The sequence below is a fragment of the Theropithecus gelada genome, chromosome 16, assembly GCF_003255815.1.
Source record: "Theropithecus gelada isolate Dixy chromosome 16, Tgel_1.0, whole genome shotgun sequence".
Lineage (NCBI taxonomy): Eukaryota > Metazoa > Chordata > Mammalia > Primates > Cercopithecidae > Theropithecus > Theropithecus gelada.
The window spans coordinates 23574663-23714137 of NC_037684.1; the positions used below are offsets into that span (position 1 = coordinate 23574663).

Here is a 139475-nt window from a genome sequence, read left to right on the forward strand (position 1 = left end):
CGTGTCTGAGCCACTCTTGTCTCTTTCTGGGCCTTCTTTTATCCTCCCAGAGCACAGAGGAGGATAAGTGACTTGTCCAAGGTCACACAGCCAGTAAGCAGTGGAACCAAGATTTGAACGCTGGCAGCCTGGCTCCTAGGTCAACCACGCTATGCCAAGGCAAACGTAAGGAAGGAACTTCCATCCAAAGACCACCAGGCAACTTGGCCATCAAAGTCTCTTCCATGAAGACAAAGGAAAGAGAAAGGATGGTGAAATTATCCTGGAGTGCTTCCTCACCGGAGGAAGCAGGTGAAGACGACAGCCCAGTAAATGAAAATTCGATTTAAAGCCTTCAGTTTGGATGGTAACTCTCTCAAACCCTCCTTGTTCCTATCAGGTGCCATTACTGCTCCAGACAGGCAGAGAAGGGATGGAGGGAATGATACCCCATTCTTCACCCATCTCACAGGCCAGCCAGCTTGGTGCCTGACACCAGAGAACAAGTGACGGTGAAGCACTTATTGCTCCATAAAAGCATCTTTGGGAATTCTCGCCGGGGTGTTGCTCTGCTAACCAGGAGCCCATGAAATAATAATCCCACTGATTAGCCTCAGTCCCCCAAGCTCTGGCTAGCTCCACCCTCTTGAAGCCAAACCCCCTAGAGGGATTTGTTAAAGGGGTTTGTCCAGAGACTCATAAACCTTTGGACAAGGGAGACCCAAGAGAATCCCCGTAATTCCAGTTTGCTCTAAGCTGCTACCGGAAATGCTGGAGGTCTGAGGGTCTCTGGGCCTAGCAGCTGGGCCTCAGCTCCTCCTCCCACCCTCAGAAACTGGGGGCTTCCCCACCTGGCCAGAAGCGTGGGCACAGACCCCTTGTGCTGGGACCAGTTAAGATGACTCACCACCAAGGGTGTGGGAGATTCTGGGCAGAACACAGGGGCCTGCGCCCTCCTCCAATCCACACAAGAGCTTCTGAGGACATTGTCCAAACTTCCAAACCCCAGCTGGGTGAGGTTTCTGTCTTCTCTGGACTTCTATATTGGGGTTGGGGGGCCTGTGGGGAGGGGTTTTCAAGACCCCATCTTGAGTTTGGAAATCCAAGTCCCAAAGCTTGCTCCTGACAAGGCCTTCTAAGAAGGGTTAGGAGAGAGGCTTCTTCACCCTGCCCATCCCAAAGTGCACAACTGCGGAGGGGGAATTTTCCTGGACAGCTGGGCAAAGATGCAGGTGGCATTTGGAAAGTCTGAGGTCTGGGTTCATTTCCAGCTCCAGCTCACAACCTAGCTCTTCCCTCCTCCTTAGCACCAGCCTCAGGATCAGTCCTGCCGTTCCTGGCCCCTCCCGATCCCAATATCCAGGGTTCCCAGGCGGCTTCCCCACACCCCATCCCCCACGCTGTACTCTAAGCTCTTTTGCACATGGTAACGCGTTAATATCCCACAAAACCCACATACACCCCTGCAGTGGAGTGGTAAGAGGGCTCCCTTTGCCAGCCCTTCCAGGCCAGGGGGGAGAGAGTGGGAGATTAGGAAAAGGAGGAAGAGGATGGAGGGGAAGAGGGCGGGGGAGGAGGCAGAGGCCGCAGAAAGGCCTGAGATGCAGGAAGCAGCTGGGAGTGGGGGGAGGCTTTGTGCCTGAGTTGTTCTCTGGGTCCTAGGGCCCATTGTGTTCACCAGTTTCTGGGATGTGTGGACTGAACCCGCTCACCTGGACCTGTCCAGAGGGTGGACCCTCACACCCAGGGCCCAGGAAGCACCAGCACCTTAGGTGTGTATGTGGGGGGTGCAGAGAGCATCAAACAGCTTTCTGGGTTGCCAGGACAGGGGATGTGTAGGTCACTGTCACCCTCCCCACCCCCCACCCCCACCGGAACACAGTCGCCAGGATCCTTTAAATCAGAGACCCAAGTTAGAGCTCTCACTGGGAAAACTTTGGCCCCAGGCCTCTAGAATTCCTGCTCCCAAACCCTTCCTTCCGGTTTGAGAGGCAGGAGTGCCAGGGTAGGGGCCTGAAGACGGGTGCACAGCAGACAGGCGACAGGACATCCTCTCCAGACGTCTAAAGGAGCAGTTTTGATGATCCCCTGCTACTTGGATGACGGGGTCCACCTCCTTTCTTCACGACCCCTCCCCCACCATCGAAAGGTCACCAGCACTGGGCCAAGGTTTCACACCTCCAAGGGTGCCAAAGAGTCCCTGTAGTGAAGTGTTAAAATGCAGATTCCTGGGTTCAGCCTCTGAGATTCTCCTACACAAGGTTCGAGGGAGAGCTCAGAAATCTGTATTTTTACCAAGCGCCCAGCGATTCTGATGCTAAAGCCTTGAAGCACACCGAAGAGCTAGCTCCGAGGACCCTGAAGAATGAACCTCTGCCCCTCCCCACAGACCCCCCCCCTCACATTGAGACCATCGTGGATGTACTGCCTCCGCCCAATATTTCATGGGGGTGCGGTTCTTTGGGTTGTGATAAGCCGCAGTCAGAGGTTGTGATGGAAGGGTTGAAGAGGGCTGGCCAATGTCCGGGGGCAGAGGAAGGCTCTCAGCGAAGGCTGGGGAGGGGAGGGGATCCGTTCGGGTGGAGGGGAAGGGGAGGGCTCACAGGCTCCGGCCCCGGAAATCCGATCCCTTTAGGACCCAGAGGTGCCAGTCCCCCAGCGGCGGCGGCGAGAAGGGCAGCCGCTCGGTCTCCGGCAGCCGCCGCTCGGGCAGAGCCAGAGAAAGACCGAGGCTCGGGGCACGGGGGGGAGGGAGGGAGGGAGGGAGGCGCGGCGGCGGAGCGGCCCGGGCCGGCAGAGCAGCCATGGGCGCTGGGGTGCCGGGCCCCCCGAGAGCCGAGGCCTCCGGCCGGACTGGGGGACGCCCGGGCTGCCAGCCCCACTGACACCGCCTCGGACGATGTGAGCCGGCGACGCCGCGGCTGCTTCGCGGGCAGGGCGCGCGCTCCCACCGGCCCCAGACGCCGCTTTGCTAATTTGGGTGGGGGCGACCGTACCAGGCCGCTTGGGCTTTTGAAGCGGGGCTGGCTGTCTTCGGCAGCTTGACTGGGGGAGGCGACCCACACACAGGGCGCTTGGAGATTTTTTTTTTCATTTTTTTAAAAAAGCGGGATTAACTGTTTTTGGCAGCGGTTTTGGGGGGACCCTAAAAAAGGCCTTCTGGGGTTTCTTTTATCGGGGGGAGGGGGCGGTGGTCCCGACTTGGCCAGCCGCCTGTTGAAGGGGGGGAGCGGGGAGCAAGGGGATGCGAACCCGGCTCCCCCCACCATGATGAAGACGGAGCCACGGGGGCCCGGGGGTCCCCTCCGGAGCGCCTCCCCGCACCGCAGCGCCTACGAGGCGGGCATCCAGGCGCTGAAGCCGCCCGACGCGCCCGGGCCCGACGAGGCACCCAAGGGGGCCCACCACAAGAAATATGGCTCCAACGTCCACCGCATCAAAAGTATGTTCCTGCAGATGGGCACGACGGCGGGGCCCTCGGGCGAGGCGGGCGGCGGCGCGGGCCTGGCCGAGGCCCCGCGGGCGTCCGATCGCGGCGTGCGCCTGTCGCTGCCGCGGGCCAGCAGCCTGAACGAGAACGTGGACCACAGCGCCCTGCTGAAGCTGGGCACCAGCGTGTCGGAGCGCGTGAGCCGCTTCGACTCCAAGCCCGCGCCCTCCGCGCAGCCTGCGCCGCCGCCGCACCCGCCGTCCCGGCTGCAGGAGACGCGGAAGCTGTTCGAACGGAGCGCCCCGGCGGCCGCAGGCGGCGACAAGGAGGCCGCGGCGCGGCGGCTGCTGAGGCAGGAGCGCGCCGGCCTGCAGGACCGGAAGCTGGACGTCGTGGTGCGCTTCAACGGCAGCACTGAGGCGCTGGACAAGCTGGACGCTGACGCCGTGTCCCCGACGGTCAGCCAGCTCAGCGCCGTCTTCGAGAAGGCTGACTCGAGGACCGGCCTCCACCGCGGGCCCGGGCTCCCCAGGGCCGCAGGGGCTCCCCAGGTCAACTCGAAGCTGGTCAGCAAGCGGTCCCGGGTGTTCCAGCCCCCGCCGCCGCCGCCGCCCGCCCCGTCGGGGGATGCTCCGGCGGAGAAAGAGCGCTGCCCCGGAGGGCAGCAGCCCCCGCAGCACCGAGTGGCCCCTGCCCGGCCGCCCCCCAAGCCCCGGGAGGTGCGCAAGATTAAGCCGGTGGAGGTGGAGGAGAGCGGGGAGTCGGAGGCCGAGTCGGCGCCCGGGGAGGTGATCCAGGCCGAGGTTACGGTCCACGCGGCCCTGGAGAATGGCAGCACCGCGGCAACCGCAGCCAGCCCCGCGCCCGAGCAGCCAAAGGCCCAAGCGGCCCCGGAGAAGGAGGCGGCGGCGGTAGCGCCGCCAGAGAGGGGGGTGGGCAATGGCCGGGCCCCGGACGTGGCCCCTGAGGAAGTAGATGAATCCAAGAAGGAGGACTTCTCGGAGGCGGACTTGGTGGACGTGAGCGCCTACAGTGGGCTCGGGGAGGACTCTGGGGGCAGTGCCCTAGAGGAGGACGACGAAGAAGACGAGGAGGATGGGGACCCCCCCTACGAGCCCGAGTCGGGGTGCGTGGAGATCCCGGGGCTGTCGGAGGAGGAGGACCCAGCCCCGAGCCGGAAGATCCATTTCAGCACGGCGCCCATCCAAGTAAGTGAGCCCCCCCTCCCCGCCCCCGCGCCGCCCCTGCCACGTGCACGCGGCCGCCCCCGGCTCGCCAGCCAGCCGGGTTTGGCAGGCTGAGTCAGCCCCTGCCACCCAGCCCCCTTCCCAGAAGTTCCCACCCTCAGGGGGGCGTGGGGGAGTTCCAGCTGTTTGTCAGAGAGGGATTTTCAGGTGTGCGAGGAGGGGGGCCTGCCCCGACCTGCCCTCAGGTTCCTCCGCCTGCTGCCCCGCCCCGCCACTTCGCGGAACCCGTCCTGCCCCACGCAGGTTCTGGGACACCTGCTTTGCCTTCCTTGCCCAGACATTCCTTACTCTAGAGGCTGCCAGAGGCTGGGGCTTGGGTAGCGTGAAAGGGGTGTGTGTGTCCTCAGGAGAGATATTTGCCCTTCACTGGGTAGAGGGGGGCTAGAGGTGCTCTCCTCCTGTATGGGAGCTGGATGGGGTGAGAAAGGGGAAAGCCAGGAACTTCTCAAAACGAAGCTGCAGGGGACGGCAGCCCTTCCTCCATTCTGTTTGCACCCCACCCCAAGTTTGCAGAAGTGAAAGAGGGAAGCAGATCGTGAGGGTGAGCTGGTCTGTGGCCATGTGACTGGCTGGCGCCGTGTTCCCTGGGGGTCCCTGCAGGCCAGCTGCCCCATCCTGGTTGCACAGGGAGGGGCACTTTGTGTGGTCCTTGATGGGGAGAGGCCTTCTGCAGGCATGGAGGGGAGGAGGTGGGGCTAGGATCCCCCTGGGTGCCTGGCAGTAATGGGCATGCCTTTGCTCTTGGCTGCTCAATAGGACAGACTCCCATGGCCTTGGCAGGCCCCAAGTGTTCTTGCCACATTCTCTAGGAGCCCTGAAAGAGGGATGGGAGCTGCCCCTTTGGGAGTCTCATCCCCACTGCCACTATTGGTGGTTGGTTTGTGGGTTATGCCAGAGCTTGGAGGTCCTCAGAACAGCGCCGATGGGGAGGGGACATCCCCTGGGGGGAATCAAAAACCCCAGGCCACCCCTCCCGCCACTTCCCACCACCCTCCACTCTTGGCTGGCACATTCAGCCTGCAGGGTTCTTTCTCACCACCCCAGGCTCAGCTGCACCCGGCCCCAGGTCCGCCCCGTGGAAGTGTCCAGGTCCCTGGACTCTCCTTGGCCTGGACCCTGCCCGGCCTTTACCCTTCCCTAGCCAAACCACCATCTGTTTGCTTGCTGTTTCCATAACTACTCCTGGACTCTGAAGCTGCCCAACTTTCCTCTCACTCGACCGGAATATTAGCCTCTCTCTGCCTGTCTCCCACCTCCCACCCCAGCAGGAGGCCTGAAAGGTTAAAAGTGAGTGGCTGCTCTTCCCCTCCCAGGCCAGTCCCTCCCCTAGGCTGGGTCCTGGGGGGTCCTCTCCCAACCGCTTTCCCCTCCGGAAGGCAGTGGGGTTCTGAAGGGAATGGGGGACTGTACTGTTTCTTGGGACTCTGAAGCAGAGTCTGGATCCCCCCACCCCACCCCCACTAATTCTGCGAGCAGCCGGATGCCCTCGGAGATGGAGTGTGGTCTGGGCCTCTGACTGTCTATATTTGACGCCTTACCCTGATTTTTTGGTAAAAAATAGCACATGATTTGGAGCAGTGCTTCCCGGCTCCCTGGTGACTCTGGAGCTGGCTCGCCCTGTGTGAGCGCCAGGGTGTGTGGCGGGCCCGGTGTGGCTGGCTTTCAGCCTCACTGGGGATTTCCTCCTCCCCACCCTGGCACAGGGGCCCCACTTTTTCTTCTTCCTGCCCCTGCCTTGATGCCAAGTCCAGGGTCCCGGGCCCCATGGATGACCCAGTTGTTCCCCTTCTGGAGGTGGAGGCCTCTGCTGAGGGCAGAGAACCTAATTCCAGATTGGCCTGGGGGAGGTGGGACTTCACATAGGGCCCTCTGTTAGACCGGCATATCATGGTGGGCAACCCGAGGAGGGGTAGGAGGTGGTCTGGGGCCTCTGAGCCCAGGCCTGGGATTCCTGCAGGGGGCAGAACCAGAAAGGGAACAGGATTTGATAGGCTGAGAGAAGTGGGCAGGGTGCAGCCCAGGACAGGCTGTGAGGGTGTGTTTTGGAGGTCACAGTGGGTATGTGTGACCCTGTTTGTCAGGGAGGGGTTGGTTGACCCAGGAGACTGTAGAGACTGAAGGATGAAGGGACCCTGTCTCCCAGAGCAGGAGGTGAGAGTCAGGGGACTGCAATGCAAAGTGGGCCAAATCCCACTGCTGAGTCCAAGCTCACACCAGCCCTGTCCCAGAGCCTGGGGCATGTGTGCAGTGGAAACAAAGTCACCGGTGACCCACTCACCTGGCCCAGCTGGGTGCAGTCTCATCCTGCCTGGCCACAGTTTAACCCATGTGACCTTGGGCAGTGGGCCTGGTGCCCTGTACTATGTGTAAGGTAGGCAGCCTGTTTGTTCAAAGGGTGCAATGGAAGATGAGTTTTAAGGGCTGGAGCCGGAGTTTCTCTGATGCTGTGAAATTGAGCTAAGGGACCAGAGGGGTCCCTCCCACCTAAGCCTTCTAGTCCTATGAGCACCCCCTCCCTCTCCCACTGTGGCAGTGAGCCTCTCTGGTAGGGGGTGGGGATGACACAGAGCAAGCCCAGACAAAGGCTGGGACACAAGAGTGCTGCTGCCTGCCAGGGTGCCCACAAGGTCTGCTCCTGGAGGAGACAGGGCCCTGCCAAGGGCCCTTGGGGGAGATGGGGTCCTAGTCTGACTCCTTGGGGCTGAGACTCAGCCATCTGATAGTACTGCTCCTCATCCCTCCCTGCCCCCGCCTGGCTCCAAGTGGTGCCAACCTGTCACTGCAGGCAATGAAGCTTGAGCATGTCATGGTACCCCAAATGGTGCTCATTAACCTCCCACTGGGGGCACCCCTGCCTGGGCCCAGAATTAGACATTCCCATAGAGCCCAGCCCCACCTTCTCTGTCCTTCCGAGAGGGTCAGAGCTGAGGAATTCCCTTTTTTGCTGAGAGACACGGGAGAGAGACAACAGAGGGGTACAGGAGATGCCAAGGCAGGGCTGCCCTTGGAGCCCCATGGCACCTGGGTTCACTGTGGGTAGTGTCAGAGGCCGTCCCCTCCTCAGTCTCCTGGGCCCCCTAGCACATGGGGGACAGGGGGTGTACTTCAGAGCTGCAGTTGTGGAGGGAGAACAGCCTGGGTGTGCAGGCCAGGCCGCAGGGCCCAGCTTTTTCCCCTGCTCCTGCCACCTGAGGGGCTCCTGGGGGTGGAGGGCCTGCCTTTTCTCCACAGGGATAGAGGTGGTCTTTCCTGCTTCCCTCCCCTGCTCCAACATCCACCTGAGTGGCAACTCAGAGCCAGTCCTGGGTACCTCTCCCCTTCCACCCCTCCTGCTCCCCTCCCCCTCTGCTGTCTCACACCCGCTCCCCCCTCTCTCCCCATCTGGCATCCTCCAGCATCTTCTCTATCCTCTCTCCCCTCCTCCTCTTCCCCTCTTCTGCTCAGCCTGTTCCTTCCTCTCTGTGTCTGTCTTTGTGTCCCCTCTCGCCTATCTGGCTCTCTAGGTCCTATCTCTCACTTTCTCTCTATCTGGGTGTCTGGGTTCCTGAGTTGGACGTTTCTCCAGGATTCCCCTTCTGTGCCTATGGCAGATCATGCTCATGCTGGTTGGAGCTGCAGAGAGAAGAGCAGTGCGGGTCAACCAAGGCTGGGTGCCTTTCTGTCTTGAACCTGGGCTCCAGAACTATAAGGGCCTTTGTTTTGCTCAGAGCTGGGGTCTCTTGGGGCTGGGCGAGGCCTTATCTCAGGGCTGTCATGGGGAGGCATGGGGTGGGTAACTCGGCCTGCCTCCTCAGCCTCCTCATGCCAGTTCTGCCCTTGTCCTCCTGCCGGCCTTTCTGACCAGCTGCCTCCCTCCCCAGGTGTTCAGCACCTACTCCAACGAGGACTACGATCGTCGCAACGAGGATGTGGATCCCATGGCGGCCTCTGCTGAGTACGAGCTGGAGAAGCGGGTGGAAAGGTTGGAGCTGTTCCCTGTGGAGCTGGAAAAGGGTGAGAGGCCAGGAGGCCAGGAGGCCAGGCCACTTGGGCACAGCTGGGGTTGACCCGGGTCTCATCTCTGGCGCCAGCTCCTGCCCTGTGCCCTCAGGGGCTCCCACAGACTTGCTGGGCCTCTCCCTCTGACTCGGGCCCTTGGTGACCTTCCCTGCTTCTCCCTTGTCGGCACCCAGAGCCAACAGGGACTCGGACCCAGGCCAAGCCACACCCCCACCACCCCAGTCATGGAACCACATTTGCACATTCAGTTAACAGGTCTCTGTAGGGTATTGTGTGCTAGGTCCTAGGCTCTGTGTTGGGGACACAGTGATGGGCTCTTGGGGAGATGGATAGGGAAGGCAGACATGGAAGGCACAGTCACATCTAATTGCACCCTTAGGTGCTGGAATAGGGGCTGGGGAAGGTAAGGAGGGGCTGCTGTAAAAGCATTTAACCAGGTGACCTAACCAGACTGTGCTTCGGAGCATTCCCCGGGGAAGTGAGGCTTGAGTTGCACTCTGGTGAGGAGGAATTAGGGGAGTAGGCAGGAAAGGGGCTTGGCTGCATTTTCACAGGGAGGGCAAGAAGGGCATGCAAATGAGGCCTTGCAGACCACGTGGTCTTGTTGCTAAGATGGACTGGGAGCCATTTCGAGGCACAGGAAAGGTCTAGAAAGACCACGCCAGGCTGTGGTGTAGGGAGGGGATCACAAGTGAATGGAGAAAGGCCACTGTGGCGTGGACAGGAAGATGGCAGAACGGGTGTGGGTGGACTGGAAAGATCTCCAGGGATAGAATCCACAGGATCTGGGGGTCATTTGGCTCAGGTGGAGGCTGTGAGTGGGAGGGAGGAATCCAGGTGCCTCCCAGGTCTGGCAGGTGGCAGGTGGTGGTGGCATCCGCCCTGAGGGAGTGTTTGTGGGGGAAGGTCATTAGTTTGGACGTCAGAGGCCCATGAGTCAGGCAGGGGCAGGTGTGGATAGGGGAATGGACCTCAGGGGAGAGAGAATCTGGAGGTCTTTGGTCCTTGAAGCTGTGAGTACAGATGAGACTGGTTAAGAGGGAGAAGACCAAAGGCTTAGGGCTGAGTCCCATCCTGGCCACCCCATCCCGGCCACACGCCCTGGTCTGCATATACAACAGTCTTACCTGCCTGTGCCACCTTTGGCACACTCTTCTACCCATTGGTTCTTTGGAAGGGACAAAGGGCAGGGAATGGCTCAGGAGCCCGCCTAGTTGCCTTGGCAAAGAAGGTGGACAGAGCCATACCCCTTCTTCAGTTGTGGGACATCCCCTAATGGGGACTGCTTCCTGATGGGGGTCTGTGCCCTGGAATTCGGGGTGGAGAGTCTTGTATGTCCCCTACAAGCCCTGTCATCTCACCACTCTCTGTTCCACAGACTCCGAGGGCCTGGGCATCAGCATCATTGGCATGGGTGCTGGGGCGGACATGGGCCTGGAGAAGCTGGGTATCTTCGTCAAGACCGTGACGGAGGGTGGTGCGGCCCATCGGGACGGCAGGTACCAATCCTCCCCAGTCTTGCCCAACCCTTTTTCACTCCCCGACTGGCCATCCTCGGTGGGGTGAGCCACTGAGCTGGGGGTGGGGTGGGCCTTCTCTGGGAGACTTCTGTGCTGTGTGTGCAGCTGAGATGTTCGGGGAGCACTGCCCTGCCAGGTGCCGTTCCAGGCCCCAGAAATACAACAGCGAGCACAGTCAGCCCCCATGCCCTCAGGGAGTGTGCGTTCTCCAGGAGGGACTGGTGACCATGGGGGCTGCAGGCGTATGTTGTGCATCCTGGTCTGGAGTATGGTTTGGGCCCTGGTAGGGAGAAGACAGGCATGGAACCTGTGTGCCTGGAGTATATTTGAGCTTTTTTTTTTTTTTTTTTTTTTTTCCGCTTAACAAACATTGACTCTCTGACAATGTTGGGCTGGTCCTGGGCCCTGGGGAGTCAGTGGTGAGGGCCTGGCCCTTGAGAAGTGTGCCATGTAGTGTGAGGTAGATATTGAACAAGTAGACACACAAAAAGTGGTGAAATGGAGGGAAATGCAGGGTGCTGTGAAGGCATACAATAGGGGAGCTTAACCTCTCTGGGTATCAGGGAAGGCTTCCTGGAGGAAGCAGTGCTGGAGCTGAGAGCTAAGGCTGAGCAGGAGTTAGCTGTGCTGAGGGAGTGAGTGCAGAGGTTCCAGGCCGTGGAGCCACGAGCAGGCAGGTGTGGCTGGGGCATAGAGAGCAGGGGCCAAGAGGCTGTGACTAGACACATTGGTGGCGGTGGCTCTGGAGACTGGCTGTCTTCGCGCTTGTGAGTGTGCATGCCTTTATCGAGCATCCGTGGTTGCAGGGGGTGAGTTCTGTGGGACAGAAGGTTCAGGGAGGGCATCCTGGAGCTGTGTGCCAGCCAGGGACCCCTGTGTTAGCTTTGTATTGCAGGGGTGTGGGGAGTGGCAGTAGGAAGGGCTGTAGAGCATCCCCCAGGTGGCTGTAAGTTAGAGGTTGACATTGGGGATCTCTTGTGGTGATACCTCAAACCCAGACCCCCTCCATGTGACAAAGGTGAGCAGGTATCCTTGTGCAGCTGGGTGACTTTGGGATCTTGTTGCTAGAGATGGGGCTGCCCTGTCAAGGGGCTTCTACCTGTTGTGGCCCGGGTGGCAGGGAGAGGGGCAGGGAACAGGATGCCCTTTCATTTACCCCTTCCCCCTCCCAGTGTGAACTTCCATAGCCTTTTCCCATTGCTGCCTGTGGGTTGTCTAAGGAGTGAGTGTGCATGGTGGCCGTGGCCACTCACTCATGCCCACCTGGGAGTGGCGTGTGTTGGGGTGAGCTCTTGACAATAGGCCATTTCCTCCATTTCCGTGTGGGAGTCTGAGAGAAGGCCTGGAGCTGCCAGGGAGGTGGAGTGGAGGAGGGAGGTGCCTGAGAGGCCCCCCACCCTCCATCTCCCTCGGCAGGCCGGACTGAACCTCCCCTTGTGTGGAGAACACGGGCTTCAGGGGACACAACTGGAGTGTGTCAGGAGGTGCACCTGTATCAGGTGTGTGTGGGACAGTGTGTGAACTTGAGAGAGTGCCATTCAGTCTTGGGGACTTGGGAGGACATCTGTGCACTCAATTCTGTGCAGAAATGTACACGTAAGAGGGTGGCTGTCACTTGTGTGCCGTGGGGCCCCTGGCCAGTGTGCATGGCAGAGATGAACTCTGAGAATGTCATACCGCTCAGTCAAGTATGATGGAGGAGGGGACAAGAGTGTGATTGTCACAGGAAGTGTGCCTGCCGCCTCTCCTGGTCCTGGACGCCTGTGTCTGCTTTGCTTGCCTGGCTCTCACTGCCCACACAGGTGGGCCTGGCTGACACTGAATCCTCTGGCCTCGTGAATGTTACGCAAGTAGACAAAGTACCAGGTCCCTGTGGGGACAAAGTCCCTGTGAGGTTTTTTGTTGTTGTTTTCTTTTCTTGTTTTTTTGTTTTGTTTTGTTTTGTTTTGTTTTTGAGGCAGGGTCTTACTCTGTTGCCCAGGCTGGAGTGCAGTGGCGTGAGCACAGCTCACTGCAGCCTTGACCTCCCTGGCTCAAGTGATCCTCCCCCGCATCCTCCCAAGTAACTGGGACTACAGGCACATGCCACTACACCCAGCTAATTTTTTTTTTTTTTATTGTTTGTAGAGATGAGTTCTCACTATGTACTCGGGCTGGGGAGCCTGGAGTTTCTGATGGGAGGAGGCTACCTCTACCCTCGCTCCATGGTTCCCCTGTGACCCCTTAACCAATGTCACTCCCCTAGGATCCAGGTGAATGATCTCCTGGTGGAGGTGGATGGAACAAGTCTGGTGGGAGTGACCCAGAGCTTCGCGGCGTCTGTGCTCCGGAACACCAAGGGCCGAGTGCGGTGAGAGCCCAGAGGGGTGGGGCGTGGGAGTGGGCAGGAGGTCCTCGTCCAGGCACTCTGCTCACCTGTCTACAGCCAGTTAAGGTTCTGGTGTTCCAGCTCACAGAGGTTCTGCTGACTCCTTGGCTGCAGGAGTTGCTGTGCCTGGAGTCCCTTGCCTCACACCTGCCTTCTCATCCCAGCTCCCTGGCCACTGCTGGCCACCAGTACTCAGCCTTCCTGGCCCACTGTCCACTACCCCTCGAAACTGTCCTCTAGGGCTTATTTTCCTTCCCCCTGCCTGTCCCCGACTCACTGATTGAAGAACTAGGACGTCCAGGGTGAATGCTAACCACACGGGGATCCCCTCATTAGGACCTCATCTTTCCCCCCGACCAGCCCCGTGTCATCCTGGGAAGACTCCTCCCCAGGCCTATAACCAAGGGGACTGGATCAGAAGCCCCCTGTGTCCACTCTACCTCTGGCTTAACATTCAGGGATCACTCCCTGCCCCCCTGCAAGAGGGGCACTACCCCCAGGAAAGGGTGGTGGAGAGAAACAGGATGTGGGTGGCCACCGGGAGGAGGGGCTGGTGCCTGGAAGTTCCACTATTTCCTCTCCATCCTAATCTCCAGTTGCCATCATCCCGCCCCTTCCTGAAGCTCAGGGGCTTGGAGCATACCCAAGAAACACCTCCGCAGCCCATCCCTGCTGGGAGGGTCATCTTCACCTTTCCCTGCCTCATTTTCTCCCCTGTGGCAGGGGAAGAGCCTCCTGAGTGCATGTACCCTGCAGCCCAGCCTAGAGGCTGGCTAACAGTCTCTCTCCTGCAGTACTGGCCAGAGGGGTGAATGGGCCTTCCTGCCTCCCTTGGGAAGGAAACCTGATAAGGGCCCCCATTCCCCCATTCATTATTAACACTGCAGCCTTCGGACTCAGCCCTCTCATCTCTCCTCCCCTGGGAGGGCCTGAGCTTGGAGAGGGGAGCATCAGCAGGGAGGATGGTGGCATTACCTGGCTGAGGACAGAGGCAGCGGGTGATGCTGGTGCCCCTTCAGGTTTATGATTGGCCGGGAGCGGCCGGGAGAGCAGAGCGAAGTGGCCCAGCTAATTCAGCAGACTTTGGAACAGGAGCGATGGCAGCGGGAGATGATGGAGCAGAGATACGCCCAGTATGGGGAGGATGACGAGGAGGTAGGGAGTCCCTGCCTGACTGGCCGCGTGGTCGCCCCCTGGTGGATAGATGAAGCGTTACAGTCATCTGCCTCTACTGCTTCCCCTGCCCTGGTAAAAAGCCCACAGTGCCATTCCCTGTCCTTCAGCCACACTCTGTCTTCAGAGGTCGGACAAGGAATACACAGTCCTCTCAAAGAGCCCCAAGTCTGAGAGGAGAGTATAGCCCCTGGCCTTGGGGGACCTAATCTGAAAGGGAGATAGATCCAGAAGGGGAAAGACAGTACAGGCTGTTTCTTCAGAGACCCAGGCTGATGGGGAACTGACTGCCTCTGTCATCAGGGGAATACTAGGCTGTTGGGGGAAGACATAAACTGTGTCTCTGGTCTAGCCTCAGGCTGAAGCGGGAGGCACGAACCACATTCCTGGGTAGCTGTCTGTCTGGCATGGGCAGACTGGTCCCAGCCCTGGTCATCAGGGCTGAGGGCAGCTGGGTGGGGAGGCCCCACAGTCTCCGGTCTCCCTTTGCAGACGGGAGAGTACGCCACTGACGAGGATGAGGAGCTGAGCCCCACGTTCCCGGGTGGTGAGATGGCCATCGAGGTGTTTGAGCTAGCAGAGAACGAGGATGCACTGTCCCCTGTGGACATGGAGCCCGAGAAGCTGGTGCACAAGTTCAAGGAGGTGGGAGGAGGGGCTCCCTGGAATGGTGGAGGGAAAGGCAGGCAGGTCTCCTGCCCTCAGCACTGCCTACCCCACCCCGCTGGAGCTGAGTGCCTACCCCTCTGCCCAACAGCTCCAGATCAAGCACGCGGTCACTGAGGCAGAGATACAGCAGCTGAAAAGAAAGGTGAGGGTGTGTATGCGTGTGCGTTTGTGTGCGTACATGCGTGTGTTGAGGAGCAGGGTCCCCCTACCCTCACACCTGCACATGCTGACACTTAGGCACAGGCACCCACAGAACAGGCTGCTCTAAAGCAAGAGGATATATTAAGAGCTGAAGCTCTGGATCCATCTGCTCCAGTATCACTTGCTTCTCTGTGCCTCAGCCTCCTCATCCATAAAATGGAGTCATAATAGCACCAACACCACCGGGTCGTTGTAGGATTAAATGAGATGTCAAGTTGGCCAGGTACGCTGGCTCACTCCTGTAATCCCAGCACTTTGGGAGGCCGAGGCGGGTGGATCACGAGGTCAGGAGATCGAGACCATCCTGGCTAACACAGTGAAACCCCGTCTCTACTAAAAATACAAAAAAATTAGCCGGGCGTTGTGGCGGGTGCCTGTAGTCCCAGCTACTAGGGAGGGTGAGGCAGGAGAATGGCGTGAACCTGGGAGGCGGTGCTTGCAGTGAGCCGAGATTGCGCCGCTGCACTCCAGCCTGGGCCACAGAGTGAGACTCCATGTCAAAAAAAAGAAAAAAAAAAAAATATATATATATATATATATATATGTCAAGTCTTTCGCACAATGTCTGACATAATAGGTGCTCAATAAAAAGTCAAAGTAGGCCGGCATGGTGGCTCAAGCCTGTAATCCCAGCACTTTGGGAGGCCGAGACGGGCGGATCACGAGGTCAGGAGATCAAGACCATCCTGGCTAACACGGTGAAACCCCGTCTCTACTAAAAAATACAAAAAACTAGCCAGGCGAGGTGGCAGGTGCCTGTAGTCCCAGCTACTCGGGAGGCTGGGGCAGGAGAATGGCGTAAACCCGGGAGGCGGAGCTTGCAGTGAGCTGAGATCCGGCCACTGCACTCCAGCCTGGGCGACAGAGTGAGACTCCGTCTCAAAAAAAGAAAGAAGTCAAAGTAGGCTGGGTGCAGTGGCTCATGCCTGTAATCTCAGCACTTTGGGAAGCCAAGGCAGACTGCTTGAGCCAGGAGTTAGAGACCAGCCTGGGCAACGTGGCAGAAACCTATCTCTACAAACAATACAAAAATTAGCCAGGTGTGGTAGCGCACACCAGTGATCCCAGCTACTTGGGTGGCTGAGGTGGGACGATCACTTGGGCCAGGGTAGGTGGAGGCTACTGTGAGCCGTGATTGTGCCACTGCACTCCACTCCAGCCTGGGTAACAGAATGAGACCCTATCTCAAAAGAAAAAAGTCAGTATATTAGCTGTGATACCGAAGCGTGCTAAGTTCCACTCTAGGTGTCTCTGTGTTTGTGCTGTCCCATGTATGTCTGCTATATATAAGCCCATTGATAAATACCACCCAGAAATACACACACTGACACATAGCAGCCTGGCCCCAGGCACATAGTACCCACAGACCCCCTCACCCAGACACCCAGACACATAGAGACACCCACTCTACACAGACATGGTCACAGAGACAGTGGACCTGTACTTCATGTGACATTACACTCGGGGCTATCAGCCTGGATACGCAAACCCACTCTGCACCCATCTGCTTTGAAACACACAGGCATGGCCATCTCTCAGACCACCTGGTCTAGGAAGAGTGTGACAGGACATGCACATTCTCACCTGGGCAAGCAACACACATGGTGACTGTGTGTGACGCTGACACCACATGGAGACACATGACACACACACACGTGTAGCTTGCACAGATGCTTACACAAGCATGTCAGGTGCCAGCACCCTCACAGGCATGTGGATATACAGATTTCATATTAAAAGTCTGTATGGGGTCCCTGCTGGGACCTAGACTATAGGAGTCCCAGTACCTATGGGGCTTCTGCCGTGGTGGGGAGAGACAGATCTATAGGGGTCTTGCAGACATGGGAGTGTGCAGGAGAGGAGGGCGGGGTTTGGATGGCTGGGGCAGAAGCAGGGGCATTCCTGGCAGGGAGAGGAGCTCTGTGGAGCATGGAGGCTGGCTTTGGGGGAGGCCAGCCAGGAGGTGGCAGCATGCCTGTCGGGGAGAGGTGGAGGCAGGGCTGGACTGCCAGGGTAGGCTCTGGCTTGCAGTGTCCTGCCTCCCCTTTAAGGACTCTGGCCTTGGTCCTATAGATAGCATGGAGTATGTGGCCATTGGGATTTTTTGGAAAGCCACTGCCTACAAAGTGGGAGGGCATGAAAGTGGGCAGTGCTGGGAGGCAGGCAAACTGGTTAGGGGCCCAGACAGTGTTCTGGTAGGGGTAGGCCAGGACTGCTCAGAGTATTGGCAGAGGGTCTGGAAAGGAAGGGTGGGTGAGCACTGCATTTCCGGGGTCAGAGTGACAGGCTGTGTTCCTGGGGTGTATGCAGAGTATGAAGGGGAGGGACACGCCAAAGGTCTGTTTGTGCATTCCACTTACAGACCTCCTCTGGGTACCTTATAGATGTCCGGTACTGTTCCCATCACCATGATGGGCAAAGCCAGAGCTGACCATTGTTCTTGTGCATCTGCAAACCAGTGACTGTGTTGTCACACACTGGCATGGGGCTCTGTAGGAGAGAACAGGCTTCCTGAGCTGCTAAAGCAGGAGGAACCTGATTTGGGTGGAGGTGGGGATAGGGCTATGCTGTTGCAGGGAGTTGTTGGGGCTTCTCTGGAGAAGTGACACACTGAGTAGAGAGCCAAAGGGTGAGATAGAGGGAAATAATTAGGCAAGCAGGAGGGTAGATGGGGGACATTCCAGGCAGAGGGGACAGCACATGCAGAGGCCCTGTGGCAAGTCTGTGAGGATCTGCAGGAAGGCCTGTGCGGCTGGGGGATAGAGAGCAAGGGATGCTTGCAGCAAATACTGGAAGGGGCCTGAGACTGAGTGCCAACATGTCTGTGAGGTTGTGGCGCCTTTTAAAAGAGCAAATCAGGAAAGAAGGCATAGGTTTGTGCAGCTGCGGGGGTCTGGTCTGGGGCATGGTACCTGGGAGGAGCTGGGAGCTAAAGCTGGGAGTTGGGAGCAAGGTTGGGCTGGGACTTGAGATTTGTGGCTCAGAGTGCACACAGGTGGTGTGGGAGAGGGGCCAGTGCCCCAGGACAGTGAGTATAGAGAGAACAGAGGATCCAGAACTGAGCTGTGGGGGACTGGAGGTCTGTGCTGGGGTCACCTGGAAGCTGGGAGAGGAACCAGGATTGTTCAGGAAGCCACAGGAGCAGAGACTGGCGAGCAGGGCTGGGGCTGCAGAGAGGGGACAGAGAGCGATGGAGGAGCAGAGACTGGCGAGCAGGGCTGGGGCTGCAGAGAGGGGACAGAGAGTGATGGTGACCCTCATCTGCCCTTTTACTTCACATGTACTGTCTCACTAGAGCTTTTGTGAGCTTGGGAGGCACATATCACTCCCATTTGACAGATGGGATTACTGAGGCTTGGAACATTAGTTGCACTGCCCCAGGTCAGAGTATCAGCGACAAACCGAAGCCTCCAGCCTCCCTGTGAGAGGGGTGCAGTGACAGGGAGTCTGGTGGGAGCTCTGAGGCCCAGCTCTACTTTCCTCTCTGGGTTTCAGTTCTCAGGCTCAGTCAAAGAGGGTTAGTAGTTGGGGTGCAATGGACTCCACAACTGTAGGAATCCCCTGGCGACTCTGGCACCAGTGCTAGGATGGGGGTACCCTTTGGCTCCTGCTGGCCCCCACCAACTCAGGGCCATGCCTTCCTCTCTCAGCTGCAAAGCCTGGAGCAGGAGAAGGGGCGCTGGCGGGTGGAGAAGGCGCAGTTGGAGCAGAGTGTGGAGGAGAACAAGGAGCGCATGGAGAAACTGGAAGGCTACTGGGGCGAGGCCCAGAGCCTGTGCCAGGCTGTGGACGAGCACCTGCGGGAGACTCAGGCGCAGTACCAGGCCCTGGAGCGCAAGTATAGCAAAGCCAAGCGCCTCATCAAGGACTACCAGCAGAAGTATGTGGCTGGGGGCTGGGCGGCCTGGGCCCAGGGAGCATTGAGAGGCTTTTGGGGGCAGTCCCTCCCCACCCCTCCAGCTGAGTAGGGAGGCAAGGAGCACAGAAGTTGGAGGGCCCCATGGTGGGACACCCGGCCTGGAATGACATGCATCAGAGCCAGCACAGAGCCAGACCCCCAGAGGCTTTGGGAAAACCTGGGGCCTCCCAACCTGAGAACAGGGGAGGACAGAGCTGCCCAGGTAGAGCTGAGGACCTGGGTCATCCTGGATGGAAGCCAGACCACACACCCTTACCTGCCATCTGTCCCTTGCCTATGCCCAGGGAGATAGAGTTCCTGAAAAAGGAGACTGCACAGCGTCGGGTTCTGGAGGAGTCAGAGTTGGCCAGAAAGGAGGAGATGGACAAGCTCCTGGACAAGGTGGGCCCGGGGTGCCCTGTGGGCAGGGCCCAATGGAGGGAGCAGCACTGAAGCCCCTACCCTATGGGTCCTGGAGGGAGGGGATGCCATGTCCTCACCAGGGGGATGGAAGGGGCTGGGATCATGCCTGGTGTCCAGACCTGACCCCCTACCCTCCTTTGTTTTCCAGATCTCAGAACTGGAAGGAAACTTGCAAACACTGAGGAATTCCAATTCTACTTAACAGGAATCATTCCTTGACAGGACAATAATTAATCCCCTCCCATTGTCCTCCCTCCCCTGTCCTCAACACCCCACCCCTCCCCCTACCAGCCTGGGGACAGGTGCCCCGACTCCCCCCCACCCCTCCACCCCACCTCCCCCAGCTTCAGGGACCAGAGGGCTCATATCACAGGCCCCCTTAAGATGGCCTGGGCAGACAGAGGTGGCTGGAAGGGCGGCCTCTTTCCTGCCCCATGGGGCTGAGGCACAGAGGCCGAGGGCTGCCAAGGGCTGGCCTGGTGGTCGATGGACACAAGCACCTGCACATCAAGCTGCCAGACTTTACACACTCCAGCTTTTGTCTCTGGACTGGAACGGGGCTGGGGCTCTCCCAGCATCTGCCAACTGGAGGCTGCTCCCTGCCCATGGGGCACCTGGGTGGCCCCTGGGCCTCTTGACTTGAGATTCTACCTTCTCGGCCCTTCCCTCTCCCCCATCATTGTGCTGTCTCTGTTGCATTCCGACCCTCCTGCTTGGGGGGTGGGGGCATTGCCTCAACACCTCCCCCATCCCTGTTCCCTGTCCTGGGAGGGATAGAGTCCACCCCAGAGCCCGGAGGCTGGGCCTGGCCCTGGCCCTGCACTGATTTCTCATGTGTCCTTCGGGAAAAGGGGAGTGAGAGTAGGAAAAAGGGAGAGTTCAGGACACCTGGTCCCCAGCTCCCCATTTCCTGGGGCAGCAGCCCTCAATTTCTCCTTGTGCCTCCCCTCTCCCAGGTGCCAAATAGCCATAACCTCCTCTTGGAACTGTTATGTGGCCTCTCTGGGGTCCAGGTTTCCTGGTCAAGGCTGGGAATGCCCAGGAGGAAAGGCTGTCAGCTTAGGGGGTCTGGCTACAGAGACCCTGGTCTTAGGCAAGGGAAACATTTCTCCCTGGAGAGCCAGGTCCTATCCTGTGCCGCCCTGCCTGCCCAGCCCAGGGCAATGCCTGGAAGCCTACTGACATTGCAGGGAGTCAGCCTCACCCTCACCCCCTACTGTTTTTCCAATGTTTTGACTGGAGGGCAAAATTTTACTACTACTCATGTTTTTGGAGACCAGGGCTGCCCTGCTGGCAGCCTGCCTTCTAAGTGAAATCGACTCTGTTTCCCCACTTTAACCCCAAATTGGGGCTTGGACCAAGGGAGGTGAGACCCCCCCCAGGTCCCCTCCCCTTTCAAAATCCATCTCATTTTGCCACTTCATGCCCTTGCCCTAACTGGGTTTTTGTTCATTTTTTAAAACCAGAGCACCTATCCCATCCATTTTGGCTTCTTGTCCCCTGTAAATAGACCATGACTTCGATCAGTATTTCTTGTCCCCACCCCCTCCTATCCCCAGATGTACCCCCATCCCCTGAAGGAGCTGGCCGTCTCAGTCCTGGGCCCACGCACTTCACCCCGGCAGATGGAGGGGGCGGAACTGGGTGGGCGGGGCCACTTCCAGCTGCTTGGGCCAGCGGCCACCCCTGCCCAGCCGTCCGGAGGACCGCGTCTCTGTATATAATATATATATGTATGTATTGTTCCCGGTTTTGTACGGACCATGCCCTCTGTCAGGTCGTCCCCATAAAAGCAGCCCCCAGAGCCTTGCTGCCTGGTTTCTTGATTCACAGGGGTGGGGAGTGGGCAGGGATCAAGGATGCCAGGCTGCCCCAGTGGTCCCCTCCCACCAGTGCTGCCTCTAACCCTGAGGAACTTCCTACAGTGTCCCCCGCCCCCGTTCCCGGTTCCAGCAAACTGCTTCTCTGCCCCCATTCCACCCAGCAGCACCTATGCTTTTTGTCCAGTCCTCCTGGGCAGGGCTGAGGGTTTCTAGCGAGTTTGTTCAATCTGTATTCCTTTTTCAGGGCCTCCATGAAGTTCCAAGGATGGGCTAAATACAGCAAGGTGAACCCCAAGTCCCTCCCCCAGAAGGCCTCTAAACTGTGGGGACACTTTCAAGAGGCACACCATGTGAGGCAGGTGAAGGATCAAAAGATAGCTGGGAGTGGGAGGTGACCGCCTGGCAGTTTTGTCCCCAGGGTCCTAGAAAATCTGTTTGCCTTTTCAGGCGGGCCAAGTGGCCTGAAATAGCCCCAGCCCCTGTGCTGGGCCAGCAAGCCTGTGTGCTGACTCACCAGCTCGAATGCTAATGGGTCTGGGAGTCTAGGTGCCAGGGTTCCAGGGACAAGCTTTGGTGAAGTCCCAGAGGGGTGAGAGCCAGCAGGGAATGGGGCAGGAGCTTCTGGCAGGCCCCAGGGCCAGTCTTTCCTTGCCGGGGTGCTGGTGTACAGATGTGAGAGACCTGAAGCATGGAGGCACTGGCACTCAGTGGCGTGGCACTAGGGGATTCTCACCTTTGCCATAAGGAGTGAAGTCCTAACTTCAGGGCCCTTCAAGGTCACCTTGGTGGGTCCTTGACAACATCCAGATGGGTGGCCAGCACCCTTAGGGACAGTCTGCTCCAGAAGCATCCCCTGTAGATGGCTGTGTCACACAGGTCCCATTCATGCTAAGCTGAATTCTGGCTTCCCACAGCTATCCCTCAAAAACCCTAGGTCTGCACCTCAGGCCAGTCCAAACCTGCCTCCCACCTGAGGGTTGTCTGGAAACCTGGGGATGGTGAATGCTCTTCCCAAGGCATCTTGGCTATGTGGACGATTGTTGGAACACTCTGGGAGCCCTGAGGATGCTAAAGACAGATCAAGGTGTCTGATCCCCAAGATCAGAGACCACCAAACCACAGGGTCACAGGTCATAGCTCCAGAGTTAGAAGTCACTGAACCCTGGGGCCACCAAGGCTCTGCTCAGGAAACCTAGCCAAGAAGTGAAGTGGCGTGACCTTCCTGGGTGGGGAGGCAGGCATGAATGTTTTGAGGGTTTCTGCTGGGCTGATTGGGGCTAAGCATCCAGGGTGGGGTCCCTCTGTCCCTCCCCCACTCCCCATCTGTCCTGTGTGTTAGGTGAGGGGCCTATACATTGTTTGTTTCAAATGGTGGGCCATGTAGCCCCTCACATTTAAGCCCAAGTGTGTTGTGTGGCTGGAGGCGTGTGTGGCTTTGCTGTGAGTTTCTCAAGCCTGAGCTATGACTTGCCTATGATACACAGTATGTCCATGTTTGGGACTTCATCAAGTGACTGTAAGTGGGCCTGTCACCTTAAACCTCCCTTATCCCCCCACTCGCCCAATTTTGGAAGCTTGAGTAGGTTTGCCAACACTTGCCAATAAGGGGTATTTTCCCAACTCCCAGAAGCTTAGGCCTCACTAGGAATAGGGGGAACAGGGGCTCCTCCTGGGTCCTATGGCCTAGCAAACATACCCCTCATCTCCCCACCCCCTTGGGATGTACAGGGGCTATATAATCAGTCCCACTCCAGCCCACCACCCAGAGCTCACCAGATGCCTACAAAGCACATCCCCCTTTAAGACCCCCAGATGCAGCCCCCACAGCTGTCAACAGAGACGTCACCCTTTCCCCAGATTTCTACAATCTAGCCTCCTGGCTGCCAGAAGATTCTGAAGACACCCAGAGACCCCCAAACTCCCATAAAATCCCTAGGATACCCTCAGACCCTAAAGGCTGTTAATTCCATCCTCACTCACAGTCACAAGATTGTCGGGGTTCAACAGGCCACTTCCCAGAGGCCTCAGACTGCAGAGTCCTCTGGGCCATCAGGGAACTCTGTCCTATAGACTCCACACCTCTCCCTTGACTCTAGACCCCTAATCCAGCTTCACCACTTACTTGCCTTTTTGGTTTTTGTTGTTGTTGTTGTTGTTGTTTTTGAGATTGAGTCTCACTCTGTTGGCCAGGCTGAAAGGCAGTGGCACAATCTCAGCTCACTGCAACCTCCACCTCCTGGGTTCAAGCAATTCTCATGCCTCAGCCTCCAGAGTAGCTGGGAATACAGGCATGCCACCATGCCTGACTAATTTTTGTATTTGTAGTAGAGACAGGGATTTCACCATGTTGGCCAGGCTGGTCTTGAACTTCTGACCTCAGGTGATCCACCCACCTTGGCCTCCCAAAGTGCTGGGATTACAGCCGTGAGCCACTGCACCTGGCCTTTCACCACTTGCTTTTGAGCAAAGCACCTTCCTTCTTCTAAGTCTCTGTCTTCTCTGAGGCAGTGGGTAATGGAAACACCCACCTTGTGGGTTTATTGTGAGGGTGACAATAGATGATCTGAGAGTGCCTGACACCTGCCAAGCTGTGACATGCGGTAGCTGGTTGTGGATCCCTACATTGCCTCCCATGGCTGGCCTGCCACTGCTGCCAGCTCACCGGGTCCAAGTCTGATCTCATCCGTACCCACCCCCACCTGCTCCAGGGCTCCCTGCCTCAAGCCAAGGTCCACAGTCATCCTAGACCCCTCCTCCCTCACCTCCTAGTCCAGCAGGTCCCCAAATCCTGTCAGCTTCTTCAGAGTCAGCTTCTTCAGGCCTGCATCCTGAAGGGCTTTCAGCTTAATCTGTAATCTTTATGCCCACTGCCACCGGCCCTCAATAGCCTCCAGAGCGTCTTCCTGCCTTCAGGGTGCCCTCTGCAACCCTGTCTCCAGAGGAGCCAAGGGTGCTTCCTAAATGCACACCTGAGCCCCTCCCTCCTCTGTTATTTGTGTGTGTGCATGTGTGTGTGTGGGGTGGGGCGGGGGGCGGCTGGTAGAATAAAGTGCAAGCCCCCTGCACCTCCCCAGATTCAAGTTATCTTCCCCTCTTGCCCTCCCACCCCCAACACCCGCTGGCACTTCCCTATCCCGACCCGCAGTTGTAGCCAACACATCACCTCCTCTGGGAATCCCCCCGCCCAGCCCCCGCCGCGGCCGCCGGGACCCAGGCTGGGCCAAGGGTGCGCTCTCCCTTCCGGTGAGAAGTGCCCTCTGTGAGCCGGGCCCATGGCGCCCGAGCTCGTGAGGGCCTCCCCACTCGTCTGCGCCCCCGACTGGCCCACTGGCCTTGAGCCAGGTTGCAGGGCGAGGGGTTCTCTTCACCTCTGTCCGCTCCAGCCTCGGCGCCCCGGCTGCTCGGCGGACGTTTGTTGAATGAATGAACGAATCAGGAGCCCTGACAGACCCAGCAGAGGAGGCGGAATGGGTCCCGTGGCGGGGCGGCCCCGCAGCCGCTCCCACCCGCGCAGACTCCGGTGCGCCGCGTCTCCCGCGGGCAGAGAAGTAGCGGCAACTCCGCTCCCCCGGCCCGGCCGCCTCCTCCCCGCCGCCCTCCCCCGCCCCCGCCCCCTCGCTCCCTCCCGCTCTTTGTCTCCTGGGCTCCCGGCTTCCCCGCCACACGTCCCCCCGTCCCCCGACGCCCCTTCCCCGGGGACCCCCGCGGACCCCGGCCGACGCGACGCGGCGCGAATCGGCCCTGCCAGGCGGGGGCCCCGCGTCCGGCCAGGCCTGGCGGGCGGCGGGGGCGGGGAGGGAGGTGGCGCTCGCTCTTCGCTCTTCTCTCTCTCTCTCTCTCTCTCTCTCTCTCTCTGTCACACACACACACACACACGCGCACACGCACGCACACACACACGGAGCATCCTCCCGTCAGGTCTCCTGGTCCGGCCCCGCCCGCGCCTCCTGCTTCCAGCGAAACTGCTCCCTCTCCCCACATCCCCCGCCCTCCATTCACCCCCGGCTCCGGGACCCTTCCTGCCGACCTCACCCCCACCCCCGGGATGGAGCGGCTCGAGCCCGCCCGGAGCCCCCCGCGGCCGGGGTGACGGTCCCCCCACCCCTCTCCTGCCCGGCCCCCGCCTCGAGCACCATGGGCCTGAGGGGTTCCAGGGGCGCCAGACGCTGAAGATGACCGATGCCGGAGGTGAGGGGCCGGGCGCCCTAGGGTGGACCGGGAACTGGGGCTGGGGCCACTTGGGCCCGCGGTGGGACCCTGAGTGGGGTTGGGCAGGGCCAAGGGACAAGGGCCTTTCTTCCCCTATCCCTAGGGGGACCGCACGGGGCTGGGGTGCCGGGCTGTCAGGGGAGGGGGCGGAGATAGGATTTATGGCCCTAATCCCCTCCCTCCCGCCCGACGCCCGGAGAAATTAATAAAAAGCTGGTGTGGGGGGAGGGGGAGAGGGTTTAACTCTTTCTTGCCCGGCGGGGAGTTGTGCTGATGGATTGGAGAGAAACTAGCCACCGGGCTCTGACGGGGGAGAAGGGCTCTGGGAGTGGAGTAGGTGCCCTATCCCCAACCTCACCCCATCTCCAACAGTGCTTTGAGGGGGTCCCCGACTCCTGAGGACTACCCCAAGCCTGAAGCCGGTGGACGGCCGGCGATATGGGAAGGCGGGACTACCTCTCTGGCTCCACAACTGCCTCCCCGACCACCAGTCTCCTTTCCCATCCACCTCTTCCCGGCCTCTCCCAGTTGCACTTCTCTCTGTGGCTTTCTCCTCTTCAGGGGCCCTCTCCTCTCGCCTGCCCGAAGGGCTTCTCCCTTCTCTCCCACCCTCGGGCGTCACTCAGGGCGGCGGAATCCCTTATCCCCAGTGCCGCTTCCCCTGGCCCCACTCTTGGTGTGATCTCTTTCTTCTCAGCAGCCCTGTGGACTCTCCGCCAGTCTGTGTGTCTGTCTCTGCTTCTTCCTACTCCTCACTTCCTTCCGCTCCCGCTCCCTCCCCAGGAATTGTGCGCCCTTTCTTTCTTTCTCCTTCCCCTGAGTCCCAAGAGGCTGTGAGCTCACCTGCCTCCCTTTCTCTCAGAAAAGGGTCAAAGGTCATTGGTGCTCCTTCTCCGGGATTGGAAGCCTTGGGGGGAAGGGTATCCAGAGGAACCGGTTCATTCCCACCCCTGTGCAGTTACCTGGTTGAATGTGTGTGTGAGTGTGCGGGGTGTGTGTGAGCATGAGAGTGGGGGCGGGGTTTGGTGTCTAATTTTTCTAGGCTCAGTTTTGGAAGGAGAAGGTTGGGTGGGAGGGGTCTGGTGACCCCCGGGAGACAATGTAGGGAGAGTCCCCGCACACACCCCAGGAAGTTAGTTGTTGAAGGGAAGAAAAGAGAGCAGTTGTGCTGAATCAGGATGGACCCAGAGTGACTTTGAGCAGGAAACCCCGATCCAGCCCAGAGGGTGCCTGAAAGAGGAGGCCTCCAGCCAGTAGAGGATCTCGACCCTGGACTGGGCTCTTGAATAAAGAACACAGGATCTTCATTCTCAGAGGCTGAGAGGAGACAACACTACTGCCCTCAGAGAGCCTCCATTCTGATGGGAGAGGCAGTTCCTGTCTTCAGAGTCCCTAGTCTGACGGGACTAGTCTGACCCTCTCTTCTCTGAGCACCCATCTGATTGGTGGGGGGGAGATAAGACCTATTTAAGGAATCAATGAAGTATGAAGAATTCCCCATTTCCCAGTAGTTGGAGAAGGGTGGATTTAGAAATTATGCAGACAAATGAGAGGGAAGGCTACCTAGGACAGCTTCCTGCAGGAGGTGGCAGCTGGGTCCTAGCCAGATAAGGCTTTGTGGGTTGAATGAGGAAATGTGGTTAATTCTTAGGGTCAGCCTCCCTTCCCATCTGGCCTGTCAGGACAGGAAGAAATGTTCTAGATCTTTGCTAGTAGCCCCCGGAGTTCAAGAATGGCAGGAGCGTTCTTGGAGGGTCTACTTCCCTGATGACCCCTTCCTACAGCTCATTTTCTGCTTTCAGCCCCAGGCATTTATGGAATCTGGAGGTGGTTTTGTTTTTTTTGAGATGGAGCTTCGCTCTTGTTGCCCAGGCTGGAGTGCAATGGCACCATCTCGGCTCACTGCAACCTCCGCCTCCTGGCTTCATGCCATTCTCCAGCCTCAGTCTCCCTAGTAGCTGGGATTACAGGCATGTGCCACCACACCCGGCTAATTTTGTATTTTTAGTAGAGACAGTTTTTTCCATGTTGGTCAGGCTGGTCTCGAACTCCTGACCTCAGGTGATCTGCCCGCCTCGGCCTCCCAGAGTGCTGGGATTACAGGCATGAGGCACTGCGCCCAGCCTGGAGGTGGTTTTGATGCTTCTCCCAGCCCTGGTCAGTGTGGAGCAGCTTCCCTCCCTCTGCGCTTATCCCTTCCTCCACCCCTAACTGAAGATCATCACCTAAGATAGTGCAGAGGGGCAGGAGCCCTGGCTAAAGGCTGAGTTCTGCCTCTTTTATTATTATTATTATTATTATTTTGCTTTTATTTATTTACTTACTTATTTACTTACTTTTTTTTTTTTTTTTTTAGACAGAGTTTTCCCCTTTTTCCCCCCAGCTGGACTGCAATGGCACGATGTCGGCTCACTGCAAACTCCACCTCCCAGATTCAAGTGATTCTTCTGCCTCAGCCTCCTGAGTAGTTGGGATTACAGTTGTGCACCACCACACCCAACTAATTTTTGTAATTTTAGTAGAGATGGGGTTTCACCATATTGGCCAGGTTGGTCTCCAACTCCTGACCTCAGGTGATCTGCCCGCCTTGGCCTCCCAACGTGCTGGGATTACAGGCATGAGCTATCACACCCAGCTACTTACTTATTTTTGGGATGAGGGTTTCACAATGTTGCCCAGGCTGGTCTAGAATTCCTGGGCTCAAGTGATCCTCCCACTTCAGCCTCCTGAGTAGCTAGGATTATAAGCATGCATCAACTTTGCCTGGCTTTAGTTCTTCCTCTCATCTCCTGTTTCTCAGTTTTCACATCTGTAAAGTGGGGATATGTATCTGTAAAGTGGGGATATGAAAATTCCTGGGCCTGGCGTGGTGGCTCACACCTGTAATCCCAGCACTTTGGGAGGCCAAGGCGGGCGGATCATGAGGTCAGGAGATCGAGACTATCCTGGCTAACATGGTGAAACCCTGTCTCTACTAAAATACAAAAAAATTAGCCAGGCATGGTGGTGGGCGCCTGTAGTCCCAGCTACTCGGGAGGCTGAGGCAGGAGAATGGCATGAACCCGGGAGGCAGAGCTTGCAGTGAGCCAAGATAGCACCACTACACCCCAGCCTGGGCGACAGAGCAAGACAACGTCTTAAAAAAAAAGAAAAAAAAAAATTCCCAAGGCTGGCCACAGTAAAGGTAGATGATGTCTATGTAATAATGGAAAAGAAGAGTTGGAAAAGACCCCAGCAGGCGTGTGGCCTAGCCTTCCTACATCTGACACATGTATGATCTAGCTCAGTGTCTTGCCATTCTCCTGGGGACCTGAGTGTTAGACGTAATTGGAGGTCAAGTCTCAGCCATGCAGCGTCCCCTTGCCTTAAACCATCAGTGGCCCCTGAGCTTCCTCACTCTCCCCCGATTCAGTATTTCCTGACCAGTGGGCTCCCTAGGGCTACTGGAATCCTACATCTGCTTGAAAGTCTATTCAAATGGTTTCAGCTACATATATCCTTCCCTATCTGCCCTCCCTTCTTGCTTCCCACCAAAAAACCTTGAACCAAAAAAAAAAAAGAAAAAGAAAACCCTACCCATTCACACTTCTTCCCAGAACATAGTTGCATCATAGAGGTTTGGCTGTCCATTGTGTGCTGTGTGTACTCCTCATACCCTCCTACATCTGTGAGTCTGTCAAGAACTGTGAGAACTATGTCTGGAACAGTGGCCCTGGTGATGGTGCCAGCTTCCTGAACAGCTCATGTTCAGAAAGGCAGGTGGTGAGGGCACCAGTGATGGGGGTGTAGGGAAGAGGGAGGCAGGATTGGAAAAGAGATGGAGAATTTATGGATGCAAAGATAGGTGGATGGACAGACGGCAGCAGATGTTGGGTGCATGGGAGCAGATGTTGGATGGTTGGATGGGTAGATAGATGGGTGAGTGAATGGATGATGAGTAAGCAAGTAGGTGGATGAGTGCATAGGTGGGTAGACGGATGGGAGAACCTGGGTCCTGGTCCTGATTTTGCCATTAACTTGCTATGTGATCTTGGGCCAGTCACTCCCCCTTCTGTTTCTTCATTTGTAACATGAGAGGATTGGATTTAATAATCTCCATGACTTCTCCCAGATTTGATTGGACAGTTGATGACTGAAAGCTTTTAGGGGATGCTAATGATGCGAAGGCCCAAGACAGTGAAGGGGAGAAGTTCAGTGACCTACGTGAAGGCACACAGCAAATCAGTGGACCAGGACACCAGGAACACAGGGCTCAGCTTGTGTCTGTGCCTTGGATTTACGTCTGCCCCCACCCTCCTACTATACCTCCTGCCCCAGCGCCCATGATCTGGGTTATGATTCCAATGACTTCTCTTCCAGGGGCTAAAAGAAGGGTTCTAAGGTAAGGGGAGGAGCCAACAGGCCTGGAGCAGGTAGCCTTCAACATCTCTCCTGCCTCGGCCAGCCTGAATCTCTTACCCAGGCTCTCTTTTTCTTTCTCTCCCCTCTTGTCCTCCCCAGCTGTCTTGAGTCATGGCTTCTTCAAAGCTCCGAGAACCCGTGGATGAGGTTTTTGGTAAGTTCTGTGTGGCTCTATCTCTAGTCAATAGACACAGCCATAGAGTACTTCCTTCCTGGGCCACCAGGCATTGAGGGGGATAGGGCGCTTCTTTTTTAACTTCAGTGTGTGTGTGTGTGTGTGTGTGTGTATTGTGGCCTGACCCTTTGTCACCGCTATCTTAGTGGACACACCAGTTATAATAAGTGTCCCCATTTATTAAGTGCTTATCTTATGCCAGATACTAGGTTAAGCACCCCCATCTCACATGCAATGTATTCGTTAACCCTTACAATAATGCTTAGAAGTAAGCCCAGTTTACAGACCAGGAGTGTAGGGTACAGAGGGCTGAAGTCACTTGCTTTCAAGATCACATATCTAGTTAGTGGCAGGGCTGGGAATAGAACCCCAAACTGCCAGACTTCCTGCTCTTAGTGACTATCTTATACACCTGTAAACTCCAGCCCAAATGACACACGTTTTCCAAGTCACATAAATAAGTGCAAGGAGGCCGGGTGCGGTGGCTCAAGCCTGTAATCCCAGCACTTTGGGAGGCCGAGACGGGCGGATCACGAGGTCAGGCGATCGAGACCATCCTGGCTAACACGATGAAACCCCGTCTCTACTAAAAGATACAAAAAACTAGCCGGGCGTCGTGGCGGGCGCCTGTAGTCCCAGCTACTCCGGAGGCTGAGGCAGGAGAATGGCGTGAACCCGGGAGGCGGAGCTTGCAGTGAGCCGAGATCGGGCCACTGCAATCCAGCCTGGGCCACAGAGCGAGACTCCGTCTCAAAAAAAAAAAAAAAAAAAAAAAAAAAAAATAAGTGCAAGGGACCTCACCCTGCTTGTATGTGTGCTGAAATCAAATGTATAACACACACAGCCTCAATACCCCCAGGCTGGCCCCCTCATGCTGGCCTGCACGCCCACGTCCTCAGTACACACTGGGGTGCATGCACACACCACGGTACCATCATTTACCCCCTGCAGTCTTCTCTTGTGTGGACTGGAGAAAGAGACCACCCCAGCTGGGCAGAGTTCCCAGCATGCACTGGGGCGGAAAGCCGGTTTCCCAGCGGGATTCGGGTGGAGGAGTCAGGAGGAGTCGTTGAGCAAAGGAACTTGGAGGAATAAGGGAGAGGGGGAGAGTGGCCTGCTCCTCGAGGGGCTCTTATGCCAGAGGGTCCCCAGCTCCTCCCCTGCTTTCCTTCTCCCCATCTCTTCCTTCTTCCCTCTCTCCCCTGGCCATGCCAGGAACTGCTGCTTCCCATCCCAGTCTCCTCCAGCTTCCCTAGCCTTGAACTGCCTTCCTACTCAGGCCAGACTTAAGCCCAGGCCTGACAGAAATGAGCTCTCCCTTCCCTGGGCTTTTCTGCCCCTATTCCCCCACCTCCCTACCCTCTAACATGCAACCCCTGCCTGTTTTCCTCACTGCTGAGGTAGCTGGGTCCTCACTGCTTCCTGACCTGAAAGGCCATTAAATATTTATGAATTCCCACTGCCCAGGGCTGGGAGGAGGAGGAAGAGGGAGAGAGATGGGAGAGGAGGATAGGGAAGGAGGGTAGGAGCAGAGAAGAGGGAAGAGATAGAAGCTGGAGGGAGAGCCTCGTAGAGCAGAGGACCCAGGACAGGCTGGCCCCACCTTGCCTCAAAACCACCAAGCCCCTTAGGAGTCCCCTGGCTCCCCAGCCCCTCCAAGGTAAGATGGCCATGGTGCTGATATGGCCCAGAGTCAGGAGCAAGGGGCCCCTCTCCCTGTTTTGAGTTGGTTAGGCACCAGCTAGGTGCCAGAAGGGTAGAGGATGCCAGACCACTGGCCTGGAAGCCACTCTCCTTAACACCCTCTGTCGCCTCGGCCAAACATGTCCTTCTATCCTACGTGAGCCTCAGTTTTCCCATCCATACAACGAGAGGTTAGACTCAAAATTCCTTCCCATCTCTGCTTCAGAGAGGGTGTTAATGCTTACTAACAGAGCTAGACCGCCTGTCTGTAACCCTGGTGGGCTCCTCACCAGCTTTCTGCCCTCGGGCAAATTAAGGTTGCCCTGGGAATTCCTGGAGTCCCTTCCTTGTAGGGCTGTGGGGAGGCTCCAATGAGCTAGTAATTGAGTAATTGTAAAGCACTTAGAACAGTGCCTAGCACAGTAAGAGCTCAATAAGGATTAGCTCTTATTTTTCTGTGGTTCAGCCTTCAATCCTTGCTGCTGCTTCCAGGCAGTGCCTGGAGATTCTGTCAGGGGCTGGGAACAGAGGGCTCCCTCCGCCAGTACAGCCCCAGGGACTGGAAACACCAGCAGGTTGCCCCCTGGACAACTGCAATCTCCTCTTGGAGGTGTCCACCCTCCCCCAGACCCTTCCTGTCCCCTTGCAGGCTGTGCTGGCCCCCTCGCTGCTCCCCAGATGCTCCAAGCCCAAGGCTGCACCATTCCCTCTCCTTAGAAAGCTCTTTTTATTCCTTCTACAACCTCAGCTCTTTATAGCAGACCTCAGTCTGGCTGCCACATTTAAGGTAGTAGCCTCCTAGTCTCCCCCTGTCTTTTCATTCGACAAATATTTATAGAGCTCCTAATATGCATCAGGCTCTGTCCTTGGCTCTGGGGAGACAGCAACAAACAAGCCAGACAAAATCACTGTCCTCATGGAGCTCAAATTTTCCTGCAGGGGCAAGTAGGGGGACAGATGATCAAAGCACACATAAATAAACAAGGAACATACTAGATGGTGGGGAGTGCTGGGCAGAGGATTGAAATGTGGACGTGATGGGATGTGGGCATGGGCGTGGAGGTGACCTTCATCAGCACCCGTGTGTGTCTGGAGTCCATCTTTGCCAAAGCATGCACTGGTCCATGGAAGTGTGACTTTGCTTCAACACTTCCTGAGCACCTGCTCCTTGTCAGGAGCCGCACCAGGCTCTCATGATACACAGTGGACAGGGAAGGGTTTCACCCTCTGCAGGTTGCAGGCCAGCATGAGGAGACAGTCATTGGCGACCATATCCCGACCATATCGTGACCATATGGTAGTGTGGTGCGGCTGCCAGACGGTGCTGTGTCAGAGTTGATTAGCCAGACAAAGAAGGGCTGGAGAGAGATGGAGCACAGGGATGGAGGTGGGAAGCGAAGCAGGGGCAGGTACACATATAGGTATCAGTATAAGCAATTCAGTTGATTCCACAGACGCCATCACCAGCGAGCGCCTGTTGAGCTCGTACTAAGTCATAGCATTATAGCGAAGCACTGTATGTGGATTATTTTATCTGATGCTCACAACCACCCTATAAGGAAGATAGTGCTAGTATAATCCCATTTTACACATGAGAAAGCTAACACCTAAAAGGAAGTAACTTGCCCAGTCACCCAACTGGCAAGTGATAGAACTGGCTTCAGCCTGGCCATCTGGCTCCAAGGCCAGTGCTCTTAGCCATAGTCATATAAGAGGAGGAATCTGTGGGGAACACAGAAAGGGTGAGCTGGGCCCCTCAGGCCTTGAATAGATGGCTGAGTAGCATGGACTTTATATAGTTAGCTTTGGGACCCCTTCTGCGAGAGTTTCAAAAGCAGGAGAGTATGGGACATGGTCAGAAATATGCTTCAGGCCTGGCATGGTGGCTCACACCTGTAATCTCAGCACTTTGGGAGGCCAAGGTGGGCAGATCACTTGAGGCCAGGAGTTCAAGACCAGCCTGGCCAATGTGGCGAAATCCCACCTCTACTAAAAATACAAAAGTTAGCCAGGCGTGGTGGCACACACCTGTAGTCCCAGCTACTCGGGAGGCTGAGTCAGGAAAATCGCTTGAGCCTGGGAGGTAGAGGTTGCAGTGAACTAAGATCATGACACTGCAGTCCAGCCTGGGTGACAGAGTGAGATTCTGTCAAAGGAAGAAGGGAAGGGGAGGGGAGGGGAGGGGAGGGGAGGGAAAAAGAAATGTGCTTCAGAAAGTTTCTTCTAGTCACATGGAAGGTACGAGGAGGAGCCAGACCGGAGGCAGGGAGCAAAGGAGGGAGAGTCGTATGTTTTGGGGTGGCAGGGGGTGGCAGGTGGGGGCAGTTTCCCCTCTACTCAGGTGAAGGCCTGAGCTAAGGCAGTTCAGTCCAGAGGGAGAGGAGAGCCCAGGTTCCATGGGTGTGAGGAGGCCAATCAACAGAACTTTTTTCTTTCATTAAAAGGGTGTGCTAAGCACCTACTGTGTGCCAGGCACTGTTCTCTGCCTGTGGTAGAGCAGTGAACAAAACAGAAACCTGTCCTCATGGAGCTGACATTCTAACGGGTGGAGAGAGACATTAAATGATACAAGCAAAATATATAGCATGCCAGAGAATGAGAAATGATATAGGAAAAAAAGGAGTGGGGTTTTGGAGTAGGGGGGCTATTATAAGTTGGGTGGTCAGGGAAGGCCTCAGTGAGAGAAAGCATTTAAGTAAAGACTTGAAGGAAGTGAGGGAGAGAACCGTGCACAAATCTGTGGAAAGAGCCTTGCAGAAAAAGGGCAGAGGAGGTGCAAAGGCCCTGCAGTGCAGGCTGGCTTGTGTGAGGACGAGCCAGGTGGCCAGGGTGGCTGGAGTGGAGGGACAGGAGTAGTGCTCAGAGAGGCAAGGGAGCATAGGCTGACTCTGGAAGGCCACTGGGAGAACTTTGGCTCTTAATCTGCATGAGATAGAAGTCACTGGAGGGTTCTGAGCAGGGGAGTGATATAAACTGACATGTTTGATCAGGATCACTCTGGCTGCTGTGTTGAAAATAGTCTGTAGATGGGAAAGGGAGGTGGAAGGAAGACCAGCTAGGAGGCTGTTTGTAATAATCCAGGCTAAAAGATGATGGCAGTTTAGACCCTCTGGTCTAAGAGACTGTGAGTTCTCCCTCTCACTTCCCTCCCTTTCCTCCTATCCTCTTCCCTCCTTTTTTTTCCTCTCCTCTCCTTTCCTCTGCTCTTCTCCCTTTCTCTTCATATATACACATATATAGGAGTATGTGTATACATTTGCACAAACAATAATTTATTATGGAAAATCTCAAACAGATTCAAAATTAGAGATTACAGCAGAGTGTACTCTATCAAGCACTCAAGAACTCACCACCCAGCCTCAACAATACCTAGTCACAGCCAGTCTCGTTTCATATCTATTCCATCCACACCCTCCCCCTATTGCCCTGGATTATATGGAACCTAGTCCAAAACATCATATCCCTTCACCATAAATATTTCAATATGTCTAGCTATCTTTTGAAAGTAGAGCTAACAGGAATTGTGGATGAATCAGTTTGTAGGATGGTAGGGAAAGCAGTGAAGAATGACTCCAGGGGTTCAGCTGAGCAACTAGAAGCATGGAGCTACTGTTCACCAAGACTGGGAGGAGCAGCTCTGGGGCGTAGAGATCAGGAGGTTGCAGCACATGTAGGCTGAAGACCCCTGGTGGACATCAAAGTGGAGGTGTCAACTAGACAGTTAGACACATGAATTACCAACTGGGTCTGGGGCTGAGAGAGAAGTAGCTTAGGGCTGTCTGACTTGGGCGACTTGGGTGGACAAGGGGGCTTTTTACTGAGTCAAGGAAGAGAGGAGAAGCTGGTTTGAGGTTACATGATCGGTTCATTTTGATGAGTTGAGCTTGAGATGCCTTGGGCCTTTTGACATGGTAACTTCCCTGGCAGGTGCCTGAGTGCCCATGCTTGGAATTCAGGGGAGGGGGTCAAGGCTGGAAATAGAAATAGGTGGTAGTTAAGTCAGGAGAGCAACTGGGGTGGCTTAGGGGTTGTCTACAGACAGGAAAGAGGATCAGACAAGGCCAGGTGGGTATGGGTGACGGAATAGAGCCCCTGAGATCATGGTGGGTGGAGTAGGGAGGAAAGGTCTTGACCCATCTTGAAGCCTGGGAAGACTCTTTCTGTTTGGAGACCCCAGTGCCAAGCTCAGGACTGGTACAGCATGAGGGCTTCATTCCGAGGTACAGCACATGACAAGCGGAGCTATGAGCAATAAGGACTTTTATGCTGGACCCATTGGGTCTGCCTACTCTTCCTCCGTGTCCTTGTGCAAGACCTAGCACTGGGTCACAGACCCAGGGCAGGAGAGAAATTTCAGGGGACGATGGGACTTTTTCCTTCCTGCCACTGCCACTGGATTCTGGGGGTGTCTCTTTGCTCCACTCCAACTGCAAGCCCTCTAGATGCTCAGCAGTGCTATCTCTGAGTGAGACCCTGTCATGGCACAGCAAGTCAGTGTCCCCAGTAGGGCCAGTCTCTAGAACCAGACTAGGCAGGCTCAAATCCTGGACCATTGCTAGCTGGTGGCTTTAGTCAAGTGACTTAAGTTTTAGTTTGTTCAGCTGTAAAGTGTGCACAGTAACTGTCCCAACCCCACCAGGTTGTTTGAGTGAGAGATGATGTATGTACACTGTCTGATGTGTAGTAAGTGCTTCTTAAATGGTAGCCATTATTTCCATCCTCTCCAGCCTCATCACCCAACCTTTCTCTCCACAAAGCTACCCTCCAGCTGTCCCTGGAGGTACCACCCTCATTTCCCTACTTCCTAGCATTGCATATACCTGTTTTTCCCAGGTATATGCAATGATCTCTTACAATACCTGATCTCTTACAAACTCCTACCCAGACCTTAAAACCCAGCTTTGGTGTTTCCTCCTCTGATGTATCCAAACAGGGCTGCCATTCCTCCGTGTCTACGTGAGAGTTCATCACACCGTGCTGTATTTTAGTGCTGGCATGTCTGCTTCCCCTGAACACTCACCCACTCCCACCTGAGATGGGGAGACACCCTGTTTTTCATCTGTCTGTACTCCCAGCACTCAAGAACACGGGTTGAATGCCTGGGGTGTGGGTGCAGGTGGCCCCTGAGGTGGGCCTCTGGGCTTGCCATCACCTCTCATGTGTCTGGTCTCTGCTCCCTTCCCCCGGTTCGCAGACCTGGACTTGGCTGTGCCAGAGACGGCCAGACTGGACAGCAGTTTACACAAGGCCCGGGCCCAACTATTGGCCAAGGGCCGGAGACACCGGCCGTCCCGCTCCAGGCTTCGAGACAGTGCCAGCTCCGCAGAGGATGGTGAAGGCTCCGACGGGCCCGGAGGCAAGGTTGGGGCAAGTTAGGAAAACACACATACACCCTCCCACCCCTCCCACTCCTCCCACCCCTGGATACTCTCCAAAGTGCTTTTCCAGGGAAACCACATCCCCAGACTTCTGACCTAGTAATGCTAACAAGTGTTAGCTGCAGTTCACTTCTGGCTCACTTAATCATTTGTAAAAAAGATATTATTAGCCCCATCTTACAGCTGAGGAAACTGAGGCCCTGAGAGGTCCAGTAGCAGTGTCACTGTAAGTGAAGGAGGGGAAATTCAGCCCCAGCCTATGTGACTCAAAGCTCCTGTTTCCCACCTCTCACTCTCCAGCCACCCCCCATGAGGAAACCCTCCCTCTAGGCCCCGGAAGGACCCTCAGGGCCCACAGTTTACAGGGTGAAAGTCTCCCAGCTCCTTCGGGAAGGGAGGCGGAGGGTTCTCGGTTAGCGCCTGCCTCCTCGACCAGGTGACCGACGGCTGCGGGAGCCCCCTGCACCGGCTGCGCTCGCCTTTGCACTCAGGCCCGGGGTCCCCGGCCGGGGGCTCTTTCTGCCTGGATCCTCCGGGGTTGCGGCGCAGCCTGGACGAGGACGAGCCGCCGCCTTCGCCGCTCACGCGCTACCGGCCCCTGCACAACGCTGCCTCGCACGAGGGCCTGGCCGCCGCCTCCTGCTCTCCGCCGCGCTCCGCGCCCTCCTCCGACAGCTCCCCCAGCTTCGTGCGCCGCCACCCGCGCGCAGAGCCGCACAGCGAAGGTGAGAGGCGGCCAGCGCTGCACCGCCTGCTGGTCGCTCCGGGGCGCAGCAGCCCTTCCGGTCCCGGCGCGCACCGCAGCCGCGGAAGGGGCAACTGGGCAGAGTGGCTGAGGGAGGTGGAGAGTGAACGCCGCGGCTCGCCCATTCTTTACCGAACGCATACTAAGTGCCAGACCCTGTGGGCTCTGGGACAGCCAGGTGAGCAAACACATGCAGCCTTTATCATCATAGTAGTTTAGTGGAGAAACAATCGAGTCAGGCCTGGCTGGTGGCTCACGCCTGTAATCCCAGCACCTTGGGAGGCTGAGATGGGAGGATCACTTGAGCCCAGGAGTTCGAGACCAGCCTGGGCAACACAGCGAGACCGTCTCCAGAAAAAAATTACAAAATTAGCCCCGCGTGGTGTGCACCTGTAGAACCAGCTACTTGGGAGGCTGAGGTGGGAGGATAGCTTGAACCCGGGAGTTCTGAGCTGCAGTGAGCTATGATCACTCCTTGCCTCAAAAACAAAACAAAACAAAAAACCAATCAAATCATCCCCTAACTAAATGTCTAGCTACAAACTATAACAAGTGCTATTTGGGAAATGTGTGTGGCAGCGTGGCAGGAGAGCATACACCAGGATGCCTGGCCTGTCCGGGAACATCCTGGAAATGACATTTGAGCCAAGATCGGAAGGCTGTTTAGATGGCCAGGACAGGCCGGGTGTGGTGGCTCACGCTTGTAATCCCAGCACTTTGGGAGGCCGAGGCTGGTGGATCACCTGAGGTCAGGAGTTTGAGATTGAGACCAGCCTGGACAACATGATGAAACCCTGTCTCAACTAAAAATACAAAAAATTAACTGGGCGTGGTGGCGAGCACCTGTAATCCCAGCTACTCAGGAGGCTGAGGCAGGAGAATTGCTTGATCCAGGAGGTGGAGATTACAGTGAGCCAAGATCACACCATTGCACTCCAGCCTGGGCAACAAGAGCAAAACTCCGTCTCAAAAAAAAAAAAAAGTTGGCCAGGATAAAATTGAGTAGTAGTGGTTCCTACCTTTTTGGAACATTTTATAGCTTGTAAAAGGCTGTCATAAGCATCCCGTTAGGTCCCATGAAGTAGGTGGATGTTATTATCCCCATATTTAAAATGGAGGAAGCTCAGAGAGATAAAGTGGCTTGTCCTAGGACACCCAGCTAGTGAAGGTCACCAGAGCCAGGCTGCCTAATTCCAAGTCAAGAGAATTTCTACCAGCGCACACTGGCAGCCGAAGGAGGCAGGCAGGGCAGCAGACAGGCAATTTCCTTCCTTCTCTCCCTGGAAAGATGACAGCCGTGACGCCAGTCCTCCCGAGCCCGCCAGCCCCACCATCGGCCTGGATAAGAAGACCCGCCGCAAGTTCCTGGACCTGGGGTAAGTGGAGGCAGGGCTAGATCACACAGTTTGGAGCTGCTGGGGTAAGGGGTAGCACAGTGGGCAGCGCTGCTCCACTTCCTGCTTCCTCCCCACAGGGTCACCCTGCGCCGAGCATCCACAGGCAAGAGCCGGAAGGAGAAAGGCAGCAACCGCCTGTCCATGGGCAGCAGGTGAGAAGTGCCCACGGCGGCCCACCCACAGCTCCCACCCCGGCTCCGTGTGCCCTGGTCCTCCCCTCTATACCCACACCCATGCTGGACACTCTCTCTGCAGGGAGTCAGTGGAGGGGTCCGGCAGGTCAGGGGTCTCCCCGTTCCTGCCTTTTTCCTGGTTCACAGACAGCGGCAAGGGCTCAGCATCCTCGGGTAGCACCACCTCCCCTGCCTGCTCCCCTAAACACGAGGGCTTCAGCCCTAAGAAGTCAGCTTCCCAGGTAAGTCCATAGCTTACTTGTCCCCAAACTGGCCCCCAGTCTCAGGTGACATGAGGGCATACTTCACCCTGGCTCAGGCTGGGATTCAGACATTCCTGGAATCGATGTGTCCATCCATGGAGCCATGCAGTGATCCGTTACTTCATGCATTCTCTGAATTCATTCATTCACTCATCCACTCTTTCATATCCTGAGGAGTTCATTCCTCGATTCAGTCACTGGTTCATGCATTCAGCAAATCACTGAACACTGATTCCCTACTGTTCCCCCAGCTGGAGACTTCCTTCATTCCTGCTAACTCTTCTGCCCGGCTCAGTTCTAACCCCACTCCTGTGTGAGGAGCTGGGCCACCTGCTTGGTAGGGTGAGGCCTGGGGGATATAGAGAAGAACAGGACCCCAGCCTAGTGGTCTGAAAGTTTACAACCTATGTGATGTGAGACCGAGTAAAAGAAGCAATGATGAGCATCTGCTTATGTTCAGAGTGCCCTCTACAGTTTACAAAGCCCCAAACGCGTTTCTGCTTTACTCTCACAAAGGCTCAGTGAAGTAGGGAGGGAAGGCACGCTCATCTCCATTGTACAGATGAGCAAAGGCAGGCCCAGAGAGAAGGGGCTTGCCCACAGACTGGCACAGATGTAGGTGCCAAGCTTTAAGACCCCCAGCCCAGTACTTGTTCTATGGTTCTGTTTCTTATGTTCAGCTGGGCAGAGGAGAAAATCAGAAGCTGGGAATTCGGGGGAGAAAGAATCCCTTCGGACCTGGAACTTCCTTCCTTCCTCCTTCTCTTTCTTTCTTCCCTTCTGCTGGGCACTGGGACACCATGATGAACAAGATAAAACCCAGGCCCTCCTAGAGCTCACAGTCCAGTGAGGATAAAGACCTCTAATCAGGCACTTATTAGCTGGGGTACTGGAGCCTCGGTGGGAGGCACAGAGCAGAGACGCCTGACCCAGCCTGGGGGAATCCCGGTGGGCTGCCTGTAGGAAGTGACACCTTGCCTGAGACCGCCTCCATTCCTACTAACCTGGCTTGGTTCTAACCTCATGTGCTCCAGATGGCTGCCTGCTCTCCTGGAAGCTTTAGGTCCTGATGCCCGACATGAGTTATCGTGTCCTGTGTGCGGGCCCAGCTCCTGGCTCACGCACAGGGGCACTGAGCAACTCCTGGTGCCTAGTCCAGGACTTCGGCTCCACCCAGATAGGGATGGTAGGTTGGGGGTGAACTCTCCTCAGTGGCATGCACCGTCTTCTGTCTAGGAATCCACCCTGAGTGATGACTCCACACCCCCCAGCAGCAGCCCCAAGATTCCCAGTGGGCCCCGGCAGGAGGTCAAATGTTCTTACCCCTACCACACGCTGTCTCAGTCTTCAGATGAGGTGAGCAAGGCTGGCCCAGGGTACCCACAGAGTCCTGACCTCTGACTCTGCAAGGTGCTCAGGTCACAAGCCAAGCCTCCCCCTCACTGTCCTTGGTCTCTGCCCAGTTCCTGGATGAACCCCTCCCCCCTGTCCACCATTGGACCAGCCAGCAGGTGGGCCAGTGGCTGCAGAGCCTCAACCTGGAACAGTATGCTGCCGAGTTTGCTGCACGGCAGGTAGACGGGCCACAGCTGCTGCAGTTGGATGGAAGCAAACTAAAGGTGGGTCAGAGCGGAAGGGCCATGACCCAGCCCAGTTACTTGAGGTGACTTTCAAGGATTGGAAGTCCTTGTCCTGACCTTTGACCCTCAGCCCAGTCTCCTGGGCTGACCTTTTCACTCCATCTGTGGCCACTACCCTGACCTCTGACCTCTAGGCAAGGTCCTTGGTCTAATCTTTTGTGTTGTAGCATGAATCCCTAGTTTGACTTGAAACTCTAGTCCATGACTTCAGTGTGACCTTCAAGCTCCAGTCCTGGTCTCCAGGCTGACCTTGCCCTCTAGGATGACCCTTGATGCATATGAGTTTCCTGGTGTCATGGGAAGCCACATGTCTCCCCCTGGTCAGCTTGGTCTGATTCTGTCTCAGAGGCTGGTGGTAATGGTGGGCAGAGGGAGGATGTAGGGAGGGGGTGGGTGGTCTCTGACCTCTAAGCTGGGAGGTTCCCAGCCTGTCTCCTGCTCTCTGCTGAATTGCTTGGGGGCAGGGATGGTGAAAAGAGCCCCCAGGAAGTCTCTGGAAGTGAGGAGGGTCCTTGGGCACTGACTAACTGTGTGACCTTTGGCAAGTGACTCCCCATCTCTGGGCCTCAGGAGGTTGGGCAGGGCCAGGCCAAGGCTGAAATCCTGAGTGGAGGTATGGTAGGGGAGGAGGAGGAAGCGCCTAATACCCTCAACCCTCATCTCTCCCAACCACACTCATTCCAAATTCTTGCTCTGGGGGTTCTGATCCTCGGGCAGGTCACGGTGTCGGAGGCGGAGGCTCCATTCCAGGGAGGATTCGGAGCTCCAGAGTACACCTGGGGCAAAAGGAGCCTGGGCGTGGGGGGCCAGGACTGGGAAGGTTCTGGGACTCTCTCCCTCACCCTGGACTCCTCCCCAGAGCCTGGGGCTCAGCAACTCGCATGACCGGGCACTGGTGAAGCGCAAGTTGAAGGAGCTGGCAGCGGCGGCCGAGAAGGAGCGCAAGGCCCAGGAGAAGGCTGCACGGCAGCGGGAGAAGCTCCGGCGCCGAGAGCAGGAGGCCAAGAAGAGCTAGGGGAGGGTGCACAGGCGCTGGCGGCCGCTGGCTCGGCGGGCACAGGCCTCACCAGGGAGGCTGGGCCTGGGCGCCGCGCTTGGGCTAGCCTGGTCCCACGATCAAGGGCGGACATGCCCTCTCTTACCCTGTCACTTGGTCTAGACCCAGAGCCCCCAGAAAGGGAGACCCCAGGGAGAGGGCCTAGTAATAAATCCTATTTTGAGGACTTGTTTGGCACAGAATTCCTGGGGGAGGAGCAGATGAAGGGGAGAGGGCAGAGAGGCCAGGGCCGAGGCAAGTCTGGGAGCCTGGGTCAGGCTGTCCCACTGCCCTCAGGCCACCGTGCTGCTGGGGTAGAGGGGAGCTAGGAGGCCTGCCTGCCTGCTTGCCTGCCAGAGGCCCTGAGGCTGGGCCCCAGGGCTCAGAGCTGGGCTGGGCATTTCAGCAGAAGTAGGTGTGGGAGCTGCTCCTCTCCACTCTCCCAGGGGGCTGTGTGGTGGGAGAGCTCTGTCCTGCTCCCCTGAGAGGCCAGTGGCCGCTGCAGCAAGTTGCACTCAGGGTAGACTCCCAGCCAAACTCCTCAACAGGAGAGCAGAGAAAGCAGCCTGGGGCGAGTGCAGTCTTTGCCAGGACTCAAGAGGGGAAGATGAACACCCCCTTCTCCCACTCCCCTCCTCTGTCCTGTGGGTTCCAGGGGGCGAGATGACATCCACACAGGTCTGCCTCTCAGGACCCATTCAAAACCTGGTCTTTGACCCATTCTCCAAGCCAGGACTCCCTTCACTTCCTGCTGCTTCCTCAGAGGGCACCTGAGCCCTCTTTGGGAGCTGAGCAAACAGGAGCTGATAGGGACAGAGGACACCACTTCCACCAGCCAAAGCCTAGGAGCTGCTGACCTGGTCAGCTGTCACCCCAGCCAGGCAGAGGGGCAAAACCTGGGGGTTCCTGGCAGCTGCGAGATTGGAAAGGTTCATCAGCACTCCATCTGCCCCAGGCATTGTCAGGGAATCAGTGGGCTCAGAACTGGCAGGCGGTGCAAGCTCTGCTTCGCTGGGCCACACTGAGGGCTGGGGCCAGCTCCCTGGATGGGGGTGGAGTCTACCAGCAGCCTCGGGACAGCATGTATCCTTTTTAGGAAATGTCCTTGGAGGAAGTGTCCATGTGTGGCGCTGGTCAGCAGCTAGCCCCACTTCCAGGACACTAGTCAGAGTTACCGATGGGGCCGGGGGGCTCCTGCTTGGAAACCCCTCCAGTTTCTCCCATCTGCCCAGAGTGACGGATGGCACCAATGCATGCTGGCTCCCTCATTCCTGCCCAGGGGCTGTGGCTTACAGCCAGCACCCTGTACCTGGGACTCAGTCCTTATCCCCCCTCTGCTATCTGTGCTAGGAGAGGGGCTTCGGAGGGAAACAGATATGAGGACACTGGCACCATCTGGGCCTGGTGGCAGGGCCATGGGAGGTTGGAATGCACCCACGTCCTTAAAGCCATCAGTAGCTACAGTGGGTGCCCACCTGCATGCGAAGGGGAGGCAGTTCTCAATTTATTTCAATAAACACTTATGATGTGCCAGTGACCAGAATTTCTGTCTGCTCCAGCTGTTGGGTTGGCCAGATTCTGCTGGGCCCTGAGTGTGGTGGGACAACAGGTCTGTCACCAGGTGCTGGGCCATCCGGCGTTCTGCACAGATGGCTTTGCCCAGTATTTTACTCACGGTCCTGAGCTGGGCCGGACGTCCCGAGTGCGTCATGTGGTGGTCACAGGGCGCTGCAGTGTGCGTGTGTACGCGCGCACGTGTGGATCCCCTCCCCCAGGGATGCAGCCAGGCCAGTCTCATTCAGTCTCCTCTTTACTGTGGGTGTGGGTGTCACTGTCACTGCCACAGCCACTGGGAGGGACACACAGCTTTAACCCCCGTGTGCTTAGGGGAAGGGTGGGGGCATTCAGGGTTATAAAACTAACTATATACACAGAGGGTCCTGGGAGAAAGCCACCCTGAGCACACGTGTCTGGGCACAGTGGGGGCTGGGGGCTGGAACTCAGGCAGGACGGACTGGGCTTGTGGAGGGGCAGATGGGCATGAGCACGTGAGGACATGCTGGGAGGGCTTGGGAGGTGGCACAGACATTGCCAAGGCTGCTGCAGGGCCTCGAGCAGCTTGGCTGGGTGGCAAGCTCTGGGTCTAACAAGGTTCCTCCACTTTAGGGTTGGGCCCTGTGAGAGCCACCCCCTCTGCCACCGACCTTAAAGTCCCGAGTGGAGAGAGAGGCTGCAGGACCAGCCTCATTCCCCACTCACGGGTGTAACCCCTTTCTTCACTCAGTCCCCAGGTCTGGAGGGCACCCAGCCTCTTCAACAGGCCAAAGCCCAGGGTGCCTCTGTGGGCTGGGAGAATAAGGCAAGCGGAGCATCCACTTGGAAGGCCTGGGCTGTGGAGGGTGCTGAGGGGGACCCAGTACCCCTGGCAGAAAAGTGACAGCCCTGGTCTCAGAGAGGAGGACTGCCATGGGGAAATGTCTCTGGGACACCCCATCAGGGTGGAGACATCCCCAACCCTCAGGCATCGCCCACAGAGATGGGGAAGCCACCGAGGGCTCTCCACGGAGATGGACTGGCACTTAGGGACCATCACAGACCTATCACCGCAGTGACTTCTATAGAGACAGAGCCTGGTCATCAGGGAGAACCCACCCCCTGCTCCCCCAGGAGGACGGTGAGGGGCACCGTGGTGGTGGGGCCCAGAGGCAGCAGTCCGTCCTCTCAGGTGCAGATGAGTGGCGGCCCTTAGCTGACGCGGTACGTGGACGTGTTCTTGGGCTCCGTGCTGGGCACACACCAGTCGCCGGCCTCCTGGATGGTCTGGTAGTGGCGCCAGGCTGACTTGTTGTAGACAGGCAGGCGCTCCACCGAGTCCGTGGACAGGGCCTGGGGAGTGCCAGGGTCAGCCCCTCCTACCTCCCTGTGCCTTGTCCACTCCTCAGCAGACCACCCCACCCCAGCTCAGCGGCAGCCCAGCTGCCAGACACGGGGGCCTGCAAAGACCCACGAAAGGGTGGTCTCTCCTGTGTCCCCCTCCTGCCCATTCAAGAAAGCAGCTCCCTCTAAGGGAGGGAGAAGGAGGGGGAGGAGGCTGGGCTGTGTGACCCTGAGCAAGTCACCGACTCCGGGCCTCAGTCTTCTCTCCTCTGAGCTGAATGGCAAGATCTAGGGTGTCCCCTTCCTTCTGGGTCTAACAAGTCAAGGGTTCCCAGCACAGGGGTCTTAATCATAGACCACGGACTCCCCTAAATTCCCTGACAAGCTGTGCATGTCTGGGGGTTGAGGGTTCTTCAGGTTGAGGAACTGTAGCGTTGCTTGGATTCTCAGAGTCTGGGGCCAGGGAAGGACTGGGGGGGTGGAAAGGAAGGCTCGCAGCTGGCCAAGCCTGCCCAGGTCCCATCAGCAAACCTCTTCGCCAGCCGGGCTCTGCAGGAAGGGCCCTCACCTTGAGATAGATGACAGCGTCGGTCCCAAAGCCTTCCATGGAGAAGAGCTGCAGGTCTCCCTGGAAGTACTTGGCGTAGAGGCGGGAAATGGGGAGCCCGTAACCAAAACCAGCCTGCAGCGGGGCAGGAAGGCAGTGAGGATGAGGAGGCTGGCAGGGGCCTCCTGGAGCTGCAGGGACTGGCGCAGGGAGGGAAGGGTATGGAGCTGGAGTCACACGGCGGGGGTCCCAGAGCTGGAGTGGGGAGGGGACCTGCGGGAGGGGACACTGAGGCAAGAAGTGGGTGTGGGGTGAATGAGGGAATCATGAATGTGGGAGGGAGGCTTGGGCAGGGAGAGGAGTTCCGCTTAAGGGCCAGGAGGTCAGAGCAGGCCCTGTGGCTCCTTTGAGTCTCAAGTTCTCTAACAGGGAGGTGCTGACAAGTTGGACAACACTTCAGAAAGGTAGAAATTGGGGGTTTGGGAGCCACAGAGAAGAGGGAAGATGGGGGAAAGGTGACAGAGATACATCTGACACAGGTGAGATGTGTGCAGACTGGGGAGATGCGGGAGGCGCGGGGCCCAGATTCAAGACAGGTGACTGTCATAGACGGCCACACAGGAGCTGAGTGAGCAGGGGAAGTGAGTGAGGAGGAGAGAAGCCTCCCTCAGGAGCGGGGAGGGGCTGGGGTGAAGCCATCTCACCAATGGCGTCCCCCCGGTGCCAGGCTGGGGGGTGGGTGCTGTAGAGTACATGTAGCTGAAGAGTCGCTCAATCTTCCTCAAGGGAACACCCCCACCTCGGTCACTCATCTGGGAGAGAAAGGATGTGTCAGGGATTCTCTACAGCTCAGTTTCCCCACCCTGCCCGGTACCCTGACCTTCTCATGGTCTTCCCCACCCCCAAGATCTGCCCACCATGTAGGAGAAAAGGAGAGCCCGTCTCCTGGCAGGAGAGAAGCCCCCACTACTGCTCCCTGGTCCCCAAGGTCAAAGGGTCACATACCTTGATGGACAGATCTTCCTCACCCAAGGCCACCATGACCTTGATGGGTGGGAGAATGAGGCTGGACTCATGGCTTTCCACAGTCGCCCGCATGGCATTCTGCGGAGGGGCAGAGGTAAGAGAAGCATGGGAGAAGCCAGCCCTACCCACGCTCCCCGCAAAGCACCAGCTCCCAGCCTCCTTACCTTGAAGAGCTCAAAGAGCATGTGGTAGAGGTGGGAGGGGACATAGACCATGTGAATCGGCTGTTTGGAGTTGGCTGCTGCAGGGCAAGTCAAGAACAAGGGTCAGGAAACTGTCAGGAGGTCACCGCTCAACCACCTTACCCAAAGGAGGCACCCCTCCCACAAGGTTCTAACTGAGTACATGGCTACCCAGCAAGAGACTAAATCCCCAGCCTCCCTTGAGCTGTGTAGCCGGTGATTCATGGAAGTGATGCATTCAATTCTTGGGCCCTGCATTCCACACCCTTGTTCTCTTCCTCCAGGCTAGAATTGAATCAGGGGTGGGGAGCCAGCCCTGACCTCCCCAGCTAGAGGCTGGCGAGAGGGAAACCTCCCTCGTAAGTAAGCCACTGGTATTGGGGTTCTAGGGAAGCAGCCAAGCTGATACACCATCTAACATGCCCCTCCTCCCCATCCCTGTTGAGTTACCCCATTTTATTTCCTTCCTGTCACTCATCATGATCTGAGATGGTCTTGTTTATTTACTTGTTAATTGGCTGAAGGCCCCATTTCCCAGTCTTCACAGCACCAAAAAATGTAAGCTGCATGAGAACAGTGACCATTTCTGTCTTGCTTACTGTTTCATTCATTCATTCACTCAATTTCTTATTTGCTTGAGATGAAGTCTCGCTCTGTCACCCAGGCTGGAGTGCATTGGTATGATCTCAGCTCACTGCAGTCTCAGCCTCCCGGGTTCAAGTAATTCTCCTGTCTCAGCCTCCCAAGTAGCTGGGATTATAAGCATGTGCCATCATGCCCGGCTAATTTTTGTATTTTCAGTAGAGACAGGGTTTCACCATATTGCCCAGGCTGGTCTCAAACTCCTGACCTCAAGTGATTGGCCTGCCTTGGCCTCCCAAAGTGCTGAGATTAGAGATGTGAGCCACTGTGCCCCGTCCAAATATTTATCAAATGAATTAATAATACAATAATAACTCTGCTTCTCCCCTGTCTAGAAAACAGTCCATCTCCTCACTCCCCATCTCACCTTGCCCTGCTGTGTCCCCAGCCCCAAGACAGACACACACATAGCCACGCTCACTCACCATTGATCTCCTGGATCTCCAGGTCAGGCGAGGCCATGTAATACTTGTCACACAGGAGCTTAGCCATGTCGTAGGCATCTGAGAGAAGATGGGGTCATTCAGGGCATGGGTGGCCCACCCAGCAGGCAGTCCTCTTGACATTGACACTGGGGACCACCAGCATTAAACCCATAGCACCCCTCACTGAGGAACGAGTCACCCTCTGGCCAGGTAAGCTTGGAGGGGTCCCTGGGACTCCTCTGCGGGCCAGGCACTGTGGGAATGGCTCACCTTTGACCACCTCAGAGACGTTGCAGTTGGGGTCAATGCTGCCAATGTGTTTGGGATGGGCTGGGTTGGTGCTGCCGTCAAAGATGAGGGCTGCAGGCAGGAAGGGAGGGTGCTGTTGGCTGGGCTGCAGTCTGTCCCAGCGCTCCCTCTTCCCCTGGGCTCTCCCCCTCTCTCTACTTTCACCTCCAATGCCTTTGTAGGCTTCAGTCCTAAAGCTGCCCCGCTCCCCTGCTTCTGTCCTCCCTTCCCTGACCCCTGACACCTCCAGCCCTGGCTCAGGCCGTTTTTAAAGCTTTGCGTTGGACCTTTGCAAACCTGAAACAGACATCTTTTCAGAGGTCTCTCCCCACATCACATCTCCACATTGCATTTATTCTTTTCTTTGACTATAATATTCTAAGAGAACTCTTACCACCTTGCTTTGGAAATTATTTGAGCATGAGGAACTTGTTTCACTTATGACTGGCTACAACTTCTCAAAAATCATAGTGAATCTTCCTGGAATAAGAAACTCTAAACAACAAATTGTTTTTGAACATAATGAGAGTTTTTATGAATACTAAATTAAACATTCTTTTAAAGATGTGACATAATTTTACATTTTGCAAACATTGAAAACAAAACGTTTTTGAAATGGAAAATGAATGAGAAAGAAAAATTTTATTTTTCCATGTCGGAGCCATTAACTCCAAAGTTACTGGAATAACTACTCAAAGACTCCTTCTGTGGGGTTCTGAAGAGTGGCCTAGGTCCCCTCAGCAGCCCGGCCCTGGGTCCCAGCACCGCCCCCCACACCCTGCCACCGTGGCTGGCACCCACTGTGCTGGTTGATGAGCATGCGGATGGAGATGCGGCTGAGGTAGAAGCGGTCCAGGAAGTACTGGATGTTCTGGTTGGAGACGGGGTCATCACCATAGGTGTCCTTGTACTCAAGCACGCCTTGTGCCATGGTGGGCACCACGTCGTTGTGCCGGTTCCGGATGGTGACCAGGGCATCAGTGAACCTGTGGGGCAGGGCAGGTGTTCACATGGTATACCCCCAGACTCCCCTCCGTTTCTGACTCCCCTCTCCAGTGTCTTTCTTCACCTGCTCCACCCTTCCCAATCTGATGGACTCCCAATGCCCTCCCTGCTCCTCCCAAAGCCCACTCTGATTTTTTAGCTGCCTGCCGGCAGGCTTCCCACTTCAAAGCCCAGAGTTCTCATCCTCCCCAGGGCAGGGCCTGGGTCTTGCCCACCAGGCTCAGGGAACAGTGAGAATGGAGTCCATGTCTCTCCCATCAAACTTGGGGCTTTCTGAAGCAGAGTCTGTCTCCCATCTCAGACTGGATGTTCCTGAGGGCAGGCGTCTTTTCTTCCATCCTGCTGTACTTCTGCCCCAGGGGCTGCAACCCCAGATGCCCCTGGCCAACACCTGCCTTCCTTCCCCACCCAGGGCCCCCACTCACTGGCTCAGGGTGCGATGGTCCTCGGGGTCCTTGTCCAGGAACTCCATTATGTCCAGGAGGCTCTGGACATACCTGTGCGGGGGCGGGAGGGGACACAGCCTCAGCTTCAGGTGGCTAGCCCCTCCTCACCCATTTCAGCTGGGCCTCGCTCTTGTCCTGCTCCTACGCGGGCCCCACACAGAGCTGCCCACAAGCCGCCTCACTATTTTTCTCCATCCATTTCATTTGTATGTGAGTCTCCCTGACAACCCAGTCAGTTATGCAAGAAAACTTCAAATGTGCTGGTCCCCCGTTTAGCACCTTTGCTTTGGAATCCTAGAACAGTCCTCTCAGAAGGGGCTTGGAGATGATCCCATCCAAGAGGCCTCACAGATCAGGAGACTGAGGCTGAGATGGGGTGGGGAGACTGGACCTAGCGCCTGCAGTGGGGGAAGGCAGGCAGGTGCATCAACTTCTCTGAACCCCAGCGTGGAAACGGCTCCTAATGTTTCTCCCCCCGGGGTACTGTTGCATCCAGTGGGACACAATGGCAGAGGGGCCGGCACAGGGCCTCCCAGAGTCACCCCTGACAGAGTGGCCAGCACAGGGCCTCCCAGAATGACCCCTGAGCTGGGGTGCTCTGGGCCAGGCACCTGCCTAGGCAATTGGATTCTAAAATGGCAGGTGGGAAGGACCCAAAGGTGGGGTAGGTGTGCCTGGCTCTGTCCCCAGGTGGGGCTGGGGCCCATAGAGAGTCCAGAGAAGCTCACTCTCCTGCAAAAGGCCGGGTAGGAGTAGGTGATGCCCTGCCGCCCCTCCCATCTACAGGCCTGATGGGGAGGCCAGTTTTCCCTGGGCTGCGAGAAGAGCTTGATGCTCTAAAAGAAGCATCAAGAACCCCTGAAGTCAGCCAGGCCCGGTGACTCACACCTGTAATCCCAGCACTCTGGGAGGCGGAGGCGGGTGAATCACCTGAGGTCAGGAGTTGGAGACTAGCCTGGCCAACATGGCGAAAACCTGTTTCTACTAAAAACGCAAAAATTAGCTGGTCATGGTGGCGCATGCCTGTAATCCCAGCTACTCAGGAGGCTGAGGTAGGAGAATTGCTTGAACTTGGGAGGCAAAGGCTGCAGTGAGCCGAGATCGCACCACTGCACTCCAGCCTGGGCAACAGAGCAAGACTCTGTCCCCCGCAAAAAAGAAGCCATGAACTCAGGGACAGCAGCAGGCCTCCTTCTGCAAGGGAGTCAGGCCCACCTGTGGTGGCAGATGGTACCGAGCTGGAGCCACTGTGCCCCATGCCCTGGGAAGCCATGACCTGTTTCCCTGCTAACATGCCCAGTCTGTGGCTTGTTCCTTTGGGGAGGGCAGGAAGAGCCTCTGTCTGGCAGAAACACTTATAACCAGGAGGAAGGGGGGCTGCCTAGAGCCCTGCAGCGGCGAGGCCCCCGGGGCCCAACAGTGTTTCTAGAAAAGGCCCCACCACACGAGGACTCATTCCCACGTCCACAGTGCTCTGACCTTCACTGTAACCTGTAACAGGTACGACAGGCAGGAATCAGTCCCACGCACAGCCTCCCCCAGGGAGGCGTGAAGAGGTCCCATAGCTAGTAAGTGGGATGAGGAAGTCCCGAGTCTCCAGCGCTCTTGCCACCCCAGGGTGCTGATTCCGCTCGACTCTCACCTCCACACTTCTGTTCACACAGTGCCCTCTGCACTGTGAATGCCCTGCTAGGAATGCCTTTCCCCTTAAACCTAGCGTCTGCTGCTCTCGCTCTTGCCTGGCAGAGAAGAGAGTGAAAGAACGAGCTCTGGACCCAGAACTGGCTCTTTAAGCACCAGGAGCTGTGTGGCCCTGGGTAGGTCAAGGAGCCTCTGTGGGCCTGAGTTTGCTCGTTAGGAAAATGGGGATTGTGATACGTATTTACTGCTTTGTGGTGAGAATTCCATGTGATGATTAGCACAGTGCCTAGCACATAGTGAGCACTCTCTAAATGCTTGCTCTTATTATGGCTGGTGGCTCAAACATCGTGGACAGCTGCGTGCATCCTCTGAGCCCCCAGGCGGCATCTGATACTCTCCCACTGCTTGTAGGCTCTGAACCACAGCATGTTTGAGCCCCTATGCCCTGGAGACCTGCCCCACTGCCACAGGAAGGGGGCTGTCTCAGGCCCAGAGCTAACCGCCCACCCCTCCCTACCCAGAGCTCTGCACAGAGCCGGAGAGGAGGAGCTGTGGCTGCTGAGGGCGCTGGGGGCCCTGACAGCAGAAAAGATCAGCCTTCATCTCAGCCCCCAACACCATCCCTGCCACCCCACCCAGCAGATGATCAGGCTGGCACTCCTAAGACCTGTCTCCCTGGAGAATAACATAGCGACCACTAACGCCCACCTGTGCCGAGTCCCACACAGGGTCTCTCCTCTGCCAACAGCCCTGATGAACACAAGGTATTTCCCTTTTTTTGCAGATGAGACCAGCACTGAGAGGTTAGGTGATATGCCCCAGGCCACACAGTAAGCAGCAGGCTGGGATTCAAATCCAGCTCTCGCAGACTCCAAGTCTACACCACGTGGCCAACAGCCGACACTGGTGCTGACGGTGATGCTGCTGCTGATGGTGATGGTGGCATGTACTGGATATCAATGGCCAGGTCCACCCTGTGCTTCCCTCATGCCCCACTTTCACCTCCGCAAGAACCCCGGAGGTAGGCACTACTGCTGGACCCATTTTACAGATGAGGAAGTTAACACGCAGAGCTGAGATTCTCTCTCCCAGGACCACATGGCTCCGAATCCCTTGCTCCCTAAATGCACCCAGGATAGACCTTCATGCTCATATAATTCTTAGGGGAGAGAGGGCCTCCATGCAGGCAGTGCTAGGGGCAGGTGGGGAGAGGAGGGAGAGGAGACCCACTGCAGAGTGGGGCCTGGGACCCCTTCCCAGGGGGCAGGTGGGGATGAAGCAGGTGGGAGCTGGGAGGCTAAGCCACTTCCTGACTGTGCTGGTCGGTGGGTGGGGGTGGGCACGGTCAAAGTCCCAGTCTCACTTAGGGAGAGTGCCCCAGCTGCTGGCACCACCCCTTTTGTGGCTGCTCAACAACCCTAGAGGGCAGAAATGGGACCTGGTCATGTGGCCACTGAAGTGGAGCAAAGGGCACTGGCATGGAGTGACAGCGGGCAGCGCCTGCCAGCCTCTCTCACAGGGCCAGGGCTCCTCCAGGGCAGGGGGCCCGGGCTACTCTTAAAATGGAGGGGAGAGGATGAGGATTTTCCCAGAGGTCCCTGGCCTTGCCCTGAAGCCCCTTAGGGGCCTGGTACACCAAATGTCACCCTTGGGCCGGTTCTTGGTCCTAAGAAGAGAGATTGGGGATGAGTGGTGTTGGCCTCTGGGCTGCCCACCCCTTGCAGGCCAGACAGAATATATAAGGGAGACCTCAAAGCAGTGGTGCAGTGACAGAGAGGCACCAACAGACGGGAGAGGCACTGCCCCCACCCCTCCCCGGGCCTGCAGGGAGGCTGGGGTCTTTGGGCCTGCTGACCTCTACAGTAATCAAGGCCCCCAGGAGTCCCTTGGTGAGATTCGGAGCTCCCAAGCCCAGCCCAAGGTAATGTGGAGGTCCATCCAAACCCTGCTTTCCAGGGCTCCGGAACCAGTCTAGAGCCCCAGGATTGGGAAGGAGGAGGTGTGGGATGCAGGCAGAAGCGAGGGGCCTTGGTGAGAGTGTGGGGCTGAGAATGGGCGGTGGGGGCGGGAGCAGAGGGTGAGCGAGTATGGGAGGAGGGCCCTGCAGCCCCGTGTGGGAGCAGAGGGGGTGCTGAGCCAGCGGGCGAGTGTGTGTAATTGTGTGCATGTGGCATGTGCGTGCCTGTGGGTGTGTGTGAGGGTGTGCCCTGTGCACTCATATCCACAGCTGCTGGCGAGCAGGGTGTGAACAAGGGAAAGGCTGGGGAGGGGGTGCTCGCTGCACCTGGGGTAGAGGTGGCGGTGTCCTGCCTCCGGAGCCTCTGAGCCAGGCAGGTTTGGGTTCCGCTGCTGATTGCGCCCTGAAGAGGCCACCGAGTCCCTCAGGTCCCCATCTGCAAAATGGGGTTCACAGGAATAAGCACCTCGTGGGCCTGGGTGTACAGAACAGGAGATGATGCCTCGAGTACATGCGTAGTAAGTGGTCGGTTCTGCTCCGGCCATGCAAGGAGCAGCTGATGGATTTGGAGAGCTCATCTGGCTTTAGCAGGTCCTGGGCACCCAAGCCACACCCTCTGTGTGGGGTCCACACACCTTGCTGACAAGCAAGGGAGGTTTGTGCGAAGGTGCCGGCCATATCACCTCCCACCTACAGCCCCCACAAATATCCTGTTAGTGATAGCAGTGAGTCATTGTCATTTGATTCTACTCGGCGGCTCCTGCTTAACCCTGCATTTTCTGGAAGCACATCCCCACGACTCCATGCCTGGAGAGGAGCCGGGGTTGTCCCTTTCGGTCTCTAACAACACCAGCTGTCAACAATTCTGTAAAGTGAGTTCTGCTCTCCCACAGACTTGCAACATGAACTTGGAAATCTCTGACTCCACATCACCGCCCCGAACGCAGGCTCCCTTCTTTCCCTTCAAGAATCCAGTCTCCATATAACAGCTGGGTTCGAATCCCAACTCCACCATCTACTCACTGAGTGATCTCAGATAAGTTTTCTTCACCTCTCTGAACCTCAGTTTCTCATCTAGAAAATGGGATGATAGCAAGGACTACCTCATAAGGTTGTGAAGATGAAATGAGTTAATATGTGTAGACACTTAGGACAGCTCCTGGGACACAGCCAGCCTTTGGAGGTGTTTGCTTTTGTTATTATCATAATTTATTACTACCTTGCCCAAGAAACCACACCACAATTACATCATCTGTGGGCTGGAGGTGTTGCTGCCTGGCAGCCTGGGGACGTGGCTTGTGTTGGTAGAGTTCTGCACACTTTTCACATCTAGCACTGGCCCTTGGCCCTTACAAACACAATGGGTCCCCATTTTACAGATGAGGAAGCTGAGGCTCAGAGATGCCATATGGCTTGCCCAGGATGAAGCTTCAAAGTCACGCATGCCGAGGCCAAACTGGGTGGGACTTTCCCTCCCAGTCCAGTCTCCACCAAAACAGGGCCCACTATCGCAAGTCTGTCCAGTTGAAATAACGTATCAGGGTTATTTAGAACCAGGAATTCTCAGCTCGCCCACAGTGACTCTGCCTAGAACCTCTCCCCAGCAGAGTAGAAACTCCATTTCTGTGACCACAGATGAACCATGACCACTAATAACTGCATCTGCTGAGGGTTCTTGTGTTTTCCAGAAAAGAGGGTTTGCTCCTTACTCATCAGACTCAGGCTAGAGGCCCTCTTGCCAAGCTCCCTGGTAAAGTCTCCCTTCCTCCTCTCAGGCACCTAGAACCTGCCCACCTCCATCGTTCCAGCTGGCAGGCTGTTCCTCCTGGAGAAAGAGGTCTCCACTCTCTCACAGGCAGCCACCTCAACCCTGTCGGGAAGTCCTTCTTGTCCTCACACTGCAGTCTCTCTTGCTGCAGCCAATGCTCATTCTCTCTGGAAACATTCTTGGCAGGCTGTCTCTTCAGCATGTTGGGATGCTTTAGCAATCCCTCGGCCTGCTCTCCTCTAAGCTGAATCTTTCATTGAGGAAGTGTTCTCTCTTGTCTAACTTCATTCCCTCCCACTGTTACTTGACATTACTTGCAAGCTTTGTGGAAGAATGTCAGGCCAACCCCTTATCTGCGTCACTGATTTTTCAGGAAGGGACTCTGCAGGGGCCCCTGGGGGAGTCATGGGAAGCTCAGCAGCCCTGTGCCCTCCTCCTGCATCCCTCAGCTCTCCCAGGAACACGGTGTCCAGGGAGGGGCCTGAGAAGTTCTGCCCTGAAGTCAGGGACCAGGTGGAGAGGCAGCCAGGTCAGGCAGCCGGATAGAGCCAGAGGAGGGCCAGGGAGAACAGATGGCACCTTCTGTCTCCTTCCCACCACTCCACACCACCCACAGTGGGAAGTGTTGGTTGGCTCAGAGGTCCTGGACCTCCGAGAGGCAGGGCACAGCAAGGGGTGACCTGGTTGGGTTCCATGAAAATCAGGCTCTGTGCCTCATGCCTCCGCCCCTTCTTCACAGCCCACACTAACAGCACAATCTCCAGAAAGTCAGTTCCCAGCTACATTAGCCAGGCCCCTTCCTGTCTCCACACCTTTGCCCAGCCTATTCCTTTAGCCTGGAATGCCCTTCCCTTCCGTGTAGCTCTAAGCTTGCCTAGGCACCCTGTAAGGTCCAGTGACAAGTCACCTCCTCTGCATGTCCATGGCAACTGCCCCACAACGTGTCATTCAACCAACATTCATGGTGTATCCACTACACTCCTGGCCTTGTGTGTACAACACTACCCCTCACCATATCTCATTTAATTACAATAAGCCCCATATCCACAGGTCCGTGCATAGAAAACAGTGCGGAAAGGCACCACTACATCTGATGAAACTGAGCTGTGTTCCGTTAGGGGGTGGAGGGGAGTGGTTGGCAATTTCTTCTATCTACTATTTTGCGTTTTCCAAGTGTCAAGTGACCCTGTTATACTTCCACAATAAAGGAAAAGTATCAATGTTCTTTTTTTTTTTTTTTTTGAGACGGAGTCTCGCGCTGTGTCACCCAGGCTGGAGTGCAGTGGCGCGATCTCGGCTCACTGCAAGCTCCGCCTCCCAGGTTCACGCCATTCTCCTGCCTCAGCCTCCGAGTAGCTGGGACTACAGGCGCCCACCACCACGCCCGGCTAGTTTTTTGTATTTTTAGTAGAGACGGGGTTTCACCATGTTAGCCAGGATGGTCTCGATCTCCTGACCTCGTGATCCACCCGCCTCGGCCTCCCAAAGTGCTGGGATTACAGGCTTGAGCCACCGCGCCCGGCCTCAATGTTCTTTTAAAATAATGTTTGCATTCCTAATTTAAATAAAACGAACTCTTCGGCAGCTCCCTGCTCCTAGCACTATGCTGGACTCAGTTCACCCTGCCTGCGTATTTTTCCTTCCAGATCACAGGCCCCTGAGGGCAGCTGCTGTGACTTCGCATGGCTTTAGGCTCAGAGTACATGCGGGCATGTGCTCCTGAGTCTACAAGGAAATCACAGCCATATCATACTGCAAGTCCAGAAGAAACAACAGAAGATGTCCGCATGGGTGCCACCAAAGTCAATGAGGATTAGCTATTTTACACGCCCAGCGACAGGGGACACCCTTGTTTATTCTTCATGTGACTGGCCTTTGGCTAATTTCATCCAGTTACTTGAGTTCTTGAGTGAAGCCTGCTGAGCCTTTCCCTCTGTTCCTGCTGCAGTGCGCAATAAACTTTTGGTCTTTGCCCCTCCAAAGCTCTGCGGGAAGGCACTGTGCCATCCCTGTGTGTATGTGAGTCTTTTCCAACATCCAAAACAGTCTATCTTGCAGCTTGGGTTGTATAGTTTATTTGAAAACTTGCTTCTTGTTTCTGTTTCCCAAAAAGTTACCCCCAAATAAATACTGCCTAACAGCCACTCGAGTTCCAGCACTGGGCTGGTAGCTAACACTGACATCAGCCTAACTTGGGGTTTTGGCTGTGAAAACCATGTTTTCCTGGGTGGATCCTGGGTTTCCAAAGAAAGGTGGGTGGTAAGAGGGCTACACATGGAGACTAGGAGCTTGACCTCAGTCCTGCTTTGGCCTCAGATTCCCATGTGACCCTAGGCAACTCCAAGCTCTTGGGGCTTTGGTGTCTCCTGTCTGTCCCCACCCCACCCTCAAGGCTGCTAAACGCTTGGAGACTCCATCCCTGAGCCCAGGCACACTGGCGATGGAGTGGGAGGTGCAGGGACGGAGCCAGGGGTCTCACCAGCTCTGCACCAGCTGCACAGAGGGTGTGCTCAGCACCCGGTCGGGAAGCAGGTTGATCTCCTTCATGATGTTGGCCAGGCGCACAGGCAGCTCCTGCCTGAGGAAGGTGAAGGAGGTTTTCTCACAGGCATTGCTGGATCCTGGCAGGAGAAAGAGACGTGAGCCACAGAGCCACCAACTATGAAAGCCAAAGGATGTCTCGGCCAGGTCAGCTAAACCCTTCATTAACTGGGGGTTCAGAGAGCAACTGACCTGCCCAGGGGCGCACAGCAAGGCTCCCCATCCCCTGCAGGGCTCAAACACCTACACCCTGTGCCTAACACTCCAGGGGGTGGCATCCTCTCCTCACCCCCAGCTGAACCCTGCTTGCCTTTAACCACAGTGGCAGGGCCACTACTGGGCCCATTTGGAAATGCCTCTGGCCTCAGTCACCTCACTTCTCTTTCCTCCCCTCCCAGCACACTCACTTTGAGGGGCTGATCCCGGAGGCAAAGGAGCCTGGGAAACCCATCCCTACCTAGGACTGGGCTCTGGCTGAGGGGGACTATGGCCAGACCACCACTGCGGTGTCCCAATATTGTCTCTGGCCAGCCCACCTCACCCAGCCTGGCCTGAATGCCCATGTGGGGCTGCTGTGTCTTAATGCCCATCCATGAGGCAAATGGGCCCAAGAACAGGAGTCCAAATGCCACGGTCCTTGTCTGGCATCAAGATGGAGAGGGTGGGGGCCCGAATAAGGCCTTGGCCCAGGGTGAGAGGCCCTGGGTTCCAGTCCATCAGGCTCTGCTTGCAACTCTGTCACCCAGGCCATGCCATCATCCTCTTGAAGGTCTCAGTTTCTCCCATAAAACTACAAGTTGACCAAACTGTACTGTGAGCCCCCAACAGCTGTGGTGTTTCTGTAATGAGGGTGCAGTTTGTGGGGACAGCGGCTGGGGGCTAGGAGTGGGCCCAGGAGGCTTTCCTACATGGAGGAGGCTCAAGACTCAGACAGGGCAGGGGTGCAGGCAGATGAGTCCTGAGGAACAGGTGCCCTGTGTCTCGGCTGCCACCTCCCTGCTCCCGTCGCACCATTGACGCAGCTGCACCCCAAGCCAGGCACTATCAACTCAACTCTTGAGAAACTGCCCCCCACCCGCAGTTCCCAGCTGGCACCATGGAAATACCACGTAGACAGACAGGGCCCACACAATGCCCGTTTCAGCCGCCACACTGGCACAGCCTCCCTCCTGCCCCAGGGCCACCCCCAGAATGCTGGTAGTGGGCGATCCTGACCTAGCAACCCTGGGGCAGCCAAGGGAGGTATAGGCGGCTTGAGTCCACATCACGGTGCCTGGGGCCCCTGCCCAGCTCGGGAGAGGCTGCCAGGCCGGAACAGATTTGATCTTCAAGTGTCCTTGCCTACTGGGGCAGCTAGGGTCCAGCTCCTTCTGTGGGTGGATGCCTACCAGTCAGGGCACTCTCTCCCGCTGGCATATTCTGAAAGAGCCCCCTTCCCCAACTGCTCCTGGCTTAATCTCACCCACTGCCCAGGGGTGTCTGATCCTTCGTGCCCAGTCCAGGTCTCTCTCCAGACGGCTGCACCTCTCAACCCTGCCTCCTCACTCCCACCAACAGACCCCCAGTTTCCTCTGGTGGGAGGAGGGGCTCCTACTCCTCCAGTCATGAGGACAACTCCCATTAACCTTTTAGCGTCTGGATACCACCCTACTCCCTTCCTGTAGTAACATCGCAGCTTCACTGCCCCTAACTCTTCAAGACCCCGCATGAAGCCGAGGAAGAAACCTCGGGACCGTCCTTGTAAGTGCCCCCCCATTCCCATCAACAGCCCAGTCGAGAGGCCCCGGCCAGTCCCTCCTTCCCCATTAACTCTTTCCTGCCTGTACCTTTCCAAACAACCCTTCTCTGTCACTCGGGGCCTTTCTTCTCCTCCGTCCCCCCTGGCCCCCGGCTGCCCCTCCCAGCGCCCCGCGGGCCTCCGCTGCCAGCCGCCTCCCGCCCACTCCGTACCGAAGTCCAGAAACTGCTTCATGGACAGCGGGGACGGGGAGAACTTGCTGAAGTGCTCTATGTACTTGGGCGCCCCAGCCAGGGACGCATTCTTGAGCAGCGCCCAGACCCAGCGCATGGCTGCGGCGGCCGCGACTCGGGTTGTGGTCCCTGCGCTGGCAGCGCTCGCGCACCGTTCGGCCCAGCGACGAGATTCGGCCGCCTCCTCCCTACCCTTGCCCTGGCGAGCACTCCAAGGCCCAGCCAATCGGCTCGTCGTGGCGCCTCGACGTCGCCAATGGCCACTCACAAACAACTCCGGGAGAACCAATAGCTTTCCGCCCCGGCACGTGGCTTCCCTCCAGGCCCGCCCCCTTAACCCACGCTTTGCCTGAGCGGCCTGTTGTTTTGGGGAGGCTGCGCCGAGATCCCACCTCCCCTGTGTTCACGCGTCCCTTTCCTCCCGGGGGCGAAGCCGGGGTTAACCCCTTCCTTCCCAGAGCCCCGCCAGCCCTTTCGTTTCCTCTTCCACTCCTGCCTTTCCCTCGCTATCTCCTTGCATCTCCTTCACCCGCCGGCTCCTTTTAACCCTTCCTTTCCAGAATTGTCTAGGTAGCTTTCAACCAATCCCTTTCCTCCAACTCAAAGGTACCTGTTTCACCTGTCATCATCTTTACCTGCCCTCCCTTAACGGGTCTTGGGGATTCCCAGTCCGGATGACAGTGACCCAGACTGCGAATATTTGCAAAATTCGGAACCAGGGTGCAAGCCTATACGAATCCGTCCCGTATATGTGCAGCCCACCCACTTCCACAAAGATCCAAGCGGCTCAGGAAAAGGTGGAGTTTGCTTTTCCAATTGAAAAACATCCAGAGTAAAAACCGTCACGACTAGTGGCGGTGGAGGCGGCAGTTATCGTCCATGCCAGTTAACACTTTCATTTTATTATATAGCTCATCTGACCGAACATAAAGCCTTGGACATCTAGCGCGACCACCTGAGAAAGCCACCTCCTTCGCACCGGGCTTCCTTAGAGCAAGATTCCAGGAGGTGAAGTGTCTCTGGGGGGCAGCCCGTCCTTCATCAGCAGCCCCGCTTCTCTTGGAGGAAACGTGATGCGCCCTCTTGTGGCCGATCGTGGGCTTAGGGCCCGACCCGCCACTTTGATGCTTTCTTTGCTCGGTGACATTAGCCTAAAATGTGTTAGGCTTTCTGCTGGGAACAGGGAACACAGACAGGATCAAGAAATGGCTTTTTTCCTCAATGATTTCATTTCTACGTTTCAGAGATAGCTACATAAGTAAATAATTAGCTATAACTGAATATGATTGTAATACAGACCTCACAAACTTCACAAATGGAAGGGCCTCTTAGCTGGAAGAATAATAAGCTATATGCCAGGCACTGTCTGCAGACATTATCTCATTTAATTCTCTATTTTATTATTCTTAGCCTCATTTCATAGATAAGAAAGCCAAGACTCGGATCATTGTCAACTGCAAATCTGACCTTATTACTTCCTTGCTCACAGCCTTTCAATGGGCTATTTTTTTTTTTTTTTTTTTTTTTCCAGATGGAGTCTCACTCTGTCGTCCAAGCTGGAGTGCAGTGGCACAACCCTGGCTCACTGCAAACTCCTCTTCCCAGGTTCAAGCGATTCTCCTGTCTCAGCCTTCCAAGTAGCTAGGATAACAGGCGTGTACTACCACACCTGGCTAATTTTTGTAATATTAGTAGAGACAGGGTTTCACCATGTTGGCCAGGCTGGTCTTGAACTCCTGAACTCAAGTGATCTGCCCACCTCAACCTCCCAAAGTGCAGGGATTACAGGTATGAGGCACTGTGCCTGGCCATCAATGGCTCTCTTCTTCTTACCGGAGCCTTTCCGGTTGTCACACAATTGGCTTTTGCTTAATTCTCCAGACTCCTCTCTCTCCATTCCCCCACGCAGCTCCCAGCCATACCTGTCTGCTGCCTTGAACCAGCCTCTAATCTCTAAGCCACTGCAAATGCACCTCTTCTGTCTGGATCATTCTTTCTTCCCAGCTTCACCTGCCCATTCTTCAGGTCTCAGCTGCTTAGGCATCCCTTCCTCCTGGAAGCCTTCCCTGATCTTACTAAGCTGGGTCATAGGCTCCCTTCAAGGGCTCCTTAGATCTCCTGATCTTAGCAAATATTTGTAGTCTGGGTCACTGTCATCCAGACTGGGAACCCACAAGGCCCCTTAAGGGAGGACAAGGAAAGATCAGGACACGTGAAACAGGTACCTTTTTGAGGAAAGGGATTGGCTGAAAGCTACCTGGACAAATCCAGGAAGGAGGGGTTAAAAGGAGCTGATGGTAGCTCTTATCAGTTGAGTGAAAATTGTTTGCTGACTGATCTGTTTTCCTGCTAGACTTTAAGCTCCATGAGGGCAGGGCAGGTGTTGTATCTGTCTTGTTCACTGCTCTATCTCCAGCATCAGGCAGTGCTCAGCATGTAGTAGGGAGGACAGGGTGAAAAAGAAGACAGGGTGAGCAGGGGAGCATACCACAGAGATATTCCAGAGAACCACCAAACATCCAGTGGGCTAGCAATTAGGACGTGATTGATGATGCTGGTGAGTGCAGTTTTCAAGTACACAGAAGAATATATAGAATATTACGTACAAAAAACCTGGCCCTCACTTTGGGAGGCTGAGGTACGAGGATTGCTTGAGTCCAGGAGTTTGAGACCAGCCTGGGCAGCATAGCAAGATCTTGCCTCTACAAAAAATATAAAATTAACTGAGTGTGGTGGCAGGTACCTATAGTACCAGCTACTTGGGAGGCTGAAGTAGGAAGATTGCTTGAGCCCAGGAGGTCAAGGCTGCAGTGAACCAGAGCCATGATCATGCCATGGCACTGCAATCTGGGTGACAGAGTGAGACCCTGTCTCAAAAAAAAGAGGCCTATTTCTGTGCCTAGCAATAAATGGTAGCTATTGCTGTTATTGTCAAAATTAAAGTAACAAGGAAAAGACCATGGCCTCTAAGGCTAGGTGTAGGAGAGGGAAAGAGATTTCCCATGACCCTCACCTTAGGCTGGACTTCCACAATGTAGGCTCTGTGCTTGGATAAGAATTCCTTCTGCAGAGCCTGCTGCAGGGTGCTAACAACAGTGGTGTGATGTGGTACATCATAGTCAAGTTTAGTTAGGTGATGCTGAGGTAAACCGCACCCTGCCCCCCGATTCCCAAATCTCCCACTATATGTGTAACATGGGTTGGTGGGGGACTCTCCAAGGAGCTCAAAAAACTTGGCATTGCAGAGGGTTCTTTTACAGCGGGCATTGCTACATCTCTGCCAGTTATGTTTCTTTCATAATATGTAGCTTACGCTAGTTCTGAAAATGACTTATCCTCAAGAGTGTGTGTGTGTGTGTGTGTGTGTGTGTGTGGTCTTCCTCAAGCAGTGGCTGACAGGAGACTGGGGGGTCTGTGAAACTGGCCAGAGGAATGTGTAAACACCCCTGTCTTAAGCAGTAAGTGGCTGTAAGCACAAGACTGGGCCGAGCTTTGACAACGCACACGTGTTATGCCCAAAGAAGTGGATCCCAGATTCTAGAAAATAAAGTGTCGTCTCCACTCACTGGGTTCTGAGAGCCTGGCAGCTCCGGGTAGGGGCTACGGTTTTCCTGGGGAAAGTGGACATTCCATTGTCAGTCACCCTGGGAAGGGGCAAATTCAGGCACAGAAAATGAGGAGGGGGAAAGGGGCACACATTGGGCCCCGAACCCTGTTGTGAGCTGAGCACTGGTGGAGGGAGGTGGGGCAGACAGCTGCCACCACGAGGAGGCTGGGAGGCACCCAGGCATCAGGTGGGCCTCCCAGAACAGCCTGGGTCTGTGAGCTGTGAGCATATCTGACCTGGCTTCTACCTCTGGGCTTCTCTGGGTAGCAATTTCCAGCCTCCAGTGAAGTCTTACCAAAGTTCACAGCCTTGAGGAAAATTAACAGAAGGACCTAGGCCACGCTCCAGCTCACAGAGGTCACAGGGGGAATGGCCTTACTCCATTCCCCAGGCCTGTGTGGAGGGGACAAACCGAGGGCAGAGGAGGAAGCTGCTTTGGGAACCCAGGACATGGCAGGAAGCAAAGCGAAGGCTTGATCCACATGCTGTGGCCGTGTAAGCCAGGCGCTCAGACACTCCCAAGGAGCTTCCAAAAGACCAGAGCTCTCAGCTCCTGGAGGCTGAACATTGTGTCAGTTCAGTCTCTGCAGCCTTGGATCAGTGGTTTACCTTCTGATCTCTTCTTGGCGCCTGGTGGTGGTTGTGGAGAAACCAAGACAGAAAAGCAGTCTCTTACCTGAATTCAGCCCGACTGAGGGCTCTCCTCCCTCCACCCTTTCACCCAGCCTCCCTCCACAGCCTGCCAGGACTGCCTCTTCCTATAGCTGAGTAGCTTTTGCCTCTTCCTGACCCTGCATGCTGCCACCTCCGCCTGCCTGTTCCTCCCCAGGGTCAGCACACTGTCCTCCAAGAAGGCGTTCTGGGTTCCATCCAGGTCCCCCAGGGCTCACCCCTCATGACAGACTCTTAGATGGGAGGATTTCTGAGAGCAGGGGCCGGCGTCACCTCCATCAATCTTTTTCTTTCTTTCTTTGAGATGGAGTCTTGCTCTGTCGTCCAAGCTGGAGTGCAGTGGCACGATCTTGGCTCACTGCAACCTCTGCCTCCTGGGTTCAAGTGATTCTCCTACTTCAGCCTCCCAAGTAGCTGGGATTATAGGCATGTGCCACTGCACCCAGCTAACTTTTGTATTTTTAGTAGAGACAGGGTTTCGCCATGTTGGCCAGGCTGGTCTCGAACTCCTGGCCTCATGTGATCCACATGCCTTGGCCTCCCAAAGTGCTGGGATTACAGGCATGAGCCACTGCACCCGGTCACCTCCATCAATCTTTACCCTCAAACCCGCAAGTCCCCAGACCTGGCTTCATCTACCTAGGTGTTGGCTGGATGATATCATCATCCATTGACCCGGGGTTGGTAAAGGCTGGGGAGTGGGTGGAAGCAGATGCAGCTGCATACAAACTGGGAGCTGTTTATTGGTCGCCGTGAGAAGCCTATGTACAAAGAAGGCACGAGGAGGGGGAGAGCACTCCCCTGCTACAGTACCATGGAAGGGGCTGGGGGTGGGCCTGCCAACAGGCAGGGGTCAGGAAAGGTTTTCTGGAACTAGCCTTAGCTTCTCAAATGGGCCTTAGGACACAGCCCATGGGGGAGGGGACAGAGCCAGGCTGGCTCTGAAAGCCAAGGATAGCTAAGAACTCCACCTCTAGGACCCCAGTGCATGGCCAGCTGCCTGTTCTACATTCAAGCGTCGCTCCCTCCGTGGTCTTGTAGGGTCTCTCTGGGGCCTTCTGAGGCTGGCTGGTAGTGGTGAGTCAGAAGTGGCATCTCCTCTGTATCCTCCCAACATCTGTCTGGCCCAGAATTGGTCCCCTCCTCTCTGTGGCGGCTCCGCCGTGCCCCCAGGGCAGTCCCAGCACAGCGAGCCCAGGCTACCTCGCCATTTGCCTGTCTTTGTTCGTTCTGACTGCACTCCCTGCGAGTTCAGTCTGTGGCCAAGGAGAGAGGCTTCACAGAGATGCAGGAACGAAAGCCGTTCTGGGACCTTCTTTCTAGTTCCTTTGCTGTTGGGTAGAGCATGCCCCCATGGACAACCTTAGGCAGGACCCCGGCTCTCTGGCATGGGTGGCAGTGGGGGCCCACCAGCCGGGGCTCGGGGGGCTGCTCCCTGTCAGTAGTTTTGACAGCAAAGTCAATCCAGTGACTGTGGCTCAAGATGGATCCAGTGTGAAAGGGGGAAGTGTCACCACATTGCAGGGGCCTTTTCCTCCCGGCTCGGGCCGGAAGCTCTTTGGCTTGTTTTGGCGCAGGCAGAGGCTGAGACACGGCGAGCCCATGCACCATCCATGATGTGCCAGCACAGTCCACAAGCAGTGGGCCCCACATGTGTCTAGGGCACAGGACCGCAGTGTGCTCGGCCTTGTAAGGTCCACAGCGCTGGCCCTCCTGCAGGGAGATCCCCAGGGCCAGACAGTATGTGCGTGCACTTGACGAGGTGTATGTGCCTAAGCCTGCCGCTGCCAGCCAAAGGTGATGGCCCCTGTGGACTGTCAGAGGCATAACTTATGATAAATAGGAAAAAAGGGGACACTGGGGGAGGAGGGGGCGGGATCAGGGAGGATGTCAGTAGTATCGGTCCCGAGTCTGCCAGCTGGTCACCCAGTGCTTCTTGGTGGGTAGGGTGCTCCCTGGAGGTGGGTAGCGCTCCTCCTCCCGGATCCGCACCGCGTGGTACTTGGGCATGATCTGGTAATAGCGGGTCCTCTTAAAGAAGTCACACTGGAGTTGGAGGGAGAAGAGAAAGAACATTAGCATCCAGAGTTTGAGCCGCCAGGAAGGAGTGCCAGGCCTCTCCCCCTCCCACCCAGAACTCCTCAAAGCCAGAACTCTTGACGGAACACATCCCATCTCCCTGCACTGAGATACGGAGAACGAGTTTCTCCACCCCAGGCCCCAGAGGAAGGAGGAGTTGAGGAAGGCAGAGAGGAGAGGAAGAGGCAGATGGAGACGGAGGGCAGCCGCAGAGACAGTGGATGGAATGGCCAGGAAGACTGGCAGTCTACGCTAATCACAATGTTGGGAGTGGGTCCACTTGTTATCCTGGAAGGGCTGCTCAGGAGGAAACAGGCTAGTTCCCAGGAGGAGGGTCTCTACTGCTCCCCTCCTTCCCTAGGGGTGGAAATGCAAGTGTAGAATTATTCTGGACATGCCTGTGGTTTAGAGATGGGGCCTGGCCTTGCCCTTGACCTTGTTCCAATCCCCAGAAAGCAAGGTCCTCACAGAGAGGGTTTTATGGCTCCCTGAAGGGGTCCCAAGTCACCAAGGGGCTCAGGGGGAGGCTGATGAAAGCCAGACCAGGGGGCTGGAGGGAGAGTCAGAGTGGCCTGATCTTTGAGGTGGTGGTGGGGACAGAATGAGGTCAGAACAGGCCCATAAGGGAAGAGGAGCGGACAGGACAGAGTCAGAGGCCCGGCCAGCTGTGGGGCTCGGGGAAGGGGGCCCGGAGGCCGTGTTACCCAGGTGGGCCGGGGATGGGGGGCTGCCCCCTCAGTAGTCGTCGGTCAGCCTCTCTGTCTCTGACGGCTGGCTCTTCATCTCCGCCTTCTGCCTCTTAGCTTCATACAGGGCGCGAGTGCGGGCTCGCTTGAAGAAGCCGCACTGCGGAGGGGAGGAGGTGGGGATGGGCCATCAGGGGGGCGCTGCGCTGTCCTCACCAGCAGCACTCGTGGACTGGGGCTTAGGGCTGGGGAGCCTGGGGGCTGGGGCTCAGTCCCAGCTTGGTCGTGTGGTCAGAAGCCAGAGCTCCTGGGTCCCCCTTTCCAGCTTGCAGCTTCCCCCACTAACCCAGGCCGGGGGTGAGCCTGTAAGCTGGTGGGAGAAGGTGGAGAGGACAGGGAGGAAGGGCGGCGGTGAGATGGAAGGGAGGACCGGGATGGTGAGAGGTGGGTTGGAGGAAGGGCTGGTGAGTGTGCTGGTGAAGGTCCCGGAGCGGGAGTGGGGCTGGGCTACTAACCTTCCACAGCAGGAGAATGATCAGCCCCAGAAGCAGCAGCCCCGCACCCACGGCCACCAGCACCAGCCACAGCTCGATCTCAGCCGGCAGCTCCTCCACCAGCTCCGAGTCAATGTCCACGGAGAACTGCAGAGGGGAGGGGAGGACTCAGCCCTCCTTAGGCCCGCTTACGCCCATCCTCCCCCTTCCTATCCCAGCTGGGCCCAGGCACCTGCTGTTTGTCCTGCTGCCAGTAGGGGGCAGCCTGGGACTGGAAAAAGTCTCTGCCTGCCCCACTAACGGTAGGTCCAGTGGTCCTTCCTGCTTCTCCCAGGCACAGACTTGACTCCAGAGGAGCAGCCTCAGATCTGGGAGGTGGCCTGGAGTCTGAGTGTGTGACCTACACCTCTAGGCCTGGGTACCAGCTCCTTCCCTGACGAGCTGTGTGACCTTGGACAAGTAATTGCACCCCTCTGAATCTCACGCTTTCTGCTATCTGATGAGGGGGATCATAATGCCTACCTCATAGAACAGCAGAACGGCCAAATGCAGGGGTGCTGGAGCCAGACTACCTGGGTTCTAGCCCAGCTTTGCTATTCACGAGCTGTGTGACCTTGGCAAGTTACTTAACCTCTCTCTTGTTCATCTGTAAAATGGGAATAATACCTATCTCATAGGTTGCTGGGGAGAATTAAGTGTGTTTGATATATGAAAACTGCTTACAGCAACACCTGCTACACAGCAAGCACTCCATAAATATTCACCAAAAAAACCCCACAAAGAATTCATAGCATATAGTCCCATTCTTTTTTTTTTTTTTTTTTTGATAGAGTCTCGCTCTGTTGCCCAGGCGCAATCTCGGCTCACCACGAGCTCCGCCTCCCAAGTTCAAGTGATTCTCCTGCCTCAGCCTCCAGAATAGCTGGGATTACATGCGTGCACCACCATGCCCGGCTAATTTTGTACTTTTAGTAGAGACGGGGTTTCACCATGTTGGTCAGGCTGGTCTTGAACACCCGACCTCAGGCGATCCGCCCACCTCGGCCTCCCAAAGTGCTGGGATTACAGGTGTGAGCCACCGTGCCTGGCCGATAGTCCCATTCTTTTTCTTCCCCTACAATGGAGATAAATATGGATGTATGTGTATATGAGTTGTTTTTGTTTGTTTGTTTTTGAGATGGAGTTTTGCTCTGTTGCCCAGGCTGGAGTGCAGTGGCGCAACCTCGGCTCACTGCAACCACCTCCTCCCAGCTTCAAGCAATTCTCCTGCCGCAGCCTCCCAAGTAGCTGGAATTACAGGCATGCACCACCATGCCCATTTAATTTTTGTATTTTCAGTAAAGATGGGGTTTCACCATGTTGACCAGGCTGGGCTCAAACTCCTGACCTCAGGTGATCCACCTGCCTTGGCCTCTCAAAGTGCTGGGATTACAGGTGTGAGTCACTGCACCCAGCCGTGTTTGTTCTGACTATACATGATTTTCACTTCTTTTAAAATTATTTTGATGATTTTTTTAAAAAATACAGATGATATAAAGAAAACTAAAGGTTCCCAGTTAGATATATAATATATATCTTATATATATATGTTATAAATATACAATATATATGATGTATTATAAATATATTTAATATATTATTAAATATAAATATGTTTAATATATTATTAAATAATATATATTAAATATATATTAAAAATTAATATATATTAAATATATAGTATATATTTTTATATTATAAATATATAATATATATCTGATATATATTATAAATATATTATATATATTTTTTGAGACAGAGTTCCATTCTGTTGCCCAGGCAGTGGCACAATCTCGGCTCACTGCAACCTCTGCCTCCTGGGCTCAAGCAAGTCTCCTGCCTCAGCCTCCTGAGTAACTGGGATTATGGGTGCCCACCACCACAACTGGCTAATTTTTGTATTTTTACTAGAGACAGGTTTCACCATGTTGTCCAGGCTGGTCTTGAACTCCCGACCTCAAGTGATCCAGTCACCTCGACCTCCCAAAGTGCTGGGATTACAGGCATGAGCCACTATGCCCAGCTGGTTCCCAGTAATTTTAATCTCTAGAAATTACTGTCTCTGTAATCTCTGGTGAATCTCTTTGCATAGTTTTAAATATGGAATAATATGATCTACATAAATGGGATCATGCCACATACACTCTTCAGCAACCTCCCTCCCTCCCTCCCTCTCTTCCTTCCTTCCTTCCTTCCTTTCTTCTTCTTCTTTTTTTTTTTTTAGATAGAGTCTTGCTCTGTTGCCCAGGCTGGAGTGCAGTGGCACGATATTGGCTCACTGCAACCTCCATCTCCTGGGTTCAAACAATTCTCCTACCTCAGCCTCCTGAGTAGCTGGAATTACAGGCGCTCGCCACCCCAGCATTTTTAGTAGAGCCAGGGTTTCACCACGTTGGCCAGGCTGGTCTCAAACTCATGATCTCAGGTGACCCACCCGCCTCAGCCTCCCAAAGTGCTGGGATTACAGGCGTGAGCCACCGCATCCAGCCTCTTTCTTTTCTTTTCTTTTTCTTTTTTTTTTTTTTTGAGACGGAGTCTCCCTCTGTCGCCCAGGCTGGAGTGCAATGGCCGGATCTCAGCTCACTGCAAGCTCCGCCTCCCGGGTTCATGCCATTCTCCTGCCTCAGCCTCCCGAGTAGCTGGGACTACAGACGCCCGCCACCTCGCCCGGCTAGTTTTTTGTATTTTTTAGTAGAGACGGGGTTTCACCGTGTCAGCCAGGATGGTCTCGATCTCCTGACCTCGTGATCCGCCCGTCTCGGCCTCCCAAAGTGCTGGGATTACAGGCTTGAGCCACCGCGCCCGGCCATTCTTTCTTTTCTTTTTAAGACACGGTCTCACTGTGTTGCTCAGGCTGGAGTGCAGTAATACAAACATGACTCACTGGAGACTCCACCTCCTGGGCTCAAGTGATTCTCCTGCCTCAGCCTCCAGTGTAGCTGGGACCACGTGCCACCACTTCCAGATCATTTCTAGATTTTTTTTTTTTTTTTTTGTAGAGATGGGTCTCACTTTGTTACCCAGGATAGCCTCAAACTCCTAGGCTCAAGTGATTTTCCTACCTTGGCCTCCCAAAGTATTAGGATTACAGGCACGAGCCACCATGCCTAGCCAGCGACCTGTTTTTTTCACTTAATAGCATCATCTTTTCAGGTCAATTGATAATGATTAGCCTAATCTCTTCTGAGGACTGCATAGTCATTGAAGGAAATGTACCATAATTTATTGAACCAATCTCCTACTGAAAGACATTTAGATTGTTTCCAGTTTTCTGCCATTATAAATAATTCTCGAAAATATCCCCATATATTTATCTTTGTATACTCGTCCTATTAGCTCCTTACAATATATTCTCATGTGCTGGATCTAAGGAAATGGGCACTTTAAATTTTAATAGACATTGAAAACTTCATCTCCTAAAAGGATCTACCAATTCATCATCCAAGTCAATAGCATTTCCCTCCACCTCATCAGCATCAGACAGCATTATTCTTTTTTTGTTGTTGTTGAGACAGAGTCTCACTCTGTCACCCAGGCTGGAGTGCAGTGGAGCGATCTTGGCTCACTACATTTATCTCCTAGGTTCAAGCGACTCTTCTGCCTCAGCCTGCTGAGTAGCTAGGATTACAGGCATGCACCACCACGCCCAGCTAATTTTTGTATTTTTAATAGAGATGGGGTTTCACCATGTTGCCCAGGCTAGTCTCGAACTGACCTCAAATGATCCAGCCGCCTTGGCCTCCCAAAGTGCTGGCATTACAGGTGTGAGCCACAGCGCCTGGCCAGCATTAATTTTAAAAATATTTCCCAATCTGATAGGCAAGAAAAATCTTGTTGTTATGATTTATATTTCTTTATGAGCAAGATGAACATTTGTATTTCACCCCATGTATGCTGCCTATTGATATCCTTTATATATTAAAAAATACATATCAATTTTTTGTCATATATGCTGTAAACATTTTTAAAAAGCAGTATATCATTTGCCCATTTAGTTTCTTTTTTACTTTTTTTTGAGGCAAGGTCTCACTCTGTCACCCAGGCTGGAGTACAGTGGCATGATCATGGCTCACTGCAGCCTCAACCTCCTGAGCTCAAGCGATTCTCCTGCCTCAACCTCCCAAGTAGCTGGGACTACAGGTACGCACCACCACACCCAGCTAATTTTTGTTTTTATTTGTAGAGATAAGGTCTCACCGTGTTGCCCAGGCTGGTGTGGAACTCCTGGGCTCAAGCAATCTGCCTGCCTCAGTCTCCAAAGTGCTGGTATTACAAGCATGAGCCACCGTGCCCAGCCCCTTTTAGTTCTTTACTATCTTTTTGCTATATACAGATTTAAATTTTCACAGAGTCTAATTTATCAAAATTTTCCTGTGACTACTGGGTTTATAGCTCACTCTTTCCGTAATTAAAAGTTATATTAAAGTGTTCTCTATATTGTATCCTCGCATATTAGGTTTTAATTTGCTACATGTAAATATTTAATCTAAGGCCGGGCGCGGTGGCTCAAGCCTGTAATCCCAGCACTTTGGGAGGCCGAGACAGGCGGATCACGAGGTCAGGAGATCGAGACCATCCTGGCTAACCCGGTGAAACCACGTCTCTACTAAAAAAATACAAAAAACTAGCCGGGCGAGGTGGCGGGCGCCTGTAGTCCCAGCTACTCCGGAGGCTGAGGCAGGAGAATGGCGTGAACCCGGGAGGTGGAGCTTGCAGTGAGCTGAGATCCGGCCACTGCACTCCAGCCTGGGTGACAGAGCAAGACTCCATCTCAAAAAAAAAAAAATATATATATATATATTTTAATCTAACTCTGTATTTTTGTTTATGGTGTGAGGTAGAGGTTTGTCTTTATTTTCCAAATGGGTTCTCCCAACACTACTTAATAATCTACCTTTCTCCATGGATTAAAAATGCCATCTGTATCATAAAGTTCTATTTTGTTCCACTGATCTTTCTGGCCCTTCTTCTACCTCTTCTATACTACAATAATTTATCTTAGGAAATGTACAATAATGTACATAGCCAACCCTGTATTCATCTCCCTGTAAGTATCTCCCACATATCTTCACTTACATCCTTTAACAACAAATTATTAGCAATTTTATATTTATTCTTCTAGATGCAACTCAGATTCAAGTTTGGGAACTTCTTTTTTAAGTTTCCTGAATCTTACTGAGACTGGAATAATTTGAGTGGGAAGATCTGACAACTTGATAATACAATACTAACTTTTTTCTAACCATTACTCAAGTTTTTGTTGCACATTTCTTGTTGTATTTATTCCTAGATGCTCTATCACTTTTCTGATGAATTTGAATGGGATCTTTTCAACTATACTTTTGATTGGTTATTGCTATAGCATGTAGGAAACCTAAGGGGTTTGGGTATTTTGATCTTGTTTTTGACTTCTTGGACTTCCTGAATTCTCTTATTGGGTCTAATAGCTTTTTGGGCCGGTGTAATTCCAGTGTTTTGGGAGGCTGAGGTGGGAGGACTACTTGAGACCAGGAGTTCAAGACCAGCCTGGGCAACACAGTGAGACCTCATCTCTACCAAAAATAAAAAATTAGGCCGGGCGCGGTGGTTCATGCCTGTAATCCCAGCACTTTGGGAGGCCGAGGCGGGTGGATCATGAGGTCAGGAGATTGAGACCATCCTGGCTAACACGGTGAAACCCCGTCTCTACTAAAAATACAAAAATTAGCCGGGCATGGTGGTGGCGCCTGTAGTCCCAACTACTCAGGAGGCTAAGGCAGGAGAATGGCATGAACCAGGGAGGTGGAGCTTGCAGTGATTGCAACACTGCATTCCATCCTGGCCACAGGGCGAGACTCTGTCTCTAAATAAATAAATAAAATTAGCTGGGCATCGTGGCACATGGCTGTAGTCTCAGCTACTCAGTAAGCTGAAGTGGGAGGATTTCTTGAGCCCAGGAGTTTGGGGCTACACCACTGCATTCCAGCTGGGGCAACAGAGTGACACCCTGTCTCTGAAGCAAAATAAAATAAAATAATAGCTTTTTCATTGATTATCTTTTCTGCCATGTAGATGATGATATCATCTGTCAATACTGACCAGGTTCTCATGGTCGAACTTCCCTCCGTTCTGCCTAGATGTCCTGCCTTTCTCTCTATATATACATATTGCCTATGGCCAGAAGCTCACAGGTCCATAGTGGATGTGACAATGGGTGAGATAATCAGGAGGCCCACGTTCCAGCCCCCAACAAGCTGTGCCACTTTGGGGAGGCCACTCAAGTCTCTCTAGGCCTCAGTCTCTCAGCCATAAAATAGAGAAGCGATCCCAGCCCTACTCTTCATGGAGACGTGTGCAGATCAAAGAAGCTAATGCAGTGGTTCTCAGCCCTGGCTGCACATTAGCATCACTTGGGGGATCTTTAAACACAGCAATACCGGAATCCACTCCCAGGGACTCAGGTTTAATTGCTCTGGGTGCAGTCCAGACACCAGAAATCCTCCAGATGACTCTTATCGTGCTGCCAAGATTGAGAACCACATGGCTGAAGTGCGTCAATGTGCTCTTAAAAGATGCCCTGTGGCCGGGCGCCTGTAATCCCAGCACTTTGGGAGGCCGAGACAGGCGGATCACGAGGTCAGGAGATCGAGACCATCCTGGCTAACATGGGGAAACCCCGTCTCTACTAAAAAATACAAAAAACTAGCCGGGCGAGGTGGCGGGCGCCTGTAGTCCCAGCTACTCAGGAGGCTGAGGCAGGAGAATGGCGTAAACCCGGGAGGCGGAGCTTGCAGTGAGCTGAGATCCGGCCACTGCACTCCAGCCTGGGCGACAGAGCGAGACTCCGCCTCAAAAAAAAAAAAAAAAAAAGATGCCCTGTACTCCCAAGCTCTGGCTGGAGCCTGCTGTCCTAGTGAACACGCGCACTCACCCACGTGGTCTTGTTCTCCATGTTGATGGTGGGGATACTGGTTCGGAGGAACAGGGTAGCCCAGCCATTTACCCGGACTCGGTCAAAGTCTCTGTAATCCTGGATGAGGAGTAGGGTGGGTCAAGAGGAACATTTGACACTCCTCTGAGCCTCCCTCCAACCCTAAGCATCCCCACCCCATCACCCTCCCACCAGGTAGCATCCTTAAACAGAACCCCAAAGGATCTGTCAGCCAGGCCTCCCCTCCACACACAAACGCACATCATTCATTTATTTGTTCATTCATTTGTGCGTCAGGTCCTGTGCTGGATGCTGGGGACAACCGAAACAATGAAGGTCACAGTCTAGGTCAGGCCCGTGGGCTAAATCTGGCCTGGCACCTGCTGTTGTAAATGAAGTATTTCTGGCACACAGCCACGCCCATTCATTTGTCTATGTCTGTTTGTGTGGTGCACTGGCAATACTGAGTAGTTGCAACAGAAACTCTGTGGCCCGCCAAGTTGAAAAGATTTCTAATCTAGTCATGTACAGAAAAAGTTTGGTCTAGATGGCATGAGAAAGTGGGCACATGAGGCACTGCAACCCAGAGTCGAGCGTGATAAATGGTGTGTGTGGCTTCTGAGAAAGTTAGGTGGGTGGCCGTTGGAAGAGAGGTCATTTTCAGCTGGAAAAGCCAGAAAAGACCTCACTGATGGTGAAGCATCTGACAGGGACCTTGAAAACTAAATAGGGGTTTACACACAGAGATAAAAGAGGGAGAAACGAGCATTCCAGGGTTAAGGAACACCCTGGGGAAAGGCATGGAGGTGGGAAAGCAATGGATACACAACAGAATAACGGACACAAGAGAGGTCATTTTGGCTGGGGACAAACACGTACACATCCATGCAGAGACACGCAAATAACACACACACACACACACACACACACACACACGCACACACACACAGCCCTGCTATGACCCTGGCCTCGCCCTCTCCCTGTGGTTCTCCCCACCAGGGTGGATGGTAGGAGAGACCTTCAGACCCAGGCACTGACCTCGATGAAGGTGCTGTTCCACACTCGTGCCTTCACAGTCACGTTGGTGACAACGGGGGCATCAGGGATGGGGCACTCCAGCCACACACAGCGGGCACGCCCTGTGGCACAGGTCTGAGGCGGGCAGGGAACACGAAATGTGACATAGTCCGGGTCTCCAGATTCTTCATGCCTTACTTCTTACCTCCTGCCCCTCCCAGGCTTTGTCTCACCCCTGGGTGACCCAAAGGGGTCTGACATCCTTTCACTCATGCACACCCCCGCCGCCACCTCACAGTTATGCATTTCAGACACACTGTTTGGGCCAAGCTCATATAATGCCAGGCACATGGATAACATGGAATCTGGCCCCTGCTTGTGTAAACAGGGCCTAACCTCCTACACCTGCTTCCCAGCCAGCTCCCTGCCTCTGGGACACCACCTCCCTCCCACTCTCCACCCAGCTAGGCTTCAACCAGCTTGCCACGCCGGCTCTCCTCTCCCTTCCTGCAGAGGGCACACGCACCACCCACCATGCCCTGCCCGACACTGCCTCCTGCCAACCAAGGCTCTGAGCAGCTCTATCGCCCCCAACAGGCTGGGGCTCCTTGGAGCAGAGCCAGTGTCTCCTCCTTTGGTCCCTTGTCTTCGATGCTCCCCCATCAGAGTGGGGAACCCTCTGAGGGCAGATGAGGCTCCCTGCTCTGTCTGGAAGCTCCAAGAGTGGGGGCCTCATCACCTCATCACACTGAGGTCTCCCTTGCTTTGTGTGACCCTGGTGCCCAGGCACCCTGTGATGGGGTGGGTGCAATCCCCTCCAACCTCGCCCTGGCCACTCACCAGCACAGTCTCAGACTTGGCTTTTTTGGCAGCAGCCAGAGTGACAGGTGGGGGACCCTGGCCTCCCCCTGGATCCAGCTGTCGCCGCCTGCGCTGTGGGGATGACAGCCTGTCCCCAGGGTCCTGGAGAGGAGATAGGAGATCTGCTGGCAGGGCAGAGGAAGAATTGGGAGCAGGGTTGCCAGAGGGGAAAGGGCGGGAGAGACAGCTTACCAAAGAGGTATGAGGGGAGGGAGGGGAAGACACTGGCCCTTCTGCCCGGTAGCAAGCAAATGAGATGCAAATGAAAGATCCCTGATAGCGTCCTTACAGAAAGAGTGAGGTTGAGAGGGTTGACAAGGTCTCCAGGTGGTTGGCAGGGCCAGGACCCATTGCCATGGATGGTGATCTCCGTGGGATACAGCAGCCACTTGCCATTGCTGACTTCATAGGGCCATTCCAGACCTAGGACCAGGGTCCCCAGGCCCACCAGCCCCTCCCCCATGGGGCCCACCTGTGGGCAAAAGATGTGTCATAGTCATTATCTCCTGGAAAACCACCTCCATCTTACCAACCCCCAACCCTCCCACCTTCAGACCCCAGAAAAAATAAAAATCATCCTTCCTAGAAGTCCCCAGCCCAGGACCCCGGCGAGGCCCTTACCTGGAATTCGTACTTGAGGGGGCTTCCTACATCCTCCACAGTTTTCATGCCAGACTCGCCCATCACTGTCCCCCCAAAGAAGCTTTGTAGCCGGTGATTTACCCTAGGGGTAGGAAGGATGCTGGAGTCACAGGGGACAGGAGACCAAGGCCCCAGCAGAGGTGGTGGGCAACAAAGCTGGTTAACTGTAGCCCCTCCAACATCAGGCACCTCAATAGAAACCCCAGCTCTGCATTTACCAGCTTTATGGACTCAAGCAAGCTATTTATCCTCTCTGAGCCTCAGTCTCTTCATCTGTAAAATGGCCTTAATCACAGCTGTTGTATCACAGGGCTGCTGTGAGAAGTCATTGAGATGATGTATATAAAATCCTTAGCACAACGAGCTCTTATAAAATGGCAGGGACAACACCTTAGCCCTGTTGCTGATTCCTCCACCTCTGCCTGCTTTACAGCTGGAACAGTAATAGTAATAATAATGACAGTGATTGTTGTTGTTAAGGAAAGGATGACCTAGGGGAAGTGGAGGCCTGAGGACACTGGGCCAAGGGAGGGGTCAGAGGAGCTTGGGAGATACCTTGGGGATAGGGAACCCTAGCTCAGGCACAGCAGGCTGGGGTGGGGGTGGTGGAGAGCGGTACCCACATGCTAAGCGAGGTCTGGAGTGTATAGTCCACCAGCAGAGTGAGGGTCATGGGCCACAGGTTGTCCTGGTGACTTGACCTTCAGAAGAAATGCAGGGGGTAGGAAGGTGATCCAGGATACCTCAGCCCCAACCCAGACTGGCTTCTCGAGGTCACTCACGTGGAGAGCTGCAGCTGCACCTGAAGGTCCCTTGTGTGCAGGGTCACCCCGATGACCTCAAAGGCGATGAGCAGCTCCATCTACCACAAGGGTCAGGGAGGCAGAGAGTGGCATTTGAGGCCTAGCGGGGGTGACGTCATGGGGAAGGAGGGGCTGCACACTATTCTAGTTGGCTTTCTGGCCTTCTCCTCCTCCTCCTGTTCTGGGCGAAGGGCCTCCACCTCTCCACCTCGCCTCTGTCTCCCTTTCCCTTTTTGTCCGGCGGGTCACATCTCTGCTACTTTTGAGCTACATAACCTTGAGCAGGTAACTGAAACTTTCCAAGTGTGTGTTTCCTCTTCTGTAAAAGAGCATCTGCTCCTCAGAAGGCTGTGAGAATTATATCATATCAAAGAAGCACAGTGTTGGGCTCAGGGGCTGGCACACAGTTGGTGCTTGGTCAGACTGGTTTCCTCCCCTCCACCTGCTCTAGCTTTGTGCACAGCTCCCTAGCAGCCCCGTTTGTCTTAGTTTCTGGGCCTCTTCTCACCCTCTACTGGGTCTCCCCTCCTGCACTGTGGCTCTCTGCTTCGAGGGAGCCCAGAAAGCAGGCAGGCAGAGGCTAGAAGGACAAGGAGCTCATCAGAGGAGCAGCCTGGGACCCAGGAGAACTGGGAGGATGTGGCCAGTGCTCACCCTCTGGTTCCGTTTGAAGGGGTTCCCCAGCTCGCAAAAGATGGTCTCATTAGCTTGGCAGGCCCCAGGCTGAGGAAAGAAGGCGAATAACGTCAGGGTCAGGTCAAAGTAGGGCTTGTCCTCCCTCCTCCGTGGTGCAGGGTCAGAAGCCCTAGAGCTTTAGAGCCGGGTTCTCCAAGCAGCAGAGACGCTAAGTTCCCCGAGAAGGCCCAGACCAGAGGAGGGGGACACGTGGCAGACGACGACACCTGCACAGGACACGCATATGGGGATGCAAAGACGCAGGGAGCCTTGCTTGGGCTCTGGGCCGGCCGGCGGGCACTCACGGGGCGCACTGAGGACAGCAGCAGGGCGGGAGGCACCACCAGGGTAAGCAGTGCCTCGTGGGCGTCCTCTCCGGTGTGCTCCGAGGTCCGGGTGTTCGTCACGTTGATGCTCAGGAGCAGTTTCCGGACGTCTCTGCTGTACTGGAGCCTAAGAGTAGGAGCCCAGGACTCAGCCAAGAGCTCCGCCCCCAGGGCCCTCGTGGATCAACTAGGCCCCACTCCTGGGGTCTCCTAGGTGAGAAAAGCCCATCTTGGGATAGCCAGGCCCCGCCCTCTAGTCGCACCTAGAGGAGAAAGCCCCGTTTCTGACCATTCCACCTGTTCCCGCTAAAGCCCTGTCCCTCAGGCTCGTCGTGCCATGAGGCCCCGCCCCCACCCTGCCAGTCAATGAGGCCCCGCCCCACCCTTGGCCAATTAGCGCAGCCCGCGGCCCACAGCTACCTGCTCAGCTTCTGCTGCTGCTCAGACACGAAGGCTGCCCGCATCTGCAAGTTGCTCTCACACTTGTTGTCAGGCCCGCACTCCTTCTGGAACTGGACCTGGGGGTGGCCGGAGGTGTGAGGGTTGTACCACCCCCAGTGCCCTCTCGCTCCGCCGCCCTCCTGGCCCCTGGTCTTCCAGTCCAGGCCCCAGCCCCACCCACCTCAGTGTGGTTCTCCAGAGCCTGTGCCTGGTTGAGGATCGGGTAGGCGTCCAGGGACCTCAGCCCCAGCCGGGGGCGATCGGGCATCCGCAAAGGTAAAGAGTAGTTCATGGAGATGATGATGGGCCGGAGTTTGTCACGGAGGTTGTCCTGGGGAGAGAGGGTGAGCTGAACCCGGCCCTGCACTGCTCCCTGCCTCAGCTGAATCCTCACACCACCCTGAACCCCAGAGAAGAGCTGGACCCCCCTCCACCCTGAAAACCTGACAGTTAGGCTGAATTCCCTCTAGTCCGGTCGCCAAATTGCGACTTCCTACCATCCTGACCCTCCAAGAGGACAGACAGGGCTTTTCCTCCTCAAAGGTCCCTTCACCTCCCCATTCACGGGGTCCCCAGATTGAGCTGTCCCCTTCCACCCTGATGTCCCAGAGACGGACTGAGCTTGCTCCCTACTCAGGGACCCCTTTTCCCAGAGGTGGGATGAGCCAAGAGCTCCCACACCCCTCACTTTTCTTGGAGGTAATAAGCCCTTTGGCCCCATCCCCACCCCAAGGGTATCCATCTCTCCTCATGTGTGGGTGCTGTACACTGTACTCCTACAGACTGATAGCCTTCCAAACCGACATCCCCAATCTCTGTCTCTGGGGAGACCCCTGTCCCTCACCCTTGATCTAGGGGGACACTGGCCACCTCCTCCAGGGACCTGGGAGCCCTCATCCTGCCCCTTGCTCCTCCCTCACCATCAGGAGCAGCTCCAGCTTCTGGCAGCGCATCTCGGGCATGGAGAAGAAGCCGTGGAAGACAGCAGACTCACTGCCAGCAAAGCGGAGCCGGGGCGGGCGGCGGTCCCTGTCAGCCTCCAGAGTGTAGGCCAGGGCTACAGGTAGACAGGGTGGTCAGCAAGGGACCAGGGGAGTGTACCCCTTTTATGCTGCACCCCAGCACTCACTGATGTTTCGCCTGTAGTTGGGGTTCCCGGCACTCTGGTTGTAAGCAAAGCACAGCTCCACTTGCACACTGTTGGAGGGATGTACAGGAGGGCGGGTCACAGTGGGACACACACGTCCAGGCCCTAGCTCTCGCCTCTGTACTGGGCAAAAGGAAACCGAGGCCCTTCTGGAGAGAGGCAGGGACAAAACTGGGGAGTCCACAAAGCAGGTCTGTGGTATCCCTGGCCCCTTCCCTTCCACTCCCCTTAGAGCCAAAGAAAACAGGGTTAGAGGTCACTAATGGGGAAACTGAGGCCCAGGGCCCAGAAGGACTTGTCAAAAGTCCTCAGTCAGCAGGTGGCCCATCCCAGTCTTGAACCCAGGTCTACCAATCCCCAGTCCAGGTCTCCTTGTACCACCCACCCCATTTCCCTGCTCTGTCTGCCTTTGCCTTCTGATCCAAAATCCTCATTCACATAAAGACCTTGGGGTCATTGCCATCATTACTGTCATTTTCTTAGCAACTAACGTTTTTTTCAGCACTTAGGGTATACACAGTGCTGTGCTAAGGACTTTTTGTATATTGTCTCATTTAATTATCACAACAACCCTGTGAATCAGTTGTTATCAATTCTGTTCTACAAGCAAGAAATCGGAGCCTAAGAGGGATTAATAATTCGCCTGAGGAGACTCTCCTTCATATCCATGCACTTAAATGCATCCCCCTTCCCAGAGCCCATCCCCACCCCTGCACTGGCATAGCTGGTGTTTGAACCAGGCCGTCCAGAGCTCCCACCTTGAACCACTATACTCTACTGCCCCCTAATTCATTCATTACCTCTTGCAAGGAATTTTGCTTTTTAATGAGGTTGGGTAGAGAGGGCAAATGCTGGCCCTAAGAATCAAATTTCTAAAGGTGGGATGTCAGGAGGCCAGGGGAGGGGTTTGGGAGCTGGGGCCCCTCCTGGCCTGCCTATAAATAAATGAGGAATGGGTGGGCAGAGCAATCTCACCAGGAGGTGGCCGTGCAAAGTGCAGGGTCCAGCACAGCGGGCCTGGCCACCAAGGTCTTGTGGACGATGTTGATGACGGGACGGGCCCTGCAGAGACAACAGAGCCAGACAGATATCAGTGCCTCCTGCCTGCCCCAGGCCAGAGTTGGGGCCCAGGCTTCCAAGGAGCTGGCGCAAACATGGACAGAGATGGGAATCCATGCAGACAAAGATGAGGAAGAGAAAGACCCTTATTCACTGGCCTCCTGGCTCACCGCAGCAGCACAATGTGGTCTGACAGGCTTCCCACTAGAAGGTCTGGGTAGAAGTTCTCATCCACATCCATCTGCCCACTGAGGGAATAGCCGAAGGTGGCCAAGCCAGGCAGTCCCAGCTTCTCTCCGTGGATTACCTGGGGGCAGGGGAAAGTGGTGGGGGCAGGCTCTGGGAAGCAGGGCCCAGGGGGCTACAGGGAAGGGGTCGGTGAAGGAAAGCAAGGAAGGCCCATCTCAGCTGGTGGGGGCAGCAGACCCATCCCCATCTCTCCGTACCTGCTGGGGCTGTCTGGGGAGCCCCTTAGAGCTACTATGATAGATGTACACTTTGCCCAAGCCTTCAAATGGAGCTCCCACGGCAATATCTGCAGAAGAAAAGGCAAGACAGGGTCACCCAGGTACTCCAGGCCCCACGTCTCCCTAACTCTGTGCTCCAGGCCATGGAGCCCAGCACAGAATTGATTTTGGCCTGATTGATGGATGGGCAATGCTCAGAGCATCAGGGACAGAGCAGAGCTCTGCAGCTCAGGATGAACACTGGGACCATCTGAAGCCCAGCTTCCTCCTATCATGGGTGGGAAAGTAGGTTCAGGAGATGGGAGGTGACTCTACCAGATAGTTGTCAAGCATTCAGTGTGTGTGTGTGTGTGTGTGTGTGTGTGTGTGTGTGTTTGCATGTGTGTGTTTAAAGACAGTGTCTCTCTCTGTAACCCAGGTTGGAGTGCAGTGGCACAGTCATAGCTCACTGCAGCCTCAACCTCCTGGACTCAAGTGATCCTCCCACCTCAGCCTCCTGAGTAGCTAGGATAGGCACACACCACCACACCCAGCTATTCATTTAATTTTCACGGAGTACTGTGCGGTGGGTACTACTGTCCCCCGACTTTATAGATGAGGAGACACTCCAAAAACCCAGAGTTGCACAACCAGTGAGTGTAGAGAAGAGGAAATTTGAGCCCAGGTCCGTCTCACAGCAGTGGCTGGGATTTTAACCATAACACTACAGCGAACATCACTGAAAGTGTCAAGGCTTTTAACATTCTAATCATTATCTCCACAAATAAACCCCAAGTGTTGGGTTATCTTCTTAAACTGAACTCTTCCCAGTTTGCAGCTTTGGATCAGATAAGGCCTAGGGAATCAGCAAGCCAAGCTTGTTAGTAAGCCCTGTAAAGAGAGCGGAAGCATGTCCCAGGCAGAAACCAAATGACTTCCACAGTGCACGCTTGGCCTCTGTTGACTGAACTTTCTGGCACCTAGTTTGGGTCTTCAGAGGCTCCTTTGCCTTCCTCTTCATTCTCAGCTATGTCCTGGGAAACTGAGGTTATCAGCAAAGTGACTTTCAGATAAGCCAGGTGCCCCTGTGGCACTGACTCCAGCCCTGGGTCTGCCCCTGCCCCTGATACCCCAGGTCCGATTGGTTCCCAAGTCCTGCAGAACACTTATGAGGACCCCTATACCCAGAGCTCCCACCTTGTCCCATTCCTTATCATCCCTCACCTGAGATATTACATTCTTGATCTTCACTCCCCTAGCCTTGCTCCACCCCTGCACTCACTCATCCCATACCCCTTCCAGAATCATCCTTCAGGGTACAAAGTTATTATATCACATCCGTGCCCTAAAACTCTCTCTGGATGCCCCACCACCCCACCATCACCATTACCCAAATATAAATCCCTAAGATACTCTGCCTGGCTTTCAAAGCATCCACTCTCACCCCACCCCACTCCACTCCCTCTTCAGCCTCCTCTCTGATGTGAAAACTCCACACCCGCTAGATTTGAGTATACCAGGCCAGTTTCCATGCCCATGTTGTGTTCCATCAGTTCTCTACTGTGCACTCTCAGCCCAGCCTTGGCTGCACAGCAGCATGCAAGCTCCTCCAGGAGGCCACTGAGCTTGCCTCTGTTGCTCCCTCTGCACACCTGCACATCCTCTCTCTAGTACTGCTGCGAGCTCCCCAGGTCCGGCCCAATCCTGTCTCATCTGTGGGCCCTGTCAAGCCTGGTGTGCAGCTGGCGCTCAGTCAGCAGGGGTGCTGGGGGAGGGGTGCTGGCTTATACCCTGAAATCCATCCTGGTTGATGTCACCAATGCTGGCCACGGATAAGCCGAAGGCGGAGCCACTGGGGCCATGAAGAAGGAGCGAGGGGTGAGCAGGGAAGGAGGTTCCCGCCTGGTTCATGAAGACATAGACGGCACCCCCTACCTCCTCTTTCCTCTCAAAGTAGTAGGGGGCGCCCACCAGGAGGTCCTGCCACCTGCACAGGAGAGAAGGAGAGGGAAATGGGAGTGTGAGGTCAGCCTCCAATATGCAGCATAGCTCTTGTTTGACAGGCGTGACTGTGCCAGGGCACAGGGCTCTGTAAATGGCTCTTTTGGCCACAGGTCATGGGTGGGAAGGACATGTGCATGGGAAGGACATGGAGATGCCAGTATGACTCCCCAGATAGAAGACATATGTCATGGCGATGCCATGCAGGCACAGATCAAACCCAAACAACCCACATCCACTGAAGCATACAAATCCCAAGCAGAAACAAGCATATGCAGGGGTCCCACAAATGCCATGTGCAAATGCCCAGACTCCCATAAAGCCTGACTGCAAACCCCTGCAAACAACATGCAGACAGCTGTACAACTGCAAATCCTCCACTCCCCTGACCTGGCTTAGGTAAGCCTTCCCCCACCCATCGCTCTCCTGGCCCCAGAGGATGTCCCTAGATTCTCACCCATCGTTGTTCAGGTCTGCCAGGGCAATGGCGCTGCCAAAATAGGCGCCCACCTGCGAGCCCTCCAGCACCTGCCTCCTCCGCAGGTCTCCGCCTGCCTCCTGGCTCAGCAAGAAGACCGCGCCCATATGTCGGTGCCGTGGGGCACCTGTCACAATGGTGATGTTTTTGGGGTGCAGGATGGCGCTGCCTACCTGCACCGTGTACCCTGGGATAGAGGGAAGATGTTCAACCAAGGTCCCAGTCAACTTTGTCTCTTTCTACTCTGGACCCATCTCCCTATCCCCTCCTTTGGTTTGCCCCCCACCATGATGTTCTATCCCACTATTCCAAGTAGGGCAAGTAAGTAGACTCTAGATGGCCAGCAGCCATGCCCCATCCCAGCCCTGGTTCTGCCTGGACACTGGACTGTGAGTATCCTAAAGGCAAGAACTTTGCATCTTGAGAGCTTGGAACAGGGCCTGGCATACAGGTGCTGGTCAATCTGCATGTGCTAGTTTAACTAAATGCCATTAGTCACAACTGCACTCTGGCCTCACCTTTCCACCACGGACTAAGCCCCCTTCCCCTCTATCACTCGATGGGCTACCACTACTGTACTCACCAATATAGAGGTTTCCTTGGTCCTCTGGGTCCTTGTAACTATACTCAGATAAGTCCCACTCCTTACGCTGAATCATGTAGCTGTTTCCTTCACAGGGATTGAGGGAGGGAGAGTAGGGAGTATAAGTCACCACTGGTTTCCTCTACCATGTCCAGCCCACCCCCATCCCCACTCAACAAGGATAATAATAACCCCTTTTATTGGTGAGCACTTTGCCATTTATAAATCACATCCTCTTTAACAATTACTTTTTCCTCTTTTTTTTTTTTTTGAGACAGAGTCTCGCTCTTGTTGCCCAGGCTGGAGTGCAGTGGTGTGATCTTGGCTCATTGCAACCTCAGCTTCCCAGATTCAAGTGATTCTCCTACCTCAGCCTTCTGAGTAGTTGGGATTACAGGCGTGTGCCACCATGCCCGGCTAATTTTTGTATTTTTAGTAGAGACAGTGGTCAGGCTGGTCTCGAACTCCTGGCCTCAAGTAATCCGTCTGCCTCAGCCTCCCAAAGTGCTGGGATTACAGGTGTGAGCCACTGCACCTGGCCTATTTTAACAATTCTTCGAGGTGAAATTATGACCCCCGTTTTGCAGATGAGAAAAGTGAGACTCGGGAGGCAAGTTGACCTGCTCATAATCCCATGGGGAGCTGGTTGTTACAGCCATGGCTAGAACTTAATCATTCAGGCGCCTGGATATTAGAAGCTAGATGGCTTTCCCCACTCTCTAGACACTGAGGTCAGACTCCACACCATTACCTCTTTCTGGTCCTGACCCCAAACTTGGGCTGCCTAGCTGGACCCTGCACCCAGGGCTGCTGCTGGAGAGTATCTGTGACCCTGCCAAGGTGTGACATGACCAGGGGGTGGGAGGCAGGAGCAGAAGAGGCAGAGGCCTCAGCCTTCAGTGAGCCCAGAGCTGTGACTATGCCTGGGGCTACCTGTTGGTCAAGAGGAGATTCAAGGCTCCTCTGCCTGCTGATTCTGCAACAACAAAGGTTCAGTAAGGGAAAAGGGGTCACTATTGCTACAACCTGTGTGATGGAGGGAGGCAAAGAGATGGAGGGAGTGTAAGCAGTCAGACACCCCCTGTGAGACCATGTGTAGTGTAGTCTTTTACAAGCATCGTCTTTTACAAGAAAATACTCTGCACCCTCTAAAATGATGGTCCTACATATATCAACATGAAAAAGTGCCCATGACTTTTGATAAGTGAAAGAGAGAAAGTAGTGATATTTATTTATTTAGTTTTTTGAGATAAAGTCTTGCTCTGCTGCTCAGGCTGGAGGAGAATGGCACAATCGCAGCTCACTGCAGCCTCAACCTCCTAGGCCCAAGCAATCCTCCCACCTCAGCCTCCTGAGTAGCTGGGACGATAGGCGTGTGCCACCACGCCTGGCTAATTTTTTAATTTTTTGTAGAGACGGGGTCTCCCTATGTTGCCCAGGTTAGTCTTGAACTCCTGGGCTCAAGTGATCCCCACCTCAGTTTTCCAAAGTGGTGAGATTACAGGCGTGAGCCACTGCACCTGTCAATACCTATTATTCTAAAATAAATCTAGAAGGACCCGCAATATACTGTTAACATTAGGGAATAGAAAGAAGGGTGGGGGAAGAAGAACACTTTTACACTTTATTTTTACCAAATCCTGCTGTACTATGTAGTGGTTCTACCAGGAGCATGTTTTATTTTTAGAATTAGTTTGTAAATGGTTAAACTGAAATCAGGTGGACCTGTATTCCAATCCAGGTTTCATAACTTTGTTGGCCTTGGGCAATTTACTTCTCTAAGTCTTCGTTTTTGTTTTTGTAAAATGGATATAATAATACTTGCTTCATAAGAGTATTTTAAAAATGATTGAGGCTGGGTGTGGTGGCTCATGCCCATAACCCCAGCACTTTGGGAGGCCGAGGAGGGTGGATTGCTTAAGCCCAGGAGTTCGAGACTAGCCTGAGCAACATGGTGAAACCCCAACTCTACAAAAAATACAGAAATTAGCCTAGTAGTGGCACATGCCTGTGGTCATAGCTACTCAAGAAGCTGAGGTGGGAGGATCACCTGAGCCTGGGGAGGTCGAGGCTGCAGTGAGCCATGAGTGTGCCACTGCACTCCAGCCTGGGTGATACAGTGAGACCCTATGTCAAAAAAGAAAAGAAAAAGATTGATTGACATCATATGTATAAGGCCCCTGGCACATAGTAGGTGCTTTAAAACAGTAGAAGTCATGGTGGTTGCTGATATTGGCACGAGGTCATGTTTCTAGTGTGGATGGTCTAGGCCAGCTGTCCCAGTGGCTAACTGGGGGTGGGTGGTCTCTGCTCTTCCTTTCTTCCCCCATGGCCCCATGGTCCCCACCTTTCCAGTTGTAGGCACCGGGGGCGCCGAAGTACACAGTGTTCTGGGTGAAGCCACCGCTGGTGCCCAGCTGGCACATGCCCGTCTCCAGGTAGTCAGTGTTGCTGTTGCACATCTCGTTGTGGTAGGTCTGCCAGTCGTCACTGGGGTCCAGCTCTAGGTCATTGCCTCGCACGTAGCACTTGCCCACCATGCGCCGCTGGTCTTCTGACCCCGACCACAGCACCTGGGTGTAGCGGTGGGCACAGACCTGGGGACCCCCCCCAAACACAGGCAGCCTCAGTCAGGCACAGGGACCCGGGTCAGCTGTCTCTTTTACCCTGTAAGCCTCTGGCTTTGCTGAACAGGAGTCAAAGGAGATCTCCTGGCTTCTCCTTCTTCTCCCAGTGATACTTAAACCTGCATCTCCTTTCCAGAATTTAGAAATCTGCTCTGAGGGTCAGGAACACTTTTTGGAAAGCTGTAAAGTGTGGATTTGAGAGTGGCTTGCAGATCTCAGCAAAGGGAAAGCAGGGAAGGATGAGAGACTGTGGGGTTCAGGCTCTTGGTCTAGAAGGGGTTAGTAACAGAGAGATTAAGGAACTTACTGCTCTGCCGTTTCCAGATGACCCTGTCCTCTTAATGAAAGGACCGTTATTAAAATGATAATTACAATGACGGTAATAGTAATAGCAGCAGCTAACACTTCCTGAGTGCTTCCTATATGCCAGGCACAATTCTAAGCTCCTCACATATTAAGTGTTAAGCCTGCTAGTGACCCTATGGTGTAGGAATGATTATTTTCCCCATTTTAGATAAACTGAGGCACAGAGAGCTCAGTTAACCTGCCTAAGATCTCATATCTAGAAAGAAGCAGAGACTATTCAAACCAAGCCTGTCTGCTTCCAAAATCTGAGCTCTTAAGCACATGCTGTGCTGCTTCACAGAGGGGAGAATCTATGCACAGCTTCTCTGAGTGCACTTTAGCTGCTCAGTATATATTTATTGGGCAAACTGATGGACCAGAATAGGGTGACTTAAAACAGCCTGGAGGCAGGCAAAGTCCAAAAATAGGCCCTGGTTCTTGTTTACTTGCTTTCTGTGGTCCCTTCTAGCTGTGAGCTCCACCAGCACGATGCCTGAGCCTGCCTTAGTCACTGCTAAGCTTCTAGGAATAGCACAGTGTTTGGTAACACAGTAGGGGCTCACCAAATATTTGTTGAATGAACGGTGTAAATAACTGCTAAAGGATCCAGGGTGCAGAATCACTTTAAATGGGCTCCTAGACCACAGCCATCCATAACAGGGGTCTCAAAAAAGCATTTCAGTGAACTGATGCCAACCTGGAGCTTTAACAGTGTTCAAAGGTGACAGAAATCACAGCAGCGATGGCTTATGGGGTGGCAAATGATTAGAAGGGGTTACAAGGGCACCTTCTGGAGTGATTTTAAGATATATTTTTGGTTATACAGGTATATACATTTGTAAAAATTCATTGAAGTTTAAAATCTGTACATTTCACTATATGTAAACATTACATCAATTTTTTCCATTGTTTGTTTGTTTGTTTTGTTTTTTTTAGACAGGGTCCGACTTTGTCACCCAGGCTGGAGTGCAGTGGTATGGTCTCAGCTCACTCCAACCTCTCTCTCCAGGGTTCAAGTGATCCTCCCACCTCAGCCTCTCAGCTAGCTGGGACTACAGGCACACACCACCATGCCGGGCTAATTTATATATTTTTTGTAGAGATGGAATTTTGCCATGTTGCCCAGGTTGGTCTCAAACTCCTAGGCTCAAACGATCCTCCTGCCTCATTCTAAAGGAATGAGCCACCTAGCCTGGCCACATCAATTTTTAAAATGAGAAAAAATCCAGGCATTGTTGCTCTTGCCTATAATCCCAGCTACGTGGGAGGCCGAGGCAGGAGGATCACTTGAGCTCAGGAGTTCAAGGCTACAGTGAGCTATGATCGTGCCACTGCACTTCAGCCTGGGTGACAGAGCCAGACCTCATCTATAAAAGAAAAAAAAAGAAAGAAAGAAAGAAAAAGAAAAATAGGGCCAGGTATGGTAGCTCATGCCTGAAATCCTAGCACTAGCACTTTGGGAGGCCAAGGTGGGAGGATCACTTGAGCCCAGGAGTTTGAGACCAGCCTGGGCAACACAGTCAGACCCTGTCCCTATAAAAACTTAAAAAATTAGCCTGGGAGGCTAAGGCTGGAGGGTCACTTGAGTCTGGGAAGTCAAGGCCGCAGTGAGCTGAGATGGCACCACTACACTCCAGCCTGGTTGAGAGATGAAGTCGTCTTCTTTTTTTTTTTTAGATGGAGTCTTGCTCTGTCACCCAGGTTGGAGTGCAGTGATGTGATCTTGGCTCACTGCAACCTCCACCTCCCAGTTTCAAGCAATTCTCCTGCGTCAGCCTCCCGAGTAACTGGGACAACAGGTGGGCACCACTGCACCTGGTTTATTTTTTATATTTTTAGTAGAGACAGGGTTTCGCCATATTGGCCAGGCTGGTCTCGAACTCCTGACCTCGTGATCCACCAGCCTCAGCCTCCCAAAGTGCTGGGATTACAGGTGTGAACCACTGCACACAGCTAGGAGTCTTCTATCTTGAAAGAAAGAAGAAAGAAAAGAGAGAGAAAGAGAGAGAGAGAGCCTCATTCTCTTTGCCTGCTGCCATCAGCATAAGATGGGACTTGCTCCTCCTTGCCTTCCACCGTGATAGGCTTCCCCAGCCATGTGAAACTATCAAGGCAAGAGAAAAACCTGACATCAAAGAAGCACATTCTAAGACTGAGTTTATGTGCCTATCTGGATACTGATAATTCATGTCTGAAGAAAGCATAAGTATTGCATTCTCTTGGCCACAGTAATTGTTTCAGAGAAGAGCACCTGAAATAGTCAGAGCTAATGAGTTGTAATTAGATATCTACCAGGACTACAGAACTTGAAGGTCAAAGAAGATAAAGCTGAAGCTGTTGCATTCATGCACCACGAAAAGACTGCCTATCAAAGATGGAGGCAACACGAAGAACACAGAGTTAAGTGCCTGAGATACCTCACATCCTGGTGGCATCATATTAGCACCAGGAGCAAGGCAAGCCTTAACCAGAACTCTTCTGTGTGTGAACTAATAAAATCCTTTCTGAATATAACAACAACAAAAACAGACAGAGAGAGAAAAAAATGGGGCGGTGGGGGGAATGTCTATCTGGGACTCAGAAACGGAGAACTCAGGGGCTGGCACTGTAGAATGTGGGCAGGAGGTGACACATTTGATTAGCCCCTAGACCAGAGCTGGGTGAGCCAGGGTCAGCAGGGCTGCGCCTCTTCCGGCAGTCAGCCTCCCAGGAAGGAGCGCCAGCCAGTGCTGAGCCGCCTGGGGCCCTCTCTGCCCTTTCTCCTCCTCGCAGTTCCCTCAGCTCCCTCGGCTTGTTCCCACGGAGGCTGAGCACCCAGTGTGGGCATGGGGAGGAAGTGGATGAGTCAGAGAACTCAGGCCGTGCCTGGCTTTGGGAGAGCACAGGATACTCACTCCCTCCCCAGGAGTGCAGGGAGCGAGGGATGCACAGCCACAGGAAGGGACTTGTGTGCAGGCCCCAGCACACACACGCCATGGACCCGCCTGCTGCCCTCTTCTTTCCTCCCAGCTCTAGGAGATGAGGAGAGAGCCAGGGAGAGGTAGAGGAGCCGACACTGAGCATCCACTTACCAGGACTCTGCCTGCAGGGCCCTGGCTGGCCACAGTCACTCCAAGCCACATGTCCTCAATAATGTGATGGCCAGGGTCACCTGTGGGCACCAGAGGGATCATGAACCAGAGAGCCTCACCCATACTTCAGTGCCCAAAGCCTCCAGAGGGCAGGGGTGGGTCCTGCTTGGGCCCTCCACCCACAGGACAGCCCTCCCAATTCCCCTTCTCCAGCTCGTCATTATTCTAAGCTCCACCAATCCCATCCAGCCCCACTCTCCTCTAGGGCACCCTCTTCCCAGCTGGACAAGAAGCGACTAGAAGCTGGGTGAGGCCTTCTATCTCCTCTAGGCCATTCTCTCTGCGGTACCCCTCTGCCAGACCTCTGACCCGGCACCCCTCCCCAGCCTCTTCCCCTCACTTTTCACTGTGATGTTCATCCGCTCACAGTCGTCCTTGTGGGCAGTGAGTGGGCACAGGTACACAGCACCAGTCCGGTTGGTGTAGCCATCAGGCACAGCGAGCTCCCGGGGGGCACCAGCCAGGAGCCTGGGGATAGGGAGGGAGGTGGGTCTGGGTTCAGACTCCCCAAGCCCCACTTCAAACAACTTGCTATTTATTCAACATACATTTACAGATTGTTGGTGCCAGGAGACCCCCAGCTCCTGCCCTCCAGAAGTGTCCAGCATAAGGGAAGGCAGGCAAGGAAAAAAGACACTGGAAGGAAGTGCCCCGGGAGGGGGAAGCAGGGAGCACAGCAGCTCAGGCTCAGGGCTGAGGGGGCAGTCACGGAGGCCAGCAGAAGAGGTGACCTAATCTGAGTCTGGGAACGATGACCAGGGTTCTCCAGGTGAAGAAGGGGAGAAGGCCACGTGGGCAAAGGCACACATGTGCAGGGCCAGGAAGCAAGAGCCAGCAGGGTGATTCAGAGACCTGCAAGGCCCTCAGCATAGCTGGAGTCCAGGAGCCTCTGGGGAGGCACACAAAGGCAGGCTGGGAACAGCCTTAGGGGAAACCGCAGAGGGATTTTAGGCAGGGGCATGACATGGCCAGATCTCAGTTTTGGAAGCAACGCTTTGGCTTTTGAGATGAAGGTTGACCAGAAGACAGCAAGATGAGGAATCCTGGCAGAGAGTTCAAATTCTGTGGGCTCAGAGGGGAGAACTTAGGGGGCTGGGTTGTCAGAGCCCTGGGTTTTTCCTCCTGAAGCCATCTGGGGACTCAGATCTTGGAGACCTGGGCCCCTAAGTGACCTGGGTGATGTCCAATATCCTTCTCCAGTGACCTTAAGACAGACACACAGGTAGGGGTTGGGATGAGTACCTGACACTTTGGACAATGTGGCCCCAGAGCAGAGTTCCCAGTGGGCGGGCAGCAGGTGGGGTGGGCAAGGGCTCTTGCCTTGCCCCCAGCCTGCCCAGATTCCATCTTTGGGGATGCCGACAGCAAGTTCCTACAAGGATGCTTAGGACCCTGGCAACCTGTCCCATACCAGAGGGGTGGCTGGAGCAGAGAGAGGCAGGGGTTGGCCCTGAAATACCATCTTAGAGGACAAGCCTTGGGTCATCAGAAACCCCAGGGATCTTTGTTAAAAAGGTAGATTCCTCTGCCCACAACATACCATCTGGTGGAATCTAGTGCACCCCAGTTTGAGAACTCAGTTTTACCAGACTTTCTTCTCCCCACATCACCTCCCTGCAGCCTCTAAATGTTCTGCCAGGAGCCCCTCCCTGCTCAATCCTGATGGCCCTGGCCTTCTCAGGTGGGAGACACCTCCCAGATGCCCCACCATTTGGCTCCAGCAACTCTATCACTCTATAGCTCCCAGCTAAGAACTTGGGCTCTGGGCCTTCTGCCAGTCTGGAAGTGCCAAGCAACAGCCACGCCTGTAGCTCCTGCCTGGGACCTGTGAGTGTGGGCTGCAGGGAGTAGGCGGGGCAGGGCCTGGGCATGCTGGGGCCTGGGGTGTCTCCACCCACTGGGAGTTAGGAATGTACTGCCTGAGGCTGCTGGGAAGGGGGTGGGACCTTGCCTGTACTTTAAGACTACAGCTCAGACCTCACCCTGGGGAAGTGTTCCTGGGAGAAAGGGTGAAGCTTCCTGGCCAGGGAAGCTGGCAGGAGGCCAGGGTGGCAGCCAGGCCTGGAGAGTCACTTCTGTCTGGGCTGGGAAGGTCTCGATGAATCCTCTGCCTGACCACCCATGGACGTCCGCTCTCTGGCGTGCCTGACAGATGAGAGAAGGGAGCCACAGCCTGCGGGAAAGGAGCAGCTCAGCCTGAGAACCCACGGACCTGGGTCTAGGGTTTGTTCTGCCTGAAGGGGCAATTTCCTTTCCTCCTCTGAGCCCTGAGTGCCTCATCTGTAAAATGCGGGCAGCCCCTCTCCCGCTGACCTCCAGCGTTGCTGGAGGAACAGATAGGTCTATTCTGCAAAAAGGTGTTCTGATATGAAGCCATAGTTAGTATGAGCATTGTTGGTCTGATTTGTTGTAGCATCAGGACTGGCCCTAGCATGACCCCAGCCCTCCCTCCAGGGACCCAGGAATTTCTTTTTTTCTTTTCCTTTTTGAGACAGGGTGTTGCTCTGTCACCCAGGCTGGAGTGCAGTGGCACAATCTCCGCTCACTGCAACCTCCGCCTTCCGGGTTCAAGTGATTCTCCTGATTCAGCCTCCCAAGGAGCTGGGATTACAGGCACGCGCCACCACATCCAGCTAATTTTTGTATTTTTACTAGAGACAGGGTTTCGCCATATTGGCCAGGCTGATGTCGAACTCCTGACCTCAGGTAATCTACCCGCCTCGGCCTCCCAAAGTACTGGGATTACAAGCATGAACCACTGTGCCTGGCTGGACCCAGGAATTTCTGCCCTGGCATGTTAGGGAACCTGGATCAGAGGGAAAAGAAGAGACTCCTTTGGTGGTTTAGAGAGAGCAGGAGACAGACATAAGAAGACTTCCGGCCGGGCGCGGTGGCTCAAGCCTGTAATCCCAGCACTTTGGGAGGCCGAGGCGGGTGGATCACGAGGTCAGGAGATCGAGACTATCCTGGCTAACATGGTGAAACCCCGTCTCTACTAAAAATACAAAAAACTAGCCGGGCGTGGTGGCGGGCGCCTGTAGTCTCAGCTACTTGGGAGGCTGAGGCGGGAGAATGGCGTGAACCCGGGAGGCGGAGCTTGCAGTGAGCCGAGATCACGCCACTGCACTCCAGCCTGGGCGACACAGCGAGACTCCGTCTCAAAAAAAAAAAAAAAAAAAAAAAAAAAAAGAAGACTTCCATGGCTTGAGGATACCAGGTGATCACTGGGGTGGGGACAGGAGTGCTGGCAGCTAGAGCCACTCTACGGCCCTGAGCATGTTATCATACAGGAGGCAGCTGAGCAGGAGGGTCTCCATGCCCTCCCAGCCCCCTCAACTCAGCCAGTAAGGGGCTAAGGGACCCCCTCCTCTGAACTTCCCGAGGTACTGAGCAGGCAGAGCTGGGCACGCATGTCAATGAGATTGAAATACTTCCCCTTACCACCTATACCCTCTTGCCTGTTGCCTGGAACCAGTCTTATGCCTACTGATAGAGGGTGGGGCAGGGCTAGTGCCCTAATCCCAGCCCCACATCCCAGGCCCCTCCCTCCTCAGAGATTCCAGAGGGAGCCCCCCTTCACCCCCCCAGAGTATTTTTAGCTTCCACTTGGCCCACTCAGAGGCCCTTTAAGGCCCTCTGGCTCCCAGCCCAGGATCCAATGGGTCTACAGCCAGAGGCCTGCGCATGGATGGGGGAAGGTGGTATGCGGAGGGTGGTTCCAGCTTCCTGCAGCCACACATACCCAGGTGTGTGTGGTGAGGGTTGGAGAATCCTGAAGGTGAGAGGGACCTTACTGACATGCAAATGAAATGCAAATAATTATGCAAATGAGCAGTTCTGCTGGCCATCTACTTTTGGGTCTGGTCCAGATCACAAAATCCAAAAGCTGACCCCTTCCAGAGCGGTACTGAGCCCATCCCCTCAGCTGCAGCCAGAAGGAGGGAGACTAGGTAGAGAGATGCCTAGATGGAGCTCTTAGAGCAAGGAAGACAGGAGATAGGACTGCCCCTCTCCTGGAGTCAGGCTGGACTCGGGGGAGCAGAGACCCCCAGCCCCCCAGATGGAGTGGGATGGGTGAAGTGACTACTCAAGGGCTTTCCAACAGCTGCCTCCTCACCCTCCCGTTGGCTCCAGCCAAACAGCCCCTCTTGGCCTCTGTGGAGCCTTGAGCTCCAAGTTCCGAAAAAGCCCTTCCTCACCCCTGCCCTATCACTCCCCTTGGGGCAGTTCAAAGCTAATGGAACAGCCAAGGAGAAAGCAGAAGAATCAAAGAAGGGCGGGGCATAGTATCCAGGAGAATTCAAGGTACCAGGTTGGCTCACCTCAAAGAGGAGAAAGGCCCCCACTGGGGTGGGGTAATGCTCAGAGAAGCAGCCTGTAAGATTCACCTTCCCAGATTCTGTCACCTCGGGAAGGCACTTGGTGGCTCCATGGGAGGATTCCAGAGGGGGCCAAAGGATCTAGCACTCAGGCCAACACAGCAAGGCCTCACTCCTTGGGTACCTAGCCTCCTGTGTTCCCCTCCCACCCCAGGCCAGGAGGCAGGTGGGGAGCGTGCCTGCTCCACCTCTGAGCCCCAGAGAAGGGGCAGGGGCGGCTCTGGGATGCCTGGATTCCAGCTCTATGCCAACCTTGCTGCCCGAATTAGCCGTCTCCCCAGAGGCCGCTCCGTGGAGCTGAAACTGCAGCCCTCCCCATCCTTCCCTACTCTTCCTTTGCTGCCCACCCAGCCCCCCTCCCCACTGGTGACTCAGCCCTAGAACCAGAGCAACAAGCTGGAGGGAGAGAGAGAACGAGAAAGGGCAGGAAAAAGAGCCTTGGCTAAGCCTCAGATAAAAAAAGAACAAGGCCATTTTTCTCAGTTCTTCTCCCTTTCCTTGGCTCTTCAGTACTTTTCCTATATTTGACTCCCGAGGGCATTCTAAGTGTCATCTAACCTCAATCCCTCTTACGGCAAAGGGGATCCTCTTCCTTCTTTGTTTAGTTCTGACCAAGCCCCCTTCGCTGCTTCTTTTTCGACAAGATCCGGCTTCTCCCACTCCTGCCCAGTTGAAAGCCTCTTGGCCTAGACTGGTCACTGGGTAAAACCTACTACAAGTGCAGGCCTTCTGCCTCCAGCCACAGCTGCTGTGCCCATTTCTGCTGGCACAAGCCTTGGAGGCTGCCAGGCACCCACCCTGCCCAGGGAAACATGAGGTTAGGACAGCATGGCAGGTGAGCCTGGATCCTGTGTACCTCAGGCATGACCTCATTTCTAGGAGCCACCCTGCCCTGGGCTTCCCAGATACCCTCATTTCCAAGCAAAAGTGAAAGAAAGAGAAGGACCGGCGGTATCCCCATAGGCCCACAGGGTCAGACCAGACCAGAATGCCTGGATTCCCAGGAAGGAATGTCAGAGCAGGTGCTGGAGAAGAGATGGTGTCAGTAACCACCTCCCAGAGAACAGTCCCTGTCCCTCCAAGGAACCCCTCATGCATTTTGCCAAGAAGCCCAGAGCACTTGGTCCTCTGCCTGCTCCTTACCCCTCATTTCCACAGAGTAGCAGATTGGGCCCTGGGTTAGGGCAAGCCCCCTATGTTGTGGGCCAGGAACCCCAGTCCAGAGATGAAGGTGATGGGGCAGCAAAGAAGGTCCCACCCTGGGTTTCTAACCATTTCTGAGGCCTTCTGAATGGAGAACAAGAAAGCTGTGCTCTCCCCTCCTCCCACCCACAGGGCAGTGGACAAATACTACGATTTGGGGTATACTTTCAGGGAGTCCCTGCATCTCTTGAAAACCTTCTGTGAACCCCAGTTTAAGAGCCTATCCAAGACCATGAACGATCCCGCTTTTCCAAAGAGACTTTCAGGCTAACAGAATATGAGGCTGCAGCTCGTCTTACTAGTTAGTACCTCTGAGTTGTGCACTCAGGCAGCTGTTTGCATCTGGCTACACAGCTGGCTGCAGCTAAGCCCAGCTGGCTCTCCCAAATGGCCGAGGGGTTGAATGGCCGAGGGGTTGAATTCAGTGAGATGAAGGGCCAAGACACAGAACCACCATTAGGAAAGACTGAGGATACTCAAGGGAGAGAACTCCTGCCCCTCAGAGGTTCATTAGCTTTAGAACCTTCTGGGCTCCTGGCAGGCTGAATGCCAGCTCCAGTTTCCCAGAGAGAAAAGTAGAACCTCTTTGCTCAGCCACCTTGGAGGGGGCTCATGGGTAATGAGGATGCATCCAGGTTCTGGCCTCAGCGCAAGAGCCTTCAGGTGTTCCTTGGAGAAAGGCACATGTGCAGAGGATTTTACACACTTCATCTCGTTACGGCCCCACTAACATCCCAAAAGAAGGCATGCTGTTCCCCTCCCTCCAACACGTAAGGAAATTCAGGTTCAGGTATTGGTAACAGATCTGAGACAGGACACTGGCCATGGGACCTCCAAGCCTCTTCTCCCTCTACCATATCAAGTTGACTCTCACAGGCCAGCAGCAGTGGGAAAGAGCACTAGATCCAGGTCCACCCCCTTTTGGGGGAAACCTGGTCCAGGGAGGGGAACCTGGCCCAGGGAGGGGACCTTGCTCAAGGTCACCAGGCAAAAGGGGGAGGGGTTGAGGAATCATTATTGACTCTTTCTTTCCAGTCTGATCTCTTTACCTATGTTATCTTATATCATGCAGATTTGGCATTGAAAGTCTGAAAATCTTTTTCTTGGTTAGGGCAGAGAGAGTGCTGATGTAGAAACGTGTGCTCCTGGTGGCTCAGGATCTCCAAAAGATAGAGGGTTGGCTAAGGCCAGGTGGCAGCTGCTGGGGCCAGGCTGGGAAGGGTGTGGTAGCCCTAGCCTCTGCAAGAGCAAGATGGAGTTGAGGTTAAGTCCAGGTAGGCAGGCTAGGTCAGGAGGGCAGAACCAAGGCAGGGGCAGAGTTTGGACTTTGGACATTCTAAACTTCCTCAATCTCTGCAGGCCCAACCGGAGCAGGGAGAGATTTCAGTGTACCCTGAATGTGACTACATCTTCTTGTTCAGTGGGGTCAGAGGCCAGGTGGGGGCAGAGGCTAGGAGGGGGCAGATCACCCAGCCCAAAGAGGTGGATGGTACCTGCTTAACCTGTCCTAACCACCATCCCTCTTTGGACAGCTTCACCTCCCCAGCCGCCAACCTCGGCATGCTCTGAGGCCACAGCAGAGAGACCTCTCTGAATCCTGGACATGCTACTGGGCATGAGTGTGTCTGGTGGAGTGAGGGGGATCCAGGCGGCTGGGTGCAACCTCCTCCTCCTTCCTCCCCTATGCATAGCTCTTCCCCTCCTCCTTGCAGCTGTTGGGGAAGGAGAACAGAAGAAAGAGAAAAACACTGTTTCCCTCTTCAAACCAAAACAAACACACTCAGGGTTGAAGATCCAACACGAATCCGTGGAATGCAGGGAGGATGTCTGTGGGGAGAGTGCCACTGCTTGGGGGTGGGCAGGAGGAGACGCAGCCAGAGCTGGGACAAGTCCTCCTCTCTCTTCCACTGCCGCTATCCTCAAGGCGTCAGAGGGAGCGTATGGACAGCTCCAAACGCCCAGACTCACCCATCACCTCACCCTCCATCCGCCAAGCCAGCGGTTGAGAAGGCCATCCAGTCTGGCTCTGCAGAGGGTGTGGCTGGCGTGGCCGCAGACTACCAGCGAGGTGCTTAAATGCATATGCTCATTTTTCCCCCAAGCGTAGGGGAAGGGGGGTCCGCTGGGTGTTTATCTTGCAATTTACCCCAGCTCCCAGCCCTGGAGAGAAGAGACTAGTGCTGGGTACTCGGTTCACAGAATGGGAGAGGACTCAGTCACCGGGACCCCACTTCCGCTCTCAGGAGAGATCTAAAGGGCGGAGGGGTGACGTCCAGACAGGTTCTGGCCCCGTCAGCACTTGCCAATGATTACTGCCCGACCTCACACCCAATCCTCCACTTCCCGCCAACCCCCAGCAGCCAGTGGGCCGCCTGGGTACCCACCCCTTAATCCTGGCTCCCAAGGGCCAGCTGCCCCGGACTCCGACTCCGCTCCGGACCCGCATCCCCCGCACGCACACTCTCGCTCCCACCCCACAGCCTCCAGCTTCACTTACAGGTAGCGCTGCTGCCGCTCTGTCTGCCGATGGAGGGCGACCGAGTAGCCGAAGAGGCTGCCCGGGTTCCCGGCCTCCTTCACTACCAGGAATCGGGTATCCAGGTTGAAGGCGGAGACGACGCAGCCGCCGGCCGCCACCATCAACGCGCAAAGCATCAGGCGTGGGGCGCGGGGCGCGCAGCTGGGGCCAGGGCCCATGGCTGCGAGCGGGAGCGGGGTCCGGGCGAGAGCGCGTGAGAGCGCGGAGCTGGGCGTGAGGACCTGTTCACCTGCTCCCCGCGCCGCCGGAGGACACTGGAACCCGCCGGCCGCTGCGCTCCGTAGTGCTGATCGGTTTCGTGCCCCCAGCCTCAGCCAGTTTCACAGCTGCTCTCTCGGATCCCCTCTTAAGATCCGTGGGTCTATCTTCCCGCCTCCCCAGCGGCCGGGTCGCCGCCGTCCCTGCCCCGGGCAACCGGCCCCCAGCTTGTCCCGGCCGCGCCCCCTTGGCCGCGCTGTTGCCTTCGATCCCGGCTTCGCGGCGGATCTGGCAAGCGCACGGGTCGACCGCAAGGAGGACAGGAGGGAGGGGTCCTGCGGAGCGCGCCCCGCCTCTCCACACCCAGTCCCGCACCTCCCCACCTTGCGAGCCCAGCCCGGGCTGCGCTTTCCTTCCGGGGAAAGAGAAAAAGGTCCCGGCTCGGCCACCGCCTCTTAAAGGGGCAGCACCGCCCCTCCCTCCTCATCCTCCCTACCCCAGCTCCGCCTTCTCCCCCAAACACCTGTCGGCAACACCCAAAGGCTTAGATTTCCCCTCCCCGGCCCTCGCTTCTCTGGGAAAGAGTCGTCTCGGGAGCAAGATGGATGTGACCGGCGGAGCCGGGGGTGGGATTTGTCCGGCCGCTTTCCTGCCTCTGCTGCTGCTGCTGCTGAAAAGGCCAGCCCGCTGGAGAGACCTGGCGTTGGTGCATCTGGGAACAGACTTCCGCGCGCGGCTGGCTGGAATGCTGAACTCGCCTCCGCAGCGCTGTGAGTCCCCAAGAGGTGGCTGTCGGTCCCTGGGAGTTCTTCCTCTCACCCAGGCTCCTCGCTGTGTTTGCAGAGATTTATTTCTCCTGTCCACTCATCCGGATCCGAGCTGAGATTGGCCCCTCAGCAAAGACAGACATATTTAGCAGTGGTAACAACCAAATGTCTCTAATTGTAATTATCAAAAAGCATTTTTTTCCCTGCGACTTCTGGTATCAAGGGATAAGACTGTCAATGTAGAAATGAGTCCCTCCTTCACAGAAAGCACTGCGTCGCCAGGAAGCTGAGCCTAGACCGTACCCATTTCTCGTCCACTCCTGCCTTCAGGGCCCAGCCCAGAGAATCCCAGAGGCTCCCTCTTCCTACCCAAGCTTGAACAGAGTGTTTGGAGACTGGGCTTGGACGTCAGCCCCCATCAGGTGTTTGGTGGGTAGCGCCAGGTGGCGGTAGGTGGGCGGAGCCTAAAGGTCTCCTCCACCAAGGAATCAAATTGAAAGGGAACTTCAAGAGGTTACGCTGGCCAGGCGCGATGGTTCACGCCTGTAATCCCAGCACTTAGGGAAGCCGAGGCGGGCGGATCACGAGATCAGGAGTTCGAGACCAGCCTGGCCAATATGGTGAAACACTGTCTCTACTCAAAAATTACAAAAATTAGCCGGGCGTGGTAGCGGATGCCTGTAGTCCCAGCTACCTGGGGCAGGAGAATCGCTTGAACCCGGGAGGCACAGGTTGCAGTGAGCCGAGATCGCGCCACTGCACTCCAGCCTGGGCAACAGAGTAAGACTTCCTCTCAAAAAAAAAAAAAAAAAAAAGAGGTAATTATGTACTTTCTTGGATCTAACTCACATTTCTCTTGCTGCAGCTCAGAGACCCATTTTCCCCGGAGCATTTTGTTTTGTTTTGTTTTTGTTTTTTGTTTTGTTTTTGTTTTTGAGACGATGGAGTCTCACTCTGTCTCCCAGGCTGGAGTGCAGTGGCGCGATCTCCACTCACTGCAACCTCTGCCTCCCGGATTCAAGCGATTCTCCTGCCTCAGCCTCCTGAGTAGCTGGGATTACAGGCGCCTGCCACCATGCCCGGCTAATTTTTGTATTTTTAGTAGAGACGGGGTTTCACCATGTTGGTCAGGCTGGTCTCGAACTCCTGACCTTGTGATCCACCCCCCCCTCCCACCCCCGGCCTCCCAAAATGCTGAGATTACAGGGGTGAGCCACCCCGCCTGGCCTCCCCAAGCATTATTTTCTCCATCTATTCTTAATAAGAAAAAACACCATGTATTAAGCACATATGCAGCAGGAACTATGCTAAATGCTTCACAAATGTTAAATCCTCACAACAATCTTTGGAGTGTTATCTCTGTTTTAAAACGAGAAAAATGAGGCTCAGGGAGGTTAGGCAATTTGGCAGAGGTCACACAACTAGGATTTTCATCCTGTGTTATCTGATCCTGGAGCCCTTAACTACTTATGCTAATAATTAATATTTATATACTACTTTGGGCACATCCAAGTTTGGTGAAGTCTGAAGCTTGTGCAATTTGGGGCTCTCTTTAAGAATAAAATTATTCTGTACTCATAATTCTTATGAGTACAAAATTAGATTCAGAGTCTGGGAAAGGGTCCCGGCCTAGCTTTACAGTTTGCAAATCATTTCACAGGCAGGCTCATTTTATCCTCCCGGCCTCCCTGTGAGGTGGGGATTATCATATTCATTTGACTTAGGAGAAAACAGAGCCTCAGGAGGTTACCTGCCTGTCCAAGATCTGAATTTTATGGGAGGCAGAGCTAGGACTGGAAGCCGCTGACCACAGCTGTGTCTTTGAGAGACACACTCCAGGCAGATGGATGTCAGACAGCTAGACATGCCTAAACAAAAGCAGCTGCGATAACAGCTTTCTCTGTGGTGTTTGGGAAGAAGACACTTGTCTCTGACGTTCCTTAGAACAGGATTTGTTCCTGACCTGTGACTTCCAGAGCCACCCAGCCTCTCTCATGGTCTGCTTTGTGGCCCAGGGCCTCCAGGGATTAGAAGACATGTGGGGTCAAGGAACAGGAAGCTGACCTGGATGGAAGTTGAACAGTAATCTTTGCTTTCTGCCTGGCTCCTGAGTCCTCTACTATGTTCCTGGAGAAGGGGAGCCAGCCAGGGCAAGAAGGGCAGGGGCTTAGGGTGGAAACGCCGTGTGGGTGAGGATCCTGCCTGAAACAGCTTTGAGAGTCCTGCGATGACAGATCGGCCCCATGCCAGGCCTTATCTCTTTGGACATCCCAAACAGGAATGACCAGCATGTCCGATCCTGGGACTGGGAGCCGGAAAGGGATGAGGGATGGTTTTTCCACTCCAGGGGAGTGTCCAGAGGGAATGTGAAGCAGAGCAGGGGCGACTGGTAGGGGGAGGGCCTGAGCCAAAGAATGTGGGGGAGTGTCAGACTAGTGTGGGGAGATGGAGTGGGGGTGGAGGGAGACTTGGAGACTAGAAGGACCTCAGCTGGAGAGATGGAGAAAGAGAAATCTCAAGGTCCTTTGGTTTCAGTGGCACTGTCATCTGTAGGATCATCTCATCATTCAGTTGACTTTATCATGTCAACTCTTTATCAGTCAACCCTTCCCCATGGTGAAGAGACCCACCTAGAAACATAGACAGAGAAACAAGGGCACCGGAATCATATGTGTAATGAGGAGTCTAAGTTCATTTGTTGATGTTTGCGGACAGCTCTTAAGCCTCACCCTTCCCTCTTTGTGCCCTACACCTGGACAAGCTGATAAGAAAGTCTGGGTGCACCCTCCTTTGGTGTTTGAGGGGGGAATATTCACAAGCCCCTTCCTGAGGGAACCCTTACTCCTTAACCACAATAAAAACCCAGGCCAGTCTCCTTCCTGGCTCTCCCAAGGCATTTGGGACCTGCTTGAAAGGCCGGCCCTGCTCCCCCTGGAGACCTCCATTATGTAAATAATAAACCTTTTCATAGTCTCTTGGTGTTTGGGTGGTGTCATCAGTCTTCATTCAAACCAAACCTTGGATGGGATCCATCTGCCTCTGTAGGTGACCGTAACAACATGCAAACGGTGGGTTCTGCTGGAGGGTCGAGGAAGCTCCCTGGAGGAGGAGTATCTGGACAACAGGGAAAGAAAGGAGCTGCAGAAGAAAGGCAGAAGAATTGGGTCCTGGTTCAGGTGAAGCTTTCCCAGCTGGAACAATGACAGTGTCAATATTCCACAAAGGCAGCTTCTGTTTATTTAGCACTTGCTGTGTTCCCACAAGTCTTCCTCTACCTGCCCTCTCCCAGCCCTCATCTCACTCTCCCAGAACAACGGAGCACACCAGTGGACACCCTCACCTCTCTGGGGCAGATCAGCACAGAGACGTGAAGCACACGGGCAGCTGCTGGAAAAATAATGAGGAATTGTAATGCTGTGCCCCTCAATTGAGTGCAAGCTCTCTTCTGCCTTCTCACCTTGGGCAAGTTACCTTCCTGTTCCAGGCCTCAGTTTCCCCATGTATGAAATGAAAGGGCTGGAGCGAAATCTCTTACTATTCCCCAATCTGCATTCATTGTGTCCCAAGCCTTCTAATATCTGTTCAACAAAGTGTACCAAATCCCAGCTATTGGACTGAGACTCAGGTGTCTATCTGACTTGAATTGAAAATGCAAATTACTGAAGAGGGAGGGAGGGAAGAGTGCTGAAGCTTGAATGGGCTTATCAGATTTCCTTCTCCTGTGGCCCAGATGCAGGCCTAGTCCAGGCGATTCCCCTGGCTCAGAATCCGCCAGGCTCAAGCATTCATTGACAGGCCAGGATGTGGCCGCCTGTTCTGGATGCTCTCACATTTAAACAGGCTAAACCCATTTTGCATTGTATGTTAGGGGTGGTGCTTGTGGGAGAAAGGGGGCTGTCAGAACATTCTGGCTGCTGCATGAAGTTGACTTTGCCAGGAGATACTGGGCTGTGGGAGAAGGCAGCTGGTGTAATAATTTGGCCAAGGGGTGGGTTGAGCAGGAGCAGGGGCTGAGGGAGGGAGAGAGGGAATGGGTAAGAAAGGCCCAGGGGTTTCTTGGGTAAGATTTGACTGGGTAAGATTTGACTGGGGCTTCAGGGACAGGTGTGGGGCGAGAGGGATGCTGGGAGTGAAGGAGGGAAAGCGCAGAGACTTTTTGGGGATTAATAGGCAGTGATCTCTATGAGGGCGTGGTGAGTAGGACCCAAACATCCGGGGACTTCCTGCCTGCCAGCCCTCTCTGTCTCTCTCTTCCTTTCCTACTGCCCAAGGCCTGGCCCTATTGCACATGCCCTGCCCTGGCCCCCAGAGTCCCCTTCTCTCCTGGCTGGGAGATTAGGACTCTGCTGTGCCTACAGCATTCTCAACCTCAAGTCGAGGTGGCCCTTTGGTGCCCAGGAGGCCACATGGCTGAGTCAGGGCTGAGTCACCAGACCCCAAGGGCTTTGCCATTTCCTGTGGAGAAGCCTCTTTACTGGCAGGGTTCTGTGCTCAGGTGGGAAATCTGGGGAGATCGGGGGCAGGGCGTCATCTACTTTCACCCACTAACTCCCTAGACACTCCACTGGGGGTAGAGGGTTCCTACATGTATGATGATCAAAACATGCCCTTATGAATTCACAGGTGTTTGCCTATGTGACTGCATGTCTGAATGTTTTATGTATATTTGAATATAGATAGGGAACAAATATGTATTAAGCACATACTATGTGTGCAGCCTTTTATGTATGTTACTTTCTAATAACCCTAGGAGGTATAGATGCCTCCCTGGCTATGGTTGAAAATACTGACATGCTCAAGGTGCAGGAGATATGAACACCTCCCCAGTGTGGCTGGTAACACCCCTAGGGTTCTCCGACTCCACAATGATGGACTTTCCTCCAGAGTCAGCTCCTCAGGGGCAGGAGTGAGAAGTGTATCTGTATTTATCCTTCCGCCAGCGGCTGTGATTGGTCCTGTGGTTGGAAACAGGGTCAGTAAGGCCCTTGAGAGTAGCTGGGTGAATGGATGATGGTAGTGTCCATCTTGGACATGGCACATACTTCTGGCTGGGTCAATCCATGTGGCTGGCCAACCTGGACCTGCTCTATTCGGGGCCATCATCCTCATGGCTCATCAATGCTGAGTTTCATTGCCTTCTTCGTAATGCAATACTAATGAATGCAGGAATGTATCTGCTGCCGTACACTAGATGAAACATGGTTATTTGCTCAGGTAGAAATGAAGACTAAAATACCAAAGTGGGAAATCCTCTCCATTGTGCCTTACTGATATTTAGGTAAAAATGATCTTATTGGCTATTTTTTTTTTTTTTTTTGAGTGGGAGTCTCACTGTTGCCCAGGCTGAAGTGCAGTGGCACAGTCTTGGCTTACTGCGAACTCTGCCGCCCGGTTTCAAGCAATTCTTCTGCTTCAGCCTCTCGAGTAGCTGTGGTTACAGGCATGGACAACCACGCCCGGCTAGTTTTTGTATTTTTAGTAGAGACAGGGTTTCACCATGTTGGCCAGGCTGGTCTCGAACTTCCTCCTCAGCCTCCCAAAGTACTGGGATTACAGGTGTGAGCCACCATGCCCAGCCCATCTTATTGGCTCTGAATTACTCAGATCATATGGTGATAACTCCCAAATCAGCACCCTCCCAAGTTCTGGCCCCGTGGATTCAGTTCCTGAATCCAAGTTCCTGATTGGAAGTTCCTCAAGCACCATCACGTGGGGCACCCAAGTGCTCTGCTCCAGGGGCTCATCCCCACTGGAAGCTTGAATGTCTGCTCCTCCTTCTCTTCACCCAGCTCAGCCAATCACTGTGTCTCCCTGATTCTACCTTCTTGCTGTCTTGCCAGTGTGTCTGCTCCTTTCTGTCCTTTCTCCCTGGATGACTGCCAGTGCTTCCTGTTGCCCTCCCTGCCTCCAACTCTCCCTACCACCTGCGTGGCAGCCAGAGTGGGGTTCTTACAAATCTACCAGAGTCTCTTTCCTACTTGGTACGTCTGATGGTTCCCTGCTGCCCTCAGGATACAACACCATCCCTGAGATGGCCCTGCTCATCTTTCCACCCCTCCCCACCGCTGCCCTTCACCTGTTCTAATTCTTCACCCAGGCCACAGAGCACCTTGCAGTTCCTTGATGGAGCCAGTCTTCCTCTTGCCTCCAGACTTTTGCTGTTTCTCCACCCCCAGTCATCTGGGCTACCCTCTATTCTCCCAGGAGGTCACAGCCTAGAAGTCACATCCTTTGAGTGAAGTCACCTGTCCACCCTCTCCTGGAGTAGGGATCCTGCCCTTAGGTTTACCGTGACCCTTTCCACTTCCCCAGTCTGCCTTCATCCCCCTCCATCTCACTGGAGCCTCCTTCTCTCCTCGGGCACCAGTCTCTTCTGATGGGCAAATGCTATGGTCTACTTTGGCCCCTTTCCCTCTGACCTTTCTAGGGTGGCAGCAGCGACCTGTTGACCTCTCCATCTGTATTTTATTTAAACTCCTCTCTACCCTCTCCTTCCTAGAATTCTCTCCCCCTTGCAAGATTCCTCAGTCCACTTTGAGCGTCTGTTTGTGATTCTCATCTCTCATGTCTCCACAGTTGACCCCTTGTTCGTTAACATTCTCCTCCATGCTGATGATACCCGCCAGGCTCCAGCCTTGATGTTTAACTCTTGCCAGTCACCTCCGGCTGGCCGCAGGCTCCTTGGACTCCATGTATCCAGAAGTACTTAGCATCTTCCCTTCTTCCTCAACAAGGGGCTCCTCCTGTCACAGCCTCTGTCTCGGTGCCTGGTCCCCAATCCCAGAAGGATTCCACGAACACACCTGCATGGCAGATGCATCTGACAACAATAACTTAAGAAAAATCTGCATTCATAATTTGGAGCTAAGGAATCAGAGTGGCCAACCCAGAGACTCATTTCTTATCTATGAGGAACATCTAAGCCCCCGGCCCATCTCTCATGGAATTCGAGCCATGGAGGGGATTGGGGATTGAGGTCTTTTGTTTTGGGTTAAGTGTGGGTTGCCAGCTAGAGGTTGCCGGGGCAGGGTACTAAGTGAAAAAGCTATATAAATGCCATGCATTTTGCAAGCGGTTGTGGTGCTGTCTGGCCCACTGCTACTGGACTGTCCCTGCATGTAAGCTCCCCATAAACCTATATCTCGTTCACTGACTCTGGGTCTCTTCTTCGGCCTCTTGAACCTGGTGCCATCCCCACTGAAATTCAGCAGAGGTCCAGCATGACAGCACCAGGCCAGCCATGCCACCCAACCTCTGCACACGCCGGTGCCTCTGGTTGGAATGCCCTTTCCTCACTTGTTCAGTTGGAAAATCTCCACTTGTTCTTCGAAATCTTTCATGAGTTTCTACTTTCTCAGTGAAGCCTTTTCCCACCCCCACGCCAACCACCATCCCTAGTCACTCTTGAGTTGTCCAGGACTCACACTGACTTCTCACTCGGCCTTGCAGTACGATTAGACCAGTGGGACTGTGACCTTGGACAAGTCCCTTCACCTGCTTCCTCATCTATAAATTCCACATAAAGATGCCAAATTCATGGGTTTGTTGAAAAAGAACTGGGGCCCAGAAGTCAGCCGCTCTCCCCCTAAGTGGTGGTGGTTATGTTCAGTTGTTGACACCTGTGTTTCCCAGCCCCCATGGCAGCTTCTCCATCATATGGCAGGTCTTCAACCACGGTGTGTCCAGCTGAGTTCGATCACTGCATACTCTATGGCACTAAAACAGGAGCCCAGTGCAGGCGAATAAGAGGCTGGCCCTGTCTCTTTAATATCCCTTGGTTCCCGTCCCCTCCCCCACCCTTGGATCCTGTTGGGACAAACGTCTTGGCTCAGTGGGTTGAAAAAGAAAGTCAGAGTTCTGAGGCATGAATCGCTGTGCCCACTGACTCACTTCCTCCTCCCTGCCTGCTCTGAATGGACCGAGGTCCTCAGTAAGTCAGGCTGAAGCCTCCTCCCAGCCCTCATCCCTCATCACAGCTCCCACAAGCCCCTCACTGCTGACCTCACCCCTGTGGGACTAATTACTGCTGGTTTGAAACCTGCTTGCAAGTGTCAGCCAAGCTAAGGAGTTAGCTCTCCTAGGGCAGACTGAGGGAAGGCACACACCCTGTTCTTGGGACCCCAGGTCTGATGTCCAGGGCAAGGTGCCCTTAGGGAGCTTGATCTGGGAGACAGCAAAAGTTCCCCATCCCCACAATGGCTCTCTCCTTTCCTGCCAGGATCACAGACATGCTCACTATTAGGCAGCCCTCCTATGGGTTTGGGCCTTACCTCCTGCAGGCTCCTGTTTAAATGCAGGAGCCCTACCTGGCAGAGTACCCCTAGTGCTCCCAGGCAGGGAGGGGCAGGATGTGACAGCATCGCCCACAGAGACTCTGGCCCTGAGGTACAAATGAGTCAGGCAACTATTAAGGTGGTCAGGGGTCAGGAGGGCCAGAGCATGGGGAAGAGCTGGGGTAAATAATTATTTAGTGGGGGCAGGTGGGGTGGGCAGGGGTTCTAGCCGGGCCCGTGGCACCTGCTTCTCTGGCTGTTAGCAGGATGAGGGCAATGATGAAGGGGCTTTCGCATCCTTGGAAAACAATCCCCCAGGGCCTTGGCCTTCTTCCTGTGGAGGACCCCTTTCCCACCTTGTCATGGATGTCAGAGACCCCTCTGAGTGGAGGAGTCAGATGGGGCTTGGGGGGTGTCAGGGCCACACCCTCAATGGCAGAACTGCCCTGGGCAGCGTCTCTGGCAGGTGTGACCCAGAGGCAGAGTGAGAGCCCAGCCCACCACATGGCAGGGAGAAGGGAGGGGGAGCCAGATGCAACACGAGCAGGGTAATGGGGCAGAAACCACAGCACAGCAACATGAGGGACATAGGGACATGCTCAGGGAAACACTGGTGCCTGCCCGAGTTTAGGCTTTGGCTTGCTGGCCTTGGAACTGAGGGGAGCTGATGGATTCACACAAGGGAATGAGCCGACAGCCTTTGTGGGCCCAATGCTCCCTCTGATCGGGAGTTAAGGAGATTCATCTGGGGGCTAATGTGGAGGTGAAAATGGGAAGGGCAAGGGGCCGTCCTACTGCAGGGCAAGGGACTGTGGAGATGTAGATAGGCTTGAGGGACATTTAGGGGAGGGGCTGAGGAGGAGCTGGTGGCAGGGGGGATGCAGGGGACATGGGAAGAGGGCAGCAGCAAGGACAGCCAGGAAATCTCTAGCACCTCTAGGGCCTGCTAGGTGGAGCTGGCAAGTTGCCAAAGGCCCTGGGCTAGGGTTGGAGCTAGACAAGGGACTGAAGCCCAGAGGGACCACAAGGTGGTCCATGCCAAACCCGTGAACACAGGAGAATTCTTAGAGGCCTTTCCCTGAGGCCTTGGCTTTGATGTTGACCAGGCTGTGCCAGCCTGGCTTTGTGTGGTCAGGCTGAGACCACAGGAGGCTCACCCAAGATAACCCTCCTAATCCCCAATTCTTTCTTTCTCTCTTTCTTTCTTTCTTTTTCCTTCCTTCCTTCCTTCTTTCTTTCTGCCTTCCTCCCTCCCTGCCTCCCTCCATCTCTCCTCTCTCTCTCTTTCTTCTTTTTTTGAGACTGACGCTCTGTCACCCAGGCTGGAGTGCAGTGGCGTGATCTTGGCTCACTGCAACCTCCATATCCTGAGTTGAAGTGATTCTCCTGCCTCAGCCTCCCAAGTAGCTGGGATTACAGGCGCCCACCACTACACCCAGCTAATTTTTGTATTTTTTTAGTAGAAATGAGGTTTCACCATGTTGGCCAGGCTGGTCTCAAACTGCTGACCTCAATTGATCCATTGCTCTTGGTGGAGAGACAGCCTCCCAAAGTGCTGGGATAACAGGTGTGAGCCACCACGCCTGGCCTTAATCCCCTGTTTCTATAGTCCTCTCACCACCTGCACCATGGGCTCTAGCTCCTCAGCTCTGCGCTTCCTTCCAGCCCTCTTCTCACTCTAGCTTCTTGGTGACCCTGGCTGTAGCTCCAGGGGTCCATACTTCATTCATTCTCTGAGTGTCCCTCCCTCCTTTCTGCACCTGCAGATGCCCTGAGAAGCCCTCATGGCACTGCACACCCACTGTCCCTGCCAGTGTGCAATCGTGGCCTGCGTCCTGGCCCCACTCCCAGGCCGTGGGGTCCCTCCCACCCCAATGCACGTTAGCCTCTAACTGGCCTCTGGTCATCTCTGAGCCATAGTTTCTTTATTTGCAAAGAGGTAGTAATAGCCATGCCCAACTCTCAGGGCCGTGGGGAGGGTTAACTGAGCCATCGATGGGAAGCACCTGGCGTTGGGCCCAGCACACGGCGCCCTTCCCTTCCCTTCAAGTCAACTGTCACCTGGCTCCAGGAGGCCATCTCATTCCCTGATCTGACCCCACTCAAAACCCAACCCTGGATACCTTACAGAACAAAACCCAAAACCCAGCTCCCCAGCCTGGAGTTTGAGGTCCTTGGCAAACCACCCTGCTCATCTTCAGCCCTTGTCCTCCACTCTCCACACAACCCCGGCCTGTGAGGCAGGTCTTCGTGCCCCAAACATCTGCTTGCCGCTTTCTCCAGGCCCTGGAGCACTCTAGCTTTTTGCCCTCTCCCTGTCCTCTCCCTGCAACACTCTAGCTTCCTCCGGCTTGTTGACGGCTCCCCTTCCTTCAAGGCCAACTGAAATCCACCACCTTCCAGGCTTCCCAAGTTTCAGCAGATGCTTTCCAGTTCAGCATAGCTCTGTTTCTCCCTCTGATGGAGCATGCGCCACATTAGGTCACCTGTTAGCTTGGGTGAAGTTGCTTCAGCTCTCCATGCCTCAGTTTCTCTATCTGTAAAATGGAGTTAATAATTGCACCCTAATCATAGAAACCCTGTGGCGAGTCAATGAATCTCACACAGTGCCCAGCACATAGTAAAATAAATAGAAAACAAGCCCCTTGCCTGGAGGAGGGAGACAGGGCAGGGTCCCAGGGATCTTGTCCTGTTTGCCTGTTTCCTACTGGGATGATGGCGGTCATGGTGGCATGGCATGGCAGTGGCTGTCTCTCCACCAAGAACTCTGACCTCTAGGAAAGCCAGCTCAGACCCTCTTTCTCCACCCTGCCAATGGCTGCTACTACAGTGTTCTGCTTGGATGGAGATGAATGATGTCAAATTGAACCTCCTCTGGTCCATTGAAACACTCACGATGTCCCCGTCGGTCCCCCCAGGTCCCATCGCTGTGAGGCGTGGGTGTTTCTATGGGTACCCAAGAGCGAGCAGAGGGCCCAGCACCTGGGGAAGGTGTTCCCATCACAGAGGACTCCAGAAGAGGCTCTACCTAGGGCTCAGACTGAGACTCCAACACAGGGATGGGGAGGCAGCCGGAAGTGGGCATCCTGGAAGACTGGGGGAAATGGGGAGAGGTAGGCAGAGAAAAAGGGATAGTCGTTTTTATTGGGAATCTCACTGTGCCAGCCCTTCATGTATATTATCCTTGATTCTTCATGACAAGCCTGTGAGATCAGTCACGTTTTCCCCTTTTCCAGAAGAGGAAACAAAGGCCCAGACGGGCAAAGTGGCACGCCCAAGGTCATGTGCAGCGTGAGGAGCAGAATTCTCCCCCAGATCTGCTGGGCTCCGAGAGCGGTCCCAGTGGAGAGACAACGGGGGCCGAGGATGTGGGAGATTCCAGCCCAGGCCAGCTGCCCACTCAGCCAGGGAGGAACGCTGTGGGCGTGGTGGAAACAGCCACCAGAAGCCAGGGGCATGCAGCAAACAACGGTGCCAGGAAATGAACCGGACCTGGGGCCCTTCCTCCCGCCCCACCCTGTGCCCCTGGCTGCCTGCCACCTTTCATTCCCGATGCTCCCTCCAAGGAAACAGAGAAAGCTAGGTTGAGACCCCAGGGATGGCCCTGCATGGGGGAGGAACCAGGAGGGTCTTGAAGCCCAGGAGCAGCTCTGCCAGGCCTAACCCCCCTTCCCTGGAGGAGGGAGACAGGGCAGAGTCCCAGGGGTCTTGTCCTGTTTGCTTCGGACTGAGTTCAGATTGGAGTCTCAAGGAGATACTCAAGTAATGTGCGGCATGGAGGCACAGCCAGCATGGTGTCAACACTGCCTGGCAGGAGGGGCAGAGACTTGGGTCCTGATGTGGCCTCTGTCCCTACCTTGTGACCCTGGAGAGTTGCAGAGACCTCCCCATCCATGAAGTCAGGTGGTTATGCTGGAATGCATACCACTACTTGGGTCCCTTCCAACTCTGAGAATCCAGTTCTATTCATTCTTTTACTCACTCACTAACTTGTTATTTCAGTGAAATACAGGGTGAAGCTCAGTAAACATACTTTAGTACAAATAAAGTGGTGGACAGAGTTGCAGGGATAAGCAAAGACTGATAGGAGAGTAATGATTTGTTAAAAGCAGGGACTCTCAAGTCAGATTGCTTGGGTTCAAATTCTTCCCCCATCACTTGATAACTGCATAACCATGGGCAAGTTACCTGACCACCTTGAGCACTGATTTCCTCATCTGTAAAACGGGTACAATAGGAGTATGTGCTTCATAGAGTCACTGCAAGAATTAAATGAGGTAACACAAATAATGTTCTTAGAAAAAATGTCAGGTACATGTCGAACACTCAATAAATGTTAGCTATTATTTTTCCTCGGAGGATGAATGAATTTCTGCAGGCAAAGATGTGTGCATGGGGTGGGGGTGACCTACAGAACAGCACACACTAAGGCGCAGAGACAGGAAAGCCCAGTGCAAATCTGGAGAATAGCAAGAGACCAGCCTGGAGAAATTGGGAAAAGACAAGTTGGGGGCAGATGGTGAGATGCCTTGTGCCAGACTAAGAAACTTGGACCTCATCAACATTTTCCAGTTAGTGTTTCCTGGAGCACCAGAGTCCCATGAGATGCTAAGGGATGTTTTGTAAAGATACTAGGAGGATATCAACAAGCAAAAGAATGAAGTTACCTTACCTCAGGCCATATACAAAAATTAACTCAAAACGGAAGCCTATGTTTTAATATAGCCTAAATATAAGTGCTAAATCTATAAAGTTTTTTTTTTCTTTTTGAGATGCAGTCTCTCTCTGTTGCCCAGTCTGGAGTGCAGTGGCACCATCTCGGCTTACCACAACCTCCATCTCCCAGGTTCATGCGATTCTCGTGCCTCAGCCTCCTGAATAGCTGGGATTACAGGCATGTACCAACATACTCAGCTAATTTTTGTATTTTTAGTAGAGACGGGGTTTCCCCAAGTTGGCCAGGCAGGTCTTGAACTACTGACCTCAAGTGATCTGCCCACCTTGGCCTCCCAAAGTGCTGAGATTACAGGCATGAGCCACTGCCCTGGGCCCTAAACCTATAAAATTCTTAGAAGAAAACACTGGAGTAAATCTTTGTGATCTTGGATTTGGCAATGGTTTCTTAAATATAACACCAAAAGTAAAAGCAACAAAGGAAAAAAAAATAGATAAACTGACCTCTATCAAAATAAAGAACTCCTATAACTCAGTAGTAAAAAGACGACCCAATTTAAAAATGGGTAAAGGATCTGAATAGACTGACCTTTCTCCAGAGAAGATATAGAAATGGCCGATAAGCACACTAAAAAAATGCTCAATACCATTAGCCATCAGGGAAATGCAAGACAAAACCATGATAAGATACAACCTCATACTCACAAGGACGACTAGAAGCAAAAAGTTAGATAAAAGGTGTTAGCAATGGCCAGGTGCAGTGGCTCATGCCTGTAATCCCAGCAATTAGGGAGGCTGAGGTGGGCGAATCACCTGGGGCCAGTAGTTCGAGACCAGCCTGGCCAACATGGCAAAACCTCGTCTCCACTAAAAACACAAAAATTAGCCAGATGTGGTGGCTTATGCCTGTAGTCCCAGCTACTCGGAAGGCTGAGGTAGGAGAATTACTTACACCAGGAAGCGGAGGTTGCAGTGAGCCAATATCGTGCCACTGCACTCCAGCCTGGGTGACAGAACGAGACTCCATCTCAGAAAAAAAGAAAAAGAAAAAAAAAGTGTTAGTGAAGATGTGGAGAAATTGGAGCCCTCAGCGGTGCTGGGGGAAAGGTAGAATGGTGCAATTGATTCAAAACATAGTCTGGCATTTCCTGAAATGGTTAAACATAGAGTTGCCATGTGACCCAGCAATTTCACTCATAGGTATATACACATGACAAATGAAAACATGTGTTTACACAAAAACCTGTACATGGGGGCCAGGTGTGGTGGCTCACACCTATAATCCCAGCACTTTGGGAGGCCAAGGCAGGCGGATCACCTGAGATCAGGAGTTCGAGACCAGCCTGGCCCCGTCCCGTCTCTACTAAAAATACAAAAATTAGCTGGGCACACACCTGTAATTCCAGCTATTCAGGAGGCTGAGGCAGGAGAATGACTTGAACCCGGAACCCAGGAGGCGAAAGTTACCGTGAACTGAGATTGTGCCACTGCACTCCAGCCTGGGTCATAGAGTGAGACTGCATCTCAAAAAACAAACAAACAAAAATCCTGTACATGAATGTCCACAGCAACATTATTTATAATAGCCCCCAAGTGGAAACAATCTAAGTACCCATCCACTGGTGCATGGGTAAACAGCATGTGGCACAGTCACACAATGGACTATTATTTGGCTGTAAGGAATGAAGTGCTGACACATATTGTAGCGTATTGACACATGCTACAACATGAATGAATCTTGAAAACATGATCCTGGGTTTGAGAAGCCAGGTCCAAAAGGCCACATATAGTATGGCCTTATTTACATAAACTATTCAGAACAGGCAAATACAGAGACAGAAAGCAGGTTAGTAGTTGCCTAGGGTTGAGAGCAGAGAAAGAAGGGTGGTGATTTGAGGGTGATAACTAAAGTATGCAGGGTTTCTTTTCAGGGTAATGAAAATGTTCTAAAATTGATTGTAATGATAGCTGCACATATCTGTGAATATTCTAAAAACCATTAAATTGGCTGGGCGCCGTGGTTCATGCCTGTAATCCCAGCACTTTGGGAGGCCGAGGCAGGTGGATCACCTGAGGTAGGGAGTTCGAGACCAGCCTGACCAACATGGAGAAACCCCCATCTCTACTAAAAATACAAAATTAGCTGGGCATGGTGGTGCATGCCTGTAATCCCAGCTACTCCAGAGGCTGAGTCAGGAGAATCGCTTGAACCTGGGAGGCAGAGGTTGCGGGAAGGCAGAGGTTGAGGTGAGCCGAGATCACACCATTGCACTCCAGCCTGGGCAACAAGAACGAAACTCCGTCTCAAGAAAAAAAAAAAACAAAACAACTTACCACTGGCATTAGAGAAATACAAAGCAAAACCACAGCAAGATACTATCTCATGCCAGTCAGAATGGCAATTATTAAGTCAGGAACAACAGATGCTGGTGAGGCCCCAGAGAGATAGGAATGCTTTTACATTGTTGGTGGGAATGTAAATTACTTCAAGCATTGTGGAAGACAGTATGGCGATTCCTCAAAGACCTAGAACAAGAAATACCATTTGACCTAGTAATCCCATTACTGGGTATATACCCAAAGGAATAGAAATCATTATATTATAAAGATACATGCACACGTATGTTCACTGCAGAACTATTCACAATAGCAGACATGGAACCAACCCAAATGCCCATCAGTGATAGACTGGATAAAGAAAATGTGGTGCATATACACCATGGAATACTATGCAGCCACAAAAAGGAATGAGATCATGTCCTTTGCAGGGACATGAATGGAGCTGGAAGTCATTATCCTCAGCAAACTAATGCAGGAATAGGAAACCAAACACGTTCTTGCTCATAAGCGGGAGATGAACAATGAGAACACATGGACACAGGGAGGGAGAAAACACTGGGGTTTGGCAGGAGACAGGGCGAGGGGAGGGAGAGCATCAGGAAAAATAGCTAATGCAGGGCTTAATACTTAGGTGACGGGTGCAGCAAACCACCATGGCACGTGTTTACCTGTGTAACAAACCTGCACATGTACCTCGGAACTTAAAATAAAATTAAATACCTGTTTTTGGTAGAGATGGCATCTCATTATTTTGCCCAGGCTGGTCTCCAACTCCTGGTCTCAAGCGATCCTCCTGCCTTGGCCTCTCAAAATGCTAGGCTTACAGGTGTGAGCCACCATGCCTGGCCAAACTGTACACTTTAAATGAATGAGTTGTATGACATGTGAATTATATTTCCATAAAATTGTAAAAAATAAATACAAGTAGGGGGTGTGAATCTATCATCAGACCAGTTTGGGAAATGCTGGGTTAAGGAGAAGATTGTTGCTAGGTGTGGTGACCCGTGTCTGTAGTCCCAGCTGCTCAGGAGGCTGAGGCAGGAGGATCCCTTGAGCCCAGGAGTTTGAATCCAGCGTCATCTTAGCAACATAGCGAGACCCTGTCTCTAAACAAGAAAAAAAGAGAGGATTGTTTGCTTTGGGACATCTCTGAGCCTTTTAGATGCTAATATGCATTGGCAAAGTCCTGGAGTGGGTTAGAAGTTTTCCAAACCTCTGACCATGGTTTAACCATGGAATCATCTTCAGAAGAACCTCTTCTAACCTCTCACAAAACGCTTTTCACACTTTTTTGTTTTGTTTTGTTTTTGAGACAGAGTCTTGCTCTGTCACCCAGGCTGGTGTGCAGTGGCGCAATCTTAGCTCACCACAAGCTCTGCCTCCTGGGTTCATGCCATTCTCCTACCTCAGCCTCCTGAGTAGCTGGGACTACAGGCGCCCGCCACCACGCCTGGCTAATTTTTTTGTATTTTTAGCAGAGACGGGGTTTCACCATGTTAGCCAGGATGTTCTCCATCTCCTGACCTCGTGATCCGCCCACCTCAGCCTCCCAAAGTGCTGGGATTACAGGCTTGAGCCATTGCACCCCGCCACTTTTCACACTTTTGGGCTGCTAGCAGTGGGGAGCCATTGAAGGTTCAAGCAGGAAAAGGCCCTGATAGAGGGAAGCACCTAGAGGGAAGCGAGGCTGTGGTGGGGACATGAAAGTGGGAGGACAGTCTAGTGGCTTTGTGCCAGTGAGGTGGTTAAAAAGGATCTGAATAGACATTTATCTAAAGAAGAAGAAGATATACAAATGGCCAATAGACATACAAAAAGATGCTCAATATCATTAGTCATCAAGGAAACGCAATTCAAACCATAATGAGATACCACATCACATCCACCAGGTGTGGAGGTGGGGGTGGTAGGGATCCAAACACAGTGTTCAGAGGAGACTACCTTGCCACTTCTCTCTTCAGCTCTAGGAAGGGGAGCTTCTCCTCTCCCTGGACTCCCTGACCTGAGTCCTAGGAGTTCCCAGATTCTCCCTGATGCATCCTGGAACCCCTGGCTGCTTCATTGCTTCCGGAGAGGATGCTGGGGGCCCTCGTCCACCCCAGCTGTGTTTATGTCCCTCTTCCTGGAAGTGGGATAGGCACCAGCCTGGTCAGGCTGGTGGGTGTGGGAGGAAGGCACCGGATCTGGGGGCCTATGATAATCCTGGCAGTGGGGGCAACAGTGGGTGAAGCAGGTTGGCCCGATCAGGGCCAGTCAGGCTGGAGCAGAGTGTCTTGTCCCGTTTCAAGGTGTCTTCTTCCAGAACAGCTCTCTTTCTCCCAGGCCATGAGAAACACACCTGGAGGTTGGAGCTGAGGGAACTTGGAGAAGGAAAATTGGCCTTTAAGTCTTAAAAGTCTGAGTCATAGTGGTCACCATTTGTTGAGTACTTACTACATATTCTACCTTGTGCTAAGTGCTTTGCATGCATATCTTATCTGATGCTCAAAAAAATCCTCATTTCCCCATTAGACAGTTGAGGAAACTGAGCCTTAGAGGAGTTCAATAACTTGCTCAATATTATCCAAGGAAGTAGGTCAAAGGAGTCTCATGAAACGAGATTAGAAATTGAGTTCTGGACAAGGGAGTAAGATTGGAAAAGCACATACAACTGCCTTCTTCCAGCTTTCCTGCTCCACAGCCCAGCCCAGTACAGCCCCGCACTCACAGCCTCTCTCAGGGCCCTAGGAGTGGGGACAGGGAGTGCCCTGAGATGACCTCAAAATTCCCAGCTGCCTGGTATGGTAAGTGTCCAGAGGCTTCTTTCAAACGACATCCTTGTCTCGATCTGAGGCCACAGAAGAAGGGGAAATGTCAGGAAAGGTAGAGAGGCCATGCCCGCGCCAGGCTTCTACTAAGGCGGGAAGGGGACCCCAAGGAGTTTAGGGGTATCCACCAGGGTTGGGCCCTTGGACAGGGTGACAGCAGGCAGAAGCTGTCCAGGAGGGAGTGCAGCAGAGCAGGTGAGGAGCACTGTTAACTACCCAAAGGGCAGACCCATTGATTGCCATCCCAGAGCCATGGAAGGGGATCCTGGAAGGGCAGAGGCTGGATTTCAGAAAGAACATCCATTAACAGGGGATTCTGTGTCTGAGAGAGAAGGCTTGGGGTCTCCAGGCTGGAGGAGATGCTGGCCGGCCTGGAGGCCAGGGGGATGGCTGAGATGGTGCAGCTGCATTACAAAGATGGTTCTCCTGTCTGTGGCCAAACCCAGTCAAGGACCCAGCAGTCTGGACCCCTATATCCTTGATGCTGTCTCAGCTTGGAGGCAGAGGGATGGACACCGTGGCCTCCTCCCATAAGCCTTCTGGGTTGCAGGAGAGAGTTGGCTGCGGAGAAGGAGCATCATTAATTCCCCCAAATATTTATAGTGTTCCTAGTGCTGGGCCTGCAGCCAAAGCCCTTGGGTCAGGCCCTGTGCTGTGTCCATTACTCACGTCTCAGTCAGGCGAGCAGGCCTTGGACACAGGGAGGGGCGGCCAGAGGAGGCCAGAGCCTGGGAGGCGGTGCAGGAGAACGGTAGCCCGCTGCCTGCCGCAATCCCTCCCCCAGCCCACCCGCCTGGCAGGAATCTGGCTGCACCCCAGATGCTTATGGCTCTCCAAGGAGAGGTAGAGAAGTGAGGGGCGGGGAGCAGTCTCTCTTGTCTCCTTGGTTCAGATTATCCAGCCACCAAGAATGGGGGCTCCCCTAGGCCCAGGCTGGGTCAAACAAGCTGCTGCCTGCCTTACATCCTGGGCGGGAAGCGGTCCCTAGAGGCAGAGCTGACAGGAAAAAATACTCAAGGAGCTTGACAGGAGTGGGGACACTGCCCTGGGCCCACCGGCCACCTCCCAGGGCACACAGCCACATCCCACACCCAAACTACTGGAGGGTTTGGGGAGGCTGCGGCGGCCCCGGACAATCAGCCCTGTGTTGCCCCTCCCAAGCTGGGCAGCCGGGCCCCACTCCCAGGACCCTGCCCAAGTCCCTCTTGGAGTCTTCTCCCCTGCTTCACTGGAGCTGCCTCCATGACCCACCTCCTCCTCCTGTTCCTGTCTCCCTCTGTCTCTCTGTCCCCTTCTCTCTTCACCTCTCATGTCTGCACAGACAGGCTGGGACAGGAATCCAGGTGCCACTCACTCAAAAGAGGTTTGGTGGGAGGAAGGAAACCCGGCCAGGTGAAGCAGCGACTGACGTCCTTGGAGTGTCAAGAGCCCAGGCCCTCAGCCTGCCCTGCCCTGCCCTGCCCTGGGAGGTTTGGGGTGGAAACATAGGAACAAACAGCCTCCCTCTCCCCCTCGACGTGGTTTAAGCAGATAAACCTGGATTTCAACCAAGCCTCTCCTAAGTCAGTGAACACCTGCTCCCTTGCCCCATACAGCCCCTGAGGACAATGAGGGACGCTGTCTTATCTGCCCCCTGGGGAGCCCTCATTCTGCCTCCCGGCCAGCCCAGGAGGGGCTGTCAGCCTGAGAGACTCTAGGCCCCTTGGGGGCAAAAGGCTGTTGTAAAGGACAGGACCCCTGCTCACTCACCACCTCTCCTCCCCTGGACAGGACTTTCCAGGCTGGGACTGGACCACAGGGGAGGGTGGGAACTGCGAGGCAGAGGGGGGTCCCCTATTCCTACCCATCCAGGATGGGGCAACTGGCTGGTCCCTCCACACCTTTTGCAAGTCCTGAGCCGGGGCAGCGAGGGCAGGTCCACCCTGGCATCAGGGCTTTGGAGGGCAGTGTGGCCATCATGGGAGAGCCAAACACCCCTGCCCAGCCCCAAGTTTTCCTTTTCCTCTCCCAGCTTCCTGAAGATCCTCTGTCTCTCGCTGGCTCCTGGTCTCTGCCACCCTCTTTCCCTCCCTCAGGAAGTCTTCCAGGAGGCAGCAGGCTGGGGAGAGCCAATACTGTGGGCCAGGGAGATGAGCGGGGAGAAAAGTTTACCCACACGATCTCATTTGCCTCTCACCGTTTAGAGGCTGCAGAGATTCTGAAGCCTTGGGCTGGGCTGGACCTCACCTGTCATGCAGCTTTCCCAAGGAGAGCTTGGGGCTGGGCAGAGGTGCCTGGAGCTCTTTTCTGGTAGGGCTAAGTGCTGGTGAGCAGCTACCCTGCTCAAAGTCCATGTGAGGCTCCCTGAGGAGGACAGCCAGTGGAGCCCATCCACCCCTGCTACTCAGATGCCAGTCAGTGCTGCGGGGAGACAGGCAGGGCAGGGCTCCACTCAGGCTGGGAGACAGGACTTGGTATGGTCTGTGTGCTGGGGGGGTGGGGATGAGGATGAGGATGAGGAAGGAGACAGCCTCTTTGATGAGGACATCTGAGAAGGCTGGCTGGAGGAGGTGGCATTTGGAGATAAGCCTTGATGAGGAGGGTTTCATCAAAGCAGTCTCCCATCTCTCTTGGGGGCTATGTTCACCACTGTTCATCCCCCAGCCTGGAGCCTCCTTCAACACCAGGAGCAAAGCAGCTCCTAGCATTCCTGCCAGCTCCCCCAGGGTGCTGGCCTCTTCTCCCTGCAGCCCATGACCTTCCAACTGTGCAGCTTTGGGTATGTGGTGAAGCCTCTCCAGGCCTCATCTATGCTGTACAGGCACTAAAGTGGTTTTCCTGCTAGTGGACTGTGGTCATGCTGGCGACAGCTCAGTCACAGGTGAGACCCAGCCCAATCAAAGCCTTTAGAATCTTTGCAGCCTCCAAACGGTGAGAGGCAGATGATATTATGGGTAAACCTCTTTCTCCCCTGTCACCTCCCTGGCCTTCAGTATCAGTTGCTCCTTGATGTGTTGCAATCAGCAGGCCACTAGTTCCTGGCTGCTCGGGGCCAGATTATTCTTCCTTGGGGACTGGGACCTGCGTGGAATCCCTTGCCTCTTTGGGGATCAGAATCCTTCCCTCCAAGGACAGGTCTGGGTGGGGAATGGGTGGGGTGGGGAGAGCTCTCCTTCAAGCCTCCAGATGTCAGTGAGGAGAACCGCCATCGCCTTTTCTAGCCACTTTGGCCTTTGGCCTCCGACATTCTCCAAGAGTCTGTGTTCATGTCTGGCCAGCGGGGCTGACCTTCTGCAGCCCTGAGTGAGTGTGGGCAGGGGCTTGGAGAAAGTTCACTAGGCTGGGTTGGCCCTAAACCACATCTAATTTCCCCTGCTGCTTTTATGTGAAAACCAAGGCTCCGCCACCTGGGCACCTGAGTCCTCCAAACCTCCAGGCTCTCCTTCCGCTCCCACGTTTAGAAGACACACCCGGGCCAGGCGCAGTGGGAATCCCAGCATTTTGGGAGGCCGAGGCAGGCGGATCACTTGAGGTCAGGAGTTTGAGGTCAGGAGTTCGAGATTAGCCTGGCCAACATGACGAAACCTCGTCTCTACTAACAACACAAAAATTAGCCGGGCATGATGACGGGTGGCTGTAGTCCCAGCTACTCGGGAGGCTGAGGCAGAAGAATCGCTTGAACAAGGGAGGTGGAGGTTGCAGTGAGCTGAGATCGCGCCACTGCACTCCAACCTCGGTGACAGAGTGAGTGTCTGGCTCAAAAAAAGGGAACACGCGCTCGAGTGGTGTGAGTGTCACCCTCACCCTGGCTTCCCTGACCTGTCCTTGCTGCACTCCCACTGCCCTCTGCCTCTCACCTGTGGGCTATTCGCTCTGAACTGTGTCAGCCCAGGTGTGGAATGCAGCCCCCCTTCCCTTTAATTCCTCCCTAAATACTCTTCACCCAAGACAGCAAGGGTGGGGGATCATTCCTGAGGGATGGGGGTGATGGAGGAGGAAGGGGCTACTTTTCCACCCATCACTGAATATCCAGCTCCCAAGCCCATGTTTCCACCTCCCTCTGGTTGCCAACCACCTTATTTTCTTGGTTTTCAGTCTCTCTCTGTCTCTATCTCTGTCTGTCTCTCTCTCTCTCTCTCCTCTCTCTCTCTCTCTCTCTCCACATCTATCCTCAGGAATTCTCTCCTGAGTGGTCTTCTGAAACCCAGAGTTCTCCCAGGCTATTAGCTAGATCCTTTCTCTTTCTCTCTCTCTGTTTCACATCCCAAGAGAGCCCAGCAAGGTATTTCCTAGTTCTCCTGCCAGCTTTTGCAATAACGTGTGTGTGTGTGTGTGTGTGTGTGTGTGTGTGTGTGTGTGTGTGTTTTCTATTCCACACAGTTGGGGAAAGTGAACCCCAGAAAGAGAAGGTCACTTGCCCAGGACCTTACAGAGTGAAGAACAAAGAAGGAATAAGAACTTAAGACTTTTAACTTCCTGTGTAAGAACTGCGTGACTCTGGGTAAGTTCATGAGTCTCTCTGGGCCACCATTTTATTTTATGTTAATGGAAATGTTTTATTGAAGTGTAACACATAGACAGAAAAGTGGATGAATTTTCACCAAATGGATACACCTATGTAACCAGAACCCAGGTTGGGAAATTTAATATTTCCAGTATCCCCCAAGCCCTCTTGAATCTCCTCCCAATTTCTTCCTTCCTAGAAGGTAGTAATCATCTTGACTTCTACCACCATATGTGCATTTTGCTGGTTTTTGAACTTCTGATCAGCAGAATCATAGAATATGTGTTCTTTTGTGTCTGGTGGTTCTTGCTCAACATTAAGCCTATGACATTCGCCCATCTTGTTTCTTGTAGTTACAGTTTGTTTCTTTGCATTGCTGGACACCCTCGTATGAATACACCGCCATTTATTTATTCAGTCTACTGCTGATGGACATCTGGATTTTTTCAGTTTAGGACTGTTGACAGTAGTGCTGTGGTGAACATTCTTGTGCATGTTTTTTGGGGCACAATGAATACTTTTCTGTTGGATACATGCCCAGATATGGAATTGCTGGTCATAGGGGCTGTGTATGCTCAGCTTTAGTTGATCCTATCATAAAGTTTTCCAAAGCGGTTGTGCCAACCCACACTCCCACTGGCTGGTACAAGAGCCCTATTTGCTGCACACCCCTGCCAATCTTCAGAAGTCAGTCTTTTTCATTTTAGCTCATTGCAGCTTTTGCATTGCCCTAGTGACTTACGATATTGAGCATCTTTCCATATGATTACAGGGCATTTGGAAAGCCTTATTGTGGCAGGCTTGTTCATGTTGCCTGCCCATTTCTATTGAGTTATCTCTCTCTTTCCTATTGGTCTGTTAATGTCCTTTATATGCTCTGGATACAAGCCTTTTGTGGTGCAAATTTCTTCTGCAACTCTGCAGCTTTCCTTTTCACTTTCTTTTTATTTATTTATTTATTTTTTGAGACAGAGTTTCGCTCTTGTTGCCCAGGCTGGAGTGCAATGGCTTGATCTCAGTCAACTGCAACCTCCCAGGTTCAGGGAGGTCCTGCCTCAGCCTCCCAAGTAGCTGGGATTACAGGCACGCGCCACCACGCCCGGCTAATTTTGTATTTTTAGTAGAGACGGGGTTTCACCATGTTGGTCAGGCTGGTCTCGAACTCCTGACCTCAGGTGATCTACCTGCCTTGGCCTCCCAAAGTGCTGGGATTACACGTGTCAGCCACCATGCCCAGCCCCTTTTCACTTTCTTAATGGTGACTTTTAATCAACAGAAGTTCTAATTTTATTTTATTTTGATTATAAAGATAGGATCTTGTTCTCTCACCCAGGCTGAAGTGCTGTGGCACAATCGTAGCTCACTGCAGCTTGAACTCCTGGCCTCGGGTAATCCTCCTGCCTCAATCTCCCGAGTCGCTGGGACTATAGGCACACACCACAGTGCCTGGCTTAGAAGTTCTTAATTTCATGGAGAATAATTTATCAAGTTTTTTTTTTTCTTTATGGCTAGAAATTTTTGTGCCCTGTTTAGGAAATTTAGTTACCCAGGAGGCTGAGGCAGGAGGATCGCTTGAGCCCAGGAGTTCGAGACAGCCTGAGCAATGTGGTGAAATCCAGTCTCTACAAAAAAATACAAAAATTAGCCTGGTGTGGTGGCATGCGCCTATAGTCTCAGCTACTCAGGAGGCTGAGGTGGAGGTGGAAGGATTGCTTGAGCCCAGGAGGTTGATGCTGCAGCGAGCTAGGATCATACTACTGCACTCCAGCCTGGGTGAGAGAGCAAGACCCTGTCTCAAAAAACAAACAAACAAACAAACAAACAACAACAACAAAACTTTGCCTACCCAAGGTCATGAAGATATTCTGTTTTTTTCTAGTGGCTTTACCTTTTATATTTAGATCTATATTCCATCTAGAATTTTATGTTTGTGTATGATGTGACATAGGGATCAGTATACCTTTTTTTCCACATGAATATCCAATTGCCCAGCACCATTTATTGAAAAGACTACCCTTTCCCCAGTATAGCTGAGCAGTATCACCTTTGTCAGAAATCAGATCACCACATCTGAGTGGATTCACTTCAAGGCTCTCTATTCTGTCCTTGCACTAATACCACGTTGTCTTAATATCTAGTACTGGAAGTCTCAAAGCTGTGCTCTTCTTGAAGAATGTCTTGGCTATTCTTGGTCCTTTCCATTTCCATACAAATTTTAGAATCAGCGTATCGATTTCTACATGTGTGCATACACACACACACATACTCCTGCTAGGATTTTGATTGGAATTGCATTGAATCTATAGATTGATTTGGGGAGGATTTACAAGGTGGAGGCTTCCAATCCGTGAACATTAATTTAGATTATCTTTAATTTTTTTTTATTTTTTGAGGCAAGTTCTTACTCTGTCACCCAGGCTGGACTGTAGTGGCACAATCATGGCTCACTGCAGCCTCTACCTCCTGAGCTCAAGTGATCCTCCCACCTCAGCCTCTTACAGGCACACGCCGCCACACCAGATGAATTTTTGTATTTTTTGTAGAGATGGGGTTTCTCTCTGTTGCACAGGCTGGTCTTGAACTCCTGGGCTCAAGTGATCTGCCTGCCTCCGCCTCCCAAAGTGTTAGGATTACAGGCATGAGCCACCACGCCTGGCCTAGATATTTTAAAGTATTTATCAAAGATGTTTTGAAGTTTTCTGTGTAGTGAGGGAGCTTTCACTGTTTGGGTTAGATTTATTTTTAGGTATTTGATATTTTTATGGTGTATAAACGATGTTGTCCTTTTAATTCCTTTCCCTAATTGTACATTGGTAGAAAAACATTTGATTGGTTCCTTTTTTTTTTTTTCACTTTTAGAGATAGGATCTCGCTATGTTGCCCAGGCTGTACTCAAACTCTTAGGCTCAAGGGATCCTCCTGCCTCAGCCTCTCTACTAACTGGGACCACAGAAGTGGGCTACCACATCCGGCTTAGTAATTCTAATTTCAATGGAGAAAAATTTATCAAGTTTTTTCCTTTATGGTTAGTATTTTCTGTGTCCTGTTTAGGAAATCTTGTTATTCAGGAGGCTGAGGCAGGAGGATTGCCTAAGCCCAGGAGTCCGAGGCCAGCCCAGCAACATAGTGAGACCTCATCTCTATTTAAAGGAAAAAAAAGAAAAGAAAAGAAATCTTTGCCTACCCCAGCAACATTTGATTTTTTATACTAATTTTTGTATCTAGTGAGCTTACTCAATTTACTTATTTATTCTAATAGCTTGTCTGTATATTTTGAGGGATTTTGTCTATGGACCATTATGTCATCTAAATATTGGCAGTTCTCTTTCTCCCTTTACAATTCTTACGATGCCTTATTCCCCTGCCTGAGGCCTCCCTTGTAGTGCAGTGCCGGATGGAGTGGTAAGAGTGGGCTCCTCAGCTGCCTCCTCATCATAGTAGAAAGCTTTGAGTATTTCACCACTCAACCTGATGGAGTGTGTGTGTGTATTTCAGATACTCTTCATAGTACTACTTTTTCAGATATACCTTGCTGATAAGAGAAGAGTCTGAGGGGCTGGGGTAGGGAGCACTGGTTTGAGGTTGGGGAACCCCTGGGAGTGGCCTGCTCCTTGCTCAATTAAAAAGCAAAACAGGGCCAGGCATGGTGGCTCACTCCTGTAATCCCAACACTTTGTGAGGCCAAGAACAGCAAATCACTTGAGGCCAGGAGTTCGAGACCATCCTGGCCAACATTGCAAATACCCGTTTCTACTAAAAATACAAAAATTAGCCGGGCATCGTGGTACACTTGTAGTCCCAGCTACTCCAGAGTCTGAGGCACAAGAATCACTTAAGCCCGGGAGGCAGAGGTTGCAGTGAGCCGAGATTGCATCACTGCACTCCAACCTGGGCAACAGAGCGACACTCCATCTCAAAAAAAAAAAAAAAAAAGCAAAGCAGAAGCTGGACCCTGCCTGTAATCCCAGCACACTTTGGGAGGCCGAGGTGGGAGGATCACTTGAGCCCAGTAGTTCAGGGCTGCAGTCAGCTATGATGGCACCACTGCATTCCAGCCTGGGTGACAGAGCGGGACTCCATCTCTTAAAAATAAGTATAGAAATAAACAGGCCAGGGGTGGTGGCTCATGCCTGTAATCCCAGCACTTTGGGAGGCCAAGGTGGGCAGATCATGAGGTCAGGAGTTCTAGACCAGCCTGGCCAACATAGTGAAACCCTGTCTCTACTAAAAAGGCAAAAATCTAGCTGGGCGTGGTGGCAGGTGCCTGTTATCCCAGCTACTCGGGAGGCTGAGGCAGGAGAATCGCTTGAATCTGGGAGGCAGAGGTTGCAGTGAGCCAAGATTATGCCACTACCTCCAGCCTGGGTGACAGAGTGAGACTCAGTCTAAAAAAAAAAGAAAGAAAAAGAAAAGAAATAAACAAAACAGAGTTGTCTCCAAAAGGGGACCACTTCTCTGGCGACTCCCTCTATGTCCTCCATCAAAACCTGGTCAGAACATCTGTCTGGTCTGGGGCTGCTGGGTGTCCCCTTTGGCTCTGGAGCATGAGGCTACCGGTATATTCCTGTCATTCCCCCAAGCGCTGAGGCTCACAGCAGGGTGGTGACTAGTTTAGGTCCCACAGCAAGTAAGTGGCAGAGCCAGAACTGGAACTCAAGGTTCCTGGAGCCCAGCTCCACTTCGGCCACTGCACTGTGGTCAGAAGCTGGGAGGTGACTGGAGGGCAGAGGGAGGAGCATGTGGGTATTTCAGGAACGGGACAACTTTGTCCAGGTACTGGACCCAATGCCCACAGATGTGTGTAAAGAAGGTAGGTAGGCAGCCCCTCCTCCAGCAAGAGCAGGGTCCAGGTGGGGTGGGAGGCAGGTGAGCAGATGACCCTCAAATCTAGTCCTGCGCCGTTTGGCAGGGGGATTTAGGGAGAAATCTCCCCAGGGCAGCATGGGGACCTAGACCATCGGGGTTTGCTCCATCCCCACTAAGGTCCTTGGGCGGAGCTTAGAGATCAGGACTGGGACCCTGGGAGCCCATGGCCAGAGAGGGCAAGTCCTGGATGCACAAGGAGATGGCGCAGAGCTGCGGCCATACCAAACCCAGAGTGCTTGGCTGTCTAGGACAGGGAGAGTGGCCCTGTGTGTAGAAGCTGGCCTGGTCTCCCCACTTCTCACCACAGACTCCAGGATGACAGAGAGGAGAGGGCTGAGCGAGGGAGGAGAAAATGGAGAAGAAGGACAGGTCAGAAAAGGGAAGACAGCCCAGAGAGGCGGGAGCTAGACAGGGGGTCCAAGGTGTGAGGGCCCAGGAGGCACATGAAGGGGAGCTGAGCCCAGGTGGGGAGGGTGGGGATGAAGCAAACCCAGACACAGGATGTCAGAGGCAAGCGGCATTCTTCCTGCCTGGCCAGCCCCTCCCCCACCCTGCCCACTGGGAATGTGCGGAATGTGATGAGCCGGTAGGATCAGGACTCCCACTCCACCTGGCACGGCGTGCGGCGGGGCGCTATGCCATCCCCACGCATCACAGGGGGGTTTCTTGGGGGCGGGGTGGGAGAGATTTCAATGACATTACCCTAATATAGAAACTGTGTGGAAGGTCCTGGGGAGGGGTGCCACTCATGTGGGCCAGATGCCAGGGTTGTGGGCATGACCAGATGCTTTCCTGCTGAGCTGCTGTGAGTCAGAAGGCACGGGGCCTGGGTTGGTAGTTGGGGTGGGGGGCAGTGTTCCCAGTTGCCAGGGAAGCTGGGGCAGCAGGAAAGGGGAGGAGGGAAGCAATACAGAGTGGCAGTTGGCATTCTCCTGGAGGACTGGGTACTGCAGCTGCTGGCCAAGGAAGTCCTCTGGGGGCCCCAAAAAATGACTCCACCCCTGCTGGATTTAGAGTCCCATATAGCAAACTGGGGCTCCTATGGTCCTCACTGCAGTGGGTCCAGGAGCTCCTCCAATTCAATGCAGGGCAGTCTCAGGGCGCGTGGGCACGCTCTGATGTGTCCTGCAGCATCCACGCCTGCCCGCCCTCCCATAGACGCTTGTGGCCCTCCTCTTTGCCCAGCTGCATTCGCTCCCGTTTCTTGAGTGATGCAGCCCACCTTTGTTGAGGCTTGCTCTGTGGCAGGCACTGTGCAAGGTCCTGGGGCTTCAACAGTGAATCAGCTGAGGTCCCTGCCCTCGTGGGGCTATGCGTCATGTGGGGACAGAGCCAACAGCCAAGACTGGATGCTTCTGGCTGAACGCTGGCCCCACAGCCGGAAGCAGGGGAGGGGCAGCAGCGAGGCTTAAGGAAATCAGAAGGTGACCCCGAGGCCCCGAGACCCAGTCCTGTTCCAAGGATCCACTTTCTGCCCTGGAGATGTACACGTCTGAGAAACGCTGCAGAACAGAGCAGAGGGAAGGGAGAAAGGGGGGCAGAGGGGTGGACTCGTGGTTTGAGGTTGAGCCTGGTTGGAGGAAGAACAGAGATGGAGAAAACCTCAGCCCCAGGGACCACTGTGCGGCTGCACCTGAGCCCCACTGCGGGCGGCCTGAGCCCAGCACGGGAGGCCAGCCAAACCTCTCTCAGGGCCCACTGCCCGCTGGCTCCGCTGCAGAACGGAGGGCAGGGGCCGCCAGCCCGAGTGGCTGCCGTGGGGTCCGATCCAGGCAGTAGGCCCCGCCAGCTGCAGGCCTGACCCTCAGGCACCTGGTCGCCATGGCCCACTCTGGTCCGGGCGCTCCCGCGGTGCTGCTGAGCAGGGAGAGGGCCCTGTGAAGTGCCCACAACAGCCACCTCTTCTGGGCCAATTTTGGTTCCTCCTCACACTTAGCACAATGCCTGCTGGCACATACGAGTCAAAAATGCTTGGGGGAATCAAAAACGATTTAATAAATAAATGATGGATGGATAAACAAACCCATCAACCAACGAGTTATCCGAGTTCCAGCAGCCTGTCCTTTAGAAATGGGCATGCCTGCCACCTGGTGGCAACTGTGCTAACTGCAGCCATGGTCAGGGCCAGCATCACGGGTCCCCACACAGCAGAAGCCTGGGCTGCCACCACCAAGGTGGATCCCGGGGTCACCCTGTTCCTCTTCCTGCCTCCCAGCCATGCTGCCTTATTTTCCTATATATATGTATATATTCTCTCTCTCTCTCTCTCTCTCTCATGTATATATGGAGGGTGGGCAGGAAGTAAGATTGGAGGGTGAGAGGAAGGGCCATGGGGGCTAGGCTCTCTCTCTCTATATATATATATCTATATATATATATATATATAGATATATATATAGAGAGAGAGTTCATCACAGCAACTAAGTCTGACAAGCCCGCCATCTTCCTGGGAACCAAGGCTGTACATAGATGCCCCATGCATTAGCCAGGGAAGGAACCAGATGGGCTGAATCTCAAGGGGAAAGGTCTCAGGGAACCCAGAGAAAGGCAGAAGAGACAGGGGCTGACAAAGGAATGAAAACATGCAGAAAAATGTGCTTTCCAACTGTTCAGCTGAGGAAGTGCTATTCATAGTAAATATCTGCCTGTCATTGCCTTGTCCATAGGGCTGGTCATCATGTGAGTGTGGGAGTGATGGAGAATCCAGGTGGCTGGGCTGGAGGAGGTCAGGGAAAAGCAGCTAAATTCTTGTCCACAAGGAGCTCTGAGTCTGAAAAGGGAGACACGACAAAGACAGTGCTCTGGGAATGGGGGGTGGAGGATGGGCAGAAAGTAAGATTGGAGAGTGGGAGGAAGAGCCATGGGGGCTAGGCTGAGAAGGGGACAGAAAGCAGGAGCAGGTCTCACTGGGGAGGAAGGTGGGGGGCAGAAGCTATTCCCAAGTGCTGCAGGAAGTTCATTCCTGTAGCTCAAAGGTCAGCAAACTACAATCCACGAGTTAAATCCAGCTTTTGTAAACAAAATTGTATTTATGTACTGTTTATGGCTGCTTTCTTATTCAGACAGAGATCACATGGCCTGCAAAGTCTAAAATAATTTCTATCTGGCTTTTTACAAAGTTTGTTAATCTCTGCTGTAGCTGGTCTGCTGATCCATTCATTGAACAATTGATAGCACCTACTAGGTGCCAGGCCCGGAGTAACCTTGGCTGGAGTCACGGAGATAAGGGATGTCATCCCTGCCCTCTTGGCCCTTACACTCCAGAGGGAGAGACTGGTAGGTAGGGGTCATCTGTCTAACCACAGGAGCTTTACCACATAAGTCAAATTATTGTCGGGTGTAACAGTGGACACACAATCCAATGCACCACTGAAAAGATGAATGAATGAATAAATGAATGAATGAGTGAACGAATGAATGAAATGTGGGAAAAGGCAGGGAAGAGAAAAGTACAGAGGGCCGCCGGAGCTCAGAGGCAGGGCTCTCAGTGTGAGGGGCCAGGTTGTGTATTATGGGGGGGCCTCTTGGTAGTAAGGCTGGTCTCCCAGGACAAAAGGGAGTTAGCCACCTGAAGAAAGGGATCAGACAGGGAGGCATATGCACTCCCAGGGAAATGCAAGGCTCCTGGAAGGGCTGGAGCCCCAGAGCTGGGCAGAACTGTGGGGCTGGAGGCTGACGTGCTACTGGTTTGGGCTTGAGTGTGAAGTTAATGGGAGGCACCAAGGGGCTTTGGGCTGGAACCTTGTATCGCTGCTCTAGGGGAGATTCTGGCACAGGATACCTGCACGCCATCCAGGGAGAGAGGCTGAGGCCTGGGGCAGGGCAGTGCAGGGCAGTGGAATGAAGAGGATGGGGGTGGAGGGAAGATTTGAAAGGTATACAGGAGGCAGGACCAATGATACCTGGGCATTGACCAATTGTGGAGGATGACAGTATAGTTGGTTGAATGAACAATAGAGCTGTCACTGACAAAGGGAACAGTGGAGGAGGAGAATAGGGTGAAGACAGCAAGTTCAATTTCCCACGGGTGAAGTTTGAGCCACCTGTGGGACATTCAATTTAGAGTCCTGAAGATGGCAAGACTCACAGCTCTGGACTCAAAGGAAAGGTGTGTGCTGTGCTACAGATGTGAAGGCTGTGCACATCTGTAGAGACTGTGCAAGGAACGTGTGAACTGGGAGTTGAGAACAGAGACACGAAGAGGAACCCAAGGATATCTTGGGGCACCTGTTAAGCGCCTGGCTGAGGACAGAGCGGGAGCCAGATGCCATCCCTGTCCTTGAGAGCTCACTGTGCAGTCAGCAAGCGAGGCACATCAATAGATCATTTCCATAGAATACTGTAAGTGTGAAGATGGATGAATGTTTGTGTGGCTCCAGGAATTTGGCCAAAAATGGTTTAGCAGAAAGCACTTTGGCTCCCTGCCGAAGGGGAAATGGACAGCCTGTCTTCCCTCTTCTGAGAAAGGCGCCTTGATTTCCCAGTAGAGAACTGCTTCTCCACTCTCTGAATGGGTGTGAGGGGGGTGCCTCCCTCCAGCTGCCCTCTCACGCTGAAAGCAATGATCCCACATGATCCAGGCTCTGCCACTCCCTTTGGAGACAGCAAGTAGTTTGGGGACAGGCGTGTGACTCAAAGGCACCCAATGAGACTCTATCTCAAGCCTGTGCCTGGGACAGAAACGCTTTCATTGCTAGGCTTGCTGGGTGAGGATAATACAAGCACAGGCTGGGAGGCGAACCAAGGGCCCAGAGAGACAGTGTGGACCTGGTGACACTCTTTGAGCTCTTCAAAGTGAGGTCTACCCTGGTGCTGGCTGGCAGAGGCAGTGAGTCCCCTCACTCTCTAATGACCAACTTTTTAGAGAGCCAGGTGGGACACAGATATACCAGACAAAACATAAAAAGCATAATAATATTATATGTCATATATACACATTTTATTACTTTAATGTAAAAATATGAAAATAGGTGTTTATTTGAAATTCTACATTATTCTTTATTATTTACTTTTCTGATCCATAAATGCTGTTATTTAAACAAAACAACAATAGGACAAGTTAAAAGAGGCAATTAGGCCGGGCGCGATGGCTCAAGCCTGTAATCCCAGCACTTTGGGAGGCCGAGACGGGCGGATCACAAGGTCAGGAGATCGAGACCATCCTGGTTAACACGGTGAAACCCCGTCTCTACTAAAAAAATACAAAAAACTAGCCGGGCGAGGTGGCGGGCGCCTGTAGTCCCAGCTACTCGGGAGGCTGAGCCAGGAGAATGGTGTAAACCCGGGAGGCGGAGCTTGCAGTGAGCTGAGATCTGGCCACTGCACTCCAGCCTGGGCGACAGAGCTAGACTCCGTCTCAAAAAAAAAAAAAAAAAAAGAGGCAATTAGTACTAATTAATAGTGGGGTAATTAAACAAATGATATGTGTGAATAAACACTATTTTTATAAAGTCTCTTTCTGTTCATTTACTTATTTATTTATTTTGAGATGGAGTCTTGCTCTGTCACCCAGGTTGGAGTGCAGTGGCATGATCTCAGCTCACCGCAACCGCCTCCTCTGGGGTTCAAGCGATTCTCCTGCCCCAGCCTCCCGAGTAGCTAGGACTACAGGTGCCTGCCATCATGTCTGGTTAATTTTTGTATTTTTGTAGAGATGGGATTTCACCATGTTGGCCAGGCTGGTCTTGAACTCCTGACCTCAGGTGATCTGCCCTCCTTGGCCTCCCAAAGTGCTGGGATTACAGGCGTGAGCGACTGCGCCAGCGTTATTTTAACTCTTTTATAACTCTTTACTAGGTATTTAAATTCTATAGTCTATACTACTGTGCTTTTTTTTTTTTTTTTGAGACGAAGTCTCACTCTGTCGCCAGGCTGGAGTGCCACTAGGGGCATGATCTCGGCTCACTGCAACCTCTGCCTCCCTGGTTCAAGCAATTCTCCTGCCTGAGCCTCCCGAGTAGCTGGGACTAGAGGTGCGTGCCACCACGCCCAGCTAATATTTGTATTTTTAGTGTAGATGGGGTTTCACCATGTTGGCCAGGTTGGTCTCGATCTCCTGACCTCGTGATCCCCCCACCTCGGCCTCCCAAAGTGCTGGGATTATAGGCATGAGCCACTGTGCCTGGCCACTACTGTGTAGTCTTAAGATACATACATGAAAGATTTTGTAAAAGGAGAACACAAATATAATAGGACTAATTAAACAGATATTACCCATATTTAATTTTTTTTAAAACAGCAATGACATGTTTTGTTTTGTTTTGTTTTGTTTTGAGACAGGGTCTTGCTCTGTTGCCCAGGCTGGAGTGCTGTGGCATGATCATGGCTCACTGCAGCCCCTACCTCCCAGGCTCAAGCAATCCTCCCACTTCAGCCATCTGAGTACCTGGTACTACAGGCATGGACCACAATCCCCAGCTAATTTTTTTGATTTTTAGTAGAGATGAGGTCTCATTATGTTGCCTAGGCTGATCATGAACTGCTGGGCTCAAGCAGTCCTCCTGCCTTGGCCTCCCGAAGTGCTGGGATTACAGTGAGCCACTGTGTGCCTGATCAGTGACATGTTTCTTTGTGTCCCATGCCATAGTAAGATCATATGACTCTTCCTGTTTTCTATTCTGGTGACACTCCTCCTAACTGCCTGCAGCCTTTGGGACATGTTTTATTTCTTTTAGATAGTGGGAAAACTGTAGACAATCAAAGGTAAGAGCCAGTTAGACCTGCAGTTCTGCTGTTGTCAAGCCTGTATTACACCGATTCCTGTTGTCATTCCAATGTGATGATATCAAACTCAATATCCTTGCAACGAAAACATTTGAGCCTGGAATACTTAGAATTTTATACTAACTAGCCACAGCAGGTGTTTAGGCTTGTAGAAATTAGTTTATAGCTCTTCAAAAATGTCCATCTACTTTATTTTTATTTATTTTTAGTTTTTATTTTTTATGGAGGCTTGCTCTATTGCCCAGGCTGGAGTGAAGTGGCGTGATCTCAGCCCGCTGCAACCTCTACCTCCCAGGTTCAAGCAATTCTCCTACCTCAGCCTCCCGACAACAGGCATGCGTCACTATGCCCAGCTAATTTTTGTATTTTTAGTAGAGATGGGGTTTCACCATGTTGGCCAGTCTGGTCTCGAACTCCTGACCTCAGGTGATCCACCTGCCTCAGCCTCCCAAAGTGCTGGGATTACAGGTGTGAGGCACCACACCTGGACCAAAAATGCCCATCTACTTTGCGTCTACAGGCTTGTTTTGGTGGAGCAGCAATGTGTTTATCAATCAGGACCTTTGCATCTTATGTCCATAAGGTATAAATCTATCTTATAGACTATCAATGTCTAAAATGTCTGTCATTTTTAAATGCTTGGAAGTACCTTGGATATCATCAGAAGTTTAACTCTTCTTTCTAAGGGAAAATGCTTTTAAAGCCCACAAATAATTCAAACTTGTGAAGTCAAAGTTGGATTCAAAATAACATTTTTTTTAGTAAAGAAATTAAAGGAAATCCTATTTAATTTTAGTAAAGAAATTAACGAAATCCTATTTAATTTGGCTGTTTTTCTGGTGGATTTTTTTTTTTAAACTCTGAAGCAGTCTTATTTCCAAAATATAAGTCACTTTGTTTTACTGTATGAATATTCTGTCACACCCTACACATGGCATGGAACATCTCTGATGCAGTCAGTTCATCCTTACAGCCTCTTCACAGATCATCAGAAGGTTTTGGAGAAAGAACATATTTCTACGTTACTGTAATCCCTTTCTCCATTCTCATCCTTAATCCTTAATGTATTTCCAAATTAGAAAAGAACTTTTTATCTTGCCCTTTCAGAATGTGATTTAACAGCAGGTCAAGATTTTAACATCTTTGCTATGGATAGCAACCATGAGAAGCATTTTGGAGGCACATGTCTAAGCTATCTCCTTGCATTTATATAAAGTAAAAAATTTGGCCAGGCACGGTGGCTCACACCTGTAATCCCAGCACTCTGGGAGGCCAAGACAGGCGGATCACCTGAGGTCAGGAGTTTGAGACCAGCCTGGCCAACATGGTGAAACCCCATCTCTACCAAAAATACAAAAATTAGCCCGGCGTGGTGGCAGGCACCTGTAATCCCAGTTATTCTGGAGGCCAAGGCAGGAGAATCTCTTGAACCTAGGAGGCAGAGGTTTCAGTGAGTTGAGATCTTGCCACTGCACTCCAGCCTGGGCCACAGAGCGAGACTCCATCTCACAAATAATAATAATAATAATAAAGTAAAAACTTTTAATAAATTGCTTCTGCACATTTTGGAGAAACTGAGAAGTGACCTCAAACTTCCATTATGAGGCTAGGTGTGGTGGTTCACGCCTATAATCGCAGCACTTTGGGAGGCTGAGGTGGGCAGATCACCTGAGGTCAGGAGTTTGAGGCCAGCCTGGCCAACATGATGAAACCCCTTCTCTACTAAAAGCACAAAAATTACCCAGGCATGGTGGCACGTGCCTGTAATCTCAGCTACTCGGGAGGTTGAGGCAGGAGAATCACTTGAACCTGGGAGGTGGAGGTTGCAGTGAACCGAGGGAGATTGTCTCAAAAAGCAAACAGACAAAAACAAAAACAAAAACAAAACAAAACAAAAAACAAAAGGCTTCCATTATGAAAGCCTCAATATCATAGGTCCGTAAATCATCCCTCATCTCATGATATTGTGTACAGGTGTGCAGGATTTAGCAGGTGGGATCTTTTTTATTTTTTAGTAAGAAGTTTATAGACTGAATGATATTTGCTAGAATTTGTGTTTGCCCTGTCGGCTGACTATGCAAGATGAGATGGGCCAGGTTTGGTTTGTATTTGGATAAGATATCAACAATCTTTTGTCTTACGTTTTTCTGTGAATTTGTTAGAAAATCTGCATAGACAGTAAGATGAACAGTTAAATTTTTGTTTATTTGTTTGTTTGTTTTTGAGGCAGAGTCTTGTTCTGTCACCCAGGCTAGAGTGCAATGACTCAATCTCGGCTCACTGAAACCTCTGCCTCCTGGGTTCAAGCAATTCTCTTGCCTCAGCCTCCCGAGTAGCTGGGATTACAGGCGTACACCATCATGCCCAGCTAATTTTTGTGTGTGGAGACTAGGTCCTGCTACGTTGCTCAGGCTGGTCTCAAACTCCTGGGCTCAAGTTATGATCTTCCCACCTCAGCCTCCCAAAGTGCTGGGATTACAGGCATGAGGCACCACACCCAGCCAAAACTCCATTTTTCAAATTACAGTACCTGAGAGTGGAGGGGGTCGTTTTTGGTGTTGCTGCTGTGATCGGATGGATTGCCTGATGTGTTGTGGAAAGCATGATACGGCAAAATCGGAACTCTTTTGCTCCTACAGGATATTTCAGTTGCAACCTTGGAATCAGGAAATGTAACTTTACTCAGTCTCAGAGCAATCAAGGGAACAAATGATAAGTCCTGTTCATTTGCGTGGCATGCCCAAGCTGCAAAGAAGGTCCACTGTGCACTGGTTACCACTTCAGCTCATTGCATTTGGGGCTGGACTTTTACCAAAGACTCAAGTCCTGTGAAACAGAACACTCACATACACAAGTTACTGATGCAGGTTTGTTACTTACAGATAGGCAGCAAGGGAGAGCAGAAGCACAGAATTCATTTGGAGCTGGTCCTTGATATGGTTTGGATATTTATCCCCTCTAAATCTCATGTTGAAATGTGATTCCCAGCGTTGGAGGTGGGGCCTGGTGGGAGGTAATTGGATCACGGAGGTGGATCCCTCTTGAAGGGCTGCATGAGTTCAGTGAGTTCTCACTCTGGTCATTCACATGAGATCTGATTATTTAAAGAGCTTAGCACCTCCCTCCTCTCTCTCTTGCTCTCACCATGGGACATGCCTGCTCCTTCTTCACCCACATGCCTGCTCCTTCTTCGCCTTCCACCCTGACTGTAAGTTTCCTGAGGCCCTCACCAGAAGCAGATGCTGACACCACACTTCCTGTACATGCAGAATCATGAGCCAATTAAGCCTCTTTTCTTTATAAATTATCCAGCCTCAGGTATTTCTTTATAGCAATCCAAAAATGGACTAACACAGAAAATTGGCACTGAGAAATGGGGTGTTACTATAAAGATATCTGAAAATGTGGAAGTGGCTTTGGAACTGGGTAATGGGCAGAGGTTGGAAGAGTTTGGAGGGCTCAGAAGATGACAGCAAGATGAAGGAAAGTTTGGAACTTCTCAGAGACTTGTTAAGTGGTTGTGACCCAAATGCTGATAAACATGTGAACAGCAAAAGCCAGGCTGACAAGGTCTTGGAAATGTGGAAGTCGTTGGGAACTAGCGTAAAGATCACCCATGTTATGCCTTAGCAAAGAACTTGGCTGTATCTTATCCAGGCCCTAGGGATCTGTGGAAGTTTGAACTTAAGAGTGAATGACCTAGGGAATCTGGTGGAAGAAACTTCTAAGCAGTAAAGCATTCAGGAAGTGGCATGACTTCTTATAATAGCCAATGATCATATATGGAAGCAAGGAAATGACTTAAAGTTGGAGCTTATATTTAAAAAGGAAACAGAGTGTAAAAGTTTGGAAAAATTGCAGCTTGGCCATGTGGCAGAGAAAGGGGAAGTTCAGGAGAAGAATACAAGCAGACTGTGGAGCAACCACTAGCTGGAGAGATTAGCATGACTAAAAGGAGCCAAGTGCTAATATCCAAGACAACAGGGAAAAGACCTTGAAAGCATTTCAGAGACCTTGGAGATAGCCCATCCATCACAGGGCCTAGGAGGAAAAAATGGTTTCAGGGGCCAGACCCAGGGTCCCACTGCTCCTCACATTCTGGCTGCTCCAGCTTCAGCTGTGGCTAAGAGGGCTCCAGGTACAGCTTGGGCCACTACTCTGGAGGGCACAAGCCATAAACCTTGGTGGTTTCCTTATGATGGTAAGTCTGTAGATACTCAGAATGCAAGCATGAGGGAGGCTTGACAGTTTCCACCTAGATTTCCAGGATGTATGGAAAAGCTTGGGTGCCCAGACAGAAGCTTGCTGCAGGGGCAGAGCTCCCTCAGAGAAACTCTACTAGGGCAATGCTGAGGGGAAATCTGGGGTTGGAGCCCCGCAGAGTCCCCACCAGGGCACTGCCTAGTGGAGCTGTGGGAAGGGGGCCATCACCTTGCAGACCCCAGAATGGTGGATTCACCAGCGCTTGAACCCTCTGCCTGGAAAAGCTGCAAGCACTCAAGTCCAACCCATGAGAGTAGTCATGTGGGCTGCACCCTGCAAAGCCACATGGGCAGGGCTGCCCAAGGCTTTAGGAGCCCACCCCCTCACACCAGGATGTAGAACAGGAAGTCAAGGATTATGTTGGAGCTTTAACATTTAATGTCTGCCCTCTAGGTTTCAGACTTCCATGGGGCCTATTACCCCTTTCTTTTGGCCAATTTCTCCCTTTCGGTATGGGAATGTTTACCCAATGCCTGTACCACCATTGTGTCTTGGAAGTAAATAACTTGCTTTTGATTTTACAGGCTTATAGGTGGAAGGAACTTGGGCTTGAGTATCAGATGAGACTTTGGACTTTGGATTTTGGACTTGATGTTGGAACAAGTTAAGACTTTGGGGGACTTTGGGAAGAGATGATTGTATTTTCATACAATCATGGGAGTGGATCCCTCATGAATTGTGTCATCCCCATGGTAATGAGTGAGTTCTCACTCAAGTTAGTTTATGCAAGATCTAGTTGTTTAAAGGGCCTGGCACCTCCCCTGCCCCCCACAGACTTGCTCCTGCTCTCACTATGTAATTCATCTGCTCCCTCTTTGCCTTCCACCATGATTGTAAGCTTCCTGAGTCCCTCACCAGAAGCAGATGCTGGCACCATGCTTCCTACACAGACTGCAGAACCATGAGCCAATTAAACCTCTTTTCTTTATAAATTACCCAATCTCAGGTATTCCTTTATAGTAGCATAAAAGCTGCCTAACACAGTCCCCCAAAACTCAGGAAAGCTCCATATGGTGGCTAGAATCTCATCTGTGCATGCCTCATTTGCACCCTAGTAGAGGGACCTGGAAACCAGCCCGCCCTGGGTTTTATACTCTGGAGATATGGTACTTGCTGAGCCAAAGCATTGAAAGTCATCTTGTTTTGAAGAGGACTTGGAACAGAACCTGAGCTGTCCAGCCAATTCTTCCTTATCTCAGGATATTACTCTCCCAGTACATTCTACACAATTATTCTTGAGAACTACAAGTAAAAAAGAAGGGAAAATCAATTCTGTCCAAGGCCACCTGGAGAACTGTCCTGAACAAGCCAATTCAGCAGATATCACTTCTGGCCAAGGATTGGTGTCTTTTTGGAAAATAAAAAACCTTTTATTGATGTAGAAGTACTTGCCTGTCTTATCCTGGACTTGTGAGATTTAGTTTTCATGTGTGCTTTCATATGCCCAACTTCACTGTGCCCAAACTCAGATTCTTCTCTGCATATTGCAGAATTCTGTTTTGGTTCTTTATGTACCCAATTCAATGTATGTGTCCTTCCATCTTTTGTGAAGATAATACAGTCAGTGATGTCATTGGTATTATATTGTATGGTAATCATTGGCACTGGTATTATAGTAATTCTTGTTTTCATTATCTGAACTCTAGAAAACATGGTCACAACATTCACAGTAAAAGTTAAACTAGCATTATCTCAATCCATAGGCAAAATCAAAGGCAGACTGCTAAAGCCCCCGATTACAACCC

At 53.6% G+C, this 139475-nt stretch overlaps 4 protein-coding genes across 7 annotated transcripts; 2 read left to right on the forward strand and 2 right to left on the reverse strand.

The window, feature by feature from the left end:
- The first annotated feature begins 2753 nt into the window (after window positions 1-2753).
- Window positions 2754-20713, forward strand: PPP1R9B (protein phosphatase 1 regulatory subunit 9B). Its single transcript, XM_025362758.1, has 10 exons — window positions 2754-4617; window positions 8517-8649; window positions 10034-10154; window positions 12421-12525; window positions 13563-13698; window positions 14209-14361; window positions 14474-14527; window positions 18237-18466; window positions 18790-18886; window positions 19056-20713. The coding sequence occupies exons 1-10, from the start codon at window positions 3247-3249 to the stop codon at window positions 19107-19109; spliced, it is 2454 nt and encodes an 817-aa protein (XP_025218543.1). The 5' UTR covers window positions 2754-3246; the 3' UTR covers window positions 19110-20713.
- A 3820-nt stretch (window positions 20714-24533) lies between these two features.
- On the forward strand, window positions 24534-43373 carry SAMD14 (sterile alpha motif domain containing 14). Its single transcript, XM_025362759.1, has 10 exons — window positions 24534-24918; window positions 29440-29494; window positions 36393-36559; window positions 37013-37301; window positions 38610-38697; window positions 38796-38870; window positions 38974-39133; window positions 40391-40510; window positions 40618-40773; window positions 41654-43373. The coding sequence occupies exons 2-10, from the start codon at window positions 29452-29454 to the stop codon at window positions 41807-41809; spliced, it is 1254 nt and encodes a 417-aa protein (XP_025218544.1). The 5' UTR covers window positions 24534-24918; window positions 29440-29451; the 3' UTR covers window positions 41810-43373.
- On the reverse strand, window positions 43314-59943 carry PDK2 (pyruvate dehydrogenase kinase 2). Of its 4 annotated transcripts, XM_025362763.1 has the most exons (12): window positions 59782-59943; window positions 58391-58545; window positions 57114-57255; window positions 49248-49319; window positions 48619-48803; window positions 47800-47889; window positions 47530-47607; window positions 46445-46521; window positions 46260-46358; window positions 45959-46066; window positions 45276-45389; window positions 43314-44716 (listed from the first exon to the last, which is right to left on the reverse strand). In XM_025362763.1, exons 3-12 carry the CDS (start codon window positions 57179-57181, stop codon window positions 44576-44578), a joined length of 1032 nt encoding a protein of 343 aa, XP_025218548.1. In that variant the 5' UTR covers window positions 57182-57255; window positions 58391-58545; window positions 59782-59943; the 3' UTR covers window positions 43314-44575. The 4 variants fall into 4 exon arrangements, with proteins under 4 accessions (XP_025218548.1, XP_025218545.1, XP_025218547.1 ...); XM_025362760.1 differs by lacking the exons at window positions 58391-58545; window positions 59782-59943 and adding an exon at window positions 59126-59398; XM_025362762.1 differs by lacking the exons at window positions 58391-58545; window positions 59782-59943 and adding an exon at window positions 58867-59251.
- Window positions 59944-64144: 4201 nt separating this feature from the next.
- On the reverse strand, window positions 64145-99043 carry ITGA3 (integrin subunit alpha 3). The gene is made up of 26 exons (XM_025362757.1): window positions 98295-99043; window positions 90556-90683; window positions 90156-90235; window positions 86460-86709; window positions 84113-84199; window positions 83509-83716; window positions 82841-83037; window positions 81051-81139; window positions 80775-80911; window positions 80521-80607; window positions 79528-79595; window positions 79319-79455; window positions 78580-78729; window positions 78378-78475; window positions 77937-78084; window positions 77611-77679; window positions 76936-77015; window positions 76777-76854; window positions 76133-76235; window positions 75801-75983; window positions 75491-75613; window positions 74672-74785; window positions 73634-73732; window positions 66706-66831; window positions 66209-66350; window positions 64145-65471 (listed from the first exon to the last, which is right to left on the reverse strand). The coding sequence occupies exons 1-25, from the start codon at window positions 98492-98494 to the stop codon at window positions 66240-66242; spliced, it is 3150 nt and encodes a 1049-aa protein (XP_025218542.1). The 5' UTR covers window positions 98495-99043; the 3' UTR covers window positions 64145-65471; window positions 66209-66239.
- Window positions 99044-139475: the final 40432 nt, after the last annotated feature.

Excerpts from the sequence above, each read along its gene's own strand:
- PDK2 (XM_025362760.1), bottom strand. The coding sequence starts at position 59,243 with ATGCGCTGGGTCTGGGCGCTGCTCAAGAATGCGTCCCTGGCTGGGGCG. Across the intron at positions 48,804-49,247 it reads GACCATCGCACCCTGAGCCA|GTTCACTGATGCCCTGGTCA; the intron begins GTGAGTGGGGGC and ends CCTGCCCCACAG. Across the intron at positions 45,390-45,958 it reads GCACCGGGGGGACGCCATTG|GCTGGTTTTGGTTACGGGCT; the intron begins GTGAGATGGCTT and ends GCCCCGCTGCAG.
- PPP1R9B (XM_025362758.1), top strand. The coding sequence starts at position 3,247 with ATGATGAAGACGGAGCCACGGGGGCCCGGGGGTCCCCTCCGGAGCGCC. Across the intron at positions 4,618-8,516 it reads TCAGCACGGCGCCCATCCAA|GTGTTCAGCACCTACTCCAA; the intron begins GTAAGTGAGCCC and ends CTCCCTCCCCAG. Across the intron at positions 12,526-13,562 it reads AACACCAAGGGCCGAGTGCG|GTTTATGATTGGCCGGGAGC; the intron begins GTGAGAGCCCAG and ends GTGCCCCTTCAG.
- ITGA3 (XM_025362757.1), bottom strand. The coding sequence starts at position 98,494 with ATGGGCCCTGGCCCCAGCTGCGCGCCCCGCGCCCCACGCCTGATGCTT. Across the intron at positions 81,140-82,840 it reads CAACCAGGATGGATTTCAGG|ATATTGCCGTGGGAGCTCCA; the intron begins GTATAAGCCAGC and ends TTTCTTCTGCAG. Across the intron at positions 80,608-80,774 it reads GACCACATTGTGCTGCTGCG|GGCCCGTCCCGTCATCAACA; the intron begins GTGAGCCAGGAG and ends TTGTCTCTGCAG.
- SAMD14 (XM_025362759.1), top strand. The coding sequence starts at position 29,452 with ATGGCTTCTTCAAAGCTCCGAGAACCCGTGGATGAGGTTTTTG. Across the intron at positions 29,495-36,392 it reads ACCCGTGGATGAGGTTTTTG|ACCTGGACTTGGCTGTGCCA; the intron begins GTAAGTTCTGTG and ends CCCGGTTCGCAG. Across the intron at positions 40,774-41,653 it reads TGGATGGAAGCAAACTAAAG|AGCCTGGGGCTCAGCAACTC; the intron begins GTGGGTCAGAGC and ends ACTCCTCCCCAG.